At 36.6% G+C, this 134,278-nt stretch overlaps 8 protein-coding genes and 1 long non-coding RNA gene across 20 annotated transcripts; 6 read left to right on the top strand and 3 right to left on the bottom strand.

Moving 5' to 3' along the window:
- The first annotated feature begins 8,527 nt into the window (after positions 1 to 8,527).
- On the top strand, positions 8,528 to 18,522 carry LOC126762014 (nuclear migration protein nudC). The gene is made up of 6 exons (XM_050478484.1): positions 8,528 to 8,670; positions 8,721 to 8,923; positions 15,389 to 15,545; positions 17,186 to 17,380; positions 18,126 to 18,328; positions 18,387 to 18,522. Exons 1-6 carry the CDS (start codon positions 8,596 to 8,598, stop codon positions 18,436 to 18,438), a joined length of 885 nt encoding a protein of 294 aa, XP_050334441.1. The 5' UTR covers positions 8,528 to 8,595; the 3' UTR covers positions 18,439 to 18,522.
- Positions 18,523 to 22,244: 3,722 nt separating this feature from the next.
- LOC126762011 (protein odr-4 homolog) lies at positions 22,245 to 31,917 on the bottom strand. The gene is made up of 5 exons (XM_050478480.1): positions 31,728 to 31,917; positions 26,360 to 26,552; positions 25,196 to 25,280; positions 25,019 to 25,141; positions 22,245 to 23,610 (listed from the first exon to the last, which is right to left on the bottom strand). Exons 1-5 carry the CDS (start codon positions 31,818 to 31,820, stop codon positions 22,740 to 22,742), a joined length of 1,365 nt encoding a protein of 454 aa, XP_050334437.1. The 5' UTR covers positions 31,821 to 31,917; the 3' UTR covers positions 22,245 to 22,739.
- Positions 31,918 to 45,007: 13,090 nt separating this feature from the next.
- LOC126762007 (peroxidasin) lies at positions 45,008 to 65,829 on the top strand. The gene is made up of 8 exons (XM_050478468.1): positions 45,008 to 45,301; positions 52,403 to 52,618; positions 54,630 to 54,701; positions 56,331 to 56,569; positions 57,234 to 57,437; positions 59,548 to 59,723; positions 60,904 to 61,085; positions 63,427 to 65,829. The coding sequence occupies exons 1-8, from the start codon at positions 45,126 to 45,128 to the stop codon at positions 65,768 to 65,770; spliced, it is 3,609 nt and encodes a 1,202-aa protein (XP_050334425.1). The 5' UTR covers positions 45,008 to 45,125; the 3' UTR covers positions 65,771 to 65,829.
- Positions 65,830 to 69,925: 4,096 nt separating this feature from the next.
- LOC126762012 (clavesin-1) lies at positions 69,926 to 74,586 on the top strand. Of its 3 annotated transcripts, XM_050478481.1 has the most exons (5): positions 69,926 to 70,034; positions 70,089 to 70,168; positions 73,349 to 73,971; positions 74,027 to 74,143; positions 74,197 to 74,586. In XM_050478481.1, the coding sequence occupies exons 2-5, from the start codon at positions 70,111 to 70,113 to the stop codon at positions 74,449 to 74,451; spliced, it is 1,053 nt and encodes a 350-aa protein (XP_050334438.1). In that variant the 5' UTR covers positions 69,926 to 70,034; positions 70,089 to 70,110; the 3' UTR covers positions 74,452 to 74,586. The 3 variants fall into 3 exon arrangements, with proteins under 3 accessions (XP_050334438.1, XP_050334439.1, XP_050334440.1); XM_050478482.1 differs by having other exon boundaries at positions 69,930 to 70,159; XM_050478483.1 differs by lacking the exons at positions 69,926 to 70,034; positions 70,089 to 70,168 and adding an exon at positions 70,238 to 70,382.
- Positions 74,587 to 75,676: 1,090 nt separating this feature from the next.
- LOC126762020 (uncharacterized) lies at positions 75,677 to 78,092 on the bottom strand. The gene is made up of 2 exons (XR_007667407.1): positions 76,118 to 78,092; positions 75,677 to 76,066 (listed from the first exon to the last, which is right to left on the bottom strand). It is a non-coding gene; the product is annotated as an uncharacterized LOC126762020 (long non-coding RNA).
- A 520-nt stretch (positions 78,093 to 78,612) lies between these two features.
- LOC126762010 (toll-like receptor 3) lies at positions 78,613 to 87,072 on the top strand. Of its 3 annotated transcripts, none has more exons than XM_050478479.1 (7): positions 78,613 to 79,092; positions 80,180 to 80,323; positions 80,395 to 80,705; positions 84,043 to 84,191; positions 84,242 to 84,501; positions 85,004 to 85,074; positions 86,344 to 86,500. In XM_050478479.1, the coding sequence occupies exons 1-7, from the start codon at positions 78,614 to 78,616 to the stop codon at positions 86,397 to 86,399; spliced, it is 1,470 nt and encodes a 489-aa protein (XP_050334436.1). In that variant the 5' UTR covers position 78,613; the 3' UTR covers positions 86,400 to 86,500. The 3 variants fall into 3 exon arrangements, with proteins under 3 accessions (XP_050334436.1, XP_050334435.1, XP_050334434.1); XM_050478478.1 differs by lacking the exon at positions 86,344 to 86,500 and adding an exon at positions 86,219 to 86,301 and having other exon boundaries at positions 85,004 to 85,134; XM_050478477.1 differs by lacking the exon at positions 85,004 to 85,074 and having other exon boundaries at positions 86,344 to 87,072.
- A 1,955-nt stretch (positions 87,073 to 89,027) lies between these two features.
- On the top strand, positions 89,028 to 99,674 carry LOC126762015 (afadin-like). Of its 7 annotated transcripts, none has more exons than XM_050478490.1 (10): positions 90,844 to 91,055; positions 91,116 to 91,143; positions 91,202 to 91,291; positions 91,379 to 91,547; positions 97,358 to 97,651; positions 97,738 to 98,363; positions 98,422 to 98,608; positions 98,672 to 98,842; positions 98,931 to 99,439; positions 99,510 to 99,674. In XM_050478490.1, coding segments are annotated over exons 6-10 (885 nt in total). In that variant the 5' UTR covers positions 90,844 to 91,055; positions 91,116 to 91,143; positions 91,202 to 91,291; positions 91,379 to 91,547; positions 97,358 to 97,651; positions 97,738 to 98,346; the 3' UTR covers positions 99,511 to 99,674. The 7 variants fall into 7 exon arrangements, with proteins under 7 accessions (XP_050334449.1, XP_050334447.1, XP_050334445.1 ...); XM_050478488.1 differs by having other exon boundaries at positions 90,844 to 91,143; positions 97,738 to 97,861; positions 97,958 to 98,363; XM_050478492.1 differs by lacking the exons at positions 90,844 to 91,055; positions 91,116 to 91,143 and adding an exon at positions 89,028 to 89,331.
- Positions 99,675 to 100,767: 1,093 nt separating this feature from the next.
- Positions 100,768 to 114,515, bottom strand: LOC126762009 (protein daughter of sevenless). Of its 2 annotated transcripts, XM_050478475.1 has the most exons (9): positions 114,290 to 114,515; positions 108,652 to 108,958; positions 107,470 to 107,960; positions 104,191 to 104,322; positions 103,156 to 103,273; positions 102,880 to 103,093; positions 102,506 to 102,818; positions 101,610 to 101,783; positions 100,768 to 101,549 (listed from the first exon to the last, which is right to left on the bottom strand). In XM_050478475.1, exons 1-9 carry the CDS (start codon positions 114,356 to 114,358, stop codon positions 101,058 to 101,060), a joined length of 2,310 nt encoding a protein of 769 aa, XP_050334432.1. In that variant the 5' UTR covers positions 114,359 to 114,515; the 3' UTR covers positions 100,768 to 101,057. The 2 variants fall into 2 exon arrangements, with proteins under 2 accessions (XP_050334432.1, XP_050334433.1); XM_050478476.1 differs by lacking the exon at positions 108,652 to 108,958 and having other exon boundaries at positions 114,290 to 114,385.
- Positions 114,516 to 119,306: 4,791 nt separating this feature from the next.
- Positions 119,307 to 130,944, top strand: LOC126761921 (acyl-coenzyme A thioesterase 13-like). Its single transcript, XM_050478355.1, has 2 exons — positions 119,307 to 119,451; positions 130,534 to 130,944. Exons 1-2 carry the CDS (start codon positions 119,362 to 119,364, stop codon positions 130,873 to 130,875), a joined length of 432 nt encoding a protein of 143 aa, XP_050334312.1. The 5' UTR covers positions 119,307 to 119,361; the 3' UTR covers positions 130,876 to 130,944.
- The last annotated feature ends 3,334 nt before the right edge of the window (positions 130,945 to 134,278 follow it).

The raw sequence follows: 134,278 nt of genomic DNA, 5'->3' as shown, positions 1-134,278 counted from the left end.
TAGTTGTACAGAGGTAAAGTCTTCAATACATTTATTTACGTGGAAATATTTAACGTCTTATCTGCAGGAAGGAACCTAAAGATTTACCAACTGCATTTCATTTATGCTTGAAATTATACAGCATGCTGTACCAATCATACGTCAAATAGAGAACAACAATACAATCAGAAATCAACCGAATAGACCAATATCAGTACCACGCCAGTTTCCTACCGCCAATAATCTACATAATCAGGCTGGAGCATTCCTTTCACCTAGAATTAGCACACTGCAAAAACCCAATTATTAATACCAGACTATCAAACAACTTTCTTGACAGCCGCAACAAAGGTCATTCTTTTCTAATATAAACCAAATCGTAACCAAATCGATTAGGGACTTAGGGATCCAATATGTACATAGCTAATATTTGTTATATTTACATTGACGACATTATTGTCTTTAGCCAAAATGTAGAATTTCATTATAAAGCCTTAACCTTATATACAAGACTCTAAATGCAGGTAATATTAAATATCAACTATACAAATGCGAGTTCTTTAGAAATAAAGAAGAATTTTTAGGATTTGTTATCTTAGATAAGGAAAATAAAAAAACCCGGCAAAGATGTAAGCCATACCCAAAACCCTTAACGAGCTGCGATCTTTCCTTTGGCCGTCAGGTTAAAATATAAGATTTATAATGGGTTACATTTTCAAGGCAAATCACGGAATTACTTAGGAGGGAAGACGGACGAATGCCAAAGGGAGCATCGGCTAGAAAAAGAATACATCCAGATAATGACGACAAAATGGTACTTAAACAGCTAAAAAATGTGTTAATACTTGGTGACGTAATTCTACAAAACCCTGACTTCAATCAAGGATTTATATTAACTGGAGCTGCCTGTCGCCATGCAATAGGAGCAGTACTCTCTTCAGCTGACTGACTAATTCCCTTTATATCGAGAACTCTATCAAAAACTGAAGAGGCTACGAAACCTCGAAAAAATAAATGTTAGCCATATGTTGGACTGTAAAGACTTTTAATACATTATTTTCCTTTATGGTGATTGTAAAGTAAACAAGTAAGGAAGGGCTAAGTTCGGGTGTCACCGAACATTTTATACTCTCGCATGATAAAGTGATAATCGAGATTTCATTATACGTCATTTACATATTTTTCAAATACCGTATTTTTGTAAAGTTTTATTCCGCTATCATCATTGGTTCCTAATGTACTATATATTATAAAGAGAAGGCATCAGATGGAATTCAAAATAGCGTTATATTGGAAGAATGCGTGGTTGTGAACCGATTTCACCTATATTTCGTACATGTCATCAGGGTGTTAAGAAAATAATATACATATATCGAATTTATGGTTATTATCCGATTTCTTCCATTTTTGAACTGTATATGGAAATGCCTGAAGAAAACGACTCTGTAGAGTTTGGTTAACATAGCTATAGTAGTTTCCGAGATACGTACAAAAACTTAGTAGGGGGCGGGGCCTTGCCCACTTTTCCAAAAAAATTACGTCTAAATATGCCCCTCCCTAATGCGATCCTTTGTGCCAAATTTCACTTTAATATCTTTATTTATGGCTTAGTTATGACACTTTATAGGTTTTCGGTTTCCGCCATTTTGTGGGCATGGCAGTGGGCCGATTTTGCCCATCTTCGAACTTAACCTTCTTATGGAGCCAAGGAATACGTGTACCAAGTTTCATCATGATATCTCAATTTTTACTCAAGTTACAGCTTGCACGGACGGACGGACGGAAAGACGGACGGACGGACAGACAGACATCCGGATTTCGACTCTACTCCTCACCCTGATCACTTTGGTATATATAACCCTATATCTGACTCTTTTAGTTTTAGGACTTACAAACAACCGTTATGTGAACAAAACTATAATACTCTCTTAGCAACATTGTTGCGAGAGTATAAAAATGTACATATAAAGATCAAGAACCGCTCACATATGTTTGTAATTGGAAAGGCTGAAAGCGATAAAAAGATGGAAACTGCTTTAAAAACCAAATTTCTATTTACAAAGAATATCCTCCTGAGTATATGTTAAGTTTTCAATTCCATTCCCTTCATTTAATTGACATAGCGTTTTTTGACTAACATATTCTGATGATGATCTAAATCAAATATTAAGAAAACAACAAGAATACTCTATTCAAAGTCAATCTATAAAAGAAAGTCATGTTGGTTACACTATTTATAGCTCAAGAACGGCTGAACCGGTTTGGTGGGGAAGTAGCTTAGAACCAGGGGACGGACATATCACTTTATATTAAACTTGAATTCATATATATGTGTATATATAAATAATATTTCAAATCAAAAGCAACACTACAGTAATTTTCATATACACGGACTATACTGATTGTTGCTACTGGACAAAGCCGTTGTTTTTAGACAGTTACATCGTAAAGGTATTTCGACTACTTTGCTAGATTATGGGCGAACGATGCACAGGTATTCATAACAAACAAACGCAACATCTAACATAAAAAATGACGGGACTGCTACAGTGTTCAATTATAATTTGATAATGGCTCACAATTCTCGAATCATTGTGCAAAACGATGCAATATTTAAGTGTCAATGACGAAGTTTCCGATCATATTCTATTAGGAAGTATTGTTTTACCACTGTTTGTTGATTGCCGAAAACACAGTATGTTTAAGCAATCGTTCTCCCTCATAAATAATATAATTGCTAGATATTGGGAATTTTAGAATAAAACTGCAACTAAATACTACATTAGCCTCCAAAAATGTAGATGTTAACGAAATTAATTTCCAAATACAATAATTGTTGTCAGTCTATCAGATGTACATAGGTATTTTAAATCAATCGTTACAGTTGTTGGTGTAAATGAAAACGTAAATTATCTAGATATATACAAAATAACATCTAATAATCTTCGACTGAAAATTTGTTAAGGCATTCTTCTTCTCCTTCTTCTTTACTAGCGTAGATACCACTTACGCCGTTATAGCCGACTTATCAACCGCGCGCCAGCCGTTTCTTCTTTTCGTAATTTGGCGCCAATTCAAGATACCAAGTGCAGACAGGTCTTTTTACACCTGATCTCTTCAACGGATTGGATGTCTTTCTTTTCCTCTGCTTCCCCCAGCGCGTACTGCATCAAATAGTTTCTCCAGTCTGAAGAAAGCAGAACTAACGGCGCGGTTGTTGAGGCTACGATATTAATATCATCGGCGTACGCCAGCAGCTGTTTACTCTTATAGAAGATTATGTCTTCTGTGTTTAGCTTTGCAGCTTGTATTTTTTTCTCCAGCAATAAATTGAAGAAATCACACGCCTTGTCTGGAACCTCGTTTGGTATCGAACGGCACGGAGAGGTCCTTCCCGAACCTGACAGAGCTTTCGATATAGCTCAACATCAACGTTAGCTTTGCGGGGATACGAAGTACATACATAGCGGCTTCAAGGCAGTTCCTCTTTGTGTTGTCAAAGGCGGCTTAAAATCGATGAAGTGGTGAATATCTAGTCGATTGTAGATTTTGCTGGTCTAAAGCCACACTGATCAATAAATTTTTTGACAGTGGGCTTCGGTCCTTCAAACAGTTCGCTCGATAAACCCTAATATGCAATCTTGAGGAGGCTCATCCCACAGAGTTTGGCGCACTTAAATTTCAATCGTCGGGCATGCTTTCGTCCGATCATATTCTATTAGGAAGTTGATGCAGGCTCCTTATTAGTTCTTCCCCTTTATTTGAATAGCCCGGTCGGTAATCCATCGGCTCCCGGAGCTTTATTGTTCTTCAGATAGGTAACTGCTATTCGAACTTATTCATGGTCGGGCAATGGAACGTTCCCTCCACCGTCATAGATTGGGGAATCGTGTTCACCAGCTCGTGGTTTTAAGGTTTCACTGCCATTCAGCAGGTTGGAGAATTCTTTCACACTTTCACACATTTTAGTATGCTCCGGTAATGAAACCATCTGTTAGCCGCCGCATATTTTCGTAGAATTTTCGAGCATTAACCTTTGTCGACCAGCTTGTCAAGCCCTTCTTACTCACGAATTTCGGCCTCTCTCTTTTTTGTCTACAAATGCGTCTCGCTTTCCTCTTCAACTCTCGGTATCTATCCCATCCCGCACATGTTGTGGTCGATCGTAACGTTGCGAGGTAGGCCGAAAACCAATATTTTCGTTTGCAGCTGTACATAAGGAGCTTAAAATGTCGTCCCACAGTATTGTAGATAACGAGAAGTCTTCTAATTCTGCAACTATTACCACAAAAGTTCCGAGTTTATGAATTCTGAGATGCTTTACAAACAAAGCATCTGAGGAAGTTCTGCACAAAACTGACCATAACATCGTCGGTACATCGTCATCGAAACCTACACGAGCGCCGGCAGAAACAGTCGAGTGTCGTCGTCGTAACACACGAGCGCCAACGCACTTAGCAGGACATCGTCATCGAAGCTTACACGAGCGCCAAACTACGCAGCAGAATACCGTTGTCGAAGCTTACACGGGCGCCGGCAGAAACACGAGCGTCAACGCTTGAAGGGTCGTCGCACATTGCAGCCGCAGTATATATCCAGAGAGGAGCAAAACTTCGCTTAGCACCCCAGAGCGCGGCAGAGCTAAAAACGTTACTGCACTAAAGAGCCACGTTAAACCGTTTCTCTTTCACAGCACTATCCTCCGGTGACGACACTACAACGCTGTTGTAAATATAAGTAAAGTTATTACAAAAAATTAAATCAATTACGATTCACAGAGAGTCCCACAGTTTACAAATTTATTGTAATGAACCCTGGACACGAGGAGTAAACCTCAGCAAACTACAAGAAGCTTCTTACATGACTTCAGTAATGCAGACCACATTCCGAAAAGTGAAGAGACAACGGCTTAACCCTACTTAACAAATTCAGTCTAATACAAAGCAGTTTAACCCATCATGTAAAATAAACATACTATTGTCACTATTCAAACGAATCTATAACTATTAACAACAAAGAATTCAGAAAAACCGGAGAAACATTATTGAAACCCGGAACACCACTCATCCAAATGACTCCAAGTGAAGTTGAATGTTTCGGAATACTAATGGGTGATCCATTTCGAGGTTGCCTACTTTTGTAAAGAAAAAACAAATAAACTTCAAACTCAATGGGGAAAGATTCCACTGTTTTTAACGTGCGTATGCTCCGATGCCCTAACATCGACTCGGACCACTATCTTGTTGCATCCACGATACGCACCCACCTCTGTGCAGTAAAAAACGCACGCCAACAAACACTGGGAAGGTTCAATGTCGAGAAGCTGCAATCACACCATATAACCGAATGATTTTCCCTACTTGCACTCCTGCTCTCCGAAAGCATTCGCCAAAAACTCGGTAAAAGGAAACTGTGGACGACATTTTAAGCTCCTTACATACAGCTGCAAACGAAATCATTGGTTTTTGCAAAATGCAAAAGAACAGATGATACGATCAGGAGGTCTGTGTCACAGTTGGGAGAAAACAGACTGCCTATCTCGCAACGTTACAATCGACCACAACATGTGCGGGGTGAGATAAATACCAAGAGTTGAAGAGGGACGCATTTGCGGACAAAAAACAGAGGCCGAAATGCGTGAATGCATAGAGATAGATAAGTTGGCCGACAGGGGAAATGCTCGAAAATTCTACAAAAAGATGTGGCGACAAACAGAAGGTTTCAAGACCGGAGCATACTCTTGTAGAACACCCAAGGGTGATACCCAGAGCATACTAAAACTATGGAGCAGACGTTTCATTGCCCGGCCATGAAGAAGTTCGAACAGCAATTACCCGTCTGATGAACAAAAAGCTGCGGGAGCCGACGGACTGCCGGCCCAGCTATTCAAACACGACGAAAAAGAACTGATAAGGATCATGTATCAGTTTTTTTGGAATTAAAGTGTGCTCTGCCCATTTCACAAAAATGGAGACCCAACAAACTGCTCCTACTACCGCGGGATAAGTGTCCGAGATATCACATATAAGGTTCTATCGAGCATATTCTGTGAAAGATTATAGCCTACCGCCAATAAACTGATTGGACCTTATAAGTGTGGTTTAATCTTGACAAATCTTGGAAAGAACCCATGAAAAGGGTTGTCGATTTCAAAGCTGCTTTTGACCGCACGAAAAGGAGCTGCCTTTATGCCGCGATGTCTGATTTTTATATTCTCTCAAAACTAATACGGCTGTGTAAACTGACATTGTGCAACACCAAAAGCTCCGTCAGGATGGGGAAGGACCTCTTCGAGCCGTTCGATACCAAACGAGGTTTCAGACACGGCGACACCCTATCGTGCAACTTCTTCAATCTGCTGCTGGAGAAAATAATTGGAGCTGCAGAACTTAATCGAGCAGGTACAATATTTTATAAGAAAGCTGTACACTCTGGCGTATGCCGATGATATTGATATCATTGGCCTCAACAGACGCGCCGTTTGTTCTGCTTTCTCCAGACTGGATAAGGGTCTGGCAGTGAACGAGGGCAAGACGAAATATCTTCTGTCATCAAACGAACAGTCGTCGCACTCGCAACTAGGCTTCCATGTCACTGTTGACAGTCACAACTTCGACGTTGTAGATAATTTCGTCTATCTTGGAACCAGCATTAACAGCACAACAATTTCAGCTTCAAAATCCTACGCAGAATAACTCTTGCCAACAGGTGCTACTTTGGACTCAGTAGGCCATTCGTTTCTCAAAGAACACAAACTGTATAAGTCACTCATTATTCCCGTCCTGCTATATGGTGCAGAGGCATGAACGTTGACAATATCTGATGAGTTTTCGATAGAAAGGTTCTGCGAAAGATTTAAATTATTATGGCATAGTTCAGCGAATTAAGAAACATGAGTTGCGCTGGCTAGGTCATGTCGTGCGTATGAACGAGAACACTCCAACTCTGAAAGTATTCGACGCAGAGGGAAAACGAAAACCTCCACTCCGTTGGAAAGACCGGCACGATTTCGATTACTTTGGCGGTGGGAAAAAAAGGAATTTCGGCATAAATAATCTTGCTAACACTTATATTTTTTAAAATATTTCCGATTAAAAATTCAAAAATTTGTATTAATAACACATGCCATTTCTCAATGTTTCACTAAATGTTTTAACATTTTTCACTTTGTATATTTAAATATTTCCTTTAAACATTGAAATAATTTCTTATCCACTTATATTTTGTAATTTTTGGCTTAATTTATTAATTTACAAATGCGTAGCCAGGTCCTTCTCCACCTGGTTCTTCCAACGGAGTGAAGCCTCGGTTGAGTGACCCAGCTTTTGATGACGACCATGGCAAACCAAATAAGGACTACGAATTGAGGGCATGCACCTGGAATGCCCGGTCCCTTAATTGGGAAGGTGCCGCTGCCCAGCTGGTTGATGTCCTCGTTAGAGTGAAGGCTGACATCATCGCCGTCCAAGAAATGCGATGGACGGGGCAAGGACAGAGACGAGTAGGTCCTTGTGGCATTTACTACAGTGGCCATATAAAGGAGCGTAAGTTTGGTGTGGGATTGGTGGTGGGAGGAGACTCCGTCGCCGAGTACTGTCATTCACTGCGGTGAATGAACGTCTAGCCACAATCCGCATCAAAGCGAGGTTCTTCAACATATCGCTGATTTGCGCCCACGCCCCGACGGAAGAGAAGGACGATGTGACCAAAGATGCCTTCTATTAGCGCTTGGAGCGCGCTTATGAGAGCTGCCCCCGCCACGATGTCAAAATCGTGCTTGGCGACTTTAACGCCAGGGTATCTTTGGCACTACGATCGGTAAATTCAGCCTCCACGACGAAACATTCCCCAATGGGTTGAGGCTGACCGACTTCGCAGGGGCCCGAAATATGGTTATGTGTAGAAGAAAATATCCATATGCGTGGAAAGGTTGTTTATACTTATCTTAATTTCAAATATAATTTATATACACTTGTTTTTATTAGAATTAAGATTCCTAAATAAAGAAAGAGGAATTATTGCGAAAAACAGAAATTTCAGGGAATTGCTCATATTTGCTTATTATCATATGGCAGCGCTCCATCTCCTCATAATTGTTAACACATAAATGATGCTCACTGCTAGTGTGAAAGAAGTTTTTAAAATGTGGTTTTCTTACTTATAAAACCCACAAAAAGTGTAAATTGCGAATTTGTTTAAATGTTTACAGTTTAATTAAATGAATTTGAAGTGAAAAATGTGCATAAAGTGTGTTAAATGTAGTGAAATAGTTGTTGAAATGTTGGAAATTATAGAATTTTTGAACTTTATAATCGAATATCTCGTAAACTAACCTTCTTTCCAAAGGTACCTCCAGTTCGCGGCGCCAAAGAAATCGAAATTGTGCCGAAAGATTCAAGTGGAGAAGGATTTTGCTTCGCTTGGAATCTCCAATTAGTGCCACGCTGCAAAAAAAATAAACGTTATCGTGTTTTAACTGTGTGAACCTTCGTAAACCTTGTACCATGGTGTGAACACAGTCTTTTTAAATTCAAAGATATCGCTCTCGATAGTTAGAAGTCGATATCTAGATTGGCCCCATATTATTTTAAAAAAGTTTGCCGAAGGTAATTAAAAATGAATATAGAGGATGAAAAATTTGATGGATTGCTTTTAGCAATAGCCGAAAAGCACACGGATGGAATTCCTCAGGTTTGACATATAATCGATTTTTTATATAAACTATAAATGTGTTTTTGCAGTTTTTAGATACAATTGCGAGCTTCTTGCGAAGGAAAACTGATTTCTTTACGGGTACTTCTAAAGAAAAATGGGAAGCATTGCTATCAGGTGTTTTCAATAAGCAATATGAAAAGGCAATTACTCAAAACTCGGAGAACGTAAACCAATCTGTGGCGAAACAGGATAATAAGAAGACGCAAAATATTGCTAAACAGGAAACCAGGTATTCACATACATATACATATATATATAATAAACGTTTACTAAGACTTTCTTTCTTTCGGGCTCAATTAGCACTTGCTGTGCCATTTTGATGCACTATTCGTAGACCTTCTGTATCTGTTATCACTGTTTCATCTTCTCTTTCATACTATTTTGAGGTTTCGATGAAGCTACTTAAGTCTGATATGCTTTTAGTAGAAATCCATTAAAGGTTTGGTGCTAAATGGATTCCAAGTGCTCTGTGTCGGATCTATAGTAGGGCTGGGCATTCACAAGGAAAGTGGGAAATTGTGTCCTTGTTCTATGCTATTGCCCAGCCTCGGCAGATGTTGTTGTAGGGCATACCCATTTTGGATGCATGTTCTCCAAATGGCCAGTGCCCTATTATGGTAGCTGTTACTCTTTTCCTAGACCTATTTAATAAGTTCTTTCTTGTCATATGTTGCCCATAATTGTTTAGGTTTGCATTTTGTTATGTTTCCCCATCAGTTATTTGCAACTTGGTGAAATTGTCTATTGATTTTTCCTTTGTTCGATCCTAGCGGGCTTGGTGTTAGCTCCGCCTCGGATTCGTTAAGGAAAGCTCCTGCCTTTGCCAAGTCGTCTGCTTTTTCGTTGCCGAAAATGTTCCTGTGGCCGGAAAGCCAGATCAAGTCTAGTTGAAGCCTGTCTTTTATTTAGCTTGCAATTGTGGACTATGCTGGAATATGTCATGGACAAAGACAAGGCCAGCAGCGCCGCCTGGCTATACGAAAATATTGCTGCTTTACGTATAGTCTCGTGGTTTTCCAATAGAAATTCGCAGGCTTTTCTATGCCCAGTACTTCCGCTTGGAAGATGCTAGTCGAGTTCGGTAGACGGATAGAGAGAGAAATGTCTAGATCAACGGAAAATACCCCCGTGCCTAATCCGCAGCCCATTTTGGACCCGTCGGTATAAACTGAGATGGTATCTTCCTCTCCTATTGAGCCTTTTGTCCATTCTCGTCTAGAGGGTATCCTCACCTGGAAGTTTCTATTGAAGCACTCTTTGGTAGAATGTCGTCTGATTTTTAATGTTGAGCTTGTTTAGGATTCCACTATGTCCATAGATATGCTGATTCCAACCACCCAATTCTTTTATTCTTATAGCTGAGAATGCTGCAGTTTTGTAAATAAAGATGTCTATAGGTAGTTGATGCAGGACCACATTGAGCGCGTCAGTCGGACATGACTTGATAGCACCAGTAGCACCTGCACATGCTGCTCTTTGTATTCCATTAAATTTTCTAATGTTATATTGTGTTATGACAGCCGTATACATTCACATGATTATACTAGGTTTGAGGCTCCAATTCTTGCTGACGATTATCTTGCAAGTATAGTAGGCCATTTTTTCTATATTTATATATTTATTTTCCAGGATAGTTTGGTGTCAATCTCCACCACCAAGTATTTAGCTGCGGGGTAGAGAGAGCGTTGTACCGTTTAGTACCGGAAGTTGAAACAGAGAGATTTTGGTTCTGCTTGTAAATAGCATCAATTCTGTTTTGCTAGGGTTAACACCTAGTCCATTGTTCTTAGCCCATAGGTTTAACCTTCGTAGTGCTCTTTCCATAATCTCGCTGACTGTTGAATGAAACATGCCTGATACCAACAACACTATATCGTCTGCATATGCTACTGCTTTCACTCCTCCACCGTTTAATTGGAGTAGTATTTCGTTCAGCGCTACAACCCATAGAAGCGGGGAGAGGACCCCTCCTTGAGGCGTCCCTCTACTCACATAACTTGTTTGTGTTGCAGCGCCGTTTGAAGCTATAATCTTCCTATCCTCAAGCATCGATAGTATCCATCTGCGCACAGTGTCATCTATGCCATCATGTGTCAGAGAATTAATTATAGCACTTATTTCTATTTTATTGAAGGCGCCCTCTATGTCTAGAAATGCTGCCATGGTGTAGTGATTTTTCAATTACACTTATCACCTCGTGAAGGGCAGTTTCGGTTGATCGGCTCTTTATGTATGCATGTTGGGACTTGGATAACTTATACTCCATGATTGTTCTTAAATGTAAGTCTATTAGCCTTTCTAGTACCTTCAGCATAAAGGCTTATAGATCTAAAATCCTTGGCATTATCATGTATTCTTCTGTCTGATTTTGGAAGGGACACTACTTTAATTCTTATCCAACTTCTTGGGATGTAAGATAGTTGATTTCTAGCTTTGTATATATCTTCAAGCCTTAGAACCATTTATTTTACCAGCTTTAGCAGCATTATGGGCATAATCCCGTCTGGATTTGCCGCTTTAAAAGGTGAGAAACTATTTATGGCATATTTGATTTTGCTTTTGTCTACTATCTGGCCTCGGTAATCAGCTGTGTTTACCGGAGTATCTGGTTGAACCCTAGTTAAAGGCGTTTGCTATCTCCCGGGGAAGTGCGTTTTATTAAGTACCATCAGAGATTCCTTTGCAGAGGAGGTCCAATCATTTCCTTCATCCTTAATGGAGGTTGTATTAGTATGATCTTTGGATAGCATTTACTCAGCTTGCGGGTTCTCTGCAACTTTCTATCGATGTGCAGAAAGATCGTCATGAGTCGTTTTTAGCTTCCCTGACTGATTTTTTGCATCTTTTCATAATATCTTTGTATGGCTGCCGGATTTTGGTTCTAAAACACTCATTGAGAATTTTCATTAGTTGTGTTCTCACATTCTTGAGCTCGCTGTTCCACCAAGGAAGAGACTTTTTCAGAACTGTTAACGGTGTGGATTTATTGAAAGTTGTAGTTAAGATTTTTTCTAACTTGTCTGCTTCTGAATCTAATTCCTGAGGATTACTAATACTCTTATTGTCTCCCTTTTCAAGGATTTTGTTGGTATACTGGTAAATTTTTCCCCATACTGTTCTTCTAGGGTTCCGATATTTGAGACGAGTATGGTATTTCTCGCGGATGCTGAAGAGTATCCAGGAGTGATCCGACATGGAACGCTCATCGGGTACTCTCCAGTTATTCACAACGATACTGTCTATGTCTGTTGATAGCGTGAGGTCCAGCACTTCCTCCCACCCCGAAACCTATTAGAGCTTGGGAAAAAAAGGTTGGCTTATCGCCCTTGTTGCGTATACTTAGATTGCTATTCAGAATATACTGTAAGAGTGACTCACATCTGGTGTTTATACTGGAGCTACCCCATACAGTGTGCCTCGCGTTTGCATCACACCCTATTAGGACATCTTCCTTCCTGTTGTCCTCTACTAGTCTTGCAAGTGGTGCCGGTGGTATGTCCTCCCCATGGGCCATGTAGGCCGAGACCAAGAAGAAATGATTTTCCTTCTGTTCCACCTTTACCACTGTGATATCTGCTGCGCTGTAATTAGGACAAAGAAATGCATTTATACTTCTATTGATAAGAATGCATGCCCTAGGTTTACCTTTGTTTCGTGTGTAAAAAATGTTATAGTTACTGCTGTTTGATGGTGTCTTCATTAACCCAAGGCTCCTGTAATAGGCTGATGTCGATGCCCCTCTCGTTTATGAGGGTTGTCAGATTCTCTGTAGCACACTTCGAGTGCTGCAGGTTAGTCTGTACGCATCTTAGGTGATTGGGCATCTCGGGTTTCTTCGATATCCACATTCTGTAGCAGCTGGCTGGCGTCGTCGACCTCTTCCGTGTCGTCTTCGTCAGCCGCTTTGTCGCCTTTGAAGATTTTAAGCCTGGCCTTGCGAATTCCGAAGTTGATTTTGTAGTCAGTCTTAAGTAACTCAACTTATTAACTTGTTTATTTAGAATCTATCGGTACGACATTAAGTAAATTAGAAACAAATTTTAATATAACAGAAATAGTTGAATTCCAGTGAGAACAGTTTCATATTCCAAATTCGGGTCGATTTTAGTATACCATCCCACGATTTCAGGATTAAAATGGGTATGATTGGATATAGAAGATACTTATAGTTTTTTCTGTCAGTTGCAACTGTTTTATTATGTAAATAATAATTATATATATTCTAAATCTGGGGAATCTGCTTTGAAAATACATACTCTGAAATCGTGGGATGGTATACTTAAGTTTCGATGCAGGATTTAAAATAACCTTGTAAAACTATTTGTGGGCAATAACTTAATTTATATCCATAAATTACATACTTTACTCCTCTTGCAGCTTTATATAAATACTCCTAATCTGGAAAACATCCTCCATACGTCAATACCGGCAGATCGCGGAAAATTCCCCGAAAAAAACGATTTTGCTGCGGAGATGAGAACCATTTTTTTACGCATAATATGCCACCTTATCCTCAAAAAAAGTTTAACAAAAAATAATCACGGGGAAAAATAATTTCTAACCGAATATTACCGGGTTAGGTGTTCTTATTTTTTTCCGTTCGACACTGTATATGTACATATATAAGCAGGAATAGGTAAAACTTTACGTACATATGTTAAAAGAGCGTAAACGTATACACATGTCTACGTAGCCGCAACGAACTCGGATTTTTATCCGGTCAAGGACTGTCAACTCGCCAAAATTCTGCCGCTACAAAAACAACAACACATGTATTGCCGCTTACTGCCGTCTCTAAATAAAATTGGCAGCTAGAAATTACTGTCTAAAATTTTTAATGTCTAGATATTGTATGGGGCACATACCTAAATAAACGCGGCGGCAACGCTGAGAGTTGAAAAATTCCATTCTGATTGCGCGTTAGGAAGTAATTTTTGTATTTTTTAATTTCTTGACTCGTGATGTTTAATGCATAAAAGTAGTTAATTTTAATAAATTTATTCGTTATCATTTTAATTCTTTAATTTTACAATTTGATGTAGACTTGCCGCGTCGGCGTTAAAGCCCCGCTCAACGCTTTTATTCAGCTATGCCAGAAACACGCACAAACGAACAACGTAAAACGAGGGGGTTAATTCGTGTAAAATAAGGCACATCTTTTATGATTTTTTGTCTTGCACCAGTTAAAGTCTATTTTTTTAAAACCCATGTTAATCATCACATTTGAAAAATATTTTGTTAAGTTTTCATGGGGGAAAAATTTAAAACTGCGGCAATGACAGCAGTAATTCGCCTTCGGAAATTTTGCTCCAGTCGAAATGTTAAATACTACTCCCACTTCAATTGATTTCTGTTTGTATGTCTTCTAATATTATTGCCTAAATATCCCACAGATTGGATTCAAATCCCGTGGTATAAGTTCAGAATTATGGTTGGGATCATTGTCTTATACCACCCTGAAATTTAAGCGACACCAAGCCACATGGCTTTAAATTAGCTTTTAAAAAGTGATAAATATTAAAGTACTGGTTTCATATGCAAGGTTTCATACATAGTTAAATGTCTATGTAGCAGAAACCAACTGACTGCCTCCAATGTGTTTGGTCTATGTATATACAAAACTTCTCCCATCCGACATAAATATATTAAATTTACGCTCATCAACGTAGTTTTTCGCATACTTAATCGATTTAGCACATTTAAAATGCTTCCGTAAAACGCTCCCGGTATATCCCTTAGATTTTAGAAAATTTCTTTTAGTTTGAGGGTTAACAACTGGTAGTTTAGAGCCTTAAGGGGCTATACCAGTGTGACGCATGAAAAATTAGGCGATTTTCGTGAATTTTTTTAAAAGAAAGTACTAGATTGAATGTTTCGACGATCTATGGACGTAATAAAGTATATTTTTAGCTATATTAAAAAAAAAAATTTTACAAAAATATTGAAAAATAACGGAGTAATGTGCTGTCTGCGGAAGTGCCAAAAAAAAAAGTGCCTCAACTGCTGGCATGATTCCGGTCGATTGAGTAGCTGAAACAAAAAAATTCAAAATGTTTATTAAACTTAAATATATTTTCTATACAATGGACTACGATCTTTGAAAAATATCAAAAATTAAGAAAATGGCGCCATTTTGAAAAAAAAATCGTTTTTTTTACGAAAAAATTGTCGTTTTTTTAATGCCAAATTGACAATTTTCAGCCAATCAAAAAGATCGTAGTCTATTGTATAGCAAATGTATTCAACTATATCCAGTTTTAATTTGAAGTCGATCGGTTAATTTCAAATTTGAAAAATGTCGTTTCGAGAAAAACGCGTTTAAAGTTTCACTTACATATATATGTTTGCACCCCTGAGCGGTCGCTATTTAGAACGCTGCCATTCAAAAACTATTTAAAATACGACCTCGCCGATTTCACAGGATATTTTTGAATATATAAGCTATCGAAAAAAGCAAAAAAAAAAAAATTTTTTTTTGAAAGTGTCACACTGGTATAGCCCCTTAAAGTTCTGAAGCAATTTTAGTTGCTCCGATTTGTTGGTCAGATGTCACCTTTTATTCGCCCGTCATGCTCTTTTAATCATTTTTTCGTCACATGACTCCATGCCGCGATTTAACAACTAAAATGTGCACAAATGTTGCACAACATCTATTGTTATTCACCACAGCATTTTCATTTTATATCTATTTTAGAATTGAGGAAATCGTTCCTAAAGAAGAGGTTTCAAAACCAATAAATGATGTAGAAGATGACTCTGAGAAAGACGAAATTGGTAAACTCAAACCAAATTTGGGAAATGGCTGCACTTTGGATAACTATTCATGGACGCAAACTCTGCAAGAAGTCGAGGTATGTTTTCATTTCAAATCGGTAGACAAGGTTACTAGTGCTGTTAAACAAATTCAAAGGTTATTAATATATACGCTGTACATCATTGCTAAATAAAAACAAGAAAAAACGTTAACTTCGATTGCACCGAAGCTAAATACCCTTCACAGGTGCATTTCTGTTAGTAACTATGTGTTCAGTTTGTATGGCAGCTATATGCTACAGTCAACCGATCTGATCAATTTCTTCGGAGATTACATTGTTGCTTTAGAAAATAATATATACCAAATTTCGTGAATATATCTTGTCAAATGTGAAAGTTTTCCATACAAGCATTTGATTCCGATCGTTCAGTTTGTATGGCAGCTATATGCTATAGTCAACCGATCTGATCAATTTCTTCGGAGATTACATTGTTGTCTTTGAAAATAACGTATACAAAATTTCGTGAATATATCTTGTCAAATGTGAAAGTTTCCCATACAAGCATTTGATTCCGATCGTTCAGTTTGTATGGCAGCTATATGTTATAATGGTCCGATATCGGCCGTTCCGACAAATGAGCAGCTTCTTGAAGAGAAAATGACGTTTGCAAAATTTCAAAACGATATCTTAAAAACTGAGGGACTAGTTCGTATATATACAGACAGACAGACAGACGGACATGCAGACGGACAGACAGACAGATGGACATGGCTAAATCGACTCAGCTCGACATACTGATCATTTATATATATACTTTATAGGGTCTCCGACGATTCCTTCTGGGTGTTACAAACCTCGTGACAAACTTAATATACCCTGTTCAGGGTATAATAATTTGATAACTAGCACATGCTAAATTTTCAGAAAAAAAAATTTAAAAACAATTTGATTGGTTTCAGCATGTCTCTCTGTTCGTGCAAGCGTGCAGTGAAAATTAAGAAATTCTTGACAACAGAAGATATTGGTAGATTGGGAGTCTCGTACCACAAAAGACTTTTATTATAAAAAAAAAACCTAAAGGTGGCCCACCACCGTTATTATTAAATCTGCAGTCAGGTACCATAACCGCATCATTATGATTATTTAAAAAAAGCTTAAAGATAAGGCATCATTTGAGATATTTGCACTAATTGAGATGTCGAAGTCGATATGATTATTGGAAAAGATAATATAATAAAGAAATGTGTTGTAAAGCGATTCGTTGGAATTCATTTTATTTCTGGACATCACAATTTGCCCACGATTCGGGGCCTACCTTAGATGCTATTTTAAGGCTGTGTATTCGTAGTTAAATTAATTGTATTCAACCCCATATTAATTATATTTAAATGCCCATAGTTGTGCTATTTGTGTGACCAAGGCATTTTAGAACGAGTTGAAGTTTTTCAATTAATACTAATAATTCGTGAATCGTGAATGGATAAATTAATAAACAAGTAATTATATTTTTAGCCCTTTTTACTCTTTTAAAGATCTTTGTCAATTATATTAGCGTTTATTGCTTCTTATGACTAAGTGTGCTATTTGCGTGACCATGACTGTATATGTACAACTAAAAACTGTACTCAGTAGCCGGTTGTAATACATAATAAAAAATCTGTCTGGGAGAAACTTGATCATTACTTCTTTTCATTATAAAATACTAATGTGAATAAAATGCGATTTTTATGTTACAGGTTAAAATTCCTCTGAAGACTTCGTCAAATTTGAGAGCTAGAGATATTGATGTTACAATAGGAAAGACCTCGATCAAAGTTGGTTTGAAAAACCAGGAACCTGTAATTAACGGCAAACTTTGTGCAGAAGTGAAACAAGACGATTCGGTTTGGGTGCTGCAGGATAGCAACACTGTTCTCATTACGCTAGAAAAGGTACAAATGCACACACACATTAATATTAGGACCAATAAACTTGCTTGGAATAATTATGTTTACATTTTGCTAGAACAAATGAGTCGTGCTCTTTGTTAGCAATTCGCTTATGGTGTTGCCCATTCGATTCACACGTTTAACGCGAGTCGGCAATATTACGATTCTTGCGGCGGTATTTGTCATGACATGTAAAGAAAAACAAAACAAAATAAGAGTGAATTGCATGTAAAATTGTGGAACTTTGATGTGAAAAACTATGCGTCTGAGGACGGTATATGTGTATATATTTTTTAATCCTGAGGACCTCTTCTATCCATCGGTACCATCAAATCGCGGCGCCGCAAGAATCATAATCGTGCCCGCGAGTCGAAATACTTTCTGCTATTTTCCTTCCTTTCATTTTCTCAAAATCTTGTACGCTTCATTTCCGCGGTACAACAAAATATTTTTTATTACCAAACTCTTAGCATTTCTCGGCATTGTCTCAAATATCTCTGTTATTTTATGCATATTTGCTGATATGTTTTCATATTAAAAACCTAAAAACAGTTGATAACATTTTAATGCATTGTAAATTTTTACTTGGAAGAAATTTCAAAATGAAAAGAAATGCCGAATTACAATCGAATATTTAATATCTGCAAATATTTACGAGTTAGTCAATTATTTAGAGAAATCGTCGTAATCACATCCTATGATACCAATAATCTTCAGTGTGAAAATCATAAACTTTTCATCTTTTTAGATTAATAAAATGAATTGGTGGGACCGTTTAGTTGCCACAGATCAACCTATATCAACACGTAAAATTAATCCAGAACCTTCAAAGCTTTCTGATTTGGATGGCGAAACACGAAGTTTGGTTGAGAAAATGATGTACGATCAACGTCAAAAAGAAATGGGATTGCCAACCAGCGAAGACAAAAGAAAAATGGAAATAATGGAGAAGTAAATATTACAGGAAATAATCGTTTTCTTTAACTAATTTAAATTTATTTATTTTTAGGTTTAAAATGCAGCATCCTGAAATGGATTTCTCGAATTGCAAATTTAACTGATGCTAATTTTTAAGAGTTTTTTTGTATTAGTTTTGTACATATCTCCATGCCTATACTTTTGAATAAAAAACTGTGGCAAAGTTATTTCTTCGCGATTTTAACAAAAAAACTAATTTGTTGCGCAAAGTCAAAGATATGCCTACCTCATAAAAAAATGGCTCCAAATTTCATTAACAGTATACGATGTTGGATTGAAAAATGATCACATTAGGCAGATCGATATTGTAATAAGTTACGCTTTTGCACATGTATAGCACATTTTTTACAAAGCTCCGATGCTTGATAAGTAGTTAACTTAATTTAGTAGCCTCAATTTTGCTAGCATTCATTGTAAAAGTATTTTTCGAAGGCTTGCCTGAAATTCTAACCAGCATTGCAAAATCACTATGTCGTCTTTTAACCTCCACAATGCGGTCAGCGACGATAGCGAAAGAGTAAATATCAAAGAAGAATCATAAGGTTGGGAATATTATCATTTTATTGAAACAGTGATTTCTAAGCAATTAATTGTATTTAAATCGCGAGCAAAAGCGGCTAAATCGATGTGTCCTATATTGTTTCTTTATTCCTATGAAAGTACATTCGATGCCATTATGTATGAAACTCGATTTCTTTTTTGCATGACCACCACGGGCACGCTTGTAGAAGTCCAGACGCTGAACCCAATTTTCGACAGTTTTCAAGCATAAATCTGCCGAATCACGTTCTATATTCTTACGAACTTTATCAATCGTCGCTGGCTTGTTGGCATAGACCTTGGTTTTCAATAAATCGATTGTGACATTCGCTATGTGGCTTATGGCGCCGTCCTGTTTTAACCACATATTGTCCAAGTTCATATCATCAATTCGGCCCAAAAGTGTTATGTTATCATTGAGCGGAAGCGATTCTCACTTACAGTAACATGCCCGTCTTGATCATCACGGAAGAAGTACGGCCAATGGCGCCGCCGGGCCATAAGCCGCACCAAACCGTAATTTTTTTCGAGATGCAATGGAGACTCATGGAGTACGTATGGATTGCTGCCTGACCAACAACTTATATTTTGCTTATTGGCAAAGCCATTCAGCCAGAAAAGTCTCATCGCTGAAGATGATTTTTCGATGAAAATCCGGTTCATTTTCTAGTTGTTGCTCAGCCGAAGTCAAGAGGCTTCAGTTCTTGCATCAATTTGATCTTGTAAGGATGTAGGCCAAGATCTTTTCGCAAAATTCGCCACAACGACATCACAGAGATGCCCAACGCTTGAGAACGACATGTGAGAGACTGATTTGGGTCTTCCTCAATTGATGCGATAACGGCAGCAATATTCTCGACACTACAGGCACTTCTTTGTCTCACTGGCTCGGTGGTATAAAATGTGCATGTGTGTCGCCCCGGGCGCAACGTCTTGGGGACGGAAAAACGATCTTCGCTGTTTTTTAAAACTCCAATTCGGGCAAAAATTCCTGAAAATTGTGCCAAAAGTGTACAAGATATAGGGCGAAAATGGGTTTTTTATGGCTTTTAATAAGATGTCTTGTAAATTTACTATCAATTTCCTCAAAAACCGTATTGGGAGAATTTTGGAACTTCAGAATTTGCGTGGCCTTCCTAAATTTTATATACTTAATATTGAAGATATTTAGGTAGGTAGATAAAGGGGGGCGGCAGAACATCCCTGGCTCCGGGCGCCCGAAGTTGTAGCTACGCCACTGCATATTTACATAAATTGGTATTGTTATCTACAGATATTTCTTTTCTATGTTTGAATTGTGATGGGTTATCTTAGGTTGAAGATGCAAGGTAAGCTCACCTCCGTGGGTCTCGCTAAATGAACTGCGGCCTTCATGGTCTGTGAGAAATCCTAACAGTCTTCTTGGCCTCGGATTTGAGTCGGACTATAATATCAGGGCTGAAGCTTTGTTAGACTTGGTTGAACACTGGGTTAGTGGTCAAAGTATTCCGTCACCTGGGTATGTGCAAGTGACATCTTACAAATATGATTGACATATTAAAGTCGAGACTGCCTCCGTCCTATTGAAACCCTGACAGGCCTCGGAGTACGTTCGGATATAAATGGAAACAGATCAGAACCGACACTGAAATCGGACAGCATGGGCCACTGTCTGGGCTAACGGAATCGCCCTTCACGAAAGCCAGCGAAAATAATTACATTTGAAAGCGCAGTTACTGCGCGGTAGGGATGGTAAGGTAGTCAGCAGAACTCTGCCGGCAGGAGCGTAGGTAAGATTGAGGAACCTATGCTAGTTTAATGGTAGGTTCGGGGACCACATTTAAAAGCTCGCGGCTGGGGTCGAGAAGACCAACCCGTTTAGCCTTTAAAAATGTACGGTCTGTGGCGATTATTAGAGCTCTTGATAACTTTTAGGTCGAAGTTAATCCCCAACATATCAGAATAGCCTCCTTTCCGATGGAATGATCATGGAAGTGTGGGAATAATGGATACTAGTGGTGAACTACCTTTTGAGAAACTTGAGAAAGAGGCGGTCATCTAGTAAAAGGAAAGTTCCTAAACACCATTTACGATATCTCCCAAGAATATCTAAATGTGGTAAAATGGGCAGATAGAAATGGATTAGATATGGCTATCAAGCAATTGAAAAAAAGATGGGAAAAACAAATGTGGTGTTCTAGTTCTATAAGACCGTAGCTAGGCGGATAATGTTTTATGGGGTCAGTGTCCGGTGGAGAGAGATCGGAAAAACCGCACCAGCTAAACAGTTTGAGCGTGCTCAAAGAACGACTTTTATCGACATCTTAGTGCACTAAGAACATCAACAATGGCAGTCAATGCTATGGGATCTGAAGATATAGCTTGTAGGTGCTTTCGGCGAATGCTGATATCAGACTTAGGGATGTTGGGTATATGAGGTGCCGGAAATTCTATACTACTTCGATTCATTCATTACAATCTGAATAACTGCATTGCGGAACTTTCATCTGGCGGTTCCTTCTCTGCTCACACACCTGCGAGGGATTTGTGAGCGGGTCGAAGCCCCTGGAAAAGAGGTGCAATGTAGTTTTTCACTGATGGATTGAAGATGAAGGTGCCCGGTCACAGCGGAATCGTCGAAAACTGTAAAGCTGATGAATCTACTAGGAAGGACACCTTTATCCCAATCTCAGATTGGAAACTAGTTGGTTTTTCAATAACCTATTGTGTTCTAGCTCTGGATCTATGGACCTCCAGTGAGCTCAGCAAACGTTTGCCAACAACTAGAATTTGTGCGGCTGCGATATTTTTTTTTAGCCCAGCGTTAACCGTAAGAGGTTTGGAGTGTTTAAGCGCGAGCAATACAAAAGGTGCTCATTTCGAATAAAATTTTGTACATTGCCATTTAATATGTACATATGTGCATTGTTCTTTTTTATAGGCGTAGACACCGCTTAGGCGATTATAGCCGAGTTAACAACAGCGCGCCTGTCGTTTCTTCTTTTCCGTACGTGGCGCCAAGTGGATATTCCAAAAGCCAGGTCCTTCTCCACCTGGTCCTTCCAACGGAGTGAAGGTCTTCCTCTGCTTCCCCCGGCGGGTACTGCGTCGAATACTTTCAGAGCTGGAGTGTTTTCGTTCATTCGTACAAGAAGACCTAGCTAGAAAAGTCGCTGTTTTTTAATTCGCTGAACTATGTCAATGTCGTCGTATATCTCATACAGAAGCTTGTTTTCCTCGCTTCGTTGTTTCAGTATGAACTGTCACACCTAGCGAGGAAAGTTGTATGTAAGTCCTCTTTTAGTATCGCTCATTGCGTTCACACATGTGACACAAGCCCGACAACTTGATTCCGACATTTTCTGCATTCTTCTGTACTGGTTTTTTATTACCGAATTTTCTAAAATATTTCTATTATATAACATACATATATTTGCATATTTACAAAAACAGAAAATAAAATTCAAATTTCAATTTGTCTTTTTCTCTTCACATCGGATCGAGTTACCACTCAAATCTCTTACAAACATGTTTGAGTTTGAGTGCTTTTAAGCTCTTCAAAGGAAGAGTTTTCTAAAATGTGAATTGTTTGCTGATAAGGCAACTCATAAACACTAAACTTATTGAAATTGATATACTTACATATGTATAACAAAGAAGGTATTAGACAATAGATATACGAGAAAATATGTTTTTTTTATTAACCATTTTTCAAATTGATTAAATTACAAACGTTCTTTTGTTTAGATATGATATAATGTACAAGTTTTTTAAATAAATAAAACTGAATATTAAACAAACAAACAATGCGCTTTATATATAAAACTTTTGTTATTTAGAAAATTATCAACAGGTAGAAGTCTAATTAAGGAAAGAAATAATGCAACCAAATAGAACATAAGAGCACTAACAGAGAGATGGTTATACCTAATATGTACATGGAACGTGTTAAGTATTTTTCTGTGTTAACCATCGGTTGCGTAGAATTCTTTTGTACATTACTTAACGAGATATCACTAAATATTTCATCATCGGGCAAGCCCTCTAAGTCTGCAACAATATTTTCTAAACTAATATCTAAATCGAGAACTTGTTTAGCTTGGGCCACAGCTACTGTTGGCGCTTCTCCACGAAATATATATTCTGAGAATTGTATTGGATTGATTGTTCCATCAGCGAATAAGTTAAAGAAAACACGTCGCGGAGGTTCACTTATAAATACGGAGTCATTACTAACATGAGGATCGGTTAATCCGTCACAATAAACTTGAATTCTGGCCGCTAATGAACGTAATATATCATTCTGTACATATCGCTTAACATCACCCAACGTGTTTTTATTGCTGCACCAAATTCTGGAAAAAATAATGCCAGAAAGTCTAATTGTTCCATTGAATTTCCGTACTTTAACCGAGTGCTCATTATATTGATGACATTTTACTGGTAAAAATATAGTTGCTTTGTAGTTTTCATTCCCGACTTTCTTTCGATTGTTTGCTGCGAACCCATCCAGAGATAAGGATTCATCCACCCAAATGTTTTCTATAAACATTTCACTTTCGGATAAACTTCGTTTCATTGCTAACAAAGCACGTTGAAATTGATTCTCTATATTAATCCTCTGGGAATCATCAAATATTGGAAATATTTCATCCAATTCATAGCAACATTCAAAAGTATGCCAGTCTATAGATTTATCTATGAACTGACAATTCATGGATGCAAACGAGCCGCCCCTGCAAAATAGAGAAACAATAATAATTAATTTCCAAGTAAAAATACGCCAAGAACATCAATAAAGTACATAAGTACATAAGCATAAAAATATGGGTTTATATCTTTTTTTTATGTTTTACCGCTGGTTACTTTACACTTGCAGTCAGTGAGAACTATGCCTTTGCGAAGTTTTCAGAGCATTTTCCAAATAGAGGCCTTTGGCATAAGTTGCTGCATGGATATAAACCTAAAACGCCAATCCAATCGCAAGGAACGTATAACTATACTTAGCGACAAGGCAATATCTGCCTATGAGATCGCTACTGCCGCAAGAGTGTAGAGAACGGCTAAGCGGCCTAGCGGACTGTAACAAAGTGCATCTCATCTGGATGCGCGGTCAAAAAGGTATAGCCGAGGATGAACTGGCTGATGAGCCAGTAGGGTCGGAACCCTTAATCGCGGTGGGTAATTATACCATAAAGGAGCCAACCAATTTTCCTAGAGACAAATTCAGGCTACTTGTCGCATTCTACACTGACCACTGTAAGCTGAAGAAGCACTTATACAACATGGACCTAGCTTTTTGCGCAAATTGCCGGTTCTGCGACAGGGAGCCTGAAACTCCAGAACACCTGTTAAAAGACTGCACTGCAGTTTATAGACGTAGTATAAAGGCCCTTGAATCCATGCTTTCAAATAGAGATCAATAGCACCTAGCAGTCTGTTGGAATTCATCAATATGCTGGTGTAAGTGAGTCGTTGTGACTTAGGAGAGGGCACAATAGACCTTTGGTGTCGGTGCAAACCTCATTTATTTTTCTATCTATCTATTTAAAACCGGTTTCGAGTAAGCGATTTTTGAGGCAAGGTTTGTTAACGGTTATAAAAATTTTCTCGTCAGTTTTTGAGACAGCCGAATAAAATTTAATACGTACATAGGTGCATTTTGATATTCAGTTGATCTTCCGACAAATGATCAGATCGTACAACTATAACATATGTATATCTCCTATACAACCGATTATTTATATTTTTTTAAATTTGCTATTGCATGTAAATGCATAGGTTGGTTTAAGTAAAAGTAAAAATCCGTGATACTCAAAAGAATTATATAATTTAAAAACCAGAAAAAAAGATCGATAGTATTCACACCCGGTCACCAATTTCCCCTTTGTCGAAGTACCGAAAAGATTTGGTTGATATAACCACAAAGGTGTTGAGATATGTATGTAGTTTAAACCGGCTAGAGGCCGGGGCCATGCCCACTTTTTATACATTTTCAGCCCAAATGTGCCTTTTACTACAAGGAATCCCATTACCAAAATTCATATCGACAACCGTTGGGTGAACAAAGCTATTGTATTCTACAGGAACATGTTGCGAGTGTAAAAAATAAAAAAAAAAATAAACCTTGCTTATTATACTTACGTCATATCATTCGTATAAGCTTGACAAATTGCTTTTTTGCTTGCTGCTGAATATGCCAGAAATATCAAAGCTGGATTCTCTTCATCAACTGAGGCACAGAAAACATTACCCTGAAAAAGTATACTGTAATAAAAATATTTAATTTGTTCATATCTTTACGATAGAAGGCTTTCATACTTGTGCAACTCGTGCAACATTTTCTTTGCAGCAATATTTGTATTTTCATCATCAAAGTTCTGCTTCTCACTGGTAACAAAAACGCCTTTAAAATAAGAACACAAGAAATAAATCATTTAAAACATTGTTTTGTCAAAAAGTATGATACAAATATACGTATTACTGTCATGAACATAGTTTGTAATGATTAAAATATAATTATAGACTATAAAGTCCTTCTTAAGAATACAAATAAATATTAAGGCATAGGAGTACACAGAACTTTTAAACTTGTTTACTTAAAGTGCACCATAAGGCGCGCAACTAACTTCCCGCTATTTGACAACCGATTGCTCCAGCAGTTACTTACTGGTGAATAATTTTGATATATCCAAACGTGGTATACCTATCATAGACATTTGAAAGAGAAGCTGCGTTTCCACATTAGTGACTTTGTTTATGTGTCATACATTTTTGGTTATGCGAATATGTTGATTTTCTTCTTTCAGTCAACGATATATGGAGTAATCAACAAAGGAGCTCAACTAGGCAACATGACTCCCAGTCGGATCAAGCGAGATAATGATGGAGGCCTACTCTTCATACTGCACAAATAACTTAACTTATCGACGGCGAGATCGACCACAGGATACTACCCTAGAATATCAGGGCATATCTTTCCGGGACAGATACACGCATGGTACTACCATCGCTCGGTGTGGTTCGTAATCTTTGAATCGGGAAACGTCCTGTTTTTATTTCTGAGGACAACTGTACCTTTGTTAACTTCACAGAATTTACCGAGAACATCTTCACCACACTATCCATTCCTACGGATGTAAATTGTTTTCGAATGAAAATTTCACAAGGAGATCGCAGCTGGCACCGCTCGCTTAATCCCGTTTGAAAGAATCACGGACCATCATCCCACCTGCAGGTTTATTGGGCTTTAATAACGCAAAAAAATAATTATGCCTGCGAAAAACACCTCACTTCGAAAAAACATAATGCCTCGTGAATAGAAAAGGATGTCATAGATTATCTTTCCATAAATGAAGCTTTATGAAGGCACTACACTAACCTACGGGTAATCACATTATCGCCTTTCCGTTTATTTGCGTGTAATAAAAAGCCCAACTAAGAGTCAAGTGTTAAAAGCATCACATATGACCTTTACTTACGTACCTTGTACATTAAATGAGCCAGGACACATTTTGCTGGCGGCAGTCCACTGCGTAGCTAAAGCTTGGGTGCTGATTTCGGCTATGGAGGTTGGTCCTTGTACTAATTCATTCTCGTTGGCTTTTAGCAAGATTTCCATGTCCTCTTCACAGTTTTTTGCAAGATGAACTACTAAGAAACTTTCCGATTTAACATTCTATAAATATAAAATTACAGAAAACATATGAATATTAAGGATTGTTGAGAAAATCAATGCAGATTTGCTTAGTTGTCAGAATAGCAACCAAATTCGGATATTCAAGGAGCTCGCTGGATATGATTAGAATTTAGTCTTCAATAGCATTACTATCAAATTTGGTATCTTATTAACTTATATTATAGATTATAGATAAATTGGGGATGGAGGAAGTTATTTCGAGGATCTAACCCTGCCTGGATAGGTAACAGGGTTGCTCGGTATCCTCCTGATCCTGCTGCATTAACGCCAAAGGTTACGCCTGGAATAGTTGGAGCCAATTTAAGACCAATACCTGGCTATCGAATTACTAATATTTTTAATTTTCTAACAATGTTTTTAATTTTTGGACTATAGGCTTACATTTATTACAGTCATCGTTTTTTGTCACTCCTACATAAACGTTAATGTGTGTGGGAATTATCTTAAGAGTAAAGAAAGATCGTATTTAAAAAAATATTTATTAATTACTGAGTCTGCCTAATCAATGTTTATTCAACAGTTCATGTCCTTTTATAGAAAATGAATAAAAAGCGAGACATACAAAAGGAGAAATAACTGCAAGCAGTAGATGTTCTAAAAGATGAAAATTTCTGATTACTCCACAATAGCAAAAAATATTGGACATCGGTGTCTGAAGTGGCAAAAAAAAACTAAGTGCGGTGTGTAATGAAGTGCCTGTTTTCGGAAACCCCGGAAGAATTATGGGGAGCTGTAGCAGCCCGCCTTAAATAACAAACTCTGGTGGTGGTCTGATAAAACGCATAACCTGGCGGCATCCGCTAACTCTAGCATCAGACCACTTGCCTATAATAATCTCGTTCGAGAAACCGCACCTACGTTAAGTTTAACAAAGCTAACTGGGTCGGCTTCACAGAATTCACTGAGAGCACCTTCACCGCAACACCCATCATTACGGATATTCACTGGTGAACGTCAATTCCGAAAGGTGATCGCTGTTGACACCGCTCTCTTGTTATTGTTGTATCGGCAGAATTCTGCCACCACTCGATTCATTCCCGCTGGTAGAATTTGTGAACTACTATCAAATTTCCCAGCTGAAGCAGTAGGGAACGCAACTTCTTGCACCAGGTTGTTATTGTAGCGGCAGAATTATGCAGAGTTGACCCTCCGGTCAATTTGCCAAGGCATTAGCCAATGGTTTTGGATGTTCGCGAAGTTTATAAATATATCTCATTCTGCTGTCCTCTATCTCCATCTTTACCCTAGGAATATCAAGATCTTTATAAATATTTTCATTACGTATGTACCATGGTGCACCCGTGATTGTTCTAAGAATTTTAGATTGGAACCTTTGTATTATATCAATATTAGTTGCACAGGTCGTACCGCACAGCTGAATGCCATACATCCAAATCGGTTTTATGATTGCATTGTATAACGGGACTTTATTGTCAAGGCTAGGTTTAGAATTTTTGTTTAAAAGCCAATTCAAATTTGCTGCTCTTAACTTCATGTAAGTTATTTTACTTGCTACATGTTTTCGCCACGTGAGCCTTCGATCCAGGTGAATCCCAAGATAAGTTACTTCATTCGCTTGGGGTACTAGAACATTGTTTATTTTAACTGTCAGACACGTTTCTGTTCTTAGCGAGTGTGTAAAATGCCTGCATTTTTGCTCATTAATATTTATACGCCAATTGGCTAGCCATTCTTCGACAAAAGTTAAGTGCTGCTCTAATACTCTTGATGCTCTGATGGGGCATTTGTTACGGCTTACTAGAGCTGTGTCATCCGCGAAAGAGGATGTCAATACGTTAGTAGTTGTTGGAATGTCTGCTGTATATATTATGTACAGAATTGGGCCCAACACGCTACCATGAGGTACACCAGCACTTATTACTCGTTTTTCTGATATGAAGTCTGCTACTTTAACTGTAAATTTCCTGTTTCTTAAATATGACTCCAAAGTTTTATGTAATTCGTAAGGTAACCTTTTTTGATTTTCCATAAAAGGCCTTCACGAACGCCTGAGCTACATCTAGAAAAATAGCTGAACAGTACTCTCTGTGCTCGAATGCTTTCCTGATTTGGTTCGTAATTCTATTTACTTGCTCTACAGTAGCACGAAAACCGAATTGGTGATAGTAACACTTTTTCAAATATTTTAGAAATACAGGGTAAGAGACTTATTGGTCTGTAAGAAGATGGCTGTGTTAGGTCTTTACCAGGTTTATCTATCATGATGATCTGCGACTTTTTCCACGAAATTGGATAGTATCTGAAACCAAGAATTGCATTAAAGAGCAAGGAGAGCAATTTTATAGCAATATTTGGTAACTCAATTATCATTTTTGGAGTAATATTATCGTGTCCTGATGCCCTTTTCGGATTTTGCTCTTTTATGATTCTAGTAACTTCAGAAGTAGAAGGCCTAATAGACACAAGCGACTCGTTAGCGGTATTGGGCAAGGTTGCCAACTTAAAGTTTTTCTTTGGACAATTGGGTTGGAATAAATTTTCTAGGTGATTTGCAAAGCAACTCACTTAACACTCCTTTTCCTAATGATACAAACCCGTCGAAATAATTCGAGAAACAATCTTGCAACCAATTTTATAAAAATAACTCACACATTTACCGACATTTTCGGCACAATACCTGCTAGAATTAGATTACATGGACTTTGAGAACTTAAGCGCTCGAGGCTAGCTTGGCTAAGTGCGCCGTCTTAAAACGCGTTTTTCTCGAAACTGTGCTTTTAAGTCGGTTGGCAAGATTTCTCGAGAACTACTCAACCGATCTTTATGAAATTTTACACAAGTCTTTGAGATACAATTTTTAAAAACTTGGAAGAAGAATTCAAGAATGTCACAAAATTTTCACTGAAATTTTAATTTTTTTGTTAAAAATATAAATTTTTTATTTTTTTTTCCTTTGACCAAGTTCGAAGTAAATGTTTTAACTAAAACACGTATTTTTTTCACCTTAGACGATCCTGTAAAGAGTCATCCTACCAACTCGGGCATATCTTTTTTCCGAGCGGTCACTGGAAATGGCGTCGTAAAGGCCGAATTTTTTGGCGAATTTAGTTCTTCAATATGGTTTGAGCAATTTTTTTCGGGCCTTTTGTACATTATTGAGCACACTATTGACAATATAGGGTAATTTTTTCATGCAGAAAAAGAAACAATTTGCCGTGTTCATTACTAGGCTGAATAATTTTTTTCTCTGATAATTTTGTTTTCATTTAAAGTGTAAAATGTTATTTTCCACCAAAAATTCCGACATTCTGTGGTTTTCACACCTTTGATAAAAAATACTAAACTTTGGGGCGGTATTTTATATGTTAAAAGTGTGTACAAAGTTTGAAATGAATCGGTCAGTAGTTTTGAAATGACAGTGAACACAGACTCTGAAAAATTATATTTAGGAAAAACCCGTCTAAAAACCCTAACCTCTCCTTTAAAATATATATATATTTTTTTTTTTTAATTTCAGAATTTCTTTGTTAATAGTGTATGTTTGTAACAATAAAAAATTATAATAAAATATTTTATATGAGAAAATAATTGTAACCCCTTAAGAGGATATTCTTGTTCAGAGGGTTGAATTTCGAGTGGTGTTTTAGCAATTGATAAAAAAAGAGTACATATTCGATATTTTTGCTATAATTTTTTTTATCATTTATTTTTTTAAAGAGTACACAAAAGTAATTAAAAAATGTTAATGGAGTTATGCGCCTTTGAAGTAGAGAGGGAAAAAAGGCTTTGTCTTCGACGCCATGATTTCTACCCTTGTGGTCATCTGAAAAATAAAATAATGATGGATTCTGGATGGAATTTTTTTATAAAATACTACTATAAAATAAAGGTCGATTTGCCACTATTTTGTGACGCCCAAAATATGGTTATCTGTAGTACTAGATTCCTGCATAGAAAAATTCATCAAGCTACCTGGCTGTGTCCGGATCGAAAAACCACCAACCAGATCGATCATTTTGTGATAGACGCATGACACGTATCCAGTGTTTCAGACGCGCGTACGCTCCGAGGTCCTAATATCGATTCGGACCACTTGCAGTCAAGATTCGCACCCGCCTGCCTACCTCGCAACGGTACGATCGACGGAATTGGATAGATACCGAGAGTTGAAGAGGGATGTGAGACGCATTTTCAGCCAGAAAAAGAGAGGCTGAAATGGGCGATTATGAAGAACTTGACAATCTCGACGACAGGAGTAATGCTCGAAAATTCTACGTCGACTAACAGAAGGTTTTAAGACCGGAGCATACTCTGGTAGAACCCCCAGAGGTGATCTAGTAACCAATTACCAGAGCATACTAAAATTATGGAGGGAACACTTCTCCAGACTGCTGAACGGCAGTGAAGGCATAACACCAGATGTCGAAACCGGTTCCACAATCGATGACCATGAAGAAGTTCGAATAGCAATTACTCAACTGAAGAACAACAAAGCGACGGGGGCCGGACTGCCGGCCGAGCTACTCAAACACGGCGGCGAAGAACTGATCGGGAGCATGGATCTGCTTCTTTGTAAAATAAGTTCAGACGAAAGCATACCCAACGATTGGAACGGTGATGTCAGCCTTTATTTTCACGAGGACATCAACCAGCTGGGCAGCGGAACCGGACATTCCAGGTGCATGTCCTCAAATCGGAATCCTTATTTCGTTTGCCATGGTCGTCATCTAAAAGAGGGTTTCTCTTCCGTTCCTTTTCAGTGGGGGCGTTTTTTACGTGGCGGGTCCCAAACCCAGCGTACAACCCTGTGGAGGCATTTTTCGCCTCCTCATTTTAGCTCGCCTTCAAACGGATGTTCTTAAGCTGGAAGTCGTGAGCTGCTTCAGCCATATGTAAAAGAATCGTTTCTACCACTCCCAAGTGAATGGCGATCAGAAAACTTTTTCTCACTTGCGTGAGCTTCTACACATGACTCCATCCTCCGTGCAGCTTTGACAAATTGCGTCCTGAAAAATATCTAGCCTCACTGCATTAATAACAATTGAACAGTATACAGCAGAACTCCTATCAGATGTCATACGAAACTAACATATCCAACGCGAGAGGCCACCGGGTCACCGACTTCGACTATTCACTAAATAGCAAATAGCCAATGCCAGCTCAATAGATGAACATAAATAAAGTTGAACTTACCTGGCCTATGATAATGCCATAATTAAGACCACTGTCGCCACTGCACTTTTCCAGATATCCAACATCCAGTTTACTTAACAAAACAGACGCCATTATTATGTAGACGTGGTACACAATTAATAATATCAACAACAACTAAAGCTAATGTCAGATTCAACAAACAACCTAGAAATTAAATCTGGTAGAATGTCGACAATATAATCGATATACATTCGCTAACTCGGCATATCGACAGGCAACAGATATTGGTATACTAACTGTAATGCTGTATGTATTGCCAGTGGAGACTCCAAATTAATTAAGGAATACAATATATGGCATACAAAATTATATTTTAGTATAACATATATTGCATGCAATGTGCTGTTAATTCAGCAGTGTGACAGATCAGTTTTCATTTCTATGATAATTTCGAAAAGCAACACTGTTCCTTTAAATGTTGTGTTTGTTGTTCTAGAGGGCACCTAGCCCCCGTTAGGATGTTGTAGTTAAAAACTGGCTTGCCAATTGCCTTGTAAGTTGCCAACAACGTTTCTTTGTCCTTTTCCCATGGCGATATTTGCGGTCGTATGGGGAGTGAAGGAGCATAGACTATCAAAAATTACACCTAACATCTTAGAATTATTGACAGTTGGAATCTTGCCATCGACTGCAATATTAAGGTCAAGTCTGTACTCCTTCTTCTAGTTTGTAAAAATGGTCGCTGTGGATTTGGTGGGGGAGAGTATTGATTTCCGTGCAGAGAAAAAGCGAGAAAGGTCGGAGAGATAACTGTTTACCTTTGAAACTCCCTCTGGTGGCTGTGGGAGTTTCGAAATGTAGAAGTTTATCAATAGCGGGAAGAGGACACCACCCTACGGAACCCTAGTTTTTAATATTTCTCAGTTTCGAATTTCTTCCTTGAAACAGTACGGATGATTGACGGCCGCTCAGACAGAGAACTTAAAACATAGAGAAGGTGCAGGTTCGATGTCGAACAATTTATAAGATTGGAGTAAGGAATTCACCTCACAACTTCAAAATTCACGATGTGAAATGTTAACATTTTTAACAGTTCTCCACATACTCAAACAGAGAATATGAAGAGAAATAATATACATACGTACGGCTTATGATGCCATAGCATGTACATATGCGCAATCAGGGAATATCGAAGAAAAATAAGTTCTTTGATATTCCATTTTTAACAGCGAAAAATGTGTACAAATACAGCTCTCTCACATACTCATGAATATGAAGAGACATAAATATACATATGTATGTATGCATGCTCCTTATGATACTCCCTACAACAGCGTTGTGATATTTCCATGCTTCAATTTTTGCTTTCGCAATGTATGCAAATATGTATGTATGCTTTTGCGTTTTGCCGTCGGCATTTCCATATTGGCATGTAATAATTATGATATGAGTATAGTTTTGTATGAATGCATGCATAGTACTATTTACAGTCTATTTAGACTTGTATATTCAATAATTTTATTTGATTTTTACATAATATACTGTACTAATAAATATTTTTGTATTATGTTTATTAGTAATAAAAATTGAATTTATCACAACAATATATAAACATATCGTCTATCATATTAATCTTATTATCTACCCATATGATTGCATATACATACATATGTATGTATACGCATGTGCGCATTCAGAAATTCAAATCATGATTTTATCACTTATCAATACATACATACATATGTATATTACATGCGCGCGCATTAATTTGCATGTTCATGCATTCATATATATTTATATGTACATATATTTGTATACACTTCCGAACAACTAATGCATAAGCATACAAACATACATATGCGTACACATGTGAATATGTCACCAACAAAAAATTGAAGCATTGTTCTACAAAAACAACAATTGCCTAAATAGCATAAGCACCACAAGTCAATATGGCAGCCAAATTGGCGAAGCTCAAATGTAGTAAATTTTACAACCAGCGTCTTTTCGCGACGATGGCACAATTTCATTCATAAACGACAGTGGCAACAAATGTCCAATATTTTCTAAAATATTTTTCCGTGACTCGCAAAAAGCGATATGTATTCATATCTTCATAAAAACAGACGCCGTAACATCTCATTATAATAATATCATTTTTGAAATAATAATTTATAGAAAATTATTTTTTGTTATATTTTATAACATAAAATTTTTACCATTTTTCGAAAACAATGGTTCTTATAACACAATATCATGACGTCATTTTTTTTACTTATGTGACAATGGTTCATATAACACATGCATATGTTACTCAGAGAATGCTTTTTTACATTCTTTGTGTGAGTTTGTATATTTTTCTTCAAAGCATTTCTCTTTACTCATTCTCGCAAGAATTCAGTCGTTTTACATATATTTCTGCCATTGAACGTGCTCATATCTGCTAAATAGCAGCGAGAATGGTGAATTCCTTACTTCAATCTTATGAGCTCTGTTAGCCGTCCAATCGAACATCATACAGAATTCAATTTGCACCTTCTCTATGTTTTAAGTTCTCTGGCTCAGATACTTAGTTCATGGTCCACCCTTCGGTCATGAAAAGAGCGTAGTTTTTTCAATGTCTGCAGTAGCGTTGTGTGACTGACTGTGTCAAAGGCTTTTGACAAGTCCAACGCTACAAGGATTGTCCTCTCACAGGGTGGTTTCCGATCAAGGCCACGAACTATTTGAGCGTTTGTCCAATGTCTCTTAAGTTAGAGTATAGGTAGTCGTGACACATGTCCCTTTTCAACCGGCTGAAGGCTGGGCATTCGCATAGCATATTAAGTTAGTTACCGGCTAAAAGTCTATTGATTGTCCTCTTACATAACCTAACGCAATGCGACTTTTATTGGCCACACGGATGGTCTTAATTACCTTGCCGAATCTCGTGAATGGATTACTACAGAAAAAGCACGTAACTGTTGCTGCTTCAGCCTTTGATCCGTCAGTGAATATGTAAATTTTGCGGTTGGAACTGTCGGTCACGGAACCATTGGTCCAATCTTTTTTTTTTACGGAGGAATGAAAACGAGTGTTTACTCGTTCGCATTGCCAGCTTAACTCGAGTTCATTAATAAATCGAGCATTATAACATGCCCATAGCGATGCCTAGCTTGGCTCCAGTGACCTAAAATCACAAGCCGGTTGGCAGTAAGCATTGTCTCAAACCTCACTTGAATGTGTATTGGTTGGATGTCAAGGATAATCTTCAAATCCTTTGTTGAAGTAGTTTTCATTGCTCCCATAATTCTCAGCAAACAAGCTCCACAAGGTTTAATACATGTGGGGTCGTAAGCCCCACTTTGGGGATAAGGTTCAGCTGCCCGAGTTCTAGATTCAAAGAGCTTTGGAAGCCCTGCTTAAAACCACTAAAAATATGAAATTTGTAGAAAAAAGTAAAGTAGTGAAGGATGGAATCATGTGTAGAAGCTCACCTCTTTTTCTGTCTGCAACTGCATCTCGATTCCCTCTTCAACTCTCGGTATTTATTCCATCCCGTACGTGCTGTGGTTGATTGTAACGAAGCGAGGTAGGTAGTCTGCTTTCTCTCCACCGCGATACGGCACTACTCATCATTTCCGAAAACCAATGGTTTCGGCTGTAGCTGTACGTAAGGAGCTTAAAATGCCGTTCCACAATTCCTTTATACCGAGTTGTTGACGAGTGCTCTCAGAGAGCAGGAGTGCAAGTCGAGTAGATAATCGTTCGGCTATCTGTTGTGATTGCAGCTTATCGACGTCGAAGCTTCCTTGTGTTTATTGACGTGCGCTTTTTGCTGCGCAGAGGCGATTGTGATCCGAGTCGATGTTAGGACCTTGGAGCGTACGCACGTCTAGAACACTAGAGACGTGTCTGCCGTCTATCACAACATGATCGATCTGGTTGGTAGTTTTTCGATCCGGAGACAGCCAAGTAGCTTGATGTATTTTCTTGTGCTGGAATCTAGTACTACAGATAACCATATTTCGGGCCCCGGCGAAGTCGATCAGCCCCGATCCATTTGAGGGTGTTTCATCGTGGAGGTTGAATTTACCGACCATAGTGCCAAAGATACCTTCTTTGTCCACCCTGGTCTTAAAGTCGCCATACACGATTTTTATATCGTGGCGGGAGCAGTTTTCATAGGTGCGCTCCAAGCGCTGGGTCCCAAACCCAATCCTCCAAAAATCCTCCTTTACTAGGATATTATTTTCTCTGTACATTCTTCTATTCTATATTCTTGGGTTTATAAGTCTACGGAATTAGCATCTTGGTGAACACGGCGACCCAATGGGATATGAAAGTGGTCCAGGAGCATGCTGATTTTTTAACCAAATGGAAAGTATGGCATAGTTATTTTCTATGAAGACCGTATATAACAAATGTTAAATTGTTGCGGAGTACTCTTTATGTAAGCAGGGTTAGGTTGTGCTAAATCTTTCTCGGGCTTATCTACCATGATGATATTCGACTTTTCCACGAATTTAAATCCTTATACTCTTGACGTTCCTTTGCAAAAAACGTAGGATGTAGATGGGCGTAATCGGACCACTGACACACCCACAAAACACTGTTGACCGAAAACCCATAAAATGTCATAATTAAGCCTTAAATAAAGATATAATATAGGCACCGCAGTAGCAAGGGGTACATGTGGGTTAAAAGTGTTGAATAATTATGACCAAAAATTGCTTAAACTGTTCACCAGATACCGAATATGTGGACCCAAGTTCTTGTAGTTGACATTTTACCGAAAGTATGGGTCCGTATGTGAGATATGTATATAATTGAAATTGGCAGATAATCTTTTCCTGATCTACTATGCCGGAGTGTTGCAAATGGGTTGAATCTGGTCAATACATCTTTTAGCCTCATATAGGTAAGTACTAGTGCTTCCCATGGGCTCAATTAGCACTGAATGCGCCATATTGATGCAATATTGTAGGTCTTTGTACTTTTGCTATCTCGTTTCAACGTTGCGCTCAAGCCATTTGGTACTGTCGATGAAACTACTTACGTATGTTATGCTTTTTGTTCAAGGTTTGGTGCCTGATGGGTTCCTACTATTTTGTATCACGTTCGTAATAGATCTGGGCATTCAGAGGAAAATTGAAAATACGTTTCCTTATTCCCTTCTAGCTGCAGCTGTGGAAAATATTGTCATATGGCAGGCTCATTTTTAGTGCATACTCTCCAAAGAGCCAGCGTCCCGTTATAGTGGTTGTAAGTCTGTATGTACTATATTTAATAAGTTTTTGTTGTTATTCTTGTCATACTTGAGTCATATCTGTATATTATCTTGCATGATATGATTGATTTCCATCTGCTCTGAGCTATTTGCAGCCTGTTTATCCATACATATGGTTTTTTTCCGTGTTCTCCTATGGTTATTCAATATAATTCTACAGGCCTTCTCTATACCAAGCACTTCCGCTTCGAAGATTCTGGGTAAGTTTGGTAGACGGATATAAAGCGAGATCTCAAGATCATTGGATCCTGCCCCTACTCCTCTCCTACTAACCCTCTTCTCTATTCACGTCTAGAGGGTATCCTTACCCTAAAGTGACTATTGAAATCTAACTCGGGATGATATTGTCTAATTTACCTAGATTAAGCAGGTTCAGGATGTCGCTATGTCCATATCAGTTCGCTTACCAATTTTTCAATTCTTTTATCCTGAAGGCCCAACTTACTGCTACTTTCGAAAGGAGCTCATGTTTTTTAAAGCTCCTATTCGCCTTGCAGAACTAAATAGAGAAGATACAATCTCCTATATCACATATGGTTACCAAGGTGCAGCAACCTGAATAGATCCAGGGGCCTGCTGGGCGCTACTGAGGTGATGTAATCCCTGTCCATGTAGATAGAACCCAGGGCATTAAGCTTGCTTCTGCAAATTGCTGGACAATCCAAAATCACGTGTGCTAGTTTTTCTTGTTCCATGTCGCAGAGCCGGCAGTTTGCGCAAGAGACTATGCCCATGTTGGACCTTGCTCCTGCTATCAAACAAACAGTCTTCGGTGGACGATTATTACTATCATAAAATGGCAAAAGCGCACGAAAAACTGAATAATACGTAAACGTTGTTCTTGCGTATGTATATATTTCCATGATGAAATAGTAAGTATTACTGAATACAATGAACATAAATTACAGATCATGACATTAAAAATGTACGAAAAAACACTTCGAAATCATATCATCCTGTATCTTTTCAAGCCTGTTTGTTCTTTTAGCTTTTGCATCATTATGAGAGGGATCCCATTCATGCGGGCGCTTTAACTACCTGTTTGTAGCTTATGTAGTCCTGATTGATCTTTTGTGTTTGCAGGTAGTTACAGTTGTACCTTCGCTACTGTTTGCCGGCAACCAGGGAAATACGTTTTCATAAGTTCCTCTAGCGACACTCCTGCAAACAATGTCCAAGCACAACGTCGTCTTTAAATGGGATATATTGTTATGTCCTTTAGACAATATCTTAATTAGTCTGGCTGATTCTTTGCAGCCTTCTACTTTTGCACAAAAAGACTGCCCTTAACCTATTTTTGTTTTTCTGACTACTTTTAATCCCATACTGGTGGCACGTCTCTGTCAAGAGCCCTGTATAGTGTGATAAAATCAGAACGAAGTTACTTCTCTCTTCTTCCACCCTCACCAACGTGGTGTTTGTTAGGCTATTCAATGCTTTTGTAACTTTTTTGATGATAAGGGCCTTATGGTTTACCTTCATTCTGTTTGTAAACAAAGTTCAGCTTTTTGACCGCGTTTTCTTTTGGAGCAAACTGACGTCGATGGCTTTCTCATATAAGAGGATTGTCAGATTGGCTGTAGTACTTTTTGAGTGCAGTTTGAATTTATTCCAAGCTTAAATGTTTTTAGACTTTCCAAAGGTAGTTTTGCTTATTTTTTATATAATTTTCAAGGTTGTATCCATCCGCATTCTTAGTTGCGTGAAGCTTTTCTTTTTCAGCATTTGTAATTTTTAAGAGATTAGACAGCTTATTATTTTTGCTTGGTGTCGCTGAGGCAACTGCTTTGGTTATTATGTGCTTAAGTTCGCTAATGCTATGGTCAATATATCACCAGACGGTATTTATTTTTGTTATTGCTGTATGTATGACATCATCATAGGGACTAAAACAAAAAGAGAACATATAACAGCTTTCGAAAATGTTCTAGATTTCTTGCACATAAGTTAGGTACAGCTGCAACCGAAACCATTGGTTTTCGAAAAATGCAAAAGAACAGCTGGTACGACGAGGAATGCCATGTTGCAGCGGAGAGAAAACCGACTGCCTATCTCGCAACGTTACGATCGACCACAACACGTGCGGGATGGGATAGATACGGAGAGTTGAAGAGGGAAGCGAGGCGCATTTGCAGACAGAAAAAGAAAGAGGCCGAAATGCGTGAGTGTGAAGAGCTTGATAAGCTGGCCGACAGGGGTAATGCTCGAAAATTCTACGAAAAGATGCGGCGGCTAACTGAAGGTTTCAAGACCGGAGCATACTCTTGTAAGAACCCCCAAAGGTGATCTTGTGACCGATGCCCAGAGCATACTTAAATTATGGAGGGAACACTTCTCCAGCCTGCTGAATGGCAGTGACCGCACAACGCCAGGAGAAGGCGACCCCGATTCCCCAATCGATGACGATGATGCAGACGTTCCATTGCCCGACCATGAAGAAATTCGAATAGCAATTACCCGTCAGAAGAACAACAAAGCAGCGGGGGCCGATGGATTACCGGCCGAGCTATTCAAACACGGCGGCGAAGAACTGATAAGGAGCATGCATCAGCTTCTTCGTAAAATATGGTCAGATTAAAGCATGCCCAACGTTTGGAATTTAAGTGTGCTCTGCCCAATCCACACAAACGGAGACCTCACAATCTGCGCCAACTACCGTGGGATAAGTCTCCTTATCATTGCGTATAAGGTTCTATCGAGCGTATTGTGTGAAAGATTACAGCCCACCGTCAACAAACTGATTGGACCATATCAGTGTGGCTTTAGACCTGGAAAATCAACAACCGACCAGATATTCACCTTGCGCCAAACATTGGCCTCAATACCCGCGCCGTTAGTTCTGATTTCTCCAGACTGGACAAGGAAGAAAAGCAAATGGGTCTGGCAGTGAACGAGGGCAAGACGAAATATCTGCTGTCATCAAACAAATAGTCGTCGCACTCGCGACTTGGCACTCACGTTACTCTTGACAGTCTTAACTTTGAAGTTGTAGATAGTTTCGTATATTTGGGAACTAGTGTAAACACCACCAACAATGTCAGCCTGGAAACAACTGATGAGTTAACGTTGAGAGTTTTCGAGAGAAAAGTTCTGCGATTTACGGTACTTTGCGCGTTGGCCACGTCGAATATCGCATTCGATGGAACGATGAGCTGTACGAGATATATGATGACATTGACATAGTTCAGCGAATTAAAAGACAGCGGCTACGCTGGCTAGGTCATGTTGTTCGAATGGACGAAAACACTCCTATTCTGAAAGTATTCGACGCAGTACCCGCCGGGGGAAGCAGAGGAAGACCTCCACTCCGTTGGAAAGACCAGGTGGAGAAGGACCTGGCTTCGCTCCAATTGGCGCCACGTAACGAAAAGAAGAAGAAATAAAAAAGTATAAAAGTAGTATATTTTGTGTGAACAAACCGTGAACAGTAAAATAGCGTAAATAACTAAGTAACGTCGGAAAATATATCACAAGTTTTTTTAGTTGAGGCATTTCTACAAATATTCCAGCTTTTATTTTCATCTCTGAAAGGTTTGGAGAGCAACGATTTACAAAGATTTAAGACCCATTTTAATATGCGATGACGACATTAATATATAGTTTTGAAATCGGCAATTGATTTCCATTAAATTCATTTTTAGACTTTTTGTTGAGCTACCAATAAACACACGCCATTCAGTTGTATGGCAATTGGGATTTCTTCAAATAACCTTTCACGTCATGACAAAAAAGAGTATGTCTGCTTTATTGTAGTAACAAATTTTTCATAACTCTGAATTATTTTATGATGAGTGTGTCTGTTATTAAGTCATTAAGTCTTCAGAGTTAATTAGACGTGGTATTTTTGGTTCAGATTCCAGAAGTATATTGGGTATTTGAGAAAAAAAGCAACCAGAGGGGCGAAAGTTGTTATATTAGGGATATAAGGTTTAAAACAGGGTTTGGATAAATTTCATACACATTCAGTGCTTAATCACATCTTACTTTGAAAAAATATACAGTTAATTTCATTGATAATCTTATGTTGGGGAAGGGTAGTATTGATCACATTTTTCCCTTCTTCCGTATAAGGGCACATTATGATTGGGAAAAAATCCCATAGGAGTTTCAATAACATATCTCACAGTTTAACCGATCTTCTTGGCTTCTTACATTTTATATCGAGTTTCTCTGAAAAGTTATAATCTAATTTCGACAATTTATAGATGTAGTTTGGCATACCTTGTATACACTTTTTATGCGAGGTTTGGGTACGATAACTTCATTGGTACTAGATTTAAGTAATGTAAAATAATAGGTTGTCAAAAAAGTCTTGCGGTATTTTTATTGAATTTGCTTTTTAGTGAAATTGAAATGAATTTTTGATGACTCATGCCCAGCTCTTGACCGATGCTAAGGCTGCTACTATGCCGGACTCTTTCGACCAATTCAGCGATTTTATCGCAATTTTCGACGACAGGCCTCCCGGAGCTTGGCGCATCTTCGACCACCTCTACACCAGAACGAAAACGTTGAAACCATCGTTGTGCGGTGGAAATGGAAACTGTATGGGGTCCATAAACTGCACAAATTTTAATGGCGGCTTGAGATGCATTTTTGCCTTTATCGTAGTAGTACTGTAAAATATGCCATATTTTCTCTTTATTTTGCTCCATGTTTGCGACGCTATAACTCACGTACGACTTAAAAGAAACGACAATCAATCAAACACGTGTTAGCGCGTGAAATGAGCTTTCCAAAAAGGTATAGCAACGAATAAAACTAGAACTACGCGCTTTCAGCGCCAACTAGCGAAAATACCTCAAGACTTTTTTGACAACCTATTAAAACAAGAAATGACGTTAAGGGGGTTTGACAACTTTTTTTTCCATTTTTTCAAATTTTTGTTTTCTGAACCATCAACATCTCAAGAACATTGTGTTAAAGTTTTAGGTCATTCGGAGAAAAACTAACGAAGTAACAGCAGGTTGAATAACGGTACCTCTAACTACCTGCGAGTGAGTGAGTGTACAAAACTTTGAATCGATTTTCCCAAATATGTCATTTTTAAAGTCGGTGACCAGCCTACAGAAAAAACTACTATCCATGTCAAATTTCGTGAAGATATCTTTTCAAATGAAAAAAGTTTTCCATGCCAGGGCATAATCCCAATCGTTCGGTTTGTATGATTGCTATATACTATAGTGGTCTGAACAATTTCCTCTTTTATTTTATTATTGCTTTAAACAATAATCTATGCCAAATTTTGTTAAATTAAAAAAAAAATAAAACATCGATACAAGCATTTGATTCCAATCGTTCAGTTAAGCTATACTGATCCGATATCGGCGGTTATGACAAATGATCATCTTCTTGTGAAGCAAAGAAAGAGTATAAGCTTTCGACATCTCAGAAACTGAGGGACTAGTTCGTGTATATACAGACAGACGGACATGACTAAATCGTCGCAGCTAATTATGCTGATTATTTATACATATGTACATTTTGTGCGATCTCCGACATTTACTTCTGGGTGTTAGAAACTTCGCGAATTCGAAATATTTTTAAATAGGAGTGGTTGTTGCCAGATTTGGCTTATTTTCACCATCTATCATAAAAATTTCTGGATGATATTAATCGCCAAATTTGGTTGATATTGGTCAAGTAGTTCTTGAGATGTAACATTTCACTGAAATGTGGGTGATGATGATTTTTGTAGTTTCCAATATAACCGTTGTATGGCGAGTGGTTGTGATTTTCAGCACATTTCAAACATTTTTCACGTCGTATAAGGAAGAGCTGGAGGGACTAATAGATTGGTTCGCCTAACGGTTGTATATAACACCAGAAAACTAATCTAGAGAGATTTGGGTTATGTATACATATATAAATGATCAGGATGACGAGACGAGTTAAAATCCGGGTGACTGTCTGTCCGTGCTAGCTGTAACGTAAGCTGTAAAAAGTAAGAACGAGTTCCAAGATGAACGTAATCGGATCACTGCCACACCCACAAAATGTCATTAACCGAAAACGTAAAAATATACCTTAACTAAGCACTACATTAAGATATAAAACTGTAATTTGGCACAAGAAATCCCAGTAGCAATATCCGACCTCTAATAAGTTTAATGTACAAATTCGCCTAATGCAAATATTATTAAATCTCCTACCGACAATGTGAAAATGGATAAAATCGGATGATAACTCCGCTCCCTCCCCATATAACGGTACCCTTAAAAATTACTAAAAGCGCGATAAATAAATAACAAAATGCGCCAAAGACATAAAATTTTACCTCCGTGATGGTATGAGAAGGTTTTAACGCAGCTGGGGTCAAAATTGGAAGATGAGCGTGGTACCGCCAGCACCTGATGAGTTTTCTCGGACTTTGAATCTTGTCAATTGCAAGAGCATTCAATTACATTCTTAATATCTTGCTAAAATTTTGCTAAGTATTTTTCATTTCAATTTGGTTTGGAAATAAATTTTCTAAGTTAGACCAATTATCCTGTAGGTTTTCTACAGTAAGAGAGCCAGTGCAATCCTTTATTACTACCGGTTTCATCGGTGATTTTATAAGAGTTGTGGAAAAAGAGTAAAAAAAACGTATAAAAAGTAGAGCCGTTACACTCATTTAATTAGGGGCAGTCGAAGAAGTTAAAATACTTCCACGTAACATGGAGAAGTACTCATAATAAACTAAACAGTCAATTTATTTTGTGCAAAAACCGGCGGAATTATCAGATGTATTCAGTTGAACCAGCACAAAGTACAGTTCTCAAATCCATTATCACTGAAACATTTCGTGGTATATGAAATTCACGTGATCTGAATGTGAAAAGACCTAGCAGAGAATTGCACTAGCTCTACATTCTCTTTTCAATATACCTCCTTCGTATACATCTTCAATAAGAACTTTATGATTCTCTGCAGGGAAGTTTTGAACAACATACATACAGCATGTACATATGTATAGGTAGACATAAAAAATTCGCATAACTAAATGTTAAGTAGGGGGCTTTGGATTTCGTCTCGATTAATAATGATTAATATGCGAAATATGCATTCTAACGTAATCGGTATAAACTTAGTGCATTGTGATACAATAGTGCAAAAATACAAAAACATATATTTCAATATGTTAAGAGATCGAAAAATCAAGATCAGCGGCTGCGCTGGCTATGCCATGTCGTGCGTATGGACGAAAACACTCCAGCTCTGAAAATATTCGACGCAGTACCCGCCGGGGGAAGCAAAGGAAGAGGAAGACCTCCACTCAGTTTGAAAGATCAGGTAGAGAAGAACCTGGTGTTTTGCTTGGTATTTCCAATTGGCGCCACGTTGCGAAAAGAAGAAACGACTGACGCGCTGTTGTTAATTTGGCTACGCCAGTAAAGAAGAAGTTACTATGAAACAGCAGGGCGAGGAAATACTTAAAATACAGTATAAATCGATAATATTAATTTTAACTATAAAGTTAATCGTAAGTTGCAAAATGATTATATAAGGTATTTGACAGTTAGGTGAAGTGTATGAACCGATTTCCACTTCATTTTATTTCGATATCTCACAGATTGACCGATGTTTTCGGTAAAATTTCAGAACCACTGAGATTTTTTTATTCATTATTTGAGGGCTGGAAAGGTTACTGTTCAATCTTTATACTTTTTACAAGCAAGCAATTGGTGTTCAATTCTTCAGGTCATATTATCGTTTTGATATATGAAACTCCTTTTCGTAACTCCTTACGTGAAGAAAATTATACGGTATGAGCCATGTCGCGAGGTTGTAAAAATTTGGACACCAGCCTAATGTGCTCGGATAAGAATTAGAAAATTTTTATCCTAAGCGGTGTATACACATATACATATACATATGTATATGTTATCATATATTAAAAATGTATGTGCGTATGTACATATATATCGTTCACAATAAATTTATCAAAACATATGTATATTTGTAAATGTGTCTCTTGATTTCACACACATTAATTTGTACATGTATATAGGAAGTTCGTTATAAAAATTATAAGTGAACATTGTTTTAATTAACAGTTTATTCTAAAGCGTCTTAAGAGCCGTTTGGGTCGTTTCCTGTAATAATTAACTTAGTGTCAAACCATTAATGTAAAAGTTTTTGTTGGAAAGCTTAGTTTTTATTTAGTGTACTCTTCGAAATTAAGAATGCAGAAGGCTTTTTTAATTATATTTACGTTGTTTTGCATATATGAAAACACCGCCGGTAAGGTAGGCAATAACAAATGTCCAATAGGATGTACTTGCCATGTCCGAACTATGCGCTGCGAGCAAGCAGGCTTGGATTCTATTCCCGAGAATATCAGCAATGATGTCCAGATGATGTAAGTGAATTAAGTTTTTGATTGTTTAACAGACAGCATTCAATGAAGTTTTGGAAAAAAAAAATTTATAAAAAATAAAAGTGAAAACATAGCATCATTAAATAAGGTTCCGACTTGACTTTACAAAAATTTAAAAAAACATAAAGATATTTATTTTAAAAGTAATGACTGTGGTGATTCAGTTTCAACTGAAGAAAATGGGACAAAAAAGTTTTATTAATAAATATAATCTAGGACCAGATCAAAACCTTTTTAAATTAACAAAATGGCGGCCTCAGAAAATCTTTTTCCAGATTTTGGGGGAAAAAACCAACCGATAATGGTTTATAAAAAATTGAAACTAAAAAAAAAATCGATTAGGCACTAATTTTTTATGTTTTCAGAAAGTTGTATAAGTTTCATTGAAATCTACTGACCGATTTTTGAGTTACAGTGATCACCAGGACAGAGAACATAGTTTAGAGACAAAACGCATTTAAAGTTTTGCCCGAACGTTCTAGAGCGCCCGATGAGCAAAGGGTTACCGAATAACTCGAAAATTACTTCACATTTTCAGAGAATATTAATAAAAGTTTACATTTTCAGAGAGTATTTTTGACATATTATAAATGCATAAAAATGCATTTTACTATCCATAACCCCATAAATCAAATATTAAATAATCAAAGTGCACACAAGCCTCTAATAATAACAACACATATAGTATTTAATATATGATTAAGAAGATACACCGTATTAAAAAGCGATATATTAATTTATATATATATATAACTATGATATTTGAGTATACTTTAGCGACATATTATTTACATATATTGTTTTTATATCGGATACATAAAAAAAATTATGTTAAATATGCTTGCCCAAATATAATTTAAGGGGGTATTCTAGTCTAGAAATCAAATTTTGGGCAGTTTTTTGAATTTTATTTAAAAAAAAAACCAAAAAATATTTTTACCATCCATTTTTTTATGGTGTTTTTATTGATATCTTAAGAATACAGAAAAAAATTTACAAAAAAATATTAAAAATTAAAATAATTAGAGGGGGGGGGGGGGGGGGGGGGGGGGGGGAGAGACAGGTGTAAAAAAATTGGCACATCCGGGTGACATTGATCCTGACTCTCCTGGTAGTCTGAAAAAAAAAATCAAAAGAAATTCTTAATCAGTAAGGATTCTATTATAGTATAGTCCCTACCTCAGGGAACACGAAAAAATTTTTTTTTGAAAAATGGCGACTGCCTGAAAATAAAAAGCATTTTTTTTACGCTTTTTTTTGAAATTCCTGAATTTTTTTTAAATATTAAAAACAAAAATTTTGACACGATGCTGGTAGGAGCGATAAAGGATTATATAAAGAAGGTTCACACAAAATTTCAAGTAAATCGGTTGTATAGAACTTGAGATAATGCCGGTACCGTATGGAAAAAAGAGTTTCGAGAAAAACGCGTTTACAAAAGTGAGTCAAGCCGAACCGGGCTAGGTACTGCGTCACTAAAGTAACTGCAGTTCTTAAAATAATTTTAATTTCTAAAAATCCTTTGGAGGATATGTGCTTAAGGGTCTAAACTTTAAATATATGAAAAAAATAGAGTAGAATACCCCCTTAAAAGCAATAATTGCCTACTGACTAGCGCCAAAAAAGCGAATTTTGAAAATCACAAGTTTAAAAAGCACCAGTAAAACTCGCATATTTGTGCATATATTATTGAAGCCCTACTCTATTGAGTACACTGATTTCAGAAAGTCCGTTTACTCTAACGTGAATAAGTTGCATATTAAATAAGATTTAATAAAGAAATTCATTTAATTTAATGCCAAATATAATTGCTTTAGCAAACAGTTTCCAATTTCACCTAATAAAGAATCCCGATTTCTTATAAATTTTCAATTTTATCAATATCTTCAAATCTTTTGCACACTTGAGCGTCATACAGATTCGAAGAGTATCTAAATTTGGGGGTCTATTCTGTAACTCGAGCAGGCGTTTGTCGTTTTGTCCTGCGCGTCAAGTGTGCTTGAGTCGCAGCGTAGGGTAAGCGTAATAAAAAGCTGTATTACGAGTTATACACACAGGGTCTAAGTCTCTTGCCTTTAGTTATTATCTGCCTATTAAGACCCCTGTTTGTGTCTTCGGATCCGATCAGCAGCCCCAAGTCGTATGATCGTGATATGATTTCGCCACGCTTAACACCTTTTAGTCGCTAGACATCTGGACTCTGTCGTTATACCTAGGCGAATAATCCAGACCCACCACGACTGTTTCGGAATCAGCTGTGCCTTGGGTACGTACGGAATATTGCTTCGGTTCACCACTTCCAGTTTCTCATCTTCCCGTAGGTTCGGAAGCATTCCCTCATCGTTGCGCTTCAGAATCGAGACTCCGGTAACCGTCCTGCACCATCAAATGATGGCTTGGGTGTTATATCTATATAGTTTTGTACACATCTAAATTTTCAATTACAATTTTTCGTAATATAAAATATCATAACTGAAAACAAACTATTAAAAATAGTTCATATATTTATAAATAATAGCATTCGACTCTGATTTTGAGTTAGTTTAAAAAAATTTCAAACATTTTGAAGATAATTTTTATAATTACGACAGTATATCGGTACAATGGTAACCCTGTGTTGTAAGAAAGCAATCGGCTGAGACGTTTCTACGGGAAAAATCCAAATCGTGGGAAATTATATGGCATCCTACGGTAAAGCGGGCGGTAGAAGCGGTGTTGGCTGATCATTTACATTGAGCTCTCATAAGATATTTAGGTCGTATCAGCTGATTCATGCTGGGGTTTTACGGGGTTCGCTGATTCTGCTATCAGGATTGCCAACATCAACCGATATTATCATGTCCTACAGTACCATTGATTTACTGGAAAGGACAAGCGGAATATCACTTTAATATCCCTCAAACCAACGCAAATAAAAAAGTAACATGCATGGACTTTTACTTATTTTACATAATGGTCCCTCAAAGTAATTTTAATTTGTTGCTATGCTGAAGGACATCACTATCTTAATGTCTGCTCTGTATAGCTCTAAAGCTACACACACCTTCTAGAAGTAATTGAAAACGACGGCAATGTCTGTCCAAATGACTTGGGTCAGACAGCATCCTCATGTCGTCGTTCGTAAATAGTCCCTGCAATTTGCAATTCGCAAAGATAAAGAGTTATATGACACCGTCACTAAAGGAATGATCCACGAACAATATGGCGTACAGAATCGTACGGCCCCTTGCATGAAGGATCGAAAATGTGCAAAAAATCTACGCGCGTTCTTAAAAAATAAGCAAATGGTTACCCGTTGTATAGGCGTAGGGCGCCTCAAGAACGGGGACATATTGCTCATGTATATCTGAGAGCGTGTCCGCACATTTTCACCGTGAGACAGGAGAGTAACGCTACGATCGACTCAAAAGATGAGATCCAGATGCTTCGTTCGAGCCGATACTTTAGTAGTAACGAAGAGGAATGTAAAATACTCGGTTTTCCGTTACATGAAAAGCACCCAACAGTAAGCCATCTTGCTGTGTACCTCCCAACCAGCAAGGGCGTGTATTTTGCAGAGGCAAACCTGCGAGACCAATTTGCAACACCGCCTATTACTACCCTCCTCATTTTTCATCCTGTCATGGAATGCGTCACAAAAAGAATGAGAACGTCACATTCAGGGAGCAATTGTCGACGGTTGACCTGACGTAAAGGACTTAGATACCCTGGTTAGAATTTTAACCGTGTACATAACACACTTTGAGTGTTTTTGTGTACGGCTGCTGGTGACCAGAATCCATGGCACCTCCAGTTTTCAAGCACTCAAAATCGTAGATGGTGGGAAAAGCCCACTTTCAGAGAGGCGTGTGAGATAATGGGGTTGGGAACTGGGAACGACGCCATGTTGTGCCGGTCAGCGATTACATTGAGAGAGCTCTTTGTGATTATGATAAGCACCTGCGGACTCTCCAACCCCAGGCATTTGTGGGACAGTATAAAAATGCTTTGTCAACCTTATTGAAGATAAAAGTTTTGCGATGGTTGAAGAATTACTGCCCGATTTCAGTATGTCTGTCTCACAAAAAAAGGAAAAGTTGTCTACCTTTGGGAATTCAAGTCCACCAACCAGAGTTCCTGTTACTATCGGAGCAAAAGCAAATTTTCAATTTAATAAAAAAACGCGTAACACGCGTATTTTTTTCTTGGACACACCAGGAAGCATTGGCAAAATTTTCTTGCTGAACTTGCTGCTGGCTCAGTTGTGTAAAGACAAAGTGGTTGCCTTCGGAGTCGAGTCTTGATGGGTGGAGTAGTCGTCTTACTGGCAGGTGATTTCCGGCAAACTTTGCCGATTATCGAGTCAAGTACCGCGGCAGACGAGATAAACGCATACCTAACATAAAGTTCCAGCTCTTCAATGATCAATAGTTTGGACGCTTCGCACAAACGCTTCTCGAGGTCAGCGAAGATCGAATGTCGAATCAAATAACCTTTCACAGCCTATTTAGCAATGCTGTTAGCTCGGAAGATAACCTTATTAATGAGGTATTTCCGAGCTTACAAGAAAACCTGGCTAATCGCTTTCATGACGCCCATAAACGAATTGATTGAGAAAATTAATAACAGATTATTAGAGCAGATTCCACATGAGGTGGGTGATGACAACTGTTCTTAAATTCCCTCGACCTGTCAGAGGTACTCTACCACAAGTTGAGACTTAAAGTCAGTGAGCCTGTCATACTGATGCGAGCCTGGACGTGCTCAGACTGTGCAACGGCACTAGGTTACGTATAACAGAGCCACCATTCTTTCTGGAGGGGCCAAAGGAGAGACGGTATTGATACCCATAATCCCTATAATACCTACAAACTTCCCCTTCCAGTTCAAACTTTTACAATTTCCTTTAAAAGTGGCTTTCTTTATAACAATATATAAAACTCAAGGACTATCTCTAAAAGTAGCCGGAATTCACCTGCGCACCATTTCTGGCAACTGTACGTGGGTTACTCGCGTGTGTCGAGAGCAAGAAATCGTTTTTTTTTACCCAGAATTCAATAAGTCCTGCAATGTTTTTTACCGGTATGTGCTGTAGAAAATGATATCTAGTTCTCTACGACTTGAGACAAAAAACAATTACATAAGGATAACCAACTCTTCTGATTTTGCTTCCGAAAATGTGAAAATACATTATTTTTACTGTTAGTATATTATATAATTTATTTTTCCTAATAAACCACTGACTTTGCCTCAGAGCAAAGATAGTTTATTATAAAGAGCAATTATGGCACATGCCATAATTTTCGTGTTTGAAATATGATTTGAAACAACCTTGTGCTGTGAGAATTTGAGCTATATAAAACCTAACTCGCCATGTCGTCTTTTTAGCCATGTGTCATGTTGGGAATCGGAACGTCCAATGCCCATTTCGACTGCCTTCCCACCGACTTTTTAGTCCGCGACTACAAGGGCAACGTCTTCCAACATTGTACGAAATGCGGAGCATACTCTGAGTACACAAGTGGTATAAATTAAAAAAAAAAAAAACATGACGGTATGATTTTGTTTCGAGAGCTTCTCCCACACTTTGGTGCCATATAACGCTTCGGACTTCAGAACTCCAGCCAATAGTCTTCTCTTATTTTGCTTTAGTCCACGGGCATTAAGCATCATTCGGATTAATTCTCTGCATATTTTTGAAGCCTTTTCAAGGGTGTAGGGGAAGTGTTCTTTAAAGAACAACTCTTGCATCAAGGACAATTCCTAGGTGTTTAAGGGTTGATTGTGTAGTGATATTAACTTATTTTTAAACTGAATGTAGCAGTCTCACCGGTTTTCCTACCACTTATTAGCACGGCTTCCGTTTTCTTCTCTGCTAGGGTAAGCTCTTTAGTTTCAAGTCAATCACTAATTTATGATATTGTTCTACTGGTTATCGAAGCCATATCTTCAAAGTGCTTAGCTATCACCACAACCCAACGATATAGACATTTTTGGTTACTTCAAGAGGCATTACTCCATCGATTCAGATCCCTGTGGTACCGCCGATGTATTTATATTCTTCGTAGCGTTTCTTTGAGTTGTAGGTAATAATTCTGTGCTTAAAATAGCCCACTATTATTATTTTGTACAGGTATGGAGACACTTGAAAGTTTTTTAGAGTAGTAACCATAAAATGACAGGATGCTGAGTTGAATGCATTTTTGACATCGATGGATACAACCAAACAGTATTGTATTGTTCCGCCCTTCCATCGTTTCCCACTAATAGCCTTTTCGGCCAGTCTCTTTACAAGGTTGACCGCTTCGATTGTAGATCTTGACTTTCGGAATCCAAATTAATTGGGGGTTAAACCGCCACGTTGGTATATAATCCGCTCAAAGATTTTTTCAGCGGAGTCTATCATGCAGAATAGCCGAAAATTGGAGGGTCGGTCCAAGGCAGTAATATAAGATGCCGTTTTTCCATAGCTTAGGGAAGCAACCTTCCTTAATGCATGTTTATTACATTATTCAGAAGGGGTATACGTTCTTAATAACCGTTGTTTTTAGCGCTATATTAGGAATTCTATCTGGGCCCGGAGCTTAAGGTTTAACCAATCACATGCTTCTCGATCCTCTTCGTTCGAAACGGTCGGTGTACTATCTCGGGCTACTTCGATATCTCGGTTAAGTTTAGGTAAACAGTGGTAAATATGTAAGATGCCTTACCAAAATTAAGTGAACGTAATATATTGAATATACTGCATATAGTTTAATGCCGAAAATGTGTGAAATCATGATAATGAAACTAAGTAATTTCTAGATTTGTAAGTATATATAAATTAATATAATTACTAAATATAGCATCTACCTGACCGTTCAAAATCAAGATACATACTTTTTATACTCTTTTATGTTATAAGAAATGCACTTGAAGTAATATAGCTTCGGTAAAGTCGAATTTAACGTTTTGCATAATAATAATATCAAATTTTAAAATGAAATTAATTTATTTAAATAATTATAAGATTGGTTGCACAATAGAAAAATAAAAACTATAAGTAAATAAATAAACACAAAAAAATCCGTAAATTAATTTTTTATATATTTTCTGTTTGTTTAGAGATTTGCGTGATAATAATTTGCATGACATACCAGCTGCTGCCTTTCGTGGATTACCTTTTGTGACAACACTTTTCCTCAACTACAATGGCATAACAACAATAGACAAGAACGCCTTTGTGGATTTGAGTAATTTAAAGCAATTATATTTGGGAAATAATAAACTTAAGGACATTTCAGTCGATTTGCTTCAGCCACTCAAAAATGTTAAAGTCATGTAAGTAAAAGTACTAAGGTTAACCTAGGTGTTCTACTTATCCAATCAATTTATTTGTTATTGCTGAAAATTATTTTGAAAAAGTTTATTCGAAAACCCTAAAGTAGAGAACAGGGCGATTTGAAGCTCAATTGTGTATTTGAATAGAGTAAAACACTTTGAAAGTTGATGACGTGATGACACCAGTAAAATATTACATAAGTATGTATTTGCTCCTCTTTATATCGAAGTTATTGATTTGATCAGAAAGAAAACCACATTTTATGGGCTGCAAGAACACGTCATAGAGCTTTAATTTATTGCAGAGGATATCAAAGCAATTTACTAAACATTCTCAAACAAAAGTTTGACAGGTTACCTCAAAAGGAACATGAAAGTGTTTGTGAAGAAATTTTTATTTAAAATTTGGTTATAGGTCCTTCGTCATATAAGCAATATACCCCAGTTAAGCATCACAAATACAGTCTGAAAATGTTTATTCGGGCTGTGTTATATTATATATTTAATATTTAATAAACAAATCAAAGTTGAAATGATATTTGCCGGAAATTCTAGCCTAAATATGTACATATGTACACTATATGCATATGTTTGTTGACATTCGATATTGCTGTGCAAAACAATATTCTACATAAAAACCAGCTCTTTCTTAAAGAAACCAGATATTAAATCTCTTGAAATACTGGTTAGAAACACAAGTAAAATCCTCCAAAAATTTCACAAATCAGTCCACGGTTATCGCAATTTATTTCTATGAGATTCATAGTGGTAATTCTCTGCTTTTCTTATCATCCGTCCGGAGAGCGCTCAGAGAGTGCCGACAAACGGACGAAAAAAATTCTTTGTGCTTGCCTATTGAATGTTTGTTGTATTTAAAAATTGGCACTATACAAAAACTAGGTTATCGTGATACGAATGAAATCTTTTGGAAAACGCCATTGTTGGCTACAAAAAAAATAATGCGCAATTAATAAGCAAATCAACTTAGGATTGCGAAACAGAGGTAGTTTGAGAGCTGTGAATAAAGTAGTAATTTTTGGATATTATTTAAGTCAACGAAAGACGTGACCACACTTTATGTCTATTGCTTCTCAAAATCTGAGGCAAAATTTGTATCAAACAATGGTCCCAAGAATATTCCTTCCAAAAAATAATATAAGTTTCGATCGTTTTAGTTTTAAAATTATATTTCCATTTTGCATTGTAAATATGAAATAATTTTACACCCCAGTTGTGTAGTACTGGATTATAGTTACCAGCATACTTTCATTTTGCTTTGCGGTAAGCTGCTCAAGCCAGTTTACTGCTTAAAATATCTGACAGCGTTGCACAACTGTGTAACATAAATCGTAAAATAAAACATTTAAATTGGAATATACATATATATGGATATATAAAAAAAATAAAACTGTTAAATTACTTTCACAAACAGTTAGTGTTAACTATTTATAGTTGCATTGCGCAGCACTCCATTTTTAGTAAATATGTAGGTATATAGTCCAGTCCTTATAGTAAGTTCACCTCGGAATTCGATAGGGTATACCTACCATATGTAGGTTTTGAGACAACTTTAGGGTGTCAATATACAAGTATTTATAGACATATAAATGGGTATATCGAATTCCGAGATGCTTACCTCATTTAAGGTTTAATGGCTGGACTAATATTATTTTAAGTACATATAGTTATTTTTAGTAAGTACATATGTTGAAGAAGGTTAAATCGAAACTAGGTTTCCGTCAGATAATGCTATTCTATCAGAGTTGCTCCGAATAATTACTTTCCCTTACAAATCGAGTGTTAGTATCAGGTAATTGGAGGAGCGGAAATCATTATTTATTAATTTTCAACACCACATACACATGAATATCAGCAAAAGATGCAATTTATTTTGATAGAGTACGTCCAGAAAATTGAGGGAATGACAAATTTTTGTATTGTAAATTTATTTTGAATATCTATTCAATTATAAAAATACTTTTTTAATAATTTATGTTTCTTATGTCTGCAGATACTTGGACAATAACATGATTGCAAAAATTCACAAAGGAACATTCTCACATCTATTGGATCTTAGCTATTTGTAAGTAATATTTCATTTTTGTATAAAATTGTAAAATGTAAAAAATAGTTTCGTTACCAAGCATGGTTATTTTATATCGAAAATAATATAATCTGCAAATAATTTTGCTTTGGGTTACAATTAAATGCTAATTAATAACAAAGTTCAATTTAAAACGAAAATATACCTTTGGAGTAAATTAGATCCATCGATGGTATCGATAAAAATACTTTCATTTTGAGTATATCGGAACTCCATAGCTTGTAGGCGTATTCATTCATGTATAGTGCATACAATTTCTAAAAAAACGTACTATATTTCGATAAGTGTGAAAAATATACTAAGACAGTATCGTTATCTACACAACTACATTTTTACCGAACTTTTAATTAACAGTATTTCGAAATTAGCCATTGTATTCTATATTGGTTTCTACTTTTAAAATAACTCTCAAATAAAAGAGAATTAAGAGTCAAACCACATTTCGCTGAAAGTTCCTTAGCAAATTGCTTTTTCATAGTTTTTCTCAAAAAACAGAAATTATCTTTCAAATCTTTGATATTTTCTTAATTATCAACGTCAATTACAATAAAATCATTTCGATAAATGATAATTCTTCTTTTTAACAAGAATTGTAAAGTTTTATTTCTTTTTATATCATGGTTATATATCGATGTTCAAATGTATTTTCCAATACAAAATAGTTTAGAAAACTTCCTAATCACAGTAAACATATTATTTATTTCTTCGGTATTAAAATGATTAAAAATTACCTTACTGCACATTAAGGATTTCAGTCTTCTCTTTCGATTAATATTTCATTTTAAAGCTGTTTCTAATTTATTAATACTTATAAAAAAAGAGGCGGAGCCACGCCCATCGTCCAATTTTCACAACGGCTCCTATAAAGCTCTCTAATACCATCTCGGTGATAAAATTTAATGTTTCTGGCTTATTTAGTTATTGATTTATCGCGCTTTTAGTAGGTTTTTAACAGTATCGTTATATGGGGACTGAGCCGGGTTATGTGATTTGTACTCATCAAATGTGGTTGTTTTAGCTTTAGTGGTTTAGAAGATTAAACTTGTTAGTGGGTGGGGCCACGCCAAAATTTTTACAAACTGTACCAAATTACCTAATTTATCTTAGATATGGCAAAATCAGTCCGTTCTTCTACGAACTAGAAAACCAAGTTTCATCAAGATTTTTATTAGTGACAAGATTTCAACGTTTCTCGACATCCTGATCATTATATATGTATTATATAACCCTATATCTATCTCACTTAGTTTTAGGTGATACGTACATCGATTGAAATTATGCACAAGTCATTTTCTCCACAATAACCTGCTCAGTTGGCAGAATCGCCAGCTACAAACTGTACCATCAAAATCAAATTCTTCTATAGAAAATTTTTTATTAGTGAAGATATCTTCTCGAAATTACGCATAAATCATTGTCCAAAGGAGCACTTCTCCGAAACAACTTTTCAGATCAAACGACTATAGCCATAGCTAAAGTACGAACTGCGAATCAGGTTCTTGTATGGCAACTTTTTAATTTGTGTAACGGTTTTCCTATTTTTTTTTCTCCGATTGAGAATAAATAATGTGGCAATAGTTAACCGCAACTATGTACTTTATTTTTCAGATCTTTGAATAATAACGAACTTGTAAATATTCCATCCGACGAATTTACATACTTACCAAGGTTGCAGTATTTACAAATTGATAACAATCCCTTAACATGCGATTGTGCGGTGCATGCATTATGGAACAATTATTTTAACGGACCTGAAAAAACTATTAATCAAATTATACTATCGTGCGGATCATCTTCAGCAACGAATAAAAAGTTCGCAAACCTTGAACCACAGGACTTCGAATGCAGTAAGTAGAAATAATATTATAATTATATCTTACCGCGAGCTGAACTTGTTCTTGATAGTCATCTCGCACATCTTTGAGCAATTAAGATTGATACAATTTTATCATATTTTCTATTTCGCACAGCTTTAGTTTTATAGTAGAATATCTAGACTTATAAAATTTTAATAATAAGTTACAATCACCCTTGATATTTACCCTTGTATTCGAAAAATTCCCCTTTTTTTCAAACACGACTAATCTTATAATTTAATTATATTATTCGACACAATCGCACAATATATTTTAATGCTCTCATATAAACTATGTGCACGCTGCTGACTCTATACCAATTATTGTAAATTCAGTCTGTGTCTCCTTCCCCTAGCCCCTATATACCTAATAATTGTCAAACTACCATATATAAGGGCCAATTTGAGAGATATCTTGTGCCGAAATGTGTAAAATCGGTCCGGTAAAATACCACAACTTCCTTATACCACATATGAATGTACCTTAATTTTCGTTTTCTAGCAGACTATAATCAGGTCAATGTGTAAGTTACCTTCCTAGAATGGGTGGAAACATGTTCTTGAGTATGAAATTTGTTGTGCCTTTTAATTAATTAATATTTCTTTATATGTATTTTTGTACTCATACAAATGTATTTGGTCTTTCTTACTTTCAGATATTCCAGAAATTATATTGGCTCCAGAAAATCAATTAGTAGTTGCTGGAAAATCGCTCACTCTGGAATGCGATGCTGATGGTGAACCTGAACCAGTCATAAAATGGTATTTTAACGGAAAACCATTAAAAACTGATGAACGTAAAATACTAGATAACGAAAACACCGAATTAAACATAAATAATGTAATAAAAAATGACACAGGTATGTATGGCGTAATAACTTTATGTTTCTATCATAGGACATAAATAAAATTAAAGAACACCCAGAAATTCATATATCTTAATAATGATTTTGTTATCAAACTTATAAAACAAAATGTATGTATATAGTCTAATCTTACGCAACTCCTTAGAGTGTTTTTGAATGCGTTGACAGTTGCAATCACTGGCCTGTGGTGAATGCGACAAGTAGTCTGAATTTGTCCCTAGAGAGGTTTATTACATTTGTAAACATGCGCATACCATATAGTTATTGCCAATGCCTCTCTCTGTCTACTCTTTGTTATTTGCGGAGCAATTTCTTTATGGTATGAGGACCCACCGCAATGAAGGGTTCAAGTCCTACCATGTTAGTGGATGCTGTGGAGCGGGCGAGCTCATCAAACAGTTCAATGCTGGCTATACCTTTATATCCGAGCACCCAGATGAGGTGCACTTGGTTACATTACGCTAGGCTATTCAGCCGTTCCCTACACTCTCCAGTAGCGATTTGATTTCATTGGCAGAGATATCGTTAAGTATGGTTATAGGGTCGCTGCGATAGTTGCGTTGGAGGTTCATCTCTAGGAAAGACCTCTGCTTGGAGTGAGTTTGGTGCGTGGTCCTACCGACTCCTGCACCAATTCTCTCCGACCTAACTTAGAGCTTCTTGGTGAAGTTTACCGTTTTGGTAATGCTATCCCTTGGGAGAAGAGCCAATGGTATTTCACCTCTTAACTCTTCCATCCACTGGGATGAGATTATCTTACCTCTGTCACACCCTTCTGCTGTCATTTGTAGCAGTGTGTGTTTGGGTACCTGACCGATTACTAGGTGAAGTGGTGTGAGCTCAAGTGCTGCTGTCGGACAAGTGCGCATTGCACATGCAGATGCAGGCAAGTCGCTGCAGATTTGATAGTTGGAGCCCTACCGAAGACTGGGAAGTTTTTGAGGCTCAAGCTCCATACGTGATTATCGGTAGCACAATCATGATATACAACCTCCTAACCACTAATCCTCCTAATCACTAACCACTAATCCTGACACCCTTTACCTGCAGGGTTGCGACGTTGTTTAGGTTTAGTTTTTTATGTTCTGTCATCTTTTTCTTACGACTCTTGTCTAAATGCAATGAGCTGTCGGGTCTACGTCTAAGTTACTCCACAAAGACTCCGTTCGAATACTGCGAAATTAACCTCCTGGCTGCAAGGGATCCACTGGGCACGGGAGTCACATAACAACCCACAGAAGTAGTGTCATACAGCACCGTTCATGTCGGTTGGGAGATGCCGTGTACGCCCTGCAGCTTAAGCATTTGCACCACAACAAGGAGCCTGCCATTCGCAGAGCGTATCCATTAACATTTAGTATTCATCCTACCAATTCCGTAGCTTCAGATCTTGTAATTTGTTTTTCATCACGATTTTGAGCAATAAATTTCAGAGCATTATGAGTAATTATTCCAGGCCATTGGGTTTGAGAAATACATAAACGGGCTTAAACTTGGTATACTAAACTAAGATCTCCCAACGATGTGTTGATGTGGTAAAATAATTACAATGCTACGTGCTTTATTTGGAAAAAATTCTAGAAATTTCTCAGCAATTTCAATATTATCACGTACTTATCTTATAATTATCGTAAGCAGAAGGGCATTTATCCAGAAATATTTTATTTTATATAAATAAAATAATTTCTTTATAGATTGTTTTAGATAAGTACTTAATTTCTCTTCTGAACTAATTCTCAACCTTTATCATGTACGCTACTCTCTCTCCGATCAATTTGCTAATTTCATCAACCATACAAAAATAAAAAAGTATACAATATAGTTGCAAACAAGCTTAATGATTCGAAAATTTATTTTTAATAACATTATTCAATAAAAACAACAATCGCGACAAAGATATTGGAACTTTATATCTTATCTTCGATCAGTTGATAGTTCTTGCACATATTGCAACACAATTTATACTTAAGCGAAAATATGAAATAAGCTAAATTCGTTTTTTTGTCAAAGTTTTAGCTATAAGCTTATGATGGTTAATTAAAACACACAAATTCTTAATATTCATTTCATAAGTTCTTTTTAATTTCATAAAATATGTTTACAGGTATTTATACATGTATTGCTCAAAACTACAATGGCAACGTGTCAATACAAGCGAATGTGACAGTATATGATAGTGAGCAAAAGCCGCGACTAATTATAGAACCCTATGACTTAGAGGTTATACTGGGAACAATTTTTGAAATACCTTGTAAGGCAGAGGATCATAACGGTGTTCAGGTATGTTAATATATAATTATAATAAAGTTTAACGGGTGTTAACACTTTAACTCGATTGATTTATTGATGTCATCATAGACGTGCATTGTTATGTTCTATTGATCATTTGTCGGAATCGGTCAAATCGGATAACTATATCACTTATCTCCCAAACAACCGATTATTTTAGATTTTTAAAAAATTGTTGGCTGGAACCCATTGTCTCTTAAGCAAAGTTGTTCAGAATGATCCGTAGAACATTTCCACCCAGATACTGTCACTTAAAAGTATTTTTCGGCAGAGAGGACAGTGTAATAGCTATTCGGAAACAGTTGACAACATTCAAATATTGAGCAATCTAATATGAACTGCCTCGAGTTAGAATTAGATTAGTCAAACAATTTTTTTCTGAAATTGATTAAAAAATATAAAAAACACTTTTACTTTAATATGTATTATGGAAAGCCATGCAGTTTACTTTTTCTCGACCTCAAACGAGTTACAGAAATTATTGGTCCTTGTTCTTTTGTATTTTTCTAGGGGAAGCAAAAAGTTAGCGAAGCTTTTAATTAAGGTGGTTAATTTGAAGAAGTTTCAATCAGACAATGAACCATAAGAATGATTTTTTTCCTTTACAACGCCTCTGAACACTGAGGATTGCAATATGGAATTATTTTCCCTGGGAAGCAAGGCGCGGGAACTAGTCAAGCACAAGGATGGAATGAAACTTTATCTAGGATCTCCATCCATCTTGCTCCATACACATAACAGTTTTCTAATAAATAGACGGCTATCTTTTGAGCTAAGTAACTACTCTACTCCTCAACAATTTTTTTTGCATAAAATAGGTGTACGGGTTGATGAGCATACTATGCTATCCGATTCTTCTACGTGAATATACTCTAATTTTGCTGTTGTGGACGCCAATTCATTCTCGTGAATCTAATTTTAATAAGCCTTTTTGATAAGTGGACGCAATTCGCCAGACAAAGGCAGGACTACGGTAGTCAGTTTAAAACTTGTCGAGTGTAGTAGTTGTACTTATTTATTTTTTTGGCACTCTCTAGTAAGTCACTATTAAAAAAACATACAAAACAATTACATATATAACTACATACAAAAAATATTCAATCCGTACCGATTTATACAGTAATAGTATAAACGTTATGTTCATATCTATTTGTATTTTTCGTTTTTACAGGTGATATGGAGACATGATGGAAAAGTTATCACCGAAAATATATTTTCAAACGATAAATATCAAGTTAGCGGATCGGGAAGTCTTCTTGTCAAAAATGTCACAACTGCGGATGGAGGTCGTTATGAGTGTACGTTAAAAAATCAATATGGACGTGTTACCGCTTCAGCTCTTGTAAAAGTAAAGTAAGTTATGGTTGCTGCATTGAAAAAATTTTAACATATTTTAATTTCCAGAGAAGTGTTTTGTATAGGAATACAAATATGTTTGATAAGTGGTGCAGTTTAAAATTTTTACTCTTTAAAATATTGTCAAATATTTAAAATTCCAGACACATTCGATTCATATTCAACACTAAACCGCATTATTTTTAAGAAATCGACTTGATATCATATACATATCAGATACACAGTTTTGAAAATATCCAACTTAATGAGTCATCGCACTTTCAGTAGTTTTGAATATAACCTTTAAATTGATATTGTCGTAGAAAGATTTTTTTTGAGCCAGTTTGGTTAAAAAAACTATTTTAGTAGTTTGTGAGATATGTATACACATTAAACCTATCAGCTTTTAATTTAAAAACCACAGATGCCCATTCATATAGTATTCCGATGCCCTATACTAATTTCCAATTTCTTATCTTACTTTGTGCCTTAGTCAAGCCTAATCATTTATATACATGTAAATATATAGCTCTATATTTAAAACGCTGCACGAAACTGTAGCAAATTGTTGCGAGTATATAAGCTTTTTTAAATCAATTTTTGCGCAATAAAAGTTGGTGTGTTTGGGTCATTATCCTGGGACATGTGCTATTTAAGTTTGCTTGAGTCGAAGAAATTATCAAATCGAAACTAAATCTCGCTTCAGGTTTATTAATTAATATATTCCCTCAACATGTTGCTTCAGGATATATAGTTTTCTTCCAACTACTATTAGTATCTCCTAGAACTGACTGTCTTGGATATTGTATTCGCTTTTTGTCGAAAGCCAGTACAGTACAAGGAATCGCAATAAGAAGGTGCCTCTGTTGTTTGAAAATTTTTGAAAAAGTGACCATAGTCCCAATCTCTGGTAGGGTTACAGTTTTTGCCTTTAGTCGATAATACCAATTTCCTCAGAATTCTAGGGAACATGTATTTACAGTTTTATCAATGTATCTTGATTTGTAGCCAAGTTACCCGATACATGTCAAACAGTTGTATAGACAAGTACTATGTATATCTCAATAAATTTTAGGTGTTACAAGCAACCTTTGCAACATTTTGCGAGAGTACACAAATTTAACCACGTTAAAAAGTGGGCTTAGCTGCGACCCCTAAATGGTTTAGTGTTCATAACTATCTTCCAAACCGCTTAAATTAAATCAACTAAACTTGTGAAGCAGAAGTCATTCTAGCACCTTTTCTCACACTACGTAAATGGCTAAAATCAAATGATAACCACGCCCACTTCCTATGTGGCGGGGATTTTGCAAACTACTGAAAGTGTGATAACTCACTGAATGCTTCATAAAAGCAGACTTAAACATTTTGTGTATTAGGTTACCCAGACATTCCTACTCTGTGAAAATGGACGAAATCGAATTACAACCACGCCTACTTCCCATAAAACAATATTGAAAATTCTAGATTCTTCCACTTTCTTCTTCTTTACTGGCATAGACACCACTTACACGATTATAGCCGTGTTACCAACAGCGCTCCAGTCGTTCCTCCTTTTCGCTACTTGGCACCAATTGGAGATTCCAAGCTAGGCCAGGTCCTTCTTCACCTGGTCTTTCCAACGGAGTGGACCTCTGCTTCCCCCGGCGGGTACTGCGTCGAATACTTTCAGAGCTAGAGTGTTTTCGTCCATTCGGACAACATGATCTCGCCAGCGTAGCCGCTATCTTTTAATTCGCTGATTAATTCGCTGAACTACCTATGTCAATGTCGTCGTATATCTTATAAAGCTCATCGTTCCATTCAGCAGGCAGTAAAAGTGATCCCTCCATAATTTTAGTATGATCTGGACATCGGTTACTAGATCACCTCCTTGGGTTCTACAGGAGTATGCTCCGGTCTTGAAACCTTTTATTAGTCGCCGCATTTTTTGTAGAATTTTCGAGCATTACCCCTGTCGGCAAGCTTGTCAAGCTATTCGGCCTCTCTCCTTTTCTGTCTGAAAAGGCGTCTCGTTTCCCTCTTCCACTTTGGCGTCCAACACCAATTTTGCAGAAATAGTATGTATTACATCTTTTAACGCAGAGTTTTTGGTTTAAATGATTTTGTTTGACTTTTTATTATTACCGTTTAACAATTATAAAGGGCTCCTGTCTTTGAGTATAAGAGACGAATTAAATTAGAATTATCAATATATACATACATACTATGTAATATTTATACTAACTACTACGCGATATAAAAATTAACAATACAATTACTGTTATATCCAAATTACAACCATAAAGTTCACTACCAATAAGTCAAACAAAAAACATTTTGAAACTTTTATCTAAACAAAATTCCTTTTTTATTACAGGGGCAGTGTGAGTAAAGCACCAGGTGACAATTACGTACGAATAGCTTTCAACGAGGCTTTAATGGAAATTGATTTGGCTATCAATAACACCATAGACGCTCTTTTTACGAAACGCAATCGAAATTCAAATGGAACCCCCAATTATGCCGATTTATTACGAGTGTTCCGGTTTCCTAAAGGGGAAGCCCGTCAACTTGCTAGAGCCGCGGAGATTTATGAACGAACTCTTGTAAACATTAGAAAACATATTGCTAAAGGGGACGCCCTTAGTACGTCAAGTGAAAGTTATGAGTTTAAAGATCTTCTTTCACGCGAACACTTGCATTTATTGGCGGAGCTTTCAGGTTGTGTAGAACATCGAGAGATGCCTAATTGTACAGACATGTGCTACCACTCGAGATATCGTAGTATAGATGGTACTTGCAATAATATGAAAAATCCTTGGTGGGGAGCATCTCTTACTGCATTTAAACGGAATGTTAAACCAATTTATGAGAATGGTTTCAGCACACCTGTTGGTTGGACAAAAAAGAAATTATACGGAGGATTTTTAAAACCCAGCTCACGTTTGATTTCAACTTCAGTTATTACAACCAAGCGAATAACTCCAGATAACCGAATTACTCATATGGTAATGCAGTGGGGACAATTTTTAGATCATGATTTGGATCATGCTTTGCCATCTGTAAGTTCGGAAAGTTGGGATGGAATAGATTGTAAAAAGACGTGTGACTATGCACCTCCTTGCTTTCCTATTGAAGTCCCTCCAGGAGATCCTCGCATAAAAAATCGCCGGTGCATCGATGTAATTCGAACAAGCTCTGTTTGTGGTTCCGGTATGACGTCAGTTTTTTTTGAAGGGGTGCAGCATAGAGAACAAATAAACCAACTCACTTCTTATATTGATGCATCTCAAGTTTATGGCTATAGCTATGAATTCTCAGTCGAACTTCGAAATCTTACAACTGATGACGGACTTCTAAGAACAGGAGTACAATTTCCTGGACAAAAAGATATGTTACCCTTCGCTGCACCTCAGGATGGTATGGATTGTCGGAGAAATCTGAACGAAAATACAATGAACTGCTTTGTTGCTGGCGATATAAGAGTTAATGAACAAATTGGCTTACTGGCGATGCATACCATCTGGATGCGAGAGCATAATCGAATTGCTATAAAATTGCGTGACTTAAATCCACATTGGGATGGTGATACTATATATCAAGAGGCGCGTAAAATTGTGGGTGCCCAAATGCAACATATTACTTATAAACATTGGCTACCCTTAATTGTCGGTGAAAGTGGTATGAAATTGTTGGGCGAATATAAAGGATACGACCCTAATATAGATCCATCAATATCTAATGTTTTTGCCACAGCCGCATTACGTTTCGGCCATACCATAATAAACCCAGTACTCCATCGTCTTAACTCTACCTTCCAACCCATTCCCCAAGGCCATTTACCATTGCACAAAGCATTTTTTGCACCTTGGCGACTTGCTTATGAAGGTGGTGTTGATCCACTCATCCGGGGCATGTTCTCAATCCCAGCTAAACTAAAAACTCCCGAAGAAAATCTAAATAGTGAACTAACTGAGAAACTATTTCAGAGTTCACATGCAGTTGCATTAGATTTAGCAGCTATTAATATTCAGCGTAGCAGAGATCACGGACTTCCAGGTTACAATGTTTACAGGAAATTTTGCAACCTTTCAACAGCAGTAACTTTCGATGACATGGAAAATTATATTAAAAGCGCTGATGTGCGTAGAAAACTTAAGGAGATTTATGGACATCCGGATAACATTGATGTCTGGGTTGGTGGTATTTTAGAAGACCAAATTGAGGATGGAAAAGTTGGACCTTTATTCCAATGCTTGCTCGTGGAACAATTTCGTAGACTTCGTGACGGAGATAGGTTTTACTACGAAAATAGTGGAGTTTTTCTTCCACAACAACTAAACCAAATAAAACAAGCAAACTTAGGACGTATACTTTGTGATAATGGTGATAAAATGAATGAAATTACATCGAATGTTTTTCTGTTACCAAAAGTACAGGGTGGTTTTAAAAAATGTGCTGATATGCCAGAAATAAGCTTAAACTTTTGGCAAGATTGTGGATCATGCAAAAGTTTACCTCCTCTTCTGGAAGAATCAGAAATTTTAGACTATCATGCTCTAAATAAGAGGTCAACACATTCTATTAAAAATACATTTAAGCAATCATGGGATTTTAAAGAAACTCAGCAATCGCGTATAAATAGTTTGGAGGAAACCATTAACAAACTACAAAATGAGTTCGAAGAATATAAAAAAAGAGTACAAAATCTCGAAAACTAATGTTTGTTTGCAAAGACGTAATAATTTCAAGAATAAATAAATGCAATGTTTAAAAATTATGTAGTAACGTTTCGTTTATTTATACAATTATGATTAGGTATATTAACTTTAGACAAATGTGTGTTGCTCAAAATACCCAATAGTTGACAGATCTTTTTCATCCTTCTGTAATTTTTAACAACCGCACCTTATGATATTGATAAGAACTTGTAAAAGAATGGATATGTAATAGTCATATTAAATGCATATATCAAGAGTTTTTATTTACTATATGATATCTTAATATAATAATTATTAAACTTAAAAAAATCTAAGGATATCTCTCACATATATGCATGGTCTAGTAAAAAAGGAATCTTGATTCTTTTGAGGCGAATTTTTCAGCAACAAAAGCACTCGCTATAGTCAGGAAAGTGTAAAAATGATTTGGTGCCAGGTCCGGGCTATAACGTGGATGCATAAGAAGATCCCATGTGTGGTCTAAAATTCTTATTATGGGCGATTGTATTTTTCAAACGGCCCAATTATTAAGAGATTAGCTGTAGAGGAGCATATAATAATAAGTGATTCCCAGCAGAGCCCACCAAGCGCATAGCAAAATATTCTTACCGCTAACCCTGGCTTACCGCACCGCCATTTTCACTTAAAATTTACATAATTGACTTTTCATCACCAATAACAAACTGCTTCAGGAATCGATCCATTTTATTGTGATTCGCAGATAGAATTTCTCTCCATGAGATTCCATGATTCATCCCCATTGAGTGTTAAAGTGCTTATAACTAGAATGATCTCTTTCTCGTAAAAAGAATGATCACAGCTTTAGTTTTGCAAATTAAAAGCACCTGTTTGATGCACTATGTTTTTGCAAATGTGTGAATAACAATGTCAACTTGCATAAATAATAATGTCAACCCCATCGCTTATTTATTTCAGTAATACTCGTCTCAGAACCCAGGCGTTGTTTAGTATATACGTACATATATCCAGATAGGTGTATTGTAGTTTCTCCTTTTAGAGAAATATGATCGATTTCTGATAAGTATTGCATTTTTCTACTAGACATATAAACCAGCGCTAAACTGTCTGACTTTAGTTTTACTGAGTATATTAGGATGTACTCTTCTTCCTTCTGGAGTAAAGCTGGAATATTCCATCTACTCCACTGGCTGTGTATGCGAGTTCTGTAGTCGTACTACTCTGGCTACGTTGAAAAGCCTGCGTCTTGATTTTCTTAGTGCCGAGAGTTTGTTCGATCATCAAAGAATCCTATTTATTGGTTTAGGAGCAGTGATAGACATCCATAGCGACATTACCTGGTCCTAATCTGCCTTAAATCCTCCGATTGCTATTTTTACAACTTGTCGACCAGTCTTTTTACTACTTCAAGTGGCACCTCAACCAACTCCCTGGGGAAGTAGGCCGACGCTAAGACTATTTCCCCCACTTCACTGATAGTTTACACAAAATAGAGTTCTCCCGTTGAAAGTTCTGAAAGTCAGAAAAACTCCATGTATTTTCTTAATATCTGAAGCCTAAAATTATTCATTATGCGTCTCCTCAGCCTAGTTGTCAATTAAGAGGTGTCTAGACCTAAAAAAAGAACCATGAGCCCCTCGTACATAATAGCTTTTGACCTTTTGAGGTCAGTAAATCAGAATACATGGCATCAACAGAACCGTATTTTGGAAGTATCAGCATCCTAATACTTTTGAGAGCATCCTGGACATCGGACAGTCTCCGGTTGGGCCACTGTCGGGAGAAGCAAACAGTCGACGGCAGCACGTAAACTGTAGTCGGATCGTCATATGGCAACCTTTCAGGAATTGATTCAGTATACAAGCATACTTGAGTGAGGTGAGGACACCAATCTACGGGCTCGCGTAAGTTCAACCTTCAGTAAAGAGGCAGAGGAGGAAGGATGCATTATCTAGAGTTGGAGAAGTTTGGAACGAGACTAATTTAGAGGATATAGTGAAGGTGGATCATTGGCTTCCAGCCTTGGATAAAAAGAGATATATAGCTTATATAGCTTACCGCAACCCATCATTCCCCTTTTACGACTGGAGGGTGATCAGGCTCGAGAAAACCGATGAACCATACGGTAAGCGCTGATACACTTAAATAAGGAGTCTATCGGCATCAGGGCGAATATTCGAATCCCTCTAGAGTTTCGAGCAATTTTTGGAAGAGGATCGAGAAGGGTACTTTGCTGGTATGGAATTCGCACTTCTGGAGGCAAATATACACGATGGAGGTCCTTCAGCACGCAAAAGCAGCCAATCTCTTGCTTCGTCCGGAGAACTTTGTTATTAGAACTAAATATTACCTAATTTCGGTAACTAAGATCTTTTAAGGTGGAAGACGATGCAGAGTGTTCTAACTAGCCTCGCCCTATATAACACACGACGATAAGGTAAAGCCACCTCCAGAGACCTGATGAGGACACTGTTAAAGGAGAACCTACATCATAATTGGCTCGAACGCGAATCAAAGCTCGCCATCTGGAAAATCTCGGATATACACGATCTCCCGAAATAAATGTATTACCCGAAAAGTTAGAGAAGGTTCGGTAGGTAAAAAATGTCAACATCTGACCATAACTCTGTAAGCTCCAAGATACCGTTTTGCTTATCGAGAATATCGGACAATGTGGAAGATCTATTATTGAAATTCAGAGGGAATATTTCAATAATAATACTGTAACGTTGTGTCAAAAATAGATCAAATCGGCTCAACACCCGATCTATACACTATATCTATATACCGGCCAATATGTGAGATATCTTGGCAAAATTAAGTAAACGTATAATATTAGATAAACATAATATAGTTTAATGAAGAAAATGGGTAAAATTGATCAACGAATTAACCCAGCTACCGGATACCTCATACGTATGTACATATATTGATTTTAATTATTTTAGCGGACTTTGTGTCAAATATTATATATCGGTCAGAGTGTATGTTATCTGCATAAAATTGCGTGTGGAAACATGTTTATGAATATACTTGAGCAATATCACAAGTTAACACAATCAGTTCAGACCTTTTTCCAGCCCAAATCCATCCGATATAATGAATTTCAACTGACTTTAAGCCGTTTATGTTGGCCAATGTATGTGATATTTCAATGAAATGAAGAGAGTATGTGTACATAAACATAATGTAGTTTCACGTTGAATATGAATATTGGTCTAGACCATACCCTTTTATCCCCACTAACATGGTTTTCGTATCATTAGTTAATATTGTCCTCATATACCTAATACATTAAATTCAGCCTCTTTGGTTGAAGCTATAGATATTGCATATATCTCATTTGAGGTGGCTATATTGAATGAGTGGTCTGGGGCAGATTAGAGAAATTGTGTTCCCAATCAACTCGTCCAACTCTACGTTTTCTTTTATCCTTATAAAACGGGGTACTCAGATGATATTAAGCGAATTACAACCTGAAAGTCTAGTTATTGCCTGCCTGTTGGAGCTACGGAGAGCCTGAATTATCACTTCTGTTAGTTCGAGAATTTTAGCTTGAATCACTGAGTTGCACTCATTTAGTTTGAAATTACCTTCTGCATATGCATTACTGGATAAGTCTCCACACAAGAATATGATTGTGATCATTCAGTTTGTATAGCAGTTATAGGCTGTAGTAGTCCATTTTCAATTTCTTCGGATAGAAATTGATCGAAAATAATCTACGCTTAGTTTCGTGAAAATATCTCGTCAAACAAAAATTTTACAAACAAAGACTTAATTCTCACGTTCAGTTTGTATAATAGCTATACGCTATAGTATTTCGATATCGAAGATTTCGATAAACGAGCAGCTTATTTGGGAGAAAAAGACGTTTGCCAAAATTGAGGTACTAGTTCGCGTATGAACAGACAGACTCGGCCCAGCTCGTCTCGCTGATCATATACATATGTATATGTATATAATTTGTAGGGTCTCCGATATTTCCTTCTGGGGTGAGAGACAAACTCCGTGGCAAACTTAATAAACACTGTTCAGAGTATAAAAAGAATAGTGCCTATAAGACTTGCAGTCCGAATCGCCGTCGTACTCGTTGAAGATGAGATGACTGAATACTTTTCTAACTTGATGTAAAACAAAAATATTTTTGGTATTTATCTATAAAAAAATTAAAGTGACGTTTTGTGTTATGCATAAGTGAAGATTACTTCTTTGTTTGCCTGCGTACCTGTTATTACCAAGCAAACTTAATCAAATTATTGTATTAGTGTGTGTTCAAACATATGTAAGTTCACGTATACGAAATACAAACATGATATTACTGACGGATTTTACATAGTTGCAGAGATACAACAATTAATATGGCATGCATACATGCGCACAAATGTGGATCTTCAGTATATAAAACATGTAAATTTGGTAATATATGGTATATACCCGACTTAAAAGTTTATGTGTATGAAGTAACACTATGAGTATATATGTATGTACATATATACATATAATGTTCAAACAAATTTAAAGTCAAAAAGAGACTTTAGTTTCATTTGGATTGCTATTTAAACAACAGTGTTGTCCTCTTAAAACCAAAAATAAACGTTGGTTATAAATCTAACAAATTATTACATAATAAGTGAGTTTACCGAATTAAACCCATTAGTGACCTATTTTCGAAGAAATATTGATTATAATCTTATATACGTATTATATGTATGTATTATATGATAGATAGGTATTTAATCAATTTTTGAAATGTGTAACAGAAGTAAAAATTATTGAACTCAATTTACTATACAGCTTACATCTTACAAACATACAAACACGCATATTTTCTGCTACCAAATTCATAATATGTACTTTAAGGGGCTTGAAACATACAATTTTATAACATTTAAATTATTTTTTATTTACAAACAAGTGCATGCTACCAAACTTTAAATTTATATTACCATTTATGTATATATATGTAAGGATTTAGTATAATTATTTGATATACAAAAACATTGCGTTCGTAAGTAAATATAGTGTAAACAAGTGAAGTATTGCATGACACACTTTTTGGCGTTAAGTGAAAGTGAATGCATTCAATGCCAACTCTTACAAAACCTACAATTAAAAAAAAACTAAGCACTGCTTGGTGTTATGTGAATAAATTTGAAATGTGATGATACAATTTAAAAATTATGTTTAGAATTACTGGTATATATCTAAAATTACCGCCACTACCATAAAAATAAATTACCTTTTCAAGGAAAATTTCTCGTTAAGAAGTTATTTATTTTACTTATTTTCTTACAACCATATCTTTGATTCACAGTGAACTTGACGGACAAAAAAGTATATGTCTAATACACTATTCCTTTTACATTTTCTTCGACTTATTGATTGTGATATTGTTATAGATAAATATCAACAATTTCAAAACAGTGTCAGGTACGAAGTCAATAATTCTCAAACTGTAACTTCAAAATGGAAAAAAAAAATTTTAGTATGATGAAAACTCTCATCTCTCATACAAAGTTTAATTTCAAAACTACAATAAGCGTAGTAACTTGCTAAAGAAAAAATTACTGAAGAACTTTTCAATAAGTCAACACAGAAAATTACTAAATAATGGAGTTCTCGTACATTTAGATATAAAATCGAACAATTTTTATTGTCTTGCCTACTAATATACACCAGACATTTTTCTCTTAAGCCAAGGGCAGCGATCATATTTACCCATATCAATTACTATCAAAACCAACTACAAGTGTGTAAGATATAGCCATCGACCTTCATATATTAAAAACTGGTTTTGTAAAGCGTAATAACTTCTATACCATAAAAAAAATATATACGCTGTGTAGTCGATATCTTAAAGCAGCTGTGCCCAATGTCAACATTACAATTTTAGGTATACAATGGGCATTCCGCAGCACAAATTGTATTTTATGAAAGATTTTTTTTTTAATTTTTAAGAGAAAAGAGTTAATACTTCTCCTAGCCCTCATATATTTAACATAAAGATGTTCAAGCTTTTGGTTGACTTTATACCATATACCTACATATATTGGACAATACAGAAGTTATCTAAATCAAACTTAGAGAACATATTCCTTCGATAATGGTGTGTCGTGAAGCCAAAAGCGGTTCAAAATCGGGCCAATAAAACCCCAGCTGACATACATATGTATACTTGATTTATACGCCATACAAGTATATCTTTTCATCGGCATACATATCTTAATAATTGTCAGATCGAATCTTTTTCTGGAAATAATATATCGCTGTGCTGAAAATGGAAAAAAATATGTCCCCCACAAGCTTCCGGTTGGATTTTTGTTAATAATTGGTGCGCAAAGAAGTTCTCACTGTTTTTTTTTTTTAGAAAAAATAATTTTATCGTAAAGAAATGGTTACAATAAAATTATTCGAAGTAGTCTTTTTACCATTTTTCTAGCAAAACTGTTCATTTTGTGATGCTATCCAAAACAAAAATTTTCCATGTGGTCTTGGGAGTGGAACTGCTTCTGACCAAGTGCCATCGATCGGAACAAAAAATAATCGGATAGTAAAATATCTGGAGAATATAGCGGGTAGAGTATGACTTCCCATTTAAGCGTTTCCAGGCAGGTTTGTACGGGTTTGACAACGTGAGGCCGAGCGTTGTCATGAAGCAGAACTGTTTCGTGCCTCCTCTGGTAATGAGATCATAAGGAACCCAAGTTTCAGCGCATGTAATCGCCTTTAAATAACTTGGCGGGTGACTCTCAATGCTGAAGCAAACTCTTCTTGCATTTAACACGGATTCGCATTGAGCAACATCTCCAATTCACCGTCTTCGAAGGTTTTTGGCCTTCTTTCATGCCGACGGTCATTAATATCGAAATCACCGTCTTTGAAGCGATAAAATCGACTACATCACGCTTTGTGACAGCACCTCCGTAAACTTTTTTGAGTTCCCGATGCGCTTCAGCCGCCGATTTCTTTGACTTAAAAAAGAAAATCAACACTTCCCGCAAATGACGATTATTTGGCAAAAAGTCGGTCATATTCGTACAACCAAAAGTATATGACTCATAAAAAGTCGCTAATGTGGAAATGCAGTTTCAATCCATTAACAAACAGTGAGAACTTAGTTGTGCATATAATAATAAACAAATTTGTAAATTTAGTCTACGAATTACTCCATCTCTCATATATTAATATTTGTAATATTAATTTTCGTTATTTCAGCAGACCTTATGCTGTATATGTCAGTCATTTTGTGAGTTATTTAATTAGGTAATAACATGTTCTTGAATTTAGTAGAGTTAGATGAAAAATTATCGCCATCAATTCAAAGCTTCCTCTCAACCCAATATAGCCTATGTAGTAATTTCCGACTTTATCCTGACCTCAAACGGTCAAAATGTGTAGTATTTTAATGAAATTAAGTGGACATGTGTTCTTACACAAAATGTGGTTTAGCGCTAAATATGAATTAAATTGGTCTGCACCCTTGAGCTAAACTGCGTATAGTACTCGTATATCATATGTGTCACTTAAAAGTATAAAATTACATCCAAACTTTGTCCTTACTTATTGGCTTAATATAATTTTTATATGATTTTCCAGTGTTGGAAGCCGAAACAAAGCACAAACCCGAAACTACCGAATGCGAATCTACTGAATCTTTTGATCCTTATACCTGTTCCTTAAGTCCAGCGCTGAAATTGATAGCAAAAGAAGAATTACACGAAGATGATAACATACGCCACCAAGCACTACATCAGTTTCGTGAATGGATATCGAAACACCCGCGCATCAAAAAGTGTCGCACAGATACTCTTTTCCTACTACGATTTTTAAGAACAAAAAAGTTCTCCGTTCCGGATGCATGTGAAATGCTTGAACGCTATTTAACTATACGTCAATTATTCCCACAATGGTTTTCAAACCTTGATATTTTAGACCCAACTATCAGCGAAATTTTCGATAACGGGTACCTAGTACCCTTGCCACAAAGGGATGATGACGGCAGACAAATAATATTATCGGTGGCAAAAAATTTTGATCCTTATAAATACAGTTCTGTTCAGATGGCGCGTGTGCACTCACTGATATGTGAAGGTTTATTAGATGATGAGCCGTCACAAGTGGCTGGCTATGTATATATTAACGATGAAAGTGGGATAAATATGGGATTTGCGAGTCTTTGGTCTCTGTCAGATTTAAGAAATATGGTAAAATGTATACAAGTAAGTAATTGTTTTTGTTGGCCGATTGTGAAATTTATTTGAGTTTTCTTTTTAGAATTCTACTCCAATGCGTCATAAAGCAACACATTTTGTTAATATCCCACACTTTGCAAATCGTATTATCGAATTAGGAGTATCATTGCTTAGCGAAAAACTAAAAAACCGTATAACTGTAAGTTCTAATTCTATTACTATGTAACTCGAACTAATTATATTTCTTGAAAGATACACAAATCGGTGGATGCATTGAAAGAGAGAGTTAAACCTGAAATTCTTCCAAAAGAATATGGGGGTAGCATTCCCATGGCTGATATTATAAAGGACTTTAAATTGAAACTCATCCAAAAACGAGATTCTATATTAGCTCTCGATGAAATGTGCATTGAAATAACTAAAGACTGTAACAGCCCGTCAGTAAAGATTATTAGCGACATTGATACTGGAGTTATAGGAAGTTTCCGAAAGCTGGAAGTTGATTGAACAATAAAGCGCTCAATATTGTTAGTTATTGTAGAGACCACAAATATATTTGGTATCAATTTGATTTTATGATAAGTTATATCTTGTATTTTAATAAGTTTTTGTTGAAAATAAATGACAAAAAAATGAAAAAAATTTAGTAGTGCATAACTTGAGAATTACATACATATGTCGTAATATATTTAATCTTTAAATTTAATAGATACTAAAAGATCCCGTCCACGCGTTCCTGAGCCTTCGGATTTTTTTTTTTTTTTTCATAGAAATTTTTATTCTACCATAGAGCTTTTGTCACTTATGATGAGGTACTCCACGATATGGAGTGTATAAACAATTTTTTTCGGAATTTTTTGATAACGTCTGACGGAGAAATGGCTGGTTAAATGAGATACGTTTTTTCACTGGCGGACACGATGTCTCATGTTTGGATCATCTGAATCATGAAAGAATATTGATAAATAAAAAAGTAATTGGCGCTTTTTTTAAATTTTTCCCCCGGTTTTTTTACATAAATTTTGTCATAACATTGTCAATAAATTATAAAAAATTATGAAACTAGCATATCGTCCCGACAGGCGTTATGTGAACATTTAAAAAAAAATTAAGCAAATCGGTTGAGTAGTTCGACCGGAATCATGTCCGCCAGTTTAAAAAAGTGTCTTTTGAAAAAAAAAAACGCGTTTAAAGTGCCAGGTGTGCACTCCGAGCGCTCCGAACGTATGCGGTATTATTATTTTCGGGCCTTGCTTTGGTGTTCTCTGCAAAATGGGATGGCTCACTCTAACAGCTGCACTAGAAAGGTAAATTAACCTACAACCAATTGACATTACTAGATCTCAGGCGACACTCCAAGCATCCGCCATAATGCAATATCTTCTAGGCAGAAGTCTGTGTAGTTAGAAAAGCTGCTGAAATAGCTAACAACTGAAGAAACATAAAGACCATTATATATATAAGTCGAAGGACTTTTCAAAATATATGGGGTTCTGGACCACAAAAGCATTCCAGGAAACGAAATAGCCGATGAGATTGTCAAAACTGCCATCCGCCTGGCTACCGAACCTTGAAATGCGTAAGTCGCTAAAAAGGATACATAATGAAATATCCGAAAGGACTGACAGATGAAAGATGTCTTATGGACATGCAGGATCTCCAAGATCATATGCAAGGTCTTCGACGAAAAACACTCATTCTTTTTACTTACATTTTTCAAAAAGACTGCAGATTGGTTGTGTTGACCTAGCAACAAGGCACAACTTACTGGCAGGATTATAATTTATTTTTCTACTGTCCTAGGAGGTGCCGAAAAGATTTGTCTTAAGCGAAATTTGGTTTATAAAGCTTTAGAGGTTTCGAAGATATGGACATTAAACTTATTAATGGATTAAACCTAGCTTACTTTCTTAAAAGTTCTCAAAAGTTTTAACGTTTTAAGTTTTTTTTTTGTATCTTATTGCGGATCTTTGTAGGTTTTCGATTAATGACGTTTTGTGAGCGTGGTAATGATCCGATTCCACCCATTTGCAATATCAGCCTTTTCAAGTATGTATAACAAGTTTCATCAAGATACATAGTGGCGAAAATAAGGGAAATTGTTCCATGAATTACCATAGCCCTAATAAAGCACATTTAATAATTTGTATTATTAAAGTGGACTTAATTATACCTTGCGTGGAAACGCATTCTCGAGCGTATTTTGGTTTAGTGCCAAATGTCTTCTCCTAACTCCGATATTTCCAATGTAGTGATTTCCATTTTTTAACTTCACCGTATATATTGATATATAGCATGTAATATATCTAGTCGTTGGTTTAGCCCTATAATATTTTATCTCAATACAAAATGTCTCAATGAAAGTAAATGAGAATATTGAGATTATTTCAGTCGCTAGTAAAAGGAAGAAAAGCTATAATGTCCTTCACAAATTCCACACAAAAATTTTATTTTGATCGGTTGGTCGTTTTATGTGGCAGCTAGGCGCTAAATGGTCCGATCTCAAAATATCGGCGGTTCCGGAAAATGAGCAACATCTTGAGAAGAAAAGAACTTGTGAAAAATAAGCTGAGGGATTAGTTTTCGTATATACAAACAGACGCACGGTCATGGCTAAACTGACCACGCAGATCCGAAGGAATTCCGAATTAGAACTAAAAGCTGCAATTAATTATACTTAAAGTTAAAGCTACGTTTGCCGCTGCAACGGGGATGGAATTCGCTGACCTTGCACTTTCCACAGTTTTGTTCTGCGCATAACGCAGTTTCAGCTATTTGTTTAGTGTCGTATTATATTACTTTGAATGGTATGATGATAGTTTAATTGATAAATTTTCTGTGGTTTTTATAAGGTAATTTCTGATGATCACAATTAGCATAATAATTAAGGTGATGCTGAGTGTATGTTTCGCTCTATTTGCTATTTCTAACAAGCTTACTTCTTTTGTATTGGTAGCTACTTCAGCATCTTTAGCGAGAGGAATTCTTCTATATTGATTGGTGTAGATGAAGGTTGTACGTTGTCTGTAATGGTTTGCTTGATATCGTTTCTTTGTAATAATAAATTGCTTTGCGTTAGTGTACTTAATAATAAATGTCCGTTTACTGTTGCAGAGTCGTTGTTAATAAAAATATCGGCATTAAATTTGTTTAAAAAGACTATTCCTGGTCCCATTTTCTCTAGGGTTGGTAAATGGTGGTTGTTGACATCCGTGCATTTTGGCAATCGAAATAGTATTTTCCAGCTTCCCATAGGATTTTCTTCCTCATTCCGGGGTTGTCCTTTTTCCTACACCTGTTGGTACTGCAGACTCCACAGTCGCGTAGCTTTACTTTTTGGTTTTCAGGCCATTTTCACTACGTTTTCGCGCTGATTCCTGCACGGACGCCAGTATACTTAACGCTAAAATTACGTTTGTCGCAACACAGTTTCAGCGATTTGATAGGTGTCGTATTTCAAGACGTTTTCCAAAGTAAACAGGACTTTTTGAATCCAACGCCCCTTGGTGGCGCCAACTATATTTCGACTGGTGCTTAAGAATCTGCTATCTTTATCGATTGTCCAGTGAGAATTTCATGCCATTTCATTAATTGGAAGTGAAGTTATTGCGTTTTAGGTGTGAGTATGTTTGTGTTATCGATGCGAAAATTAGCTTCGAACAAAGAGCCAACAATAAATTTTGTTTTAAAATTGGTAAAACTTTTACCAAAACCTTTCAATTGATGAAAAAATTTTAAGACGATGATTGCCTATCACGTAGCAGAGTGCACGAGTGGTTTCAACGTTTTTAAAGTGGTCGTGCACGGTTTATTCCGCACAAATTGATTGACGACCAAAAATGGCTCAGAATCCAACATTCGAAGGACGATTCTTTGACGAAAAATAACATTTTAACCATTAACCACTCCCCGTATTCATCTGATATGGCACCGTGCGACTTCTTACTTTTCGGAAAAATGCATTTGCCCATGAAAGGAAATATTTCTCCACCTTTCATCCTAGCAAAATGCCTGAGCAAGAAATGTTTTGGTTACTCTCGAACTAAGCCTTTCCTTACATGTTTATATTTAAATCTCTACGTAGCCTCTCATATAAGTATTCAGCATTGTGTGTCCACACACGTTTAGAAGATTTTTTCACTTTACTTGCTTTAATTGACATAATTGAGTTAGACAACTGCTACTAAGAATCTTGTAATATAAATGTGTTCATACAAGTATATGTTTATAATCTAGCACCCTGCAGCAAAAAGTAGAATAACTATTTTACTGAAAAGATTAGATTGATGTAACTAATTAAGTTGGAGGCTTTCGTTGGTTTGTCCACCTCAGAGCTATAATTAGAGTAGAAATGGGCATTTGAAAAACGTAGCTTCCATGTTCTCTCATCTCAATGAGATTTCCTGAAAATGTTTCGCTAATAAATTTATTAGCTTCATAGTCACCTTGACCCTAAAATACCTAGATAAATGTCAGATCATGCAATATATGTATATTTATGAAATTTCGAAAACACATTACCCACATATAAGATATTATATATTTATATCAAATCGGTTCGGTTAATTCTTATGTGCTGTTGCAACCGGACATAGCCCTTCCCTACTTTTTTTCAAAAATTGCATATAAGGGGGTATAAATATTATTCTTTTGACAAACGATATTGAATATGGGGGTTAGAAGGATATTAGTTTTAAACTTGTTACTGTTTCTATTTTCTTATGGTTTAACAGACCAGACGAGTCGTGAGAGATACGAGTCTGATGACAACAAGTATGCAAAAAGTCAGCAGAATAACTCTTGCAAATTAAACGCGTGTGAAGTTTTGAATTATTTATCTAAACAATTATTAACGGTAAAATCATTCATTGATAGTGATTTTGAAAGATGGTCAAAAGTTAGTTCCGCGGATGCTTTGATTTCACCTATAAATGTTGCAATGGTAAATCGAGTACGCCAGATTGAAAACAGGTTAAGATCAATAGAACAGCCAGTCTGGCGACTCGTGTCAACAAGTCAAAATGAGTGGAACCGATGCTCTTCAGGAATATGTCGCTGTTCTCCCGAAACGAAAAGTTTTACATGCTGGAACGCAAATTTTGTATCTTTGCCTGTTTCACAAGTAATACCAATGAATATGGAATCAATGTAAGTATAAGTAGGTTCTTATAAAAGGCTAATGAAATAAATTTGTGGCACCCAATATTAGTAAAGTATGTATGTATGTATATACTTAAGGGTTACGTAAGAACGACAAGATGGGAGATGGTAATTTTAAATGGTTAAATTTTATGCAGTGGATATTAACAGAGTATAATTCAGAAACAGAGAGGGGGTCGGGTTCGGGCCCGTATTTTCAAAAAAATTAACCGAATAATTAAAAATTGATAGGTGATTAGTTCGACTCCACAAAAAGGGGTCCCCACAATCTGCGCCAACTGCCGTGGGATAAGCCTCCTCAAGCATCGCGTATGAGGTTCTATCGAGCGTATTGTGTGAATGATTAAAGCCCACCGTCAACCAACTGATTGGACCTTATCCGAGTTGCTTTAGATCCGGTAAATCAACAACTAACCAGATATTCACCAATCGCCAAATCTTGGAAAAGACCCGTGGAAAAAGAATCGACACTCACAAACTCTTCGTCGATTTCAAAGCTGCCTTTGACAGCACGAATAGGAGCTGCCTTTGTGCCGCGATGTCTGAATTTGGTATCCCCGCCAAACTAATACGGCTGTGTAAGCTGACGTTGGGCAACACCAAAAGCTCCGTCAGCATCGGGAAGGACCTCTCCGTGCCGTTCGATACCAAACGAGGTTTCAGACAAGGCGACTCTCTTTCGTGTGACTTCTTTAACCTTGCACTTGTTTAGCACGTATTTTAGCGATATGGCACTTTCATATGTATACATGAAAAATACCTCTAATCCAGCAGTGACGTTAACATTTCCAATTTGGGGTTGAGTCAAAGCCAAGGAAGTATCTTAAGGTATAAAAAGTTAGCCGTTAGGTAAACCTAATTATAATACCATATAGAAACATGTATGCAAACGGTAGTATAACAAACCAAGTTAGAGCGGCAAAGGTGGTACTGTTAGAAGTAACTATAACACTCTTTTGTGCCAGCAAATTAAGCGTTAATATTATCGTATCCAACACTCGGGGGTAAATTTTTAGTCTCTTTATACAAACAAATTTCTTCGATTTTCCTATTTAAAGTTTTCATATCTTTGTAGCGACCTTTCAAGGAATCATTTTTCAACTTTCCATAAAGACACTTTTCGTGGTCTGACTTTACTGAAAGAACTGGACCTTTCCAATAACATTCTGAACTTTATTCCAGCGAATCTCTTTCAAGATCTGGATAGTCTCTTACAATTGTAAGTTCATTGGTATTTACCAAGCTAAATAATTTTATTAACGTTATTTTATGATTTGCATGTATATTAAGGCGGCTTCAAAACAACCATTTGGAGAACTTGGATTCAGTAACATTTTGGAAGCTTCGTAACTTAAATTTAATAGACGTTAGCAAAAACCTGTTATCCGATTTGCCAACGAACTTATTCGGTCATAGCCAACGATTAATTGTCATTAACTTAAGCCAAAATAAAATACTACATTTTTCACAGGAATTACTTCGCGATCAATTAGTGCTCGAAGACTTAGACCTCTCTCGGAATGAAATTTTAGAACTCAAATCAGGATGCCTAAAAAATTTGAAAACTCTAAAAATGATCGATTTTTCTTTTAATTTTATTTGTAAGTATGTACATACATATATGCTATTATTTAGTTATTTACGTCAATATATCATGAACCCAAATATCAACCATGTCCTGAAAGGTAATACAATAAGTGTGCAACGCACTAAGAAAGCTCATTGATTTTAATATTTTTCATATCGATAACAACGTTCAGAGTTCAGCATTGCCTCTGGAAAGAGTGATGCCGTTGGAAGATAAAGTCTTCTGTCTTCAAAATACTTTCACGTTTCTTATTAATGTGCAGAACCTTCAAATATTCGCTCAACTATGCGGAATAAAAGATATTTGTTTAGGATTCGCAACCGAGTATCGTTCGTACCCTAAATATGTGCTTACCACTGCGATTAGGTGTTATAATTTTCCATGCTTAATTGTTGTTTGATTACAGAAATGATCAAGATGACGAGTGGAATTGAATCTCGCGTGACCGCCCGTTCGATCAAGCGATAACTTGAGAAAAATTAATATATGATGATGAAACACAATTTAAACAGAAATCGGTCGAGAAAAATATCATTCCTACATTCCTGTGAACGGTGTGCAAATTGGCGAAATAGAGGCTCAACCACCTTTTCATCCAATATAACACTCTTTTAAATTCTATATAATTCGTTCACTTTTCAGAATACAAATCCAGGGAAAATATCGGGATTAAATTTTGCACAAATAGTGTCTTTAAGCCAACTCAAGTCTGTCATCTTGTGCCAAAAATTATAAAATCGAATCAATAATTTCCCTGGCCCCCATATACTTCAGGTGCCTTTGTACCATTTATATCTGCCAGTTTGTAAGATATCTTAGTAAAATTAAGTGAGCATATAATATCATACGTACTAAAAATAATGATTTTCTTTCTTATAACGAAGGGGAAAGAGATACTTGTATTATTAACACAATTTTATGCATTTTCTATACTACGACACATCTTTGCCAGAATTAGATGCTCGATTTCACAAAGATAACATCAACCGGAAGTTCGAAAAACATTATATTAGATATATGGAGGAAGGAGAATATAGTCTACGAATTTCAGTAATTAATTCTCCTTTATTGGCGTAGGCACCGCTTACGCGGTTAGAGCCGAGTTTACTACAGGACGCCAATCGTTTTCACTTTTAGCTGTTTGGCGCCAATTGAAAATTCCAAGTATAGCCAGGTCCTTCTCCACCTGGTCTTTCCAGCGGAGTGGAGATCTTTCTCTTCGTCTGCTTCGGACGACATGACCTAGCCAGCGTAGCCGCTGTCTCTTAATCATCGAATGCGATATTCGCCGTTGCCAATGCGCAAAGGACCATATATCTTCCGCAAAATTTTTCTGTCAAAAACTCGTAATCGTCGACTCATCAGATGTTGTCACCGTCGATGCCTCTGCATCATATAGCAGCTCGTGAATAATGCAAGACTTATAGATTTTGTTCTTTGTTCGTCGAGAGAAGACTTTAATTCTCAATTGCCTACTCAGTCCGAAGTAGCACCTGTTAGCAAGAGTTATTCTGTGTTGGATTTCGATGTTGGCGTTGTTGTTGGTGTTAAAGCTGTCGCAAGTGCGACGACTGTTTGTTTGTTGACAGGAGATATTTCGTCTTGCCCTCGTTCACTACCAGACCAGAGATTTTCTCCGCTTTCTTATATAGTCTGGTGAAAACAGAACTAATGATAATAGCAATATCATCGGCCTACGCCGACAATTGCACACTCTTATAGAAGATTTTATCTGCTCGATTAAGCTCTGCAGCTCGAAGAGGTTCTTTTTGATCCTAACGGAGCCTTTGGTATTGCTCAACGGCCGTTTACACAGCCGTATTAGTTTTGCGGGGATATATCAATAATATACCTCACAGTATAATCAATATTTGTTCCGATATAACTATTGGTATTTTTTTGCCGCAGCCCGCCCCGGCTTCACACGGGTATTAAACAATCATTTCAAAAGTTATAATTTTGTACACACTCTCCCACACAGACTTTCTCGTTTTTGCATGGGGTCATTAAAAATTAGTTAATTGAAAGAAATTCGAGCATGAAAGTATATTTTTTGTATTATTATTATTGTTTTGAAATGGCTTTTACTATTTTTTTTACTTTCTCCGCTCCTGCAAAATAATTTATTGAATCAGGGCTTCCCTGTAAACGATATTTGATGTTAATTTATTTTATGGCAGCAATATATATTAATTTTCAGGATCTCCGGCCTGCGATAGACCAAAATACAGTTGACAATGAGTGAAACATTCTTCTCGTAGGTCAAGCCCTACTAAAGTCTGCCCTTGGGCCTTGTTTATAATTAGAGCGAAAGATTTGTTCACCGGAAATATAAATGGGATTGGCAGATCACTTGGAATCATCAGAATCCTCGCTATATGAGCTAGTTGACCAGCTGCTGGGTCGATGATAATGGTTGCTACAATTAAATTGTCATCCAATTCCTTAATGAGCGTTGTACATGCTTGTAGGACAGTACAGAAGGGTTTAATGAATTTAAAAACTTCTTGGGATAATAGACTGCGTCATCGATATTAGTCACGGTGTCTATCGATTTGTATTTTTTTATTTCTTCGGGAACTTTTTGAATAATTAGATCGTTTATTTCGTTAACACTATCATTCCTGGGTGACACTATTGCCCTAGAACATAACCAATGAAATTCCTTTTCGTGCAAATTCTCGATGTCAGGGATGTTCAAGATTTAGGATAACGAAAGTTTAAAAGATGAATGATCAGTTTTTCCATCGTTTAGAAGAGTTGCAGCAATTCCTGACGATTCCCCATTGTCTTATTTTAGCAAGTATTAAATTTGCAAGAAACATCTTGCCAGTGCTCTTGCGAATCCAAAAACAATGTTTTTTTTTTGTTATTATTCACGCTTTAACTTCTGCCCTTATCAGTGCGTTGCAGCTTAGCTAAATGTTAAATAACATTCTCTGTTATAAGCAAGTAATGATTTTTTTTTTTAATTTACGCGCGTATGTAAGTCGGTTAAGAATTAATATTTTCTGAATTTTCTTTTTACAAACCATCCTCATTGGATTACCTTCAAAGTGGTTCTAGCCAATTTTCATTTCAAGCAACGGTTTAGTCAGCTATAGCGAACAGACAAAAATCCAACTTATTTTTATATATTAGATATTGTAAAGTGGAAGAGTCAGCTGATTTTAAAGCTTAGCAAATTTTGTTTATTTGACTATAAATACAAAGAACCGTTTGACTATAAATACAAAGAACCGTTAAGTGAACAAAACTATTTTAGTCGTAACAATGACATGTACATATACTGAACAAAAATATAAAAAAAATCTATACTAAACATGTGATTGTAAATTATGCTTTTACAGCAAGCATTTCGGATGACTTCTTTTCTGACCTGAAGAACCTGCGTAGCTTGATTCTCCATAACAATCGAATTTCGTCGGTGTCCAAAGAATTATTAAAAAATTTGAAAAGCTTAATTTCTTTGGATCTCAGTACGAATCGAATTTCGAAGGTAATTTCAATTACACAATATTAATTTTTATCACAGCCTTTTTCCTCTAGATTGATGCAAATGCATTCTCCGACCTAAAAAAATTGCGGGAATTGTTGTTAGGACAAAACAATCTTTCAGACATACCCGATGGTTTGTTTAACAATGTGAATTCTTTAATAAGTCTTAATTTGTTTTCCAATAATTTTACCACAATTGAGTCAAATGATTTCCAAGGGTTAATTAATTTAGAAAAACTTATGCTAAACAACAACATACTAAAAAATATGGAAGACGACGTTTTCACGCCCTTGGGAAACTTGGAAAAACTGTAAGTATTTTCGAAAACGTTAATTATGTTATCTTCCAAAAAGATTACTCAACATACAAATTAATAACTAAAAAGTAATTTAGTATACATATACTTGTATATAAGTACTGTGCATTCGAAGTCGCGTGAACATAGGGTAATACACTCGTTCGGGTAGCATGAACGATTAAAAGTTGTATAAAAAAAGCTTATTAATCAGGACGGGACAGGGGCGCTTGATCAGATTGGCAGTTTTTTGATCTACTCTTGAAAATTCCGAAATCTTCAGTTTCACTAGTTTTTCTCACCACTTTTTGTTGAAAGTTTTGGTAATTTATGGATCTTATTTTGACACCAAGATATTCTACTATATATGTATCTAAGATTGTAAGTTCAATAAGTCGTTCTAAGATACTTAAGGCCCGATTTATATGATACAAAATTCGAGAACTTTAAAAAGTATTATATCAGCATATGGAAAACAACGGAATTATTAATACGATTTACTTTATTTGACTAATAGTAATGAGATCCTGAAATTTGGTGTCTGGCGGTTCCCTGATTGTCAAAGAGAACTTATTCTATTCCGCCAAGGTATACCACTTTTCATATGTAACTTTACTCAATTTAGCATTCATATAACCACTATTCTATGTATTATAGGCTATGTTCGTAAATGCATCATGACTTGCAGCATAAGCAACAGTAGCAACACTGCAAGTTTGACGTTTGATACTTCTTATACAATTTTTGACAATTTGCAGATACATTTGTTTGCATTTTTGAACGCGTATAATACTAAAATGGAAATTTTGCTGAATCTAACACTAGACGAAATTTGTGAGCAAAGAAATGATAGATTTTCTTTAAATTTAAGAAAAAGAAGGGTATTGAAGTCAAAAAGGAAAATTTGTAGGTACAAATGTTTGTCTTTTAAAAGACAAAGTATTTATAGAACAAACTTTCGGGATTTTTAAGAAACAGTTTAAAATTTTAAATTATATTGAAGCTTCGAGCATTAAAGCCACATTTAATGTAATACTCGCTTGCGCTATCTTACACAATTTTATCATAAATAAGAGAGGTTATTTTGAACATATTAACGATACAATAACACATGCCGATATGGAAACCAACAATGAAATCGAAGGAATTCAAGATGCCCCCATTCGCCGTGTTGATTCAGATGATATCAATGAAATCGATAGAAGAAACTATTTTACCACTATGTTTTTATCATAAAAAATTTACTTTACCTCACCTTCCTTTATTTGAATAATTTTTTTATTACTTTTTCTGATGAACTTCATTTTAATTTTTATTGTTTTCATTTACATTTTTAACTTCGGTCACAACTTTCTTCCACAATACATTTTTTTTCCTTCTACCCGATTTAAACTCGTTCTCCATATTCAACCGTACTCTTAGCAATAACTGTGTCTCCGCATTACTGAGATTTTCACTAAAAATTTAAAAATAATAATTTATACAATTATTATTAACATAATTTAACTAAATTTCAATACAAAAAATAAAATAAAACAGTTTTGCACTTTTCGTCAGACATCGTAGTTAAATGCAGTAAACAATTTTTTGATAGAAATTATGAGTGGCAACTGATAGAAGTGTTGTATTTTTGAACGCTTGATTATTGCAGTGCTGCAATATTGGCATTTCTGAACGTTCTGTTTGTTATGCAATCGTCATGATGCGCGTCATGATGCATTTACGAACATAGCCATAATACTCTGTGTAATATAATGCGAAAATATAAAAAATAGCACACAACGTATTCCTGGATTTTTTTCCATGCAGTCCTTACTTCAATTATTTTCAAAAGAGATCTTATTTCTTTTTTTGCAGGCGAATTGACTCGAATAAGTTGCAATATTTACAAAACGGGGCATTCAGCAGTTTAAAAAAGTTAGTCGCAGTAAAACTGGATAAGAATCCTTGGCACTGTGATTGCAAAGTTTTGTATTTAGCACGTTGGATACGAGAGTTTTCTGGAAAATTGTGGGATGGTCAAGTGGCGGTATGTCGTGGACCTGGCAGTCTTGGTGGACACGAAGTAGGTTTACTTAGATACGATGACCTTTGCGAAGGGCAATGGGCCAGTATGTTATCATTATCTCCAAGACTTCCCTTAAGAAAGCATCGCATTATGACTCATATGAACTATACAACATATTTTGATTTATACTTGAAACATATATATACGACTACAATTAGAAGTGATTCTAATTAAGAAGATCTGTTCATTGTGGTATTAAAGTCAGGGTGAATCTGTTTAACACTCATTATTCGTGCGTTGTTTCTATTAATAGTACAAATCACTCTTTCAGATATAAAAATTGAAATGCTAATATTTATATAGCAATATATAGTATTATATAAACAAATGGAAAACGATTGTATAGTTTGTGAGTAAATTTGTATAAAATTTGCAATTGAATGTTCCTTCTCTGTTGAGAAAATCGGTTCCCTTCATAATACAAAATCGATGTCGACGGATGCACCATATGTGTGTAGCAAGAAATGAAAATATTTAAGTATTCGAAACGACAAAGTAAATGTGTGTTTAAACAATTATGACGTATTTGTTTTTATTTAATGGTGAAAATCTCTGAAGAGTCTTGAATTTTTTACTAACTATTGTTAGAAAAGTACATTATTTCCAACGTGGTAAGGGAATCTTGTGTAAAAATACCTCCTGCGTACAGGTGGCTACTAACACCATCTAAAAATAAAAACTCTCTATATTCTAGACAGGCATACAGTACAAATTGTAGGACGATATGAATCCATATATGTACGTATGTATCAAGCGTGTCCTAAATGTTTCTTTCAAGCCAATGAAGTTCTGAACAAAAACTCGAGCAAAAAACTATTGATAATTTGTGGTGTTGTTATACGCACTATGATGTATGGTAACATTTTCCAATAATACCACTGTCAAAAATATAGACTGGGCATTGTAAAATTAACTTGAAAATTTCATATTGCAATATCATTTTCAGCTGCTCGGCTACTTAGTGGACCTAAGTATGTACATATATACTAACTTGTAACTTGGTTAATATTGATTAATTTAGCTATAGTAAGGATAACATCCGATTAGTCCGGCGAAAGCCCGCCTCGGTCATGCGATTTGACGCCGTTAGACTATTTCCTGTGGGGCTACGTCAAGTCTATGCCAACAAGCCAGCGACGATTGATGAATTTCGTACGAATATCGAATGTGAAATTTCAGCAGTATCTAACCGAAATCCAATCATAAAGAGTCAGCAGTAGTTTTTGTTGGATTTGAACAATTTCTGGTCATAAGATAGCATACAGTAAAGGCATTATTCGTGCTAAGTTTTATCCCGTTAACTATTTGCTTCTTTATTTGTATACTGAAAAGTGAAAGAATCAAGTGGAATTTAAAATTGTGTTATATGGGAAGTAGGCGTGGTTATCGTCCGATTGCTTCTATTTTCATAGCGTGATATAGGAATATAAGAACAATGCCACGTACCAAATTTTTTTGGAATCGGCCGGTCGTGTACCGAGATTTCAGGTTTCACTGAAAAGAGGGTGATACCAGGTTCATGGTCAAATTTTCACACCGGCTCCCACAAAGCTCTGTTATACCATATCGGAATTAAAATTTAATATGTATGCTGCAATTAGTTATTGTATTATTGCGCTATTAGTAGTTTTCAACAGTACCGTTATATGGAGAGGGAGCGGTGTTATCTTCCGATTTCATCCATTTTCTTTGCTTTATTGGATTAGCAGATATATTAATGTATATATTTGCTAAAGGGCGGGCCACACCCACTTTTTTTTTGGCCACAGGTGCCTCTTCCTACTGTGATCCCCTTTATGTACAATATTTATGTACCAAATAAGAGTTTTATATCTTCATATAAAGCTTAGTTGTGGTTAATGGCGTTTTGTGAGCGTGGCAGTGGTCCGATTACGCCCATCTACGAACTCGTGTTTATTAAACTTTTGATTTGTGGTATACATTGAAAAATAAAAAAAAGGGTTAATCAAATTGAAAGGTTAAATGATTCAAAAGAAGAATTTATTTTGATACAATCTCAACATAATTTAGCACTTTTATATTTAAATACCATTATTTATAGTTTTTCAGTTAGAAATAATAATAATCTTTCTTTTCCCCATTTTAGCCCCGCCTCCCATTTTACTTTACCTTTTAGTTTGAAAATACTTAGCTATTCTGATTTTGGTATTAAAAATTAAATTTCGAATTCATATTTTCAATTTTCTGAAATTTAATTCGATATTCAAAGGTTTTTATTCACAAATTCACAACCCTGATCCACCAAATAAATAGGTGATTGTTCAGGTTTAAAATAGAGTGAATTTGTTAACTGGCGGAAGAGGGCATCAGGCACTAACTACATACGTAGTCTTTCCCTGCCTGATAATGACGTTTAGCATTACAACTTTCTATAATTCTTTTAGTATAGCTTACTAAAACATTCAATAATCCACTATCACTTATGCAGGCTGTCCATTACTGGCTGATCGATGACAAGGCTCAACTATGAACTGCAATGGCTTATACGAGTATGCACTAAAAATATGAATTTGCCGTACAAATCAGTGGAAGGACAGGCCAGCTTAAGTTACTTTAGGGATTAGTAGGTGAACGGCCTGCAAATAAGTAGATTAGCTGCAAATATTTATACGAACAATCCCCGACCAAAGTAGCAGAGATGCTCGAGGAAGCCTGTGATGGAGTAAATTGTCACCGTCCATAACTGTCTAAACAACAAAAATTCTGGAATCGTCTGATTCAAATTAAGAATCTCACTGGGCAGCGTCTGTCTCCAGGTAAGGATGGTAAATTTAAAGAGAAATAAACAACATTTTCAAGAATGGAAAATTGTAAAATAACGCTGCAAGACATAAAAAGCCCAGTGCCAGGAGTTTTAAGGATCATAATCATAAGCACACTTGGCACTTGGTATCAGATAATCTCACAAGCATGGCATGGAGCAGAGCGCTCATATTTTATTCCTCATAAATGATAATATTTCGATTTGAATTTAAATTGTACTAACATATGTGAAGGATAGATGTGTATACAAGTTTTAAATGGAGAAAGGTGTGACTTACATATTATATTATTATTGTAATTTATTAAATTTTTTAGGACATTATGATAATATGCCATACTTATACCATATATGCATATATATGTATACGAAAGTATGTTATATTATTAAACATAATAAATATTTAAAAAGTAGATCAATTGCACTTTAATTACAAATATTGTTTTGATAATTACATAATATATTTATAATGTTATTAGTTTTGCATGCATTCATAAAAATTCGCAAAATGATATTCACATCAATGAATATGATTGCATGTAAACGTATAAAAATAAAAGCAAAAGGCCAACATACGTCTGTAATAGCAATGTATATTTCTGAGCATACTTTTTATTGAATGCTTAGGTCTGCTCACGTATCACCCATCGCATTTTATTATCTTTTGACAAATCACACGCTTGTCCGTAGTTGGACCTTCTCTATAATTTACGTTCTCTGATAGAACATTTTTATTATGTTGCCATATAATGAGGCGACATTTTCGTCGAGAAAAGAGAAAGCTATTAAACTAAACTTAGACAAGATGCAAACCAGGGTATTAATGTGATTCTTACTTAGCGTCCTTAGGCATAACCGGTTTCTAGCGTGAGCACCCATTAATCCTTTCTACTTTTTGTGGTTTCCTCCTTCCAAGATGGAGGTAATAGATTGCACAGACAACTTGAAACATTTCCAGCTATTCACCAACACTGTTACATTTTGTGCAATTTTCGATTGAATGGGAGAAATCGTAATATTATGTTCAGACCGACACTTAATCACACGATTTCGGCTGTTGAGTGGTTTATCCCACTAATCTTATAAATTTATCAAGATTTCGCCACACAAAAATGACAGTTCGAAATCACTTCATCGGAGTGATTTGAAACTGATCCACGCTAAATCTCTCTGTGCGACTCTGATTTTGCATGGAAATCTATTACATTATCACAGCTGATTTAGACACTACAAAAGGAAAAAAATTTAAACAAACAAAGCAATGAATCTAATTTCATCTGAACATCGGCTTCTCAAATGAAAACATGAGTCCATTATTTCCATTTTATGGAAAATATTTAAAAGAATACGGCTTTTATTACAAAATACTATATGACAATTTTCTTTTGATAAATATTGAGCGATGTGAATTCTTGAATGGCAAAAACAGCTGTTTTTTCATCTTTTCAACGGCAGCGAGAACGGGCTGATTAGTGAAGGGCTTAAATGTAATCTAATCCTTTCAAATTTACGGTCTGAACATGGTATAAGTAAGAAAGAGAAAAACTTTCGACTTTCAAGCTTAACGAAATATTAATATGTTAAAAGACAAAAAGCGTAACACAATTTTTCAAGAAGAAGCTGGGAAATGCGCAATAGTTTGGTTCATTTTTGGGTTTCAACCAGTAAGTTCTTATTTGCTAAATATTTTAATTACGAAGCCGAGAAAAAATTATTGAAGTAAGTTTACAAAAACTACTGGACATTGCTGGCCGTAATGTCACACGATATCTGTTTAAGGTTGGAGGCACTTAGTACACATATTAATGTAATAATAAAGTTAGACAAAAGAAGCTTAATATAATTATCAAACTACTTTTTTACAGTTGGTTATAAGTTTAATCACACCTCTGCCTTTGAAACTGCATGATCAAAGAGAAACTTTGCAATATCACCTATGACATCGGGATGGAACAGTGAGTAGCGTTGAAAACAACTGTGGTTGTCACCAATAGCTTTCAACTAACGAATTTTACTAATATAATATTTTTTTTTTATCACAGTTACCTGATGGTTATGTGATAAAAGTTTTGAGGAGCAATTCCAACCGCATTTAATAAACGTTGAAGCACAAGGCATCAATGAGTCAGTGTTTACCACCATACAAACGGCAAATATCGATATATGACTGGAATTGTACAAGCATATCTTGCGTGTGAGGATAAATTAGCGGTGAGTTATTCTCTTCTTAATTGGCGTAGACACCGCTTACGCGATTATAGCCGAGTTAACAACCGCGCGTCAGTCGTTTCTTCTTTTCGCTACGTGGCGCCAATTGGATATTCCAAGCGAAGCCAGGTCCTTCTCCACTTGGTCCTTCCAACGGAGTGGAGGTCTTCCTCTTCCTCTGCTTCCCCCGGCGGGTACTCCTAGCCAGCGTAGCCGTTGTCTTTTAATTCGCTGAACTATGTCAATGTCGTCGTATATCTCGTACAGCTCATCGTTCCATCGAATACGATATTCGCCGTGGCCAACGCGCAACAACCCATAAATCTTTCGCAGAACTTTTCTCTCGAAAACTCGCAACGTCGATTCATCCGTTGTTGACATCGTCCAAGCCTCTGCACCATATAGCAGGACGGGAGTTATGGGTGACTTATAGAGTTTGGTTTTTGTTTGTCGAGAAAGGACTTTGCTTCTCAATTGCCTACTCAGTCCGAAGTAGCACCTGTTGGCAAGAGTTATTCTGCGTTGGATTTCTAGGCTGACATTGTTGGTGGTGTTTACGCTGGTTCCAAGATAGACGAAATTATCTACAACTTTAAAGTTATGACTGTCAACAGTGACGTGAGTGCCAAGTCGCGAGTGCGAGTACGACTGTTTGTTTGATGACAGGAGATATTTCGTCTTGCCCTCGTTCACTGCCAGACCTATTTCTCTTGCTTCCTTGCCCAGCCTGGAGAAAGCGGAACTAACATGATATCAATATCATCGGCATACGCCAGGAGTTGTACACTCTTATAGAAGATGATACCTTCTCTATTTAGTTCTGCAGCTCGAACTATTTTCTCCAGAAGCAGGTTAAAAAAGTCGCAAGATAGGGAATCGCCTTGTCTGAAACCTCGTTTGGTATCGAACGGCTCGGAGAGGTCCTTCCCGATTCCCGATACACAGCCGTATTAGTTTGGCGGGGATCCCAAATTCAGACATCGCGGCATAAAGGCAGCTCCTTTTCGTGCTGTGGAAAGCAGCTTTGAAATCGACGAAGAGGTGGTGTGTGTCGATTCTCCTTTCACGGGTATTTTCCAAGATTTGGCGCATGGTGAATATCTGGTCGGTTGTTGATTTTCCAGGTCTGAAGCCACACTGATAAGGTCCAATCGACTTGTTGACGGTGGGCTTAAATCCATAACACAATGCGTTCGATAGAACCTTATATGCAATGTTTAGGATACTTATCCCACGGTGGTTGGCGCAGATTGTGGGATCTCCCTTTATGTGGATTGGGCAGCGCACACTTAAATTCCGATCGTTGGGCATGCTTTCGTCCGACCATATTTTACAAAGAATCTATAGCATGCTCCTTATCAGTTCTTCGCCACCGTATTTGAATAGCTCGGCTATCAATCCATCGGCTCTCTCCACTTTGTTGTCCTTCAGACGAGTAAATGCTATTCGAACTGCTTCATGGTAGGGCAGTCGAACGTCTGCTCGATCGTCCTCTATTGGGGAATCGAGTTCGCCTTTTCCTGGCATTATACTTTTATTGCCATTGGCAGGCCGGAGAAATGTTTCCTCCATAATTTTAGTATGCTCTGGGCATCGGTCACTAGATCACCTTTGGGGGTTCTACAAGAGTCTCCGGTCTTAAAACCTTCTGTTAGCCGCCTCATTTTTTCGTAGAATTTTCGAGTATTACCCTTGTCGGCCAGTATCTTCATACTCACGCATTTCGGCCTCTTTCTTCTTCTGTCTGCAAATGCGTCTCGCTTCCCTCTTTAACTCTCGGTATCTATCCCATCCCGCACGTGTTGTGGTCGATCGTAATGTTGCGAGGTAGGCAGTCTGTTTTCTCTCCGCTGCGACACGGCACTCCTCGCCGTACCAGCTGTTCTTTTGCACTTTCCGAAAACCAATGGTTTCGGTTGCAGCTGTACGTAAGGAGTTTGAAATGCCGTCCCACAGTTCCCTTATACCGGGTTGTTGACAAATGCAGTCAGAGAGCAGGAGTGCAAGTCGAGTAGAAAATCGTTCGGCTATCTGTTGTGATTGCAGCTTCTCGACGTCGAACTTTCCTTGTGTTTGTTGGCGTGCGTATCTTTTCCGCAACAAGATAGTGGTCCGAGTCGATGTTAGAACCACAGAGCACACGCACATCTAAAACACTGGAGACGTGTCTTCCGTCTATCACAACATGATGGATTGGTAGTTTTTCGATCCGGAGACAGCCAGGTAGCTTGATGAATCTCCTTATGCTGGAATCTAGTACTACAGATAACCATATTTCGGGCCCCGGCGAAGTCGATCCCCATTTGGGGATGTTTCGTCGTGGAGGCTGAACTTACCGACCGTAATGCCAAAGATACCTTCTTTGCCCACCCTGGCGTTAAATTCGCCAAGCACGATTTTGACATCGCGGCGGGAGCAGCCCTCATAAGTGCGCTCCAAGCACTCATAAAAGGCATCTTTGGTCACATCGTCCTTCTCTTCCATCGGGGCGTGGGCGCAAATCACCGCAGTGAATGACAGTACTCGGCGACGGAGTCTCTCTCCCACCACGAATCCCACACCAAACTTGCGCTACTTTATATGGCCACGGTAGTAGTAGTACCAACCAGATCGATCCTGTTGTGATAGACGAAAGGCACGTCTCCAGTGTTTTAGATGTGCGTGCGCTCCGAGGTCCTAACATCGACTCGGACCACTATCTTGTTGCAGCTAAGATTCGCACCCGCCTCTGTGCAGCAAAAAACGCACGCCAACAAACACAAGGAAGGTTCGACGTCGAGAAGCTGCAATCACAACAGACAGCCGAACGATTTTCTACTCGGCTTGCACTCCTGCTCTCTGAGAGCACTCGTCAACAACTCGGTATAAGGGAACTGTGGGACGGCATTTCAAATTTCAAACGGAAAGTGCAAAAGAACAGCTGGTACGACGAGGAGTGCCGTGTCGCAGCGGAGAGAAAACAGACTGCCTACCTCGCAACATTACGATCGACCACAACACGTGCGGGATGGGATAGATACCGAGAGTTGAAGAGGGAAGCGAGACGCATTTGCAGACAGAAGAAGAAAGAGGCCGAAATGCGTGAGTATGAAGAGCTTGATACTGGCCGACAAGGGTAATACTCGAAAATTCTACGAAAAAATGAGGCGGCTAACAGAAGGTTTTAAGACCGGAGACTCTTGTAGAACCCCCAAAGGTGATCTAGTCACTGATGCCCAGAGCATAGTTAAATTATGGAGGGAACACTTCTCCAGCCTGCTGAATGGCAGTGAACGCACAACACCAGGAGAAGGCGACCCCGATTCCCCAATCGATGACGATGGAGCAGACGTTCCATTACCCGACCATGAAGAAGTTCGAATAGCAATTGCCCGCCTGAAGAACAACAAAGCGGCAGGGGCCGACGGATTGCCGGCCGAGCTATTCAAACACGGCGGCGAAGAACTGATAGAGAGCATGCATCAGCTTCTTTGTAAAATATGGTCGGACGAAAGCATGCCCAACGATTCGAATTTAAGTGTGCTATGCCCAATCCATAAAAAAGGAGACCCCACAATCTGCGCCAACTACCGTGGGATTAGCCTCCTCAACATCGCATATAAGGTTCTATCGAGCGTATTGTGTGAAAGATTAAAGCCCACCTTCTACAAACTGATGGGACCTTATCAGTCTGGCTTCAGACCTGGAAAATCAACAACCGACCAGATTTCAAAGCTGCTTTTGACAGCACGAAAAGGAGCTGCCTTTATGCCGCGATGTCTGAAATTGGTATCCCCGCAAAACTAATACGGCTGTGTAAGCTGACGTTGAGCAACCCCAAAAGCTCCGTCAGAATCGGGAAGGACCTCTCCGAGCCGTTCGATACCTAACGAGGTTTCAGACAAGGCGATTCCCTATCGTGCGACTCTTTCAACCTGCTTCTGGAGAAAATAGGTCGAGCCGCTGAACTAAATAGAGAAGGTACCATTTTCTATAAGAGTGTACAGCTGCTGGCGTATGCCGATGATATTGATATCATCGGCCTTAACACCCGCGCCGTTAGTTCTGCTTTCTCCAGACTGGACAAGGAAGCAAAACAAATGGGTCTGGCAGTGAACGAGGGCAAGACGAAATATCTCCTGTCATCAAACAAAGAGTCGTCGCGCTCGCGACTTGGCACTCACGTCACTGTTGACAGTCATAACTTTGAAGTTGTAGATAATTTCGTCTTTCTTGGAACCAGCGTAAACACCACCAACAATGTCAGCCTAGAAATCCAACGCAGGATAACTCTTGCCAACAAGTGCTACTTCGGACTGATAGGCAATTGAGAAGCAAAGTCCTCTCTCGACAAACAAAAACCAAACTCTATAAGTCACTCATAATTCCCGTCCTGCTATATGGTGCAGAGTCTTGGACGATGGCAACAATGGATGAGTCGACGTTGCGAGTTTTCGAGAGAAAAGTTCTGCGAAAGATTTATGGTCCTTTGCGCGTCGGCCACGGCGAATACCGGATTCGATGGAACGATGAGCTGTACGAGATATATGACGACATCGACATAGTTCAGCGAATTAAAAGACAACGGCTACGCTGGCTAGGTCATGTTGTCCGGATGGATGAAAACACTCCAGCTCTGAAAGTATTTGACGCAGTACCCGCCGGGGGAAGCAGAGGAAGAGGAAGACCTTCACTCCGTTGGAAGGACCAAGTGGAGAAGGACCTGGCTTCGCTTGGAATATCCAATTGGCGCCACGTAGCGAAAAGAAGAAACGACTGGCGCGCTGTTGTTAACTCGGCTATAATCGCGTAAGCGGTGTCTACGCCAATTAAGAAGAAGAAGAACAAATGGGTAACAAATATAATAACATATAGAGGTAACATATATGATTGTTACTGCTAACAATTTTATATGTTAAAGGTAACAAACTGCAAACCAAAATAATAACACTAACAGAAATTTGGGTAACAAACGCGTTTTTGTTATGCATTATACATAGGTAAGCTATGCGCTAACAAAAGTATTTGTTACTCTTAACAGATTGTATAGAAATTTGATAACAAACGTTAGTCATTCTGTTAGAAAAAGACAGCATACAATACTTGCCATTGGCTAGAGCGAGGAAATTATTGAAGATCAAATGGCAATGTGTTACATTTTCCCACTCTACACAAAATAATAAAGAGTTTAACGTTTCCAAAAGTGAACAATAAGAGCCTTATCACACGAAGCAACTTTTGTTAACTTGGTTTATCCGAAAAGTGAATCGCGCCAGTTTAGTGTTCAGCAACTTTTGTGTTCTTACAGTTCGCTGCGACGTTTTTCGGCATTCGTGTTCTTTCTTTCGTAATACATAGCTGCATTTGCGTATATTTTTTTTGAAATTAATATTTTGAATATATTTAAAAAATTTAATTTCATCTTTTGGTAAGTAATTTGCAAATATGTATACAAATATACATAATATAATATAAATATTTTAGAAAATGGAGTATGACGAAAAAATCGAATTAATTAAAGATATTGTGAAATGTATGGAGGAAGCCATACAAATTGATTCAGACGATAGTAAAAAGGGTGATATATCTTTGTTTTAATAAATAAAATGTATTTCTTAATTGACAGAGCTGATTAATATATGTGATAGAGTGGCCCAAATACCTATAAGGAAAAAGAAACGACAATGGGTTAAAGTAAAGAGTAGACAATGGGTTAAAGTAAAGTGAAAGAGAATGAGAAAAAATCTCGAGCAGAGTTGCGCAACACAAGTTGCTCGTGTGAAGGTAATAATATATAATATAAACTAACAAGTCGCTTACATGTTTGCTAACAGATATCCGTCTTCCAGGGCTCTACACTCTGGTACAAAATTACAACGAGGCATTTCGCCAGGCAAAGTTGGTGGTATACTAACTTTATTGCTTATGGAATATAATATATAATATAAAAATTTGTCTGCTAATTATTGCACGCAATGATTGTCACTTCAGCAGTGTGACAACTCAGTTTTCATTTCTATGAAAATTTCGAAGAGGCAACATATATGTACTGGCGGCAGCTTCATTTCGATTATTTTAAATTTATTAGCGCGAGTATAACGGTGGTTGTGTTAAATTATAAAAATAAGGTACGAAATAAGAAGAATAATTTTCAAAATAATTTAATGTATTTTTCCAAAAAATTAACATTCAGTTTAATATTGTTAATTTGCAGAAAATTTATAACAAATGGATTGGCGAATGAGCGAAGTTTTAAATTTAATAAGCATATTCAATCAATTCGAATGCTTTCATAATTATAAGAGTTCCTCTTACAAGAGGATTGCATCACCAAATTGGTAAACCGACATTCTGCAAAAATTGTTAAAATCCTGTCTATCCTTTTATAAATTTCAACTAAAAAAAGCTTTTCAAATTTTTAAACGCTTCTATAGGTCGTACTTGCCTGCTCGAATCCATTTCGCAAATGATTATGTTATGATAACAAATGCTTATATACAGATTTGGCAACGGCAGTGGCGATAGATTTGACAGTTAGTCTACCATAAACTTTTGCCCGTCGAATTGCTGGGTAAGTATTTTGAAGAAAGCGTGTTCTATAAAACATGTGTGTTGGCAACTCTAATACGGTGGAAACAATTTTGAGCAATATTCTGAGAAAACCTCACAACTGGTTTGTGAGGAAAAAAATTGATGAGGTTTATTGTGAGGTTATTTTTATTCAAACCTCACAAAACAAAAACACAAAATTCACCACACGAGGTTAAAAGCATTTTGGTGTTTAACTGTGTTTTTTTTTAAATAAACAAAACAAAATAAAGAAATGGGCAGCAAAGAAAAGTGAGTATTTTTGAAAATCTATTAAATGTGGTGCATAAATAATTTCATTTATTTTTAGGATTTCAAAATTTAAAAGAACAACTCAGGAGCAACTACAGCATTATATAATGTTCTGCAAGCAGCATCCTGAGTTGCAACGAAAGAAGCAGACCAGCCCTCATAAGCTGCAAATGTTGTGGTCGGAATTAGCAGAAACATTAAATGCCTTAAAAGGGCCAACACGCACAGCAACCAAATGGAAAGAGGTAAGTTTAAAAGTGTTTATGTGTTTCACGAAACAATAATATGTTTTTTTTTTTTTAACACAGACGTTAACGCACTGGAAACATCAGTTGCGTAGCCGAGCGCGAAAAGATAAAGCCCACCCGCAAATTACTGGTGGAGACCCTCCGGCAGTTGGAGTATCAGAATGTGAGGTGCAGGAAAGTTCAACCTTTGAGACAGCAACGGTTGATGGAGTGCCGAGTTCGGATCACCAGGTATTTTTTTTACTTAAACGCACATAGCATATTTATACCCTTATTATTATAAGAGCCACTCACTCATCGGTCCGTTTTATACTTACAGGTATTGTCGCCGTTGGACACAACAACGGACACCGTTCCTGCTCCATCTCCATCGCCAGTTTCTGCTCCAGCTTTTCCTGCTATATATCTCCGCACTTTACCTTCGTCACCTTCACCTCCCACTTCACCACCTCTTATCGAATATTCTCCTGATGTATCCCATTCTAGGTTATCTCCTCCCATCCCGCCTTCTCCTACACCATCAACTTCTGCTTCAGTCATTTCTGAAGCCCCCAAACCAACAGCAGTGAAAATGCTTGGAAAGGTACTAAAAAAATTGAAGGCGCATGAGAGACGGGAAGAGCGGGCCATTTCCCAACAACAAAAAATTTTAGAGCAAAACGAACAGTTGATGGGTGTCTTAATGCAGATGACACGGGAGAGACGAGAGGAGCTGCAAAAGACCTCGGAGCAAAACCTACAATTGACGGGGGTATTGAGCCAAATGACGCAAGCACTAACAGCTATGACAACAGTGCTCAATAACCTTACAGAAAAATTAAACCACTGGTAAGCTAATATTATACTATTGAAAAATTGAATACTAATACATATGTATATTAATTCCTATATTTTGCAGATCACAATGCATTGACGCATATCACCCAGGGAGAACCATTTCATTTTGCCTCATCTGTGTGTTCTTATAATAATTAGGATTACATATTTTTATATGAAGTATTTATCAGATCTTATATTATTAAAAAGTTTATTTAATAAAATAACTGAATTATTTAAACATACATATGTATATGTCTTTTTATTCATACCTAGAAAGAAGTAAAATGTACAAAAACCGTAAGTTACATTTTTATTGTAATAGACGAATACTTACATTTATAATAGATAACGCCTTTGGAAGAATAGTTCCTCCATTCTATTTGAAAAAAATAATTGCAAATTTCTTTAAAAATATTGAATTAACGAAACAAACACAACCGATTTTGCATCGTGAGGTTTGCTTTCAGATATCACAAATTTAAGAGGAAATTGTGAGCATTAAAGTTTTTGAATTCACCTCAGCATAAGGAAGACCTCACAAAATTCCAAAACTTCTCAATAGTGATTTTGATTTGAGGAGATGTGGATAGAACTGTGTAATAACACAACTGTACAACTTTAAAAATTGGGAAAGAAAATGAAAACTAAAACCATTAAATTTTATGATTATTCCATTTGATTTAAGTATTATATAATAAATGTTATTTTATTATTCCAGTTTAACAATTTGCCTGAATTCCTTTACCTTTTATCAATTCAAATATTCTCTTATGCATGGTTAAAACTAAGTTTTGTAGCGAATTAGTGTCCAATTGATCCCACTAATGGACTATGACGGAATTCTTCCGCATTATTAAATTGGAGACAAGAACACAAGCACCCCCAGATGTTTTCTATTGCATTGATATGTTGAGAACATACCGGCCACTCGAGTAAATTTATTGAAGTCGTGGCCATCCGATATTTAGTTTGCCTACTTACAATTACACTACAATTTTTTTACTATTGGAAGTCAAGAAGGAAACAAGACTACTTCGGAGAATCGATATAATTTTGCAATAGTATATTACTGCGATAACCATTTGATTAAAATGGATCCGAAAGAAAAAACTCGCAATGGGTTCAGGAATAAATTGAAACTGAGGCCGCCCTACTCCTTCAGAAATCCATTGCTATTACGTAGCGACAGTCCACTCGCTGCCAGTACGCTAAATATTGGTCAAAAAGCCATATAAACAAACCTACTAATCAAAATCAAAACCAGCAAAATTTATTTTTATTAAGTCCTTTTTTCTCTTTTCTGCTTGTCTTCTACAAAAAAAAAAAATCGATAATAATTAAATAAAAAAGTATAGTATATGCGTTCATTTATTATATAAACATTTGGGTACTATGACTAATTGCACAAAGTATGATATACCATATTTAGCAAAGACTATATTTTCTAGCAGTTTAACAAAAAATTAATTGAAAAATTTCGCAGAAATGTCTGGGATTTAAAAATGCAAAATAATAATAAATAAATGTATATTTTTTAAACACACGCGTTAACACATACAAATCAATTATTTTGCTGACTGTACAAAACTATATCATTATATTCTACATGCAAATAGTAGAGAACAAATTATTTAGAACTTACACCTTCACTTTCTTTTTTACGTTCCTCGCGGATACGCTTAAATGCTTCAGTTTTCACAAAATCTACTGAATTATAAACTACACCGCTTTTCAAAGAACTTTTCGGTAATAAATCGACATTGCTGGATTCCTCCTTGGTTAAATTGCTTGTGCTTATACTCTGACGATTTATAGTTGGTGGATTCGTTACATCTAAATCAAAATACTGTAGTCGATGTTCATTTTTTGTGTTTTTTTGTAGGGGATTACATTCAACAGACTCTTGATACATTGAATTTGCTGCAGATTTTGACCGCTGATGTAAAACTGAAATATCTGCAGTCCCGCCATTATTACTTCTATCCAAAAGTGAACTAATTTTCCTTGGTAATGTGCGAGTTTCTAATATACATTCATCTATTTCTGGCATTACTTCTATTGAAGAAGATATATCCACGGAACGTCGCATTCCATGTTCCAATAATGATGAATTGACTGCCTGCAAATCAACTTGGTATGCATACATATATACGTTTTCCAAAACATCATAATGATTTACCTTATATACATTCGGTTTTAGATTTCTATCCACTGAAGGTGGAGTTGAAGATTCAATAAATCCCTTCTTTACAGGTTTCTCTGGCACACATTGATTTTCGGAGTCGCCCTCAGGTAGTTTATTGTTAATACTAAGTTTTGGTTTCAGTTTGCGGTTTACCGGCGGCAATTCGGTCTTTAGATATAAATATTTAACAATATTATGAAAAAATTTTTGGTTAATTAAATATGTAGGATATTTTTACATTACGAATGTATTAATTAAACTAACTTTCTCTTTCAACATACATATTATCCCGTCCATAAGTTCAGATAAACTAAATTGTGTCGTTTGTTTGTGTGTAAAGGTAGGGTAAGAAGTTTATTTTTGCTTTTCTAGAGTGCAGCAGTTTTACAAACCTTTCAAACGGACCACAACCAAAACAAAGCGCTTCCTTTCTTTATAACCTAAACAGTGTATGTTTTATTTGACAACCAGTTTGTAACAAGCAGAAGGGGACGTCGGATAGCCTAAAATAGGTATATCAGCATCCAGATCATTTTCAGATGTCGATCTGAAATTTAACATAGATCCTTTTGTCTCCAAGAATCGATATTGGACCACCATTACATATAGCTATCATATCAACTGAACGATAAAAATTATGTCTTAAATATTGTCTAAATCAGCAGTGCAATCTCCACAGAAATTGTTAAATTAAAGTTTTTTTCTTGTTGCAATAGTGTTGCCCACAAAAACAAGCGAATTATTAAACTTAGGAGACAAAGTTGTTTAAATTTTCTATATATACATACATATGTACATATATATGGTATTGGATAACTGTTTTTTTAGAAGGAAATAATTAAACTATAAAACAACGGACAATGTAATATTATTTCAAAAATATAACTTACGTGTTGTATAAAATCATAACGAAAAACATTTCCTTCAAGTTTGTTAGGCGCCGCGTTTGTATAGAAATGTTCTTGTAATTTCTTTTGAGTATTTGATTTCGGATGTTCTGTTGTAGCCAATGCATAATTTGAAGACTCTTCAGTTTCCGGGGTCCATATCTTTTCGTTAAATATTTGATCTATATTATGATATGGCAACTGATGAGATCGTGGTATATCATAACTTTCGTCTACTATTGAATTGGCATCCAGTGGCCCCATAGCTGGCGAAGTATTTTCCGTATCGGATAATTGTAATATTTCTTTTAAAGTTCTGTAACCAATATTAAAATCTTTTACGTAAATTGTATTACTATATAGTTTTATTTAAATACCTTTCATTCTTTTTAATATCTAGGGATAAATTTTGTTTATTTTTATACTTTTTGATCATTTCGATCGGTTGATTCTTTTTTTCAGCGTCCACATCATATTTGAAAACATTTGATTTATCATTAACATCATCAGGTAATTTAGAAAAACGTTGCGAGTACGTTAAAACAAAGGATTCATTTTCAACGGAGCTGTCGGAAGGCCTTGTATTTCGGTCTAAAGAAGGATTTTTAATTATTTAAATTATACAGAAAGTAATTAGTAATTATAATACCTACCAACATTTTCACGCAAAGGCATAGGGTATGTCCAATCATCATCATCCGTAAAAACGCTTTCGGAATCCGAATCCGAACGGTTAACTGTTGCGCAATTCGTGGGAGCCGGTACGTGCTTCTAATTAATGAAAAGATGTTTATATGTACGTATATCCTTACAATTGTTTACTTAAAACTAACATCATCATAACGATTTGGCACTGATCATATTATTCTTAGAGTTTGCCATAAAGAAAAGTTTCGAGAGTCTGAACTGTGAAGATTTCCGGTTAAGAAAGAAAGTCCTAACCATTCTTTTTAATTAGAAAAATTAGAAACAAACAAATTGTGAAAGAGTTACCGAAGTAGTTACGATATTTTAGCATATGTATAAGTATTTTTTACCCATATGAAAAAATTATTTGTAAAAACTTTAGTAAAAGCACAATTGTCAGCAATAAAGATGAACTATGTGTATGTGCAATGGAGAAAGAAAATATTATTATTGCATACATATATGCGAAAATTAACTTCTCCATAAAAAAAATTAAGTGTGTAAAGTGTGCCTTAAAAACTAGTCATAAAATACGTTGGTACGTGATCCAAGTGATTCTGAAAAATATTTTATTTTCCACTTTATTAATTAATTTTGTCATTTTGACAGAGATTTTGTGTACGAATAGATTTTTTAAATAAATACTAGAAAGAAATAGGGCATTATTGTTACCACAAGTCTGTTATAAGTATAACTTAGGTAATACCTGTAAAAATGTATCTTTAATTCTTGATGTGATAGTTTTTTTTTCCTTTTTATTAGATGCCAATTTAAAAAATAATATCCACCAGATTAACAAATTAGCATAATTAGAATTTATTTTAAGGCCGAAGTGAGTGCCAAAATATATTTACACCACTACAACAAAGTGAATTAAAAAAATATTAAATGTTATTGTTCGAGTCTTATATATTTGAATGAAATTAATTAGCAGAATATTATATTGGTTTTGAAAGCGTTTTTTTGGAAAATAATGTTAATAATTAAAAATTTTCACTTACTGCATTATAGTTCGTAATTTTTGGTGAATACGATTGGTCATTGGTGAGATTCAAGCCTATATTGTTGTGACTGCGTGGAGTGTCATAAAATTTTGGATCAAGATTATTTAATGGAGTAATTGGATTTTCAAGCTGAAAAAAATAATCAATGTATATTTATTGTATGCTACAATAACAAAATAAACATGTAATGAAGGAATAAGTTCGTGTGCAACCGAACATTTTATATCATGGTTTTAATATACTACTCCGTAGCAGCGAAATTTATAGAATTATTGCTATGCTATCGCCACCGCTTTCACTTTGACGGGAGCCGTAGCAGAGTCATAGCAGAACAACGAAAAAGTACATACATATGTATATGCTCTGATCTGCTCGGAGTTTTGTCAAGTAAAAAGTGAAGTTCTGTGCTCTGCGTAGCCGTAGCGGTAGCAGAAAAAATTTAGAGCGATATTTGCTCCGGCTTTCGCATGTGTTTGTTTTTCTTTTGTGTTTTTTTTTGCTATTTTCTGTCATAATTTTTGTTTCTGAATAATAACATTATTAAATTTTTTGTTTCAATTCATTTTATTATGACAGAAAATAGCAAAAACAGAAAAAAGCAAGGGAATTATTACTGCAAAATTTTATTCCGTTACTTAAGGGGATATTCTGGTCTAGAAATTTAAAAAAATCGATTTTATTTTTTTTATTTTCAAAGTTTAACTATTCAAGAATATGTGTACAAGAGTATTTTTCAAAATTCAAATTATTTTCGGAGATATAGATTAGATTTTTCTAACCCGGCATCCAAACTGGTTCGGCCGGAACTAATCGAACAAAAGACTTTACGCGAAACTTTAAACGCGTTTTTTCTCAAAACTGGCTTTTTCGGAACAATACCCACGATTTCTCAGGTTCTACTGGACCGATTTACTTGAAATTTTCATAGTCTTCTTTATAGGCTTGTCTATGGTTGGAACTAGCCCCATCCCCAAATTTTTATTTTTATTATTTTTAAAAAAATCGAAATAGTCAGAAAAAGTGATCCAAAAAAACTTTTTCTTTCAGGCAGTCGCCATTTTGTGAAAAAAATTTTTTCCCACTTTTCCTAGATTAATAATCTTTTTTTTTGGTTTCAGATAACTAGTAGCGTTGAAATCATGGGTATGGTCACGTGAAAATTTTTAGAGACCCCCCACTTCGTCAGCTCATAATTTTTGAAATTTTTTACTTTTTTAGTTTTTAATTTTTTTCTGTACTCTTCTAAAATTAAAAAATAACTAATAAAAAATGGATAGTAAAAATATTAATTGCCTTTTTTTACGACACTTTAAAAATTACCTGAAATTCATGCTTCTAGCTAGACCAGAATACCCCCTTAATTACTTCTTAATTTGTGTACTGGAAAGTGAAAGAATCAAATGGAATTTTAAATTGTGTTATATGAGAAGTAGGCGTGGTTGTAGTCCGATTTTAATGTTAGAAAAATTATACGTACTAATTTATGATATGGGATTTCACCAAAAAGTTGGCGGTACCACGACCATTGTCCAATTTTCACATCAGCTCTCATAAAGCCTTCTCATACCATCTAGGAGGTAAAATTTAATGTCTCTGGCGTAATTAGTTATGGACTTTTTGCGTTTTTAGTAGTTTTGAACAGTACCGTTCTATGGGGAGTGAGCGGGGTTATTTTCCAATTTCGTCCATTTTCACACTGTAGGTAATATACGAGCTTAGCACATTTGGTTGTTGCAGCTTTAGTGGTTTAGGAGATATGTACATTAAACATATTAGAGGGCATGGTCAAGCCCACTTTTCCAAACTTTTTTACACATACATAGGTGCCCCTTGCTACTGCGATTGCCTGTGCCAAATTACAATTTTATATCTTAATTTAGTACTTAGTTATGGCACTTTATATGTTTTCGGTTAATGGCGATTTGTGGGCGTGGCAGTACGAACTCGAGTTTTTGTACCAAGAAACCTGCACAACAAGTTGTATCAAGATATCTCAATTTTTACTCAAGTTACGGCTTGCACGGACGAACGGACGGACAGACAACAGTCGCTGACTGTTCTCGTCATCCTGATCATTTATATATACATAACCCTATATCTATCTCGATTACTTTTAGGTGATACGTACAACTGTTAGGCGAACAAAACTATTATACTCTGTAGCAACATATTGCAAAATTATAAAAAGTTAATTCAAATATTAGTTATTAGCTGAATCCGCAAATACAAACTAATATAATCAATACAATTATTTTACATACTTAAAGGGTATAACGTCAACAAGTATGAGGAAAGAGCTTGGGAAATAACAGTTGACTTAACTTGATAACTGTGTAAACAACACAAACATTAATACGTGTGACACTCCGGGAGCAGTTTCTCAGTGGCATAGAGATCACTCTGAAGCACTTGTGAATGATGACAACGTTACTGCTTGCGGTAGTTTATAGTAACAAATACTCGCGGTCCCAGAATGGTGTTGTTTCTAAACCACTTTGCATGGGAACTACGGCCATTATGGGCGAATTAGTTAAGGGGCGGCCACGTTCGCTCTTTTTAAACGACGTAGTCTACTGTTTGAAAAACGTTGTCTGTGCCTACCCTCTACCTCTAATAGGTGTAATGTACATATCTCCCAAATTAGCCAAATCAACGAAATTTGCTCACAAAAAAAAGTTTCTGTTATCGCTTGCGACAGTGTGAAAATAGATGAAAATTGTTGTTATAAAAACTTAAAGTGTGATAAACCCATAAAAATAACTAAATACGTGAGAAACATTAAATTTCACACACGGGATTGTACAAGATAGTTTTATAGAAGCCGGTATCAAAACTGGACGACGGGGATAGCACTGCTCGAGACTCCAGACTTACTCGACTAATTTCAACCAAGTTTGGTTCATACTCAATAAATTAAATTTAGCATCTTCGGTTGAGTTCATATCTTACATAAGTATATCAATTGAGGATGATTTTGCTAAAATTTTCGCTGACGCGAAGTAACGTCTAGTATTAAAACGAAGTAACTCTGTGACCTTCACTATACGTTAATAAGATAACAATTTTGATTGTAATACATTTACTACTTCATCGAATAATGAATGTTGAATTCTTTCGCAAGATTTTTAATACAAATAAAGTTTTGCTAACACCTAAAGGTAATTCCCAGGCTTTGATCTTTACAAAATGTGAGAGTATGATACCTTCCGTTACACCCGGACTTAGACTTCTTTACTTTTTTTAATATTATATTAAATATTAATAATAATTACTCACATGTTTTGGTGTGCCAGAGAAGCATTCGCTAATTGGAATGTATGGGCCAGAGCAGGTGCTTAATGAAGGGGATGATTGTACACTAAGTGACAATGTTTCTAATAAAGGTGAGTTCTGCAGTTTTAAATTTTCTGGAACTTTTCGAGTTGCACCATTTCTTTCATGATTTTGATTAGATGTTGTAGATGTGTTAAGATAAATATTACTTTCATTGTTCGAAACGGCAGTAGTTTGACTGATTGTATTCGTGGTTTCTCGATCGTTATTTGAAGCCGAACTTAGATTATTTTGCAAAACGCTGCTGCTATGTTCCGAGTTAGCATAAGTGGACTCCCTACTTTTAGAAACGTTGTTATAATATATCGGTGACGGCATTAAAACACCTGGTTTCTCTTGATTTATTTCTCTGTTTTGATTATCTTTCCTTGATAATGTATTAATCGGCACTTCCACAGGAATTGCATTTTTATTGTTTGTGGAACGCCATTTAACTGAAATGAAGATAAAAAAGTATTTATCCAATAAATTTCGTAATAATCCTCATTTTTACCAAGACACCCTTTTATAAAGTTTCATTAACATATCTTAATTTTTACTCAAGTTACAGCTTGCATGGGCGGACGGAAAGTCAGACAGTCACCCGCATTTGATCTCGTCCTGTCATTCTGATCATTTATACATATACAATTTATACATATACCTATCTCGATTATTTTTAGGTAATACATACAACCGTTAAGTTCACAAAAATATTATACTCTGTAGCAACATGTTGCAAGAGTGTAAAAACTATTTGAGCTCATTGAGAAAATTCCCGGAATTGGACACAAAACTATCTAGTATTGGGAAGAATTCGCCTTAGATTTAGCATTTTTAACAAGAAATGGGAAGGTCGAGTTGAGTTACATTCGATTTTCAGACATGTTTGTGGAAATGTTCATCATCTATTTTATTTAAACCCATGAAACTTTTAGCAATTGGTTTGACACTTTCGTATCAATTCAACTGAAGAAGTTGTTAGCCAATAGAAAGCTGTAATGTTGGACGAATTACCCTTGGTCGATATATTGTATTATTGTCGTATTTATTTTTTTATGATAAATTATCAAAGTAGAAATTAAAAAATGTGATAAAGGCGTTTGATTTGATTAAGTTCCCATAAAATAAATAAAGAAAAATTACCATTATATTCCAATGAATGGTTGGTATCGTGTAAGTGGCATACTTGACAAATACAATTAACCCAATCACGCATGTCTTCTGCAGAATCAGCAGCTAAATAATAGGTCCGTTTCGGCGTTTTAATATCAAACATATACTGAAATTTTTGTTTCCTGTTTTCCAACCGGAGACCACAATCAACCTGCTCACATTGATCTAAATCAATAATACCTTTCAGTTTTCGACAATTACGATCAGTGTAGTATTCAAGGCAAAACTGTTCAGGTATTTCTCCTTGCTTAAGTGTAAACCAGCGACGGCGCCAACACTGCAAGACAGAAGATAAAAGCAATAATATAGTTTTGTTTTTTTACTTTTCTTGACTAACATTGTTAGGATCTTAATAAAAGTTATTGTATTGTATATACGATTTGCCAATTAATTGTTTGCAAAAAGAAAAAATACATTTATCAATTCATATTTCGTAAACTATGATACCTTTTTAAGCTTTTGCTATATGTTGCTACAGAGTATAATAGTTTTGTTCACCTAACGGTTGTTTGTATCACCTAGAACTATTCGAGTTAGAAAACCAACAATAATCCGCAAGCAAACCTGAGGTTTAATGGGGAATAGTCATGCTTCTGGGTAAGCAGTTACAATCGTAGAACTATACCCGGCATTTATTCCGGTGGGTAAGCATCTAGCCACAATCCGCATTAGAGCAAAATTTTTCAACATAACACTGATTTGCGCCCACGCCTGATATGACCAAAGATGCCTTTTATGAGCGGCAGGAGCGCGCTTATGACAACTGCTCCCGCCACGATGTTAACATTTTTTCTCGGCGATTTTAACGCCAGGTTGGCAAAGAAGGCTTCTTTGGTATAACAGTTGGAAAATTCAACCTTCATGTTCATAATCGAAATATGGTTATGTTACCTAGATTCCAGCACAACAAAATGTATCATTTAGGAGTGTTTGAGAGAAAGGTTTTGTGGAAGATTTATAGTCCTTTGCGCATTGGCAACGGGAAATACCGCAGTCGATGGAACGATGAGCTATACGAGATATACGGCGACATTGGCATATTTCAGCGAATTAAGAGACAGCGGCTGCGCTGGCTTAGTCATATTTTCTGGATGGAAGAACACTCCAGCTTTACAGGTTTCCGATTCAGTACCCGACGGTGGAAGCAGAGGAAGATCTTCGTTCCGTTGGAGAGATCAGGTGGAGAAAGACCTAGTTGCGCTTGGTATCTTGAATTGGCGCTAAAAACCGAAAAACGACTGGGCGCTATTTTAACTCAGCTATGACCGCGTAAGAGGTGTCTACTCCAGTAAAGAAGAAGAAGCTTAAAGCAGTTGGCATCTGTTCATAAAAATTATTGCCATCAGTAAGCCAAATGCCTGTTGCTTTCTGCAGTTAATATTGAAAAGCGACTTGTCTTTGCTATTGGCAATGTTAACAGGCTCGCTGAGTACTGGAATGACGTTTTTGTGACGAGACGAAGATAATGATATAATACTATGATGGACCCTACAAAGTTTGGAGAAAGCCAAACACAACAAAAACACAACTGTGTAACAGAAGAACATCATACCAACTGTAAAATTTACCAAGCTCTCCGTAATGGTGTGGAGATATACCGGTATTAAGTGAGCGTTAAGATACAAATGTGTTATGAGAGCCTTAATTTTTTTTCTATTTGGTTGGCATGACATCTGTCAAACATATTCAAAAATTTTAGTCAAATATTGTCCCGAAAAATGAAGATTTGCTGAAAGCATGAGTTTTTTGTTTGCATTTGAAGAAAAGTGCTGCAGAGTTGTTGCTCTAACGGATACCTAGTCCCCGTTGGGATGGTAAGGGTTAGCCAAGTTGTCGTCGATGTCATCCAACAGAAGGCGCATGAAACGTGCTGTTTCGGCGGGGTCGGACCAAAGGGAGAGGGGTGTTAGATGAGTGGGGTTGATGGGGCATGCAAAGAGGTTGCCAGTGTCACGCGGAGAATTTTGACGCCATCGACTGCAATATTAAGGTTATGTCTGTACTCCTTCGTCGAGTTCGTAAATATGGTCGCTGTGGATTTGATGGGGGAGAGTGTTCAGTTCCGTGAGAGAAGAAGCGAGAAAGGTCGGAGAGATAGCCGTTTACCTCTGAACACATGCCATCAATTCCAATGTCCAAAATTAATATCGTGCAATCATCAGCGTACGAGGTTATGGAAACTTCCCCTGGTGGTTGTAGGAGTTTCGAGACATAGAAGTTAGCGGGAAGAGGACACCACCCTGCGGAACCCCTTGTTTAATTCTTCTGTTTAAAATTTTTTCCTCGAAACAGTACGGATAATTGACGACCGCTCAGATGGTTCTTGGTTCACCTCTTCTGTCCTGGAGGCAGCGTAGTTTGTTCTATGTCCTAGTGTCAATAGCATTGTGTGATTGCAAGGCCTTAAGTGTCTTCACTACTGGGGAGAGGAGAGCTATCGAACGATAGGACTCCCGTTTGTTGGCGGGTTTCCCAGGTTTCATTAGTGGGACCACTGACAGGTCTTAAGACGACTCCATCCATTGAATGTATTACACCTGACCGAGGTGGAGTTTGAATGGAGCCTTTTAGCGAAAACGCTGAAAAAAATTCCTTCGGGCCCGGGTTGGACGTAATGCCAGCACGAGTCAGGAGGACACGGAGCAACCCTACTGCAAGGCGTTACTCAAGTGACGACAAAGTTTTGGGAATTGAGTGCTGCAGAGTCGCATCGAATGTTTGTCGAGACATGTGGTGAGCACGCTCTATCAGAAGCAACATGCAAGAGATGGTTTCAACGGTTAAGAGATAAAGATTTTGGTATGAGAAATAAAGAAAATAGAAGACCACCAAAAACGTTTGAAGACGCCGAACTGCAAGCAATATTGGACAGAAGCAAATGGACAAAAGCAAATGGCTGTCATGTTGCACAACAAATAATTTTACAGAGTTTGAAAGCTATAGCAATTCAATTTCTTAGCAGGAGTCGAATATTGGGTGTCAAGACAAAATTTGCTCCAAAATATGATATTATATTCCCAGAAAGGTAGTGAAAATTTGTAAAAAGGCGTGGTCAATACTTTGAATATTTTTTTTACTTCTCAATCCAAATTAATAAGTATTACTTTTTCATAAAAAACAGTAGTTTCTTAATGGGTACACCTGGTATTTCAAACGAAAGGGGTTGGAGAGCTGCGGATTTTCACTGATGTGATGACAAAAGAGGTATATCTGGACTTTCTAAAAAATTAAATTTCGAGGAGCGTAGAGAAATTTGGATTTGATGGCTCCTAAAACTCGAATAAACTGAAGTACAAGCTATACACCGGTCCAAAAGACAAAGTTATTGATACACCTTACCAAAGTCCTGAGTTAAACCCAATAGAGAATTCGTAGGCTTTTTGAAAGAAGCGAGTGGGTAACAGGACTTCAACCAATGAAACTGCTTTTGTTAAAGTAACACTGAAAAAAGCGCAAAAAATCACGGAGATTTATGATATGAAAAACCTTATTCAACATTGCCCCATTTGGAAGCAACGGTGACCTTGCGGCGTGATGGCGCTGCGGCGCAGCCGGCCTTTGCGTTTCTCTTCTTAAACGTTAACCCGACGGTTCACCGCGTTGAGCCAAGGGTCGTAAGAACAAGATGGTCTATAAAACAACAACAGCAAATGAGGAAGGGCAACAGACACAACAGCAACACCTGGGCAGGTAAGGAAGCTTCAGGAACCAAATATAAGTTTATCTTCCTGAATGTCATACTGTCAAAGAAGCGTGCATTATTTGAGGAGCATGCCAAAGACGCGCATTTAAAAATTTGCATTTTCATAAAAATATGCGAAATAAAAATATATCTCATTAATACTCTTACACTCGAATTAGATAGCAAAATGAACGATTTCAATTATTGTAGTGATTTAAGTATTGAAAATTTGGGTGGATTCACAAGAAATAGAAGAGAGGAGCTAGGCATCACTTTGGGTAACGAACCCACTGCTTGGACCGTTTTCACTATGAGCGTGTCATTAGAGCGCACCATGTCAGATCACAGAATCATAAGATGCTTGCGCATTTTCCGGAGACAATTCAGGAAAATCAATGTAAACCTATGGTCCAACACAAACCATTTTGCTCGGATTGGATAGTCCAAAGACAGCTTTTTGCTGTGGACCCGTATCAAGTGTGCTGTGGCTTCTTTCGTGAATTATAAGTCTCCGCCGGGCTGATAGCATTTTTCCACCACTTCTGCAATAAGGGTAGCAAAACATAGCATAGAGCATCTGTTCAACCATGCACGGTTAATGGGTGGTACAACCTCAGTCGATTTAAAAAATGTACTCAATCTTCCGAGAAACAAATTCCACGACAATGGGGTCTACGTAACCGGAACGAACCCGGATTCTTATACGGCCGAGGACTGTCTACTCGGCAGATTTTTACCGCTACAACAACAACAAAAACTTACTTTCACCGACGAAGAGGTTGTGTTATCAAAGCAATCTTTCTTAATTTCGAGATTTTAATTGACGGCATTACGTTATACACTCTTTTTTTATAATTCTTCAACCCAACTGCATTGCAGTTGAAGTTTTAAAATTTGGCTGCATGTTTTAGAAAAAGTTCGAGTAAAACTTTAAATTTTGAGTGAAACTTCAAATTTTTTTTTGATGTAACGGGTTTCAACTCATTGTCTGTGCGTTTTTATTCATTCGATAAATGTTATCTCTTAAAACTTCCTTGAATTCGGAACTTATTAAAAACTTTAATAGGATTGCTTTCAAATGTATTCATTTACAAGTTTTGTCACATTAGTAAACAGCTGGTTTGAATATTGGTTTTGCGTATGTTCGAAAAGACAAAAATCCAATCAGATTCTGTGACACCATTTAAAATCAGAATTGTTTTGCAATCCTGACAGCTAAGCAATTCTGTCCTGGATTCCATAACACCCCTAATAAACTAAGCGCTTGCGGTACCTATATATACATTTTAATCTTGACGACTTCCTCTTTCCAACGGTACCTTCAGATCGCGACGCCGAAAGAATCGTAATCGTCCCCAATTTGGAGATGTTTAGAAATTAGAAGCCTTTTTCTTATGCGCATTATTTTCAAGTGTTGACATGATGTGATAATTGTAAACATTTTTTTCATACCAATTTCTTTTAATTTTTCGTTTTTTTTTTTTTTACTTTTTACTTATTTCTCCCTATGTTATAGTTTCAGCAATTCATCAACACTGATTAATTGACAATACAAATGTATGCATACATATGCATGTGTGTAACTTCTTATTTGACATAGCTTATTCATTTATAAACGGACATCATTATATACATACCTATATACCACATAACGGAGGAATAAGAAAACACCATTTTTATAGATTAACTATTTAAAATACAACTAAATGATTAAAATTAATGAAGATTCATTAATTGCTAAGACCACTTCGAAACTACGAATTTACTATCCAATTCTGTTCTCAGTCTTCAAACGAATCATTGTACCACAATATGAGGATAAAAGACAGAGTATATTTACATGTAATCTACCACATCATAAGAAACTAACAAAGATTTACATGCATTGATTTTATGCAAATGATATATCATTCTTTCTTAACATACCGATCTCCATATTCTCTTAGAGGGTGGCGATTTTATCAACCAACCTTCGTAATGAACTTCTTTATTCATAACAGGTAATTTTAATAAATATTTCACACCAGATATAAAAACCAACACAGAAAATTTTTTAAATGCCTATTGATTGTCTCATGTCTCATTTAGTCACCGACGTGCCGAAATTCCGTAGGGACAACGTAATTGTTATCGTTCTCATTTAAGCAATATAACTGTTCTACCGTCTGTAACGTTAATTATGGCACAAATTGGATTTTTTCCATAAAATCGAGTTAGCTCTCTAAACGAAATTGCCTTCTTAAACGCAGACTTGCCAGTCTCGAAACTTTTTTGTAACCAAAACATATACTTGATCTTATTTAAAATGTACTTAAACTGGCTCAAACTTAAAGTTGAATACTATAATATATAATATAATAATTGGATGTAAGTTTGCAAATCATTTATACAAATAGGGCAATGGTAATATTGCTCAATTGTGATCAAGAGAAAACGGCACAAGTATGTTGCCAGTACGGAAGCATGGATAATATGATACGAGACTTTCGCATTGGCTTTCATTTTTCTCTCAAACGCGTTCCCTGGTTATTTGACAGTGAAGAAGATCAGGGAATTTCGATCAGCTGATTTCAGAAAAGGCGGGATGCCAGAAGTAACCCGCTATAATTACTTGTCGAAATTAGTGTGAAATGAAATTTCATTGAACTGTGCGAACATATTTTGGCAAAATAAATGTTTATATAAATTAATTAATGATTTTGCATTTTAGCATTTATATATGTATGCATTTTCAAAGTGTTTAATTTTGTGTTTTGTATAATTTATTAAATACCCAAACTAATATTTTTCAGCAGTGGCATCATTGGCAAATGTTATAAAAAATGCGAGTTTTGGCAGCTCTCTCTCGAATCAAAGAGTCTCGTATCATATTATCCATGACGGAAGGGCGCACGTTGGTAACTAACTGAAGCATTATACAGCTTTATGTATAAAAATAAAATTAAACAAAAGAGCAATTCTTCCTACATCGATCGTTATCGATTACTCAGTAATGTGTCAGAAAACTCGACAACGGCCATCTGTTCCAACAGATCTGCAGTACCAATATTGTGTTTCTTTATTTCAACTAATCAGAAATTCTACCCTGCGTTACAGGTATCGGTTAAGTAATATTTTTATAACCAGGAATTTCTCTAAAGAATCCATTAGTTTAAAAAAAAAAAATAGTTTTTAAAAAAATCAATTATAAATTTATTTCACTTTTCTTAAACTATCACAAACATATATGTATATGTATATCTAACAATGCGTCTGTAAGTTTAATAGCATAATTCAATTATATACAGTTTGAGATCATCTTCTTCTTCTTTACTGACGTAGACACTGCTTACGCGGTTACATCCGAGTTAAAGACAGCGTGCCTGTCGTTTCTTCTTTTCGCAATGTGGCGTTAATTGAAGATACCAAGTGCAGCGAAGTCCTTCTCCGATTCCTCTTCTTCCCCGGCGAGAACTGCGTCGAATACTTTCAGAGCTGGAGTGTTTTCGGCCATACGTACGACATGACATAGCCAATGTCGTTGTATATCTCATACAGCGGCACAATTCCGATTTCTTTGGCGCCGCGATCTGAAGGTACTGTTGGAAAGAGGAAGTCCTCATTATTAAAAAATATATAGGGTTATAGGTACTGCAAACGAGATATTCGACTTCAAAGTTCAAAAATTCCCAAAATTCGAACATTAAACACCACATTATACACATTTTTCGCACATTTTTTACTTCAAATAAATTAAATTAATCTATAAACATTTAAATACATCCACATTTTTTCCTTTATGCAGTTTTTTTACCTAAGAAATCTTTATTTTAAATATTACTTTTTACACTCGTAGTGAGCATCATTTATGTGCTAACAATTTCGAGGAAATGGAGCGCTGCCATATGATAATAAGCAAATATGAGCAATTCGCTGGATTTCTCTATTTCGATATAATTCCTCTTTCTTTATTTAGCAATCTTAGTTCTAATACTAAAACAAAATTTTCATGCATATTGATTTTTTCTTATTTAAATTTAATAAACAACTAGGTTATTTTATATAACAGTATTACATAACAAACTAATAAAATACTTAGGTTACCCCGGGTGTTGGTTCAATCAGGATTATTTTTTTAAAGGAGTACCACGCGAAAGTACTTCTGTCACCCCGGGTATTCGCTCGACCAGGGTTAGTCTTTTAGAGCGCGGCCAAAGGCCGCCAACGCAAAAAGGAGTGCTACGCGAAAGTTCTTCGGTCACCCCGGGTATTTGCTCGACCATCGTTATTTTTTTAAAGCGAGGCCGAAAGCCGCCAACGCAGAAGGAGTACTATGCGAAAGTACTTCGGTCATCCCGGGTAATCGCTCGACCAGGGTTACTTTTTTAAAGCGAGACCTCGGATATTTGCTCGACCAGGGCCAAAAGCAGCTTTGAAATCGACGAAGGGGTGGTGTGTGTGGATTCTCTTTTCACCGGTCTTTTCCAAGAATTGGCGCATGGTGAATATCTGGTCAGTTGTTGATTTGCCAGGTCTAAAGCCACACTGATAAGGCCCAATCAGTTTGTTGACGGTGGGCTTTAATCTTTCACACAGTTCGCTCGATAAAACCTAGTATGCGATGTTGAGAAGGCTTATTTCACAGTAATTGGCACAGATTGTTTGGTCCCCCTTTTTATAGACTGGGCAGACCACACTTAAAATCCGACAATATTCTATAAAGAAGCTGATGTATGGCACTTATCAGTTCTTCACCACCGTATTTGAATAGCTCGGTTGTTGTTCTTCAGCCGAGTAAATGCTATTCGAACTTCTTCATGGTAGGGCAATGGAACGTCTGCTCCATCGTCCTCTATTGGGGAATCCTCGCCTCGCCTTCTCCTGACCTTTACTTTTATTGCCATTAGCAGGCTGGAAAGGTGTTCCCTACATATTTTTAGTATTCTCTGTGCATCGGTAACTAGAACATCTCTGTGGGTTCTACAAGAGTACGCTCCGGTCTTTAATCCTGATATTCGCGCATTTTTACGTAGAATTTTCGAGCATTACCCCTGTCTGCCAGCTTGTCAAGCTTTTCATACTTGCCCATTTCGGCCTCTCTCTTTTTCTGTCTACAGATGTGTCTCGCTTCACTCTTCCACTCCCGTTATCTATCCTATCCCGCACGTGTTGTAGTCAATCGTAACGCTGCGAGGTAGGCAGTCTGTTTTCTCTTCGCTGCGACACGGTACGAGGAGCAGATGCTCTTTTGCATTTTCCAAAAATCAATGGTTTCGGTTGCAGCTGTACGTAAGGATGCTGAATTGTTGTCCCACAGTTCCCTTATATCGAGTTGTTGAATAGTGCTCGCAAACATCAGGTGCGAAAGACTAGTAGAAAATCGCTTGAATGTCTGTTGATTGGTGGTTTTTCGATCCGGAGACAGCCAGGTGGCTTGATGAATTTTCTTATGCTAGAATCTAGTACTACTGATAACCATATTTCGAGCTCCGGCGATGTCGAACAGCCTCGACCGATTTGAGGATGTTTCGTCGTGGAGGCTGAATTTACCGACTGTAGTGCCAAAGATACCTTCTTTGCCCATCCTGGCGTTAAAGTCGCCAAGCACATATATCTTGAAGAACTTCGCTTTGATGAGGATTGGAGCTAGACGTTCATGCGCCAAGGTGAATGGCAGTACTCGGCGACGGAGTCTCTCTCCCACCACGAATCCCACCCCAAATTTGCGCTCCTTTATATGACCACGTAGTAAATGCCACAAGGACCTTCTCGTCTCAGTCTTTGTCCCGTTCACCGCATTTCTTGGACGGCGGTGATGTCAGCCTTTATTTTCACGAGGACATCAACCAGCTGGGCAGCGGCACCTTCCCAATTAAGGGACCGGACATTCCAGGTGTATGCCCTTAAATCGTAGTCCTTATTTCTCAGCGCACAACCTTGTGGAGGGGATGTTTTGCCTTCTCACTTTAGCTCGCCTTCAAACGGATGTTCTTAGGCTACTCAGAGGATACTTGGTCAAAGACCGGAAGTCGTGGCTGCTTGAGTCATATGTAAAAGAATCGTTTCTTGCCACTCCCAAGTGAATGGCGATCAGAGAACTATCCTCACTTGCGTCAACTTCTACACATACACAGTGTTACCATACTAATATATTTTGCAAACCAAAAAAATAATATAGAAAGAAAGAATAACAAAAAGTGGTTTTACGCAAAAAAAACTTGACACACCGCGGTGATGGACCGACCAGGGTAATTTTTTTTGTAGCGCGACGTAAGGCCGCTAACGCAAAAAGTACCTTTACGCGAAAAAAAAGTTGGTACACCCCGATATTGGACCGACCAGGACTATTTTTTCGAAGACGCCGCCAACGAGAAAAGTATTTTATGCGAAAAATCTTGGTACACCCCAGTGGGGGTAGCAAAAAAATTTTTTGCGAAAGGCAACTCCAAAGATCCTGTTTTGGGTATTATCTATTTTTTTTAGTTAATTTATAAAATATGTCTATAAGGTAACTGAGTATTTGACACATTGCAACCTTTAGTTGTTTTAAAATAAATATAATTGAACAATAACTTAATATTAATACAAAACAATTTTTGCAGTATATAATGTAGGAAATAATAAATATAAGTATAAAATAAATTTTATATCAAAATAAATTGTACCGCAAATACTGGTAATTTTCAACTTCAAACGCAAATATCTCTAAAACTATAAGAATCCCGTGGCTATAAATGTATATATTCTTGATATGGAGAATATCCTTTATCCGATCAGAATATCCTTATACTCAGGTTTTCCCAAAAAATCTTTTTGTTATCACAAATATATATAATAATCAATCCTTTTTAAAAATTAAATCAATTTACTATTTCTGCGTTCGAACACGGTTTTATGTAACTATGAATGCCAATGCAGTTTGGATTGGCCATAAAAGTATCATGATAACATTCATTGCCTGTCGATAACCGAGAAGGAGTCCAGTAAAGTTCAAGTAAATAAATACAAATATTGTAGAAATGGGGACACCCAAAAAAGGTGTCGATTTTATAAAAGCTATATCGAGCATAATATCTAAATCAACCGGGTTCGAAAGCACTTTGAAAAAGGTGAAGAGATTTTTCTAAATGGATGAAAATAGCTTGGCATCCCCGAGGTTGACAAGTTTTTTGTTTATGTAACTTGATGTGCTGTTTTTATTATTGATCGACGAGATGTGAATCTGACGGGTTGGTTTTAGAATGCCGTACCAGGATTTCGGGAATAAAATGGGTATGGTCGGATGTAGAAGATTCTGCAGAAAACTTGTAGTTTTCGAGATATTTCCGTTTAAAGTTGAATATGACAACTATTTGGGCTGGGATTTAGAATAGCATCCCCGGATTTCGGGAATAAAATGGGTATCACTGGAAAGGCGCGGAAAATAAAGCTTTATTTACAACAAATATTAAAAAAATTAATATACAGAAACGTTATAGTGAAGTGTTAGTAAGTGAAAAGTGCATAATATAAGTGAAAAAGTTATTCACAATATACAAATTACCAATGTAAAAGTTATCAATTGTTCAACTTTAAATGCAAATAACTTTAAAACTATAAGTCAGCGGCAACTATATATATATATATTCGTGATCTGCAGAGCGTCTTTTTCTGGCCTTTCCACTGATACCCATTTTATCCCCGAAGTCCGGGGATGATATTCTAAATTTTACCCACTATTTGTATCGTATTTTTTCGATATAAAATTAATTTTACACTTTTACATCCGCTAACACATTTATTCGTTTGTACACATTTATTTTATACATAATTCTTTTAATTCGATTTTATTATTCAATGAATACAAATGAGTTACACACTTAGAAATAATCAGTGTTATCAGAATAATATATTTTACAAACTTACAAAAATAAAATAGAAAGACAGATTATACCCCAATTACAGGAAATAATCGTTTTAACAAATTAAACTATAAGTCAGCGGCAACTAAATGTATATATTTTCGACGAAATGTCATCTGATATTTTATTCGAAAGAATTCTGCCATGTACACACACCAGGAAATGGACCGATTAGGGTTTATTTTTTAATAAGGAGTTCTAATAAAAAATTGATACACCCCGGTTTGACTGACCAGGGTTATTTTTTTGAAGCGCGGCCCAAGCCCGCTCACGCCAAAAGGAGTTCTATACAAGAAAAATTTGATACACGGTGTTTGACCGATAAAGGTTAAAAAAAACTTGCCACATCCCAGTGGCGGGTAATAAAACGAGTTTTTGCGATAGACAATTGAAAAATCTCTTTTTTCGGTATAATCTGTTTTCTTTTTTTTGGTTCATTTACAAAAGAAGTCGATAAGGTAGCACTGATTATTTGACACTTTATAACTCTTTCGTTATTGTTAAATAAATAGAATTGAACAATTAGTTAAGTATTGAATTAAAGCTATTTTCGCATTATATAAGGTAAAATAAATTAGTGAAGTGTTAGTGGATATAAAAATGCAAAATATAGGTGTAAAATTAATTTCAAATCGTAAAAACTTAAATATATTTTTTCGCAAATACTCGAAAAATAAGTTTCCTGCGGATATAACTTGATATCTCTCTATCCGACCATTCGCATTTTATTCCCGAAATTGTGGGACGGTTTTCTAAAGTGTTCCCAATCTGACTAAAATATAAATATAATAATATATATGCAAAACATTTTTATTTAACGAAATATATTCACAAAATTTGACATGGTTTATTTCTTGGTGCAATCGCCAAGAATTATAGCATATAGCTACCATACAAACTGACCGATCAAAGTTTGTAAGGAATCTCTCACTCGATATAATTTGTAGTCTGTTATTTTTACAAAACACGGCTGTAGGCCGCCAATGAAGAAAGTTCATTTTTAAAACAAAGCTCAGTTTAAAATGAGTATTTGCAATATTTTATTTTTCATTTATTTGTTTAGTGTCATACTTTCTCGAGTCTCTATTTACAATACAACACTAAGCGAGATAACATGACCGATTTGAAAACCTTCTATTCATGCAAGCGATAGTTTGTAATAGTAGATAGTAAATATTAAGATAAGATTGAAACTTTTTCCTTGGTAGGCTGAGGAAGTAGAAAGTGCTATAACTAAGCCGCAACTTAAGATGCAAAACTAAGGAATATCAACTGAATTCAGTTAAAGTGCATATATGTACATACATACATACTAATTATAATATTCCAATATAAATTAAGAACCAATCAAGACATCTTAACCAAACTTTCCCCTAATATGACCATCAGCCATCTATGTATTACCCAAAAATGGTCGAAATCGAGCCATAAATTTTCAAGCCACTAGAATATGGACCTCAATGTCAACATTTTCACTTTGTACCGTATATGTGGGTTATTTTATAAGAAATTTATGGTACACATGTGTTGAACGCGAAAATAGCATTATATTGCGATAGTAATTGCTTTCCAGCTATGTATTTTTTAATATTTTGGAATTTAAAACAAACAAAAATAATTATTTCTCATTCATCGTTAATCGTAACGTAACGTCAGTATGTACATACATACATACATATGTATACTGCTTTGTAATTGTGGGGATGTTCGAATATCAATCACTGCGGCAAGAGCATTCAAGCATTTAATGTTTTTTACATTTGTTGAGCGCAAAACTTTTGCAAAATTTTAGTGGAAGAAAAAGTTAAGGAAAATTGCTTAGCAACTATCTATCAGTTAAATTCTGATTAACTAAACTAAGCCTTCTTTCGGTAAAGAACCTTATTTAACCGGTAATTAACTGACAGATGGCTATTACCCAGACATTGAAAAAACGACCCTTAGCTTCATACTTCTTTTTTTAACCAAGATTTTTCATTAAATTAAATCTCCATTGAGTCTGTATTAATCTAGACAAATAAAAATATTACTTTCAACATTACAACGACACCAAACTTACGGCTGATATTGTCAGGTTATGGCTACTTTATAACGCACCTAAACTACTGCCAACACCAGCACAATCACCGGTATGAATCCAATTGGACGTTATTGGAAAGTAATATAAAGAAGCCATACTTTTAATTTATGAGCGTAGACTTTTGGAGCTCTAATTTTTTATCCTCAAATTGAAATTTAAATTGTTTAATAAAAGTAAATACATACTTGTAGTATAACAAAAAATAAAACACAGAAATAACGTATAGGAATTCCTGATAATTTTTATACTCTTGCAACCTGTTGCAACAGAGTATAAAAGTTTTGTTCACCTAATAGTTGTACGTATCAACTTAAACTAAGCGAGCTAAATATAGAGTTATATATATGTACGTATGTATATAAATGATCAGGATGACGAAAAAAGTTGAAATCCGGGTGACTGTCTGTCTGACCGTCCCCTCGTCCGTGAAAGCTGTATCTAGATGAACCTTGTATGCCGATTCCTTACTACAAAAAATATTTACGGAAGGGCGTAATCGGATCACTACCACGTTCACAAAACGCCATTATCCGAAAATCTATAAAGTACCATAACTAAGCATTAAATTAAGATATGGAACTGTAATTTCGCACAGGGGATCGCAGTAGGAAGGGCCTCCTGTTAGAAAAAAAATTTTAAAAAGTAGGTATGCTAGTATATTTCCTAAACCACTAAAGCTACAATAAGCAACTTTACTCATAACTCTCCTACTCTCCATATAACCGTACTGTTAAAACTACTAAGAGCGCGATAAATCAGCCGGAGTACAAATTGGACGATGGGCATGGCACCGCCTACTTTTTGGCGAAATCACATATCTCGGATTCCGATCGACCGATTTCGAATACATTTAGTACATGACATTCTTCTCATATTCCTATGTCACAGCGCGAAAATGGGCGAAATCGGATTTTAACTACGTCTACTTCCTATAAACACAGTTTTATTCAAAATCAAGAAGCAATTAATATAAGGGAATGAAAATTTTCACTTAAAAGGCGACTCCCTATCGGTCGCATTCTTCAATCTGCTGCTGGAGAAAATAATCGAGCAGGTACAATCTTCTATAAGAGTGTACATACAGCTGATGGCGTTCTGCTTTCTCCAGACCAGACTAAGGAGGCAAAGCAAATTGGTCTGTTAGTGAACGAGGGCAAGACGAAATATCTCCTGTCATCAAACAAACAGTCGTCGCACTCGTGACTAGTCTTCCACGTCACTGTTGACAACGTCCGGTGTGACGAACAAAAACCTCTATAAGTCACTCATTATTCCCGTCCTGCTGTACGGACCGGAATTTTTATCCGGCCAAGGACTGTCAACTCGGCAGAACTCTGCCGTTACAATAACAACAACATGATGAGTTGACGTTACGAGTTTTCGACAGAAAGGTTCTGCAAAAGATTTATGGTCACGGCGAATATCGCATTCGATGGAACGATGAGCTGTATGAGATTTAACTACGACGACATTGACATAGTTCAGCGAATTAAGAAACAGTGATTGCGCTGGCTAAGTCATGTCGTACGTATGGACGAAAACACTCGAGCTCTGCAAGTATTCGACGCAGTAACCGTCGGGGGAAGTAGGGGAAGACATCCACTCTGTTGGAAAACCAAGTGGTGAAGGACCTGGCTTCGCTTGGAATTTCCAATTGACGCCACTTTGCGAAAAGAAGAAACGACTGGCGCGCTGTTGTCGGCTCTAAAAAACTTTCTAAACTCGTGAAATAAAATAGATTTTTGGCAACTCGAAGTCTTCTTCTATTTTGTTCTTGAAACAGCACGAATGATTGCCGACCGCTACGTAGTTCATGGTCCACTCTTTCAGCCCTGAGGGATCGTGGATTGTTCGACGTCCTCTAGTAGCTTTGTATTATTGACTGTGTCCATCAAGTGTGGCTTTTGACAAGGCAAATGCTAAGGCTTTTGGAGGTGCCGTGCACTCTTCTGAAGTCATCTTAATGTTCTGCTAGACTGAGTTGGTGAGTGACTGAGGGAGTAGCAAAGCCAAAAGTGTCTTCACAGCTGGGGAGAGGATAGTTATCGGGACATGAAAATTTTAATTAGCTCTGCTCTCATACCGCTCTCAATTTTTCGGTACCGCTATAACTACGCAGAGCACACCACTTCATTTTTGACAATTGCTACAGCTAGATTTTTTCAACCACCAAAACTGCGAGCAGAGCAGAGCACATACTTTTACAATGTTATGCTATGGCTATGCTACGGCTCCCGTCAAAGTGAAAACGGTAGCAATAGCAAAATGAAATGCTACGGAAGTAGTGTAGCTTTAACGCTGGTAACATTTCATAAATTCTTTTGATTACATTTTTTTATTAACCATACTTTACAATTTATGCTAAATTAATTATCTTTATCAGCGGGTGTATTTCATTTTACGCCCACTTATTGACCTCCCCGTAACAAGTCCATCTGTTATAGTGCGGTCATTATATCCCCTCTTGGGATTTCAAATCACCTACCGTGTCATCTATATATTCATTCCCCACTTGGGGATCGGACTTATCTCCTCTTGAGTCGTCCAAATCAACTTTATTTCTTATTTGTCAATTTGGCAATGCCCTCAAAAATTCATCTTGATATTTAAATTGATTTTGTTTATGTTAATAATTTTAAAAAATTTCTATCTCTGTATTTAAATGTTTTGTTTTTTTCGGTGACCGATTTCTTTCTCTTTAGCAACACATGATCTCCTACGTTACATTTTATTATTTTTGCCTTATTCTTATCAAACCTAAGTTTATCATTACGAGCATTAATTTCCATATTTTTCTTTGCTTGTTGTCTTATAGATTCCCTATCAATTAAATTATCCTCTTCTTCACCTATTAGCAATAAGCAGAAAGGTCTAAAGTGCCCTGGAGACGATGAAATAATTGCGTCAAACACTTTAAGTGTGTTGGTGTCGTCGGCTCTCGTCGGCTACACATACGCTACACCGACCTGTTGTCGGCTCTGTTTGATGAAAATCAAAAATTTTTGATATTTCTATTTGACGGACGATAATTTGATCGCCTCCACTCATGTTTGACAAGCAATCCAAGATTTCAAGCTGAGAGGACACAGAAAAATGAAGCGAATTGAAATTGAATTGACACAGAAAAATGAAGTGAATTGAAATAAGTCTGAAATTTTAAAATAAATAAAATAAAGTAAAATCAAATAAAATAATGTATAATAAAATCAAATTAATAAAGAAATAAAATCAAATAAAATATAAAATCAAATAAATAAAATAAAATAAATAAATAAAATAATAAAAACACATGCCAATAACAGATAATCACCCGACGCTGACATGATGACCGTTCGCTACGACCTCAAAACTAAACTGATATTTGACTAACACATATGCACTGTTTGACGCAATTATTTGATCGTCTCCAGGGCATTTAACTTCTCTACCGATTAGCATTTCTAATGGACTGTCTTTTGTGACTCGATTGGCCGTACAATTCATTACCAACGATTAAGGCATCTTGCCACGATCTCTGACTGGTTTTAACGACGTGCTCATTATATGTTCTACTGTTTGTACTGCTCGTACTTGTAGCAATTAAGAAAAGCTATTTTTTTTTATTTTGAGAAGAACAAAATTCATGCTATTAGTCGATTAGGCACATCAAACAAACACACGACAACTTTAACGGTTTTGATAGAACTTTCAGTGCTAATGTGTAAGGTGTAATGAAAATAAACAAATTTTGTGAACGCATCTATCAAAACAATTACGTACTCATTTAAGTATTTTTTTTTTACTTATCTTCACCTTTATGTCTATATGCACGGCAATTTTCCAACTGGTGGCTTAGCTAATTTACAGGTGATATAGTTCTCGACAAATCTACGAACCTAGTTAGACAACGTTCTTTCCGATCTAAATGCATAATAACTTCGTGGGCGTGATTAATCACTGCCCATCTAAATGCTCTAGGGATTGCGGCAAAACATTTGTTTTTAAAGTTTCTTTGTATTTTTCTATATAAAACTTATTTTCTCAATTTATCGGTTTTATGTGAATTTTCTGGCAATTCATTACTTTAGCTTAGCTGATAACTTGGCTGCCTCAGGATCACGTTATTCAGATACTAGTCAATTATCATTTACCACAGTCAATTCGACCCATCTTTCAACTGTTTTTTCACACTCCTACATTCTTTAATCTACTGCCGTCCATCGCAGTCTATGCGAAAGCGAGTTAATAAGTAAACTCACACTAGCTCACATACACACGCACACTATACTATAATGGTTTTACACTCTTATAAGAATTGGGAAGCGCCCTTGTTGCACTACTATTACTGTTCCACTTCCCTTCACTATCTATTTGCGACCTACGCGCACTTCTTTCGATGGTGTAGTAATTTTGTTCGCTTCTCATTTTTCATACACTTAATTTTTATTTGTTACGATCTCGCACCTACCCTGCACTGCGTTTAAATCCCTAACACTATAATGGATAAGGATTCCAATTCGAATCAACGTTCGGATTCAGGCAAATCAATTTCGAAATTACTAACCAACCATAATTTTCACAAACACCAGTACGCATTCAGTACATTGCAAACACTAACAAAACTCTCTTTTACTAATGAACAACCAGCTGCAGACTCATAGCAAAATTGAATTTACCACAACCTTTGGCGAAACTAAAGTGCAAATATCTACACGCTCCTCATAGTTTTTCTCGTTCGTTCGTTCCGCTGGTCCGGAATTTAGGACATTTCCCATTTCGTTGCACTTCAAACATCGCATATTGGACCGATCTTTCGCTCAATAATTACTGCTCCTGTTCTGATTGTATGTTTTGCGTTCTTTCCCATTTTTAGTACATCGTCTTCCGTATTACGCTTCTTAAAAGCGTGGGCCTACAGTTGTTGTTGTAGCTCGTTGCGGCTTGTTGTCGTCCAACAAACTGTTGTCGAGTTAAGCCATGTGTGCCAACGCTACCTACACTGTGATTTCCTCCAAGTCTTTATTTTTCCACTTGGACATGAATGATGTAACAATTCGGCTACCATATTCTGCAAACCCTTCTCCATACTTAGGACGCCCATTTAAAACGTTCAATTAAATGTTGTTGTCTCCATTCCCACAAAGCGTTGAATGAACAACTCCTTAAATTGTGTCCAGGTTATGCCTGCGAAACTTATTTGCGATAACCATTGTGATAAGCTGCCGTCTAGCGCCTTACTTAAGGCTATAACAAGTGAGCCGCCTTCGAGGGTATTCCATCAAAAATTAAGTCCACCGTTGTTTGCTACCGGTCTTGGTACATGGACTTGATTATGTCCATTAGATTCCGATTCTGCGAATCAAGGGCTGCGAGGATCTGGCACGAACCTTCACTTGTAGGATTAGCCGATCCCACTTCTGATATCGGTTGTTCACAGATGATTCCATTCTGTTGTATCACTTTATACTTTTATCCTACTTTAGCACAAAAACTTCCAATAACTTCTATTTATATTTATATTAATATAGCACAGCAAGTTCTGCTCCTATCGATGTCACTTTTCGAACTGATTCTGCGAGGACACAGCGCCTAATTATTGCGCACTCCTTCATTATTCTAAAAGTATCTAACGGTTCCTGCTTAATTTCTCTCTGTTCGCAGAATACGATCAGACCTCACTCAGTAACAGTTTCGCCGCGATCAAAGTGGAAAGGACCATATATCTTTCGCAGAACCTTTCTCTCGAAAACTCGGAACGTCGACTCATCAGTTGTTGTCACCGTCTATGCCTCTGCACCATATAGCAGGACGGGGATAATCAGTGACTTATAGAGTTTGGTTTTTGTTCGTCCAGAGAAGACTTTACTTCTCAACTGCCTACTCAGTTCGAAGTAGCACCTGTTGGCAAGAGTTATTCTGCGCCTGATTTCCAGGCTGACGTTGTTTATACTGGTTCTAAGATATTCGAAATTCAGACTATTAAGAAAGTTAAGACTGTCAACAGTCACGTGAGAGCCAAGTCGCGAGTGCGACAACTGTTTGTTTGATGACAGGAGATATTTCGCCTTGCCCTCGTTCACTGCCAGACCCATTTGTTTTGCATCCTTGTCCAGTCTGGAGAAAGCCGAACTAACGCCGCGGGTGTTGAGGCCAATGATATCAATATCATCGGCATACGCCAGCAGCTTAACACTCTTATAAGCCACACTGATAAGGTCCAATCGGCTTGTTGACAGTGGGCTTTAATCTATAATACAATGCGCTCGATAGAACCTTATGTGCAATTTTTAGGATACTTATCCCACGGTGGTTGGCGCAGATTGTGGGATTTCCCTTTGTATGGATTGGGCAGCGCACACTTAAATTCCGATCGTTGGGCATGCTTTCGTTCGACCATATTTTACAAAGAATCTAAAGCATATCAGTTCTTCGCCACCGTATTTGAATAGCTCGGCTATAAATTCATCGGCTCTCTCCACTTTGTCTCCGGTCTTAAAACCTTCTGTTAGCCGCCGCATTTTTTCGTAGAATTTTCGAGTATTACCCTTGTCGGCCAGTATCTTCATACTCACGCATTTCGGCCTTTTTCTTCTTCTGTCTGCAAATGCGTCTCGCTTCCCTCTTCAACTCTCGGTATCTATCCCATCCCGCAAGTGTTGTGGTCGGTCGTAACGTTGCGAGGTAGGCGAGGTGTCCGCTGCGACACGGTACTCCTCGTCGTACCAACTGTTCTTTTGCACTTTCCGAAAACCAATGGTTTCGGTTGCAGCTGTACATAAGGAGTTTGAAATGCCGTCCCACAGTTCCCTTACACCGAGTAGAAAATCGTTCGGCTGTCTGTTGTGATTGCAGCTTCTTGACGTCGAACCTTCCTTGTGTTTGTTGGCGTGCGTTTTTTGCTGCACAGAGGCGGGTGCGAATCTTAGCTTTAACAAGATAGTGGTCCGAGTCGATATTAGGACCTCGGAGCGCACGCACATCTAAAACACTGGGGACGTATCTTCCGTCTATCACAACATGATCGATCTGGTTGGTAGTTTTTCGATCCGGAGACAGCCTGGTAGCTTGATGAATCTTCTTATGCTGGAATCTAGTACTAACCATATTTCGGGCCCCGGCGAAGTCGATTAGCCTCAACCCAATTGAGGATGTTTCGTCGTGGAGGCTGAATTTACCGACCGTAGTGCCAAAGATACCTTCTTTGCCCACCCTTTCGTTAAAGTCGCCAGGCATGATTTTGACATCGTGGCTCCAAGTGCACTCCAAGCGCTCATAGAAGGCATCTTTGGTCATATCGTCCTTCTCTTCCGTCGGGGCGTTGGCGCAAATCAGCGATATGTTGAAGAACCTCGCTTTGATGCGGATTGTGGCTAGGCGTTCATTCACCGGAGTGAATGATTCTACTCGGCGACGGAGTCTCTCTCCCATCACGAATCCAAAACCAAACTTGCGCTCCTTTATACGGCCACTGTAGTAAATGCCACAAGGACCTACTCGTCTCTGTCCTTGTCCCGTTCCCCGCATTTATTAAACGGCGGTGATGTCAGCCTTTATTTTTGCGAGGACATCAACCAGCTGGGCAGCGGCACCTTCCCAATTAAGGGACCGGACATTTCAGGTGCATGCCCTTATATCGTAGTCCTTATTTCGTTTGGCATGGTCGTCATCAAAAGGGGGGGCTCTCATACGAGGCTGTCGATTAGTTTTCATTGGTACTGTTTTTTACGTAGCGCACAACCCTGTGGAGAGAATGTTTCGCCTTTTCACCTTAACTCGCCTTCAAACGTATGTTCTTAGGCTACCCAGAGGATACTTGGTCAAAGACCGGAAGTCGTGAGCTTCTTGAGCCATATGTAAAAGAATCGTTTCTGGGCACTCCCAAATGAGTGGCGATCAAAGAACCTTTCTCACTTGTGTGAACTTCTACACATGACTCCATCCTCCTTCAGACATTTCTACTTACTATAATTAGGTTTGATTCTGTTAGAAAATACCCTCAACAGGGCGATAGACAACTCAACTCTCTGTGCTGGGCGATACTGTGTCGTAAAGAACAATTTGGTATTCTGTTGTTAAACGCAGCTATAAGCGCGCAATTACAAATGAAAAAGGGGATTATTACCCCCAATATCTATTAAAAGAATTCCATTTACAAACGCACATTTGGATATTCAAGTACTAACCCCTTTTATCTCTCCTAATGTCTAAAATTATTCCCTTTTCTTTTCAAGGTTCAAATAATCGACGGAGCTGACGGTAAATGCACTGCGGAATTCAAGGTAGCTCCTGAACATCTCAATCGTGGTGGAACTTTACATGGCGGCTTCACAGCTACAATCGTGGATATGGTGACCACGTACGCTTTAATGTCAAAGCCTTGTAATCCCGGTGTATCAGTTGATTTACATGTCACTTACTTAAAAGCTGCTAAAGAAGGAGACACAATACTAGTTTCTGCAAATACAATAAGAGCGGGCAAAAAACTAGCTTTTATTGAATGCGTTTTAATGCAGAAAAGTGACGGAGCCATTGTAGCCAAAGGAGGTCAAACGAAATTTGTGGAATCTCTGTAGTACTAATACTTAACTAAAACTTTTGGAGTCGCTGGATGGTTAAATAAAAGTCACTAATTTTTAGTATAACTATTCACTTATTTAATTAAATATGATTTTAATAATAACTTATTTAATTTGGCCTAGTAAGACTTCAAGCTGTACGGTTCATAAATTTGTGGCCCTGAAAAGTTTGCATTGATTACGTAAATTTGTAACTTATGCTTCATTTAGTCACCGACGTGCCGCACTTCTGCAGTGATAACGTTGTTGTTATATGTAGTATTCATTTGAGTAATTGTTGAGTTGCTGTTTCAATGCAAATGAAAACTCACCACCGCTTCTACTGTCCTTACGTGGATATTTGAGCAAATTGAGTTATTTTTTCCGTTGAAACGAGTTAGCTTTCGTATTGAGATTGCTCTCTAAAAAGCAAGGTTGCCAGTCTAGATATTTTGTACTAATTAAAAAATAAATTTGAATTTATTTGAAATATTCTTAAACTAACTGAAATTACAGTCGAATAGAAATTTTTATAAATAGTTAGGCAATTTTGAACAATTGAATTTTAGTTTTGATGTTTTAAGTTATGAAAAATTATAATTGAAAAGTTTGATGTGTGCAAAAATAGGCTATGTTCGTAAATGCATCATGACGCGCATCATGACGATTGCATAACAAACAGAACGTTCATAAATGCAATATTGCAACACTGCAATAATCAAGCGTTCAAAAAAGCAACACTTCTATCAACTGTCATACATAATTTCTATCAAAAAATTGTTTACTGCATTTAACTACGATGTCTGACGAAAAGTAAGTGCAAAACTGTTTTATTTTAATTTTTGTATTGAAATTTAGTTAAATTATGTTAATAATAATTGTATAAATTATTATTTTTAAATTTTTAGTGAAAATCTCAGTAATGCGGAGGCGCAGTTATTGCTGAGAGTACGGCTAAATATGGAGGACGAATTTAAATCCGGTAGAAAGAAGAAAAATGTATTGTGGAAGAAAGTTTTGAGCGAAATTAAAAATGTAAATCCACATGTAAGACTGGACAGCACCACAGCGCAAAGAAAATTCTTAAATCTCTTGGTAACGTACAAGCGCATTAAGAAAAGAAATAATTCTTCCGGTAGAGAAGCTACATCCTGGAGGTATTTTGAGGACTTCGACGAAGTTTATGGTACAAGGCACTCAATTACTCCTCCAATAGCAAATTTGCAAGCCTCTTTGCATATATGGTACCTTCAACGTCGCCCACATCTTCAAGTGAAGTAAATGAGTCGCCAGATTCTCCACCGACTAGCAGTCAGAGAGCCACTCGTCCTCGAGCGACGTCTAACAAAGACATTTTAAAGTTTTTCGAAGCAGAGGCGGTTAAAGAAGAAGCTCGACATAACGAGGTCATGACTATGGAGAGGGAAAAGCTGTCTCTAGAAAAAGAAAGAATAAAAGCTCTACTAGACATGAAATGGGTGTTGGCAGATTATTTAAAAAAATAGTGTTAATATGAATAGATAAGTATTTGGCCTGTGGTAGAGAACTGAAATGTACCTTTTTATTTTTTATATGTGTAAGAAGTTCAACTTATTTTTTTATTGAAACTAGGTTTAGTTAAATAAATGTTTTTTCTTCTAGAAAATGTCCTCGGGAAACGACTTTATTGTTTTAATAAATGATTTGTTTTAAGGTATTTTTCTTTTTAAAGACAAACATTTGTACCTAAAAATTTTTCTTTTTGACTTCAATAGCCTTCTTTTTCTTAAATTTAAAGAAAATCTATCATTTCTTTGCTCACAAATTTCGTCTTGTATTAGATTCAGCAAAATTTCCATTTTAGTATTATACGCGTTCAAAAATGCAAACAAATGTATCTGCAAATTGTCAAAAATTGCATAAGAAGTATCAAACGTCAAACTTGCAGTGTTGCAACTGTTGCTTATGCTGCAAGTCATGATGCATTTACGAACATAGCCATATATATGCAAATTGAGCAATGGCAAGTGCTTTATTCTAAAATGTTTATTAATTATTCTAATTTCTGTGCAAAGCGCTCTGACATATTTCATATTATTGCTACTGTTATAAACTTTCCAATTTGTTAGTGCGAGCACACATTGTTTTTATTTGTTTATTTTCTCTGTTTATATTCAATTTTGCCCCTTTTTTATTGCTGTGTTTCCCAAACTTGTGGCTTTTATTGCAAACTTCTCAAAATGGCAATGTCGCATGTTTATATGCAATAGATTTTGCGACAAAATTGCAACAATGCAAGATTATTTTCAGAGGCATTCATAACATTTTGTCGCAAATAAAAATCAGCTGTTTACTCTTTACGCGCGTTTTGACTTCTTCGCTGTAAAATAAAAAACGAAACTACATTTAAACATAAAATTAAATTAATTAATTTTTTCAAAGTGAATTAATAGAATATTTATAGAAAAAACGACCTCGGATAATTGAAGAATAGCTGACTTAGTGCAATATTGCATGGAGCGCACATTTAACCCAAGTTCTCGAAAGTATTATAGAAAAGCTACTGTAAATATAAATATAACATGTCATGTGAAAACTACATTATATCCAACATGTTTACAGAATTCTTCAATGAATATATGTAAAAGAATTTGTCTTGGACAAAGATATTTAATATTATCTCTCCCTCCTTAAAAAGTGGGCAATCCTTTGAAAACTATAGTGGAAATGCAAAAATATCAGCAATGCCTAAAATTTATGAGTTATTACAGGCCAAATATTTTTTTCGATTTTACCTTTACTTTCTTCAGCAAATCATTCGACTCTAGTACCCTAATCTTTTTAGATTTCAGCCACTATTTCTTCGCAGGGTTTCACTTATCTCAAAAGTTTAGTTTATTCTAAAGATCTTGTACATAAAATTTTGAACTCAATCGGTCGAATCTTTTCAGTGCATATGTAATGATTTTAAAACTCTCGCTGTTGAGAAAAGGAATGAAGACATTTATTTTTTAATCAATAGTGGCTACCTTCGAATCCATAACAAACAGTTGCGTACGCATTCCTGCATAAATATGGCTTTATGTATACCTCTCAAATGTTTCCTCAACCGCACCCACACATAAATAATTTTTTTGTTGATTGTATTTCCAATGAATTTTTTGTTTTTGTTTTTTTTTTCCTAATTTTCTTTTTCATTTTTCTTTACATTTTTTTAATGCGGTCAAAATTACAGAAAACATAAGATTGCGGCAGAACAGCTTAAAACTTCTGGTGTGTACAGTGCAATCTATCATAGAACATTACGCAACACCACATAATTTCAATGGTTTCTAGACCACTATTGCAGTTCAAAACTGATTTGGTTTAGAACAAAAATTAAAAATACTGATGACACACATATGGTTTAAAAGCATACTACAACATGTACAATATAAAGTAT

The sequence above is a fragment of the Bactrocera neohumeralis genome, chromosome 6, assembly GCF_024586455.1.
Source record: "Bactrocera neohumeralis isolate Rockhampton chromosome 6, APGP_CSIRO_Bneo_wtdbg2-racon-allhic-juicebox.fasta_v2, whole genome shotgun sequence".
NCBI classification, from domain to species: domain Eukaryota; kingdom Metazoa; phylum Arthropoda; class Insecta; order Diptera; family Tephritidae; genus Bactrocera; species Bactrocera neohumeralis.
Note: the sequence above shows the minus strand (reverse complement) of the source record. Positions and strands in the feature narration are given on the sequence as shown.

Bases quoted from the DNA above. Each gene is read 5' to 3' on its own strand.
- LOC126762014 (XM_050478484.1), top strand. From the start codon at position 8,596: ATGAATATAGAGGATGAAAAATTTGATGGATTGCTTTTAGCAATAGCC. The intron at 8,671-8,720 runs GTTTGACATATA...GTGTTTTTGCAG, and splicing joins ACACGGATGGAATTCCTCAG to TTTTTAGATACAATTGCGAG. The intron at 18,329-18,386 runs GTAAATATTACA...ATTTATTTTTAG, and splicing joins AAAATGGAAATAATGGAGAA to GTTTAAAATGCAGCATCCTG.
- LOC126762011 (XM_050478480.1), bottom strand. From the start codon at position 31,820: ATGGCGTCTGTTTTGTTAAGTAAACTGGATGTTGGATATCTGGAAAAG. The intron at 25,142-25,195 runs GTATGAAAGCCT...TTTTTATTACAG, and splicing joins ATGTTGCACGAGTTGCACAA to TATACTTTTTCAGGGTAATG. The intron at 23,611-25,018 runs GTAAGTATAATA...TCTATTTTGCAG, and splicing joins GCTTATACGAATGATATGAC to GGGCGGCTCGTTTGCATCCA.
- LOC126762007 (XM_050478468.1), top strand. From the start codon at position 45,126: ATGCAGAAGGCTTTTTTAATTATATTTACGTTGTTTTGCATATATGAA. The intron at 56,570-57,233 runs GTAAGTAGAAAT...TCTTACTTTCAG, and splicing joins ACCACAGGACTTCGAATGCA to ATATTCCAGAAATTATATTG. The intron at 57,438-59,547 runs GTATGTATGGCG...ATATGTTTACAG, and splicing joins TGTAATAAAAAATGACACAG to GTATTTATACATGTATTGCT.
- LOC126762012 (XM_050478481.1), top strand. From the start codon at position 70,111: ATGGCATGCATACATGCGCACAAATGTGGATCTTCAGTATATAAAACA. The intron at 73,972-74,026 runs GTAAGTAATTGT...TTTTCTTTTTAG, and splicing joins ATATGGTAAAATGTATACAA to AATTCTACTCCAATGCGTCA. The intron at 74,144-74,196 runs GTAAGTTCTAAT...ATTTCTTGAAAG, and splicing joins AACTAAAAAACCGTATAACT to ATACACAAATCGGTGGATGC.
- LOC126762010 (XM_050478477.1), top strand. From the start codon at position 78,614: ATGGGGGTTAGAAGGATATTAGTTTTAAACTTGTTACTGTTTCTATTT. The intron at 79,093-80,179 runs GTAAGTATAAGT...ATATCTTTGTAG, and splicing joins CCAATGAATATGGAATCAAT to CGACCTTTCAAGGAATCATT. The intron at 84,192-84,241 runs GTAATTTCAATT...TTTTTCCTCTAG, and splicing joins GTACGAATCGAATTTCGAAG to ATTGATGCAAATGCATTCTC.
- LOC126762015 (XM_050478492.1), top strand. The intron at 98,609-98,671 runs GTAAGTTTAAAA...TTTTTAACACAG, and splicing joins CAGCAACCAAATGGAAAGAG to ACGTTAACGCACTGGAAACA. The intron at 98,843-98,930 runs GTATTTTTTTTA...TTATACTTACAG, and splicing joins TGCCGAGTTCGGATCACCAG to GTATTGTCGCCGTTGGACAC.
- LOC126762009 (XM_050478475.1), bottom strand. From the start codon at position 114,358: ATGAATAAAGAAGTTCATTACGAAGGTTGGTTGATAAAATCGCCACCC. The intron at 107,961-108,651 runs GTAATTTTTCTT...TCTTCATTTCAG, and splicing joins CCATTCATTGGAATATAATG to TTAAATGGCGTTCCACAAAC. The intron at 102,819-102,879 runs GTATTTAAATAA...TATTGGTTACAG, and splicing joins GATATTAAAAAGAATGAAAG to AACTTTAAAAGAAATATTAC.
- LOC126761921 (XM_050478355.1), top strand. From the start codon at position 119,362: ATGGGGACACCCAAAAAAGGTGTCGATTTTATAAAAGCTATATCGAGC. The intron at 119,452-130,533 runs GTGAAGAGATTT...TTTCTTTTCAAG, and splicing joins TCGAAAGCACTTTGAAAAAG to GTTCAAATAATCGACGGAGC.